The sequence below is a fragment of the Neolamprologus multifasciatus genome, chromosome 22 (assembly GCF_963576455.1).
Source record: "Neolamprologus multifasciatus chromosome 22, fNeoMul1.2, whole genome shotgun sequence".
NCBI lineage: Eukaryota > Metazoa > Chordata > Actinopteri > Cichliformes > Cichlidae > Neolamprologus > Neolamprologus multifasciatus.
Genome location: NC_140459.1, coordinates 13877103 through 14019168, shown reverse-complemented (window position 1 = coordinate 14019168; position 142066 = coordinate 13877103). Strand labels below are relative to the sequence as shown.

Genomic DNA, 142066 nt, shown 5'->3' with positions numbered 1-142066 from the left:
TGACTCGGCCTGCGAGGAAAATCAAAGTGTGAGAACTTCCTTCTGGTGTATATAAAGTTTGACCTGAGTCTGGTTTTTGTTGATTTGATAAGGCCGATTCACTGCCACAGTTAGCATCCCCAAGATAACTGAATTAACAAATTGTAAGTCCACGTATTTTTTCACTTATGTTGCCACCTGAGTAGAAAATGTGGCTTAGTTGGAATCCCCCCAGTTTCATTTTATTTGCACCTTTTTATTGCTTTTTGTTACATGCAGTGTTCAAAGTTTTGAACTAGTTGTGGCAAAACAGTGCCTACTCAGAAATCATGCATCCATTCTGAAGCTTGTCCCAGTCACTGGGCGAGAGGCGGCGTATATCTCCGGACAGGCTTCCAATCTGTCTCCTCAGGTCTTCTTAGAAATGCTAAATTAATTATTCTAAGCTTTATTAATTTCTCCTGGCAGCATTAAAGGGAACCTGTTATGCATATAAATATATTCTTGGACTCTACTAGAGTAGTTTTATGTGTTCTTGATCACATACATAAGGTTAAACAGCAGATCTGTGTGCCCTGGATGACCATATTAAGGATATCCTCCCTCTATGATCCCACACAGAGCTACAAGTACAAAAATGCTGAAACTGAGCATTTAATGCAGTCTAAAGCCTGAGCTGCTGGCTCACAGGTATTGCTTGTACATACTTGACCTCACCACTTGAAACTTTCATTGTAACAAAGTATATTTGATATAAAAAATCAGGATAATTGATCCCCTTTAGCTTGATAAGTGACTGTATGTTTTGTTTTTAAATGTATTGTTCTCGGCTATTTCTGTCTAAACTGAATTCAGTCAAAAAAATTAATGATTTAGATAACTTCCTAGTAAATAATGTCTCATATCCTCCTGTTGCGTAATTTTGTTTCGCTGGAGTCACTAACAGTAAAGAACATGAACATGTAAAGTAAAGTGTTTGTCTTCGGGCGGTGCCCCTACATGTCCTGACAGATGAATGTACTGCAGAGCAAAGATCCAAACAGTGGAGGATCACAAGATGAGGGATGAAATCCAAAGATAACACTGACAGATAACAAGGACGATTAAAGGAGCAAGAGAGCATCAGAGGGGTGAGTCATAGCTGCAGTGGACAGGAAGCTGTGTCATGTTACTCATCTCCTGATACAGACCTGCAGTATGTCGATCTCCTGCTGATGCTGCTTCTCCATCTCCTTCAGCTGAGCATACAGGCGTTTGGTCACCTCTCTGAGCCTCGCACTCTCCTCCTGATTATCCCCAACCTGAGAGTGCACACACACACAGAAAGTGCTCAATTAGATTTAATCTCACAAGCCTCTTGAACCAAAGGGCTCAACGTGGGCTAACAAACTGACAAAAGAGGCCGCTGATAGGCCATTTGCTTTGTGTTTACAAGGCTGCATGGTCTAGCCTGAGGTAACAACATCATTCAGACAAGGAGCTGTTAAACTCTGCTCAGATAATCTTTTAACTCAAGGCTCCTATTTGGGAAGACAGAATGGTTTCCTCTACCGGAGACACAACACATCTAATGCACTGTGATACAAGCTGAAACCACTTAAAGGGAAGTGTAAATTGATCCTACCTTACCTATATACGATCCATAGAAGATACTGGGTTTGACTAGCACGCACACACACAAACACACACAAGCTTTCTTGCAGCTCCAACACTGCTTGCTTGGTAGATGGTGTTGAATTACAGCAGTTGTTATGATCCGCCAAGTCGAGAATAATGCATGGGAAAGACAATATCTTGTGTGTGTGTGTGGTAAGCTTTGTTATGAGCCGATGAAAGCCTGGGTAGCATTTTCTCTGCAAAAGCAGGCAGTTGTCTGGTTTGAATCAATGAGGAACTGCTGCAGGGACAGGCATTTTTTTCCATCACGACTGTCATTTGAATAAAACTTTGAATGCATTCAAATGAACTGCAGCTGAAAGTGGCTTCTTCCATTTCCCCATTTCATTCATCTCAAACTGATGAATAATCAAATGATAAAGGCCATACAGGTCTCGTAAGCCTCTTAGGTTAAGAGAAGGTGACCCACACACACAGTTCACTCAAAGACCAAGCAGCAACCTATGAAGCTCTAAAAGCTGCAGGTCCTGGAGTGACTGCACTCAAAGGTCACTTTCTATAGTCCCATGTTAAAAACATTACATTAAATTAAATTGCACTAAATACACCTATCAACTAATTACCCATGTTCAAATGCAGTTACAAGTTTATGCTCAATAATAACATCTTCTTTATCTGATATGCATTTGGTATCAAACTGAAGGATACAGGCAGATATTTCTGTCTTTGCAACTTTAAAAAATTGCATTCAAATAAATAATGATAGTCGTCTCCAAGCTCTCCCAAGCAACAGAGCATCTATGAATGATTAAGCCCCACATCTAAACCCTGCAAAATAACATCTAAACTAGGCAAGTAATTTTCCAGTTGTAACTCTTGCTTAAAAATTCTATCATTTATATGGAAGCTATTGTTAACCACTAACTCTGCTCAGTCATTTGCATTTTACTTAGATGCTGCTACCTATTTTAAGGGCAAAGCTCATCTAAAAAAGCTTTTTATTTTATTTTATAAATGTCATGTAGATCTTGTAAAATTGGTAGTTATTTACTGTAGATCTTTACTGTTTGGTCAGAGGAGGAAATTAGCCTTATATGCAGCACATATATACATAACTTGTAATATACTTAACCTTTTGATCACTATTCTTCCAAATTGCCGGACCAAAGATAATCTGTTGAACTGTTTCAGAGGCAGAGGGTGTGTACCTTGTTGTTGTTGCCATTCTGCCTGGCTGCCATCTGCTGTCTCAGAGTCTTCAGACAATACCTCACCTAAATACAAAAACACATCAGGCATTAAAAAGATGTGTACTATGCAGAACCACAGGTATACCCTTGACACAGCTGAACGTTGTGCTTAAAGAAACACACTCTGCTTTCCACCAATAGCTTTTCAGCTTTGACTTGTCCACACACTGACCTCCTGAATCTGGGACACCTCGTCCGTAAGCATCTTGACGCTTTCTTCTGGTGGGTTTTTTCCGAGGTAAAACTGGATGACACAGTGACCGCAGCATGTTAGATAATACACGTGACTGTAGTTCAGTTAAAACTGAAGTGTTGAGTTGCTCAAACTTTATCAATAAACATGAGCAAGCAAAACAAGCTCACATACTTTGATGACTTCAACTTCTATGTGAGGTCTGACTTCAACTTCGTCTTCCTGCTCTTCAGGTTCTTGCGGCGGCACAGATTCTATGGTGCTCTCCTACATTCAGTATAAAAAAACAAAAACAAAAACAAACCCTCATATGTATATATCAAACTTCCCATTCTGCATTCCTCTCTTTCTCTCAGTTAACAAATAGTTTTAAAGCAGCTTTGAAGTTGTACCTTACTGTTGTGCTGTTGTGAGGTGTTGCCTGTCTGGTCTCGACGTTGTAAGCTGAGTCTAAGCTGCCTGCAACGGTCCTGAAATGAAAGATGAGATAAGAAGATGTGCTAAATGAAGCATCGGGGAAATGAAGCAGGGCTCAAAATGAAAGTCTCAACTGAAAGACAGGGTGGAACTGAAAGCCAGAGAGAGAGAGAGCATTTTTTGGGTAGGCGGGAGTGGGCATAAAACTTCCCCTTTATTGAGGTTTCTCCTTGGATGCCACACAGCTAAACTGTGAAGCCTAGCAACCGCCAATGAGGAAACATTTCCACTCTGCCCTCGTGGCCAAGTCTGGTGATTATGACCAAACACTGGAGAAAATGAAACCAAGGCTGACCAGTCAGGGACAAAAATATCACAACTCAAAACATCCGTGACTGCTTAGACACTCCAGAGTCAACGTGTCGCCTTGGCAACGGAAACAGAAAATATGAGATTATTTGTCATGCAGGTTTTTATAAACTAAAGTTTATATAATACACACACACACACACACACACACACACACACACACACACACACTGGAAATTCCAGAAAGATTCAGATGGTTTGACTAACATAACTCATGGCCAACGTAATTCACTGTAGCTGTCCATCTCTTCTGTTGTATTCTAGTCTAGTCTGTCCCACTCATTTTTATAGTATCTGTTCTGTTTTGTTTGTTTTGATCAATGCATCATGCCTTATGTTTGATCCGAGAGATGTGACCTCTTCTCTCGAATCTACTGCAGTGCATTGCATTCTATTTTGCAGATATTGTTATATGTGTATACTTTTCTATTCTATTCTATTATTTTGATATCGCCTACTTATATTTCAGTTCTAGTTAATTCTGCTCTGTGAATGAGGCAGTAGGAATCCCAGTAAATGTGCCCTTGTGTGGATCATCTCCTTAAACTGTCCTTGCCAGTTATTGCTGCAATAGTGTTGCATCTTGTTGTCCTAATAAGGCAGACACTCCCACCAGTGAGAGTACTCTTTCACTGGAAGTACGTGTCATTGTGTGCTGATCATGACTCTTTAATCTACGCTCACATGCTAATCAGCGTGACTTGCTGTAGTAATTTGTTTTTGAGGGGTACTTTTCATTTTTTTCTCCCACAAACCTAGACACAAATACATTTAACTCACCCGACAAAGTCAGCTAAACCCACCTGTGACTTTAGTCAAACCACATAACAAACAAATGCTTAATATTGTAAAAGCACGCACTTGTCCCTGGGAACACCCATTTAGTAGGATGAAGGTGTATTTGTGTTGCTTTAGTCCAAGTATGCAAAGAAAACAAACGGGTTAGTCCTTTTGACAAACAAAATCCCCTGAAAGTGAAGGATAACACCCTAATTGCTGGTGAGCTACGTAACAGTTCATTTTTATCTTATCTCCAAATCCACTATGTCTGGAGTGTATAGCTCATGTATAGTTTGTCCCCACCCTACAGTATATGAGCATATGGAGTGCTTAATATGCTAAGTCATTGTTTAGGCCGAGCTCCTGTGAAAACACTGTGTGCTTTGTGGTTCTGCCGTGCACGCTGTCATCAGTGACCTTAATTAAATTCCGTGTGGGCGTCGACCACAGAGGGCAACAAGTAGCAGCAAAAATGGCGCACAGCTTAAGAGCCTGAGGCAAAAATAAAGCTCTTGCACTGTAACTGTCTTCTTCGTTTAGTTTAAAAACTTGAACTTGTAATCCTGTAGTAAATACCCAAAACTATTACTATTATGACAAAAGGCTAGAATATGCTGAGTTAGTTCAAACACTCCTGATAGCATGAGTTTGAGGTATGCTGATTTGTTTACTTGTATTGCGTACACCAGACGTTTACAGCTGCTGTTCACTGGTTTACTGATCCCCACATAAATATGTTTCTCCAGTTCCAGCCTCCTGTTTTCCATCACAAAGGTATTTTAGCTATTTCACAAGCATTTGAGATGCTTGTGTTTCGTGAAATGCAAAGAGAGCAAAGAACCAGATGTTTCTCCTTCTCTGGTTCTGCAAAAGAATGCCATAAAACTCCACCTGAATCATATTTTACATTTACACGCCATTTGTTCTAGAATATTCTCATTATTAATACCACCCTGTTTCATCAGTGGCACCCAGCATGCTTTTGAAATAATTTAGTAATGGTAATGTTTCTCACACATTGTTCCTACTTACTCACCTTTAATTGCTTGCAGTGCAAATGACACCTGAGAGGCACTGACACGTACTCTACATACCACAGTCTGTCGTCAGCTTCAAGAAAGCATTACTTGTGAGCACATGGACACACATACTCGAGATATAAGGGACACAGTGTAATCCCAAACAAGCTCGGGCTTTAAACTTGAAAAGCACTTTTAATCAAGAAAACCACCAGATGGAAAGTAGAACGCATCCTAGAATAAGATGTTTTGCTCTTTTTTCTTACAGATTTTGTTTCACATACGATAACTGGCAAATTCATTAGTCAGCCATGCCTTCTTTCCTGTGAAATCCCGTTTAACCGTGTCAGGCTTCCAGTAATTCTGTGGCAAGGCAGTTGGGGGTACGCCCACTGACTGCTGGTGGTTTGTTGATTAGTGGCTGCTCATCACGATGGTCGCTGGGATAAAATGAAACTGTGTGAATGAGTGGAAACAGATTTCGGATTCTGGAGTGTTTCGGTGCATGCATGAACATGCCACGTTAAACAACGCATCAAATGCGGGGAACACATTTGGCTACTGACGTAAGCATCCAGTTCTCTGTTTGCAATTCAAACAAATGGCTTAGCTTGAATGGCAGCTCTCAGAGCGCGATTGTGCCACCTGAAAACCATCAGCACAGAGGAGGTGAGAGGTAAGCCAAGTCTGAAACTTTGATCTGAGGGAGGGACACCTCAAGGGCTTTGCTCTCAACAGAGACGCATCATGGGACAGGCACACCCTGGGCGGAGCTGTTAGTGCACCTCACCACATGCTATTCTTCTGCTGACAGTAATAGTTGTAATGAATCACAAGTCAGAGCTCACACAATGACTTGACTGCACATATTGGAAGGGCCAGGTGCATGAAAACAGTCCCAACAATTGACTGCAAGACTTATTAACCACCTTTCCTACAAAAAGTGTTATTATGTGTTATTGCAGAGCAGCTGGCCGCTACCTGTCATCACGCTCCAAGGTGAAATAGAACTGAGAATAGCTGAATGCTTTTTTTTTTTTTTGCATAGAAGTAAGTGCTGACTGTTAAGTCCTGATGTAAAAGCCATTAAATGCATGTATGGACAAAACCGACTGACTTAAGGGCATAAGTTTCCTTAAAATCAGATTGACATATGTTCCCCAGGCCTGTGGTTTAAGTCATCTACGCTGTGTTATGTTTTAAAAGTATCACCTATAGAAATATCTGCCTTAGACAGAATGCTAGGAAACCAGATGTCACTCTCTTTATGGCGCACAAAGAGCCAGAAAGAAAAGAAAGAAAACTCAGCTGCAAAGTTTCTTTTCAGGAATCACCCCAATACTTAAAAAGTCCCAAAGCCTTGTTGCAAGTTCCATCCATCCATCCATTCACTTCCACTTATCCTTTTTTTCAGGGTTGCGGGAGCCTATCCCAGCTGTCATAGGGCGAGAGGCAGGGTACACCCTGGACAGGTCGCCAGTCTGTCGCAGGGCCAACACACAGGGACAGACAACCATTTGCACTCACATTCATACCTAGTGGCGATTTGGATTATCCAATTAACCTATCCCCACAAGCTGCATGTCTTTGGACGGTGGGAGGAAGCCGGAGTACCCGGAGGGAACCCACGCAAACACGGGGAGAACATGCAAACTCCACACAGAAAAACCCCGGCCTGATGTTGGAATTGAACTCAGGACCTTCTTGCTGTGCGGCAACAGTGCTAACCACCGTGCCACCGTGCTGCCCCCCTTGTTGCAAGTTGTTGCTTGTAAAAACTTCTGTCTGCACCTGCCAGTGCTGCACTTTGCTAACATCACAGCTTAGCTGAGTGGAGACACCATCATTGTTATAAAGCCTGCCACTAGCATGGTCTTTTCTGCAGAATGATACAGTTGCCAGGGTAGTTTGTGAATTTAAATTTACATTTAAATGTCCCATTAAATTCTGTTTTATTTAAGAGATTAGAGGGATTTGTACAGCTATCTCCTAAACTGGGTGACTTGCATAGACTTGCATTTACAGATTGTTCGATATACTTCCACATCATCAGAGCTCCACAGCTCCACTATCTACATGTATCTGCTCTATGGGCATGAGCTAACTCACAAGTTTTTAATGAACATAATAAAAAAAATCCTTTCATCTGCTCTGTGCGTTTACAGTGCAGATAATAATCTGCTTCCACTCTTGAGACAAAGAGGCAGACACTTGTGAGAACAGCTTCTCCAGGCTTGTCTGTGCAGCTCAGGGCTTCTGTAAAAGCCTGACCTCATATAACTTAAAAGCCTAAAGAACACAGAGCGTGCAAAGTCAAGTAGCATTTTTTGCACAAAGAAATATTATCTTTACAAATATAACTGTTTCATAAGGTGGGAAAGCTCATGAAAATAGTTTAGCTGATCATATCAGAGCCACTGAGGGACGTGCTTTTCTGTGGGAGTTGATTGATTTTCCTTTAAAGGCATGGAACAAAGCACCATTAAATAACTGTTTTGTGCAACATGAAGTAGAACTAGCAGTCTGCAAGTAATCAGCCAAAAGCTCATGCTTCAGACTGTGCTAAATGTTTTGTTTCAGGCAGTTTTGGGGTTTTTTTTGCTCTTGGCACTGTGTGATGTCACAGCTCTGGCTATGAGAACAGCACTCCTAACCACGTGGCATTTGAACTTTTCGATTTGGTGTGTGAGAATAAAATGTGGTCTGGAAGTGAGCACAACAGCATTAACAATTACTAACAATTTAGTTACTAGTTAAAACTAATTATTACGAATCTCTGTGCTGTGACACTAATAAAGACGTGAAACATTAAATGCAAAAATGCAAACAAAGTGCTGAGATAAACGTTCTGATAAAAAGACAAACTGTAGGTTAACTGTGTAACTGAGCAGCAGCAGAGAGCCCAAAGGGAGAGTCTGTTTTCTGTCTCTAATGTCCTGCATTCAGCATAAAAAAACAATGGGAGTGGAATACTGAGAGGTGCCAAATCTACTGTATGCATTTCTAGTTCTTTCTACCTCCTTTAGTGGAGGGTGTAACTTCAGTGATTCATATAAAAGGATGAAAACAGCTCATATTGTGGAGATATGGAGTTTACTACTATGTAAGAAAAGAAGTAATTTGACTGGAGGAAAGAAAAAAATAATTTTATTTAATGGAGATCATTTTTTCAACAATGATCTAAATAGTTAATTATTCCTAAACCTGTAAAACTGTTAACTGAGCAGATTAAGATTGGCTTATCTCAGACCAGAACACAAAAGCATGAGGGGGACTTGGACAGTGTAAGTGGAGAGGAGCAGAATTAGGTAGTCATTATCTCTGAAGAGATGATCAAAGACTCAACAACACTGCAGATCACATCATCATTACTGGAACAGACTCACTGGAGACGTGAAAACAGCTGTTTATAAATCTGTCCAGCCTGACTCATGAGTACTGATTAGTAGGTGGCATCACAGCTTCCCCTACGAGTCCAGGCTACCAGAGCATCCCTCTATCGCCGGTGACCTTACACAATCAATAGAGGAGCGTCCCACCAAGGGGGCAACTAACTCCTCCATGACTGCTGTTCACTGATCTGGAGATGATGTCATAGTGAAAGGATAGAGCAACACCGAATAAAGGATCAGCCACTCAGAGATCATTGAAGCAAGCTAAAAACATTGGAAAGGGAAAACCAGGCCCAGCAGTAACTCACAGCAAGACCCCCGAGTTCACAGCCATGTGTGAAACCTACCCATCTCCACTACCAGTCAAAACAGACGTGTTTTATTACTAAGCAACAGACTAAACACCTTATGAATGAAGACGTAATTATCAGCTTAAAAAAAGTTTTTGTGATCCGCAAATCCTGCTCCACCAGATCGCGCACGCCATACACATTATAGGTATTAATATAGAATTCTCTCAAGAATAATCCCCAAAGAATATTGCACTAATACAATGAAAGCTGAGTCATTTTTTTTCATGACACAAGAAAACAACTGACAAATAGGAGGTGTCACTTTTACTTGTTACTTTTATGTAACAAGTTAAATACCGCTGCTAGCACGCAGGAGGTGAGAAGAAATTTAACAGAATCAGGTAAATCCAGATTGAATAATAAAAGTCTGGTGGTTGCTTTTCGGAGAAATTGTGCTGATCAAACAGACGGCAATGTTCATTTAAAGAATTTCCTTGCAGAGATCATGTATCGACTGGTCTACTGGGAAGACAAAGCTAAATGAATCATCTGCCAACCACCGCTCTATACTTCACCATGCAAAAACAAAATATTACAACCACAAGAACCATCACAGACTTTACCCTCATAATAAACACCATGATAATAATCACCATGCCACTTTATCTCAGAAAGAATCTCACTTACATCTACCTGGGCTGAGAAAGTTGTCTGGGACTTTTCCCGGGGATGATCAGGCAGCTGCGATCCAGACTGTCTCTATCTGTGTGACTAAGTACATGGGAAGCCACGGCTGTCTTGCCTTACATGGCTGGGCGAGGCTGCATCAGATGCCCAACCCTTTTTCCCCCCTCCAGATTATTCTCCCGTCAGAGCTACAGCGAGAGCGCCAGTTCAAGGAGGCACGCAATTCAGAGCTTCCCTGCAGGACTGTGATGTTAAATACAGCATGGAAAAAACTGGAGGGACTATTTCCACTGATTAGATTATACAGAACTGTGGACTAAAAACTTTGTTGGCGTTGAATTTAAACGAATATTACAATGGTCAGCTCGAGTCTAAACATAAGAACCTACTGAGCTTTTGTTTTAACATCTTTTGTTGATAAATGTGACAAAGGGAAGCAGTTGTGATTACAATTTTACATACACTCATCATGGGTATGAATGTCACGCTAATTTTGGGCATTTAATGATTTCTTTGATCTGTTAGTATCTTACTGTACGCATGAGAAATGACCTCATTTATCTGCCACATAGTGACAGTGGTAGTTTGCAGCACACTGAGGAATGCGTTAAGAGTTACATAACAGACATTAATGAAGTATCTTTATATAAGGAGTTACTAGCACGGTGAGTGTGTGCAGAGCAAACAAAACCATGCAAACAAAAGTCAAATGCTGCACCGACCAAATATGTTCATGTTAGTGCATGTTTATCCAACTATCTTTGACTTAGTACGCACATCTCCTAAATGATCTTAATCCTGATATTCTGTTACATAACATGTGTTTCGTGGCCATTTGAAGCTTATAATGAAGCGACAGTTCAACTTACAGTCAACTAATCATTTGTTTTGTCAAATGAGGGGACAGCAGACCGTCTAAGAAGGACTCTTAAACATGCTTATTTTATGGTTTCTTTGTTATTTTTTGTTAGTAAACTAATGATCTAAATCTTCTGGTTTCCTGTTGGACAGTACAAAATCATTAATTGACATATTTAGTCTTTGGAAAGTTGTGCAGGACCATTTTCACAATTTTAAACAATATGGGGTTTCTACTTTTATAGAGTATCAACAAAGCATTTTTTCTCATGTTTAACATAGGGAAAAGTCATATATACACGTGCTCTGATTTAGTGATATATGTTCAAACATATGTAAAATCCCCATATTCTTTCACTAACTTCTAAGTGCTGCTTTAACCTCGGTTCACTGTCTTCCTGCTGTCATTGTCATTCAGTTGTTTTTGTTGACGTATGAGTAGTGCCAACATAACCTTTAGACGTGTTTGTAATACAAACAAAAGACTTGCATGCGATCTCACCCATGTCGCTCTCCAAGTACATCGTGGAGCTAAGAAAACCACATTGGAATCCAGCTAAGGTATTTTAATAACAACCTTACCTAGAACACGCTTGTTGTTCACATCATGTTCACACACATGACACAAGAGACCCTAAAATTACCCTTAAATTACCGTTACCATTACTTAATACAAAATAAACCTCTAAATGTATTTAAATGGGTTATTTGAGGTCATGTTTAAGGTGAAAAAAAAACATGTTTTCTCTGCCTGATATATACAATATACCCAAAGGCTCTTATCCTGGGGTGTCAAACTCCAAGCCTTGAGGGCCGGTGTCCTCCAGGTTTTCAATCTCACCCTGGGTCAGCATGCCTTAATCAAATTATTAGTTCATTACCAGGCCTCTGGAGAACTTCAAGACATGTTGAGGAGATCATTTAGCCTTTTAAAGCAGCTGTGTTGGATCAAGGACACATCTAAAACCTGCAGGACACCGGCCCTCGAGGCCTGGAGTTCGACACCTGTGGGTCTCAGGCTCTCTGAATAAGAAAACTGGGAAGATTTTTGAGACAAAAAACTAACATTGCACTTTTACTTCTAGCTATAAAACTACAATAAACCACCTTAAATTGTTTCTGATGGCACTAAACCTATTCTAAAAAGTCATAGCTGTAACTCTTTCACATTAGGTGGCCTTAAAATACATTTTTATGATGTAAAATAATCTAATATCGGCTATATTGGTGGATTTTCTTTTTGAAAAGTCGGGGGGAAAAGAACAGTCAACTCAAGGTGCTTTATGTTGTAAGGTAAAGATTTTGCATTCTGGGGAAAAACTCAGCAACCCCATATAAAGATGCACTTTGTGACTGCGGGAAGAAAAACTCTCTTTTTACAGGAAGAAATCTCCAACAGAGGCAGCAATCTGACACAGCCGGTTTGGGACTGAGGTAAGGAAGAGAAGATAAAAGAAGGAAGAGAAGAAAAAGAATAGAGAACATAAGGAGGCAGGACAAAACGCAGACAGGAACAATGTCCTTTGGACAGATGAGACCAAAATTAAGATGTCTGGCCCTAATGCAAAGCACTACATCTGGAGAAAACTAAACACAGCATATCAGCACAAACACATCGTATTACTTGTCAGGCATTATTGTGAAGAGGCGATTCAGAATATGAAATAATTTGGTTGCTTTTATTTACTTTTTCAGCAATATATTTCACCAGTTACTTAACTGAATGTGAAAATACTGCTGTCTTCTCAGCTGCATGCATCTGCTGAGACTATAGTCAAGAACAATCTCAGAACAGTCCACACAAACAAGATCCCCTCCAAACCACAAACAGTTCTCATCTACATATGAATTTGTTGCACCAGATCTATCAGTAGAGGGAGAAATGCTTGAACAGCATGAGTGCATTTGTTGGGAAAGATATCTGCTTCCTGCCAAGAGTCTTTATAAACAAATTATCTGTTCATTCGCGCTGCCACCATGCAGTACATGTGGCATCACAACATGACTCGACACGTATAAAACCATTGGATTAAAGCAGTAAATTCATTTAACCGCGATCTTGACAGCATCACGCAATGTTTAATGTTTTACTTGGCAGATTCACAATAAATAGTTGTCATTTTAGTATCTACAAGGACGCATATCAAGAAAACAATGCGCAAGACAGTTGGAAGAAAAAAAACTGTTTGATTGCCAGTGATCATATTTCTACTTAACTACCAAACCAACAAGTACCGGCACATTCTTAATAAGCGCTGTAACGCTCAGAGTTCCCTGTAAATTTGACTTTCTTGAATGTCCGGTCACCTGCTTTGTCATCCTTCTACAATGGCTCGAAAGATTACAGTTCCTGTATCTGTAATAAAAAACAAAACCAAAACACGGCTAGAGGCTATAATTGTTCACTGGTGTTTAATGAGTTGATAGCGTTTACATTTCCCTTGTGTGAACACATCAGTTCATTCTTAAAAAGTTTATTGTATATGGTCAAGGTTAAGGTTCATGTGTAGCACTTCCCTTCTCTACTTGATCACTCTAAGCATTCCCAAAAGCACTTCTTTATACATGTAAGTGCTTTCTATGTAAACATCATACACACACACACACGCAACTCAGTTTGAGAAAGACTGGAGACTGGAGCAGCCAAGGATCGAACCAGCTTCTGATTGGACAAGAATCCGTTCCACTTCCTGAGCCCATGAGAGCAATATTGGTGTATCTACAATGGTAGTGCTTATTTTTCTGTGCAGGTGAAGTTATTAATAAAGAAGCATTGTAATACAGTGGCTGGACTTGCTTGAGGTGTTTTTATCCTTTGAAATCACAGAACATTTGGAATTACTTTGAATGCTTTTATTGCTTAGATTTTGATTTCTTATACAACAGGATTATTGCCATATGTGACATCAGAAGTATACTGCCTTTAGAAGTTGTTGATGCAGGTGCAGCATCACAGTTTTGGTTTGGATTGCCAAATATGCGCTATTAAATTCTGCTTTAAAATATATGTGTTGCAGTTAGCATTATTTATAGTTTATTTATAGTAGTCAAATTTCTTTCTGTAGCTTCTATAGGATACAGCAGCAAGTTTTTAGTCCAAAGGTGGGTAATTAATTTCCTTAAGAAGCTTATAAAGAGATGAAATGAATATTGATTAATTTCACCAGTTAAATCGTTTCTCATGCAGCTCCTTGGGGAAATTAATTGCTCACCCCTGATCTACACTATTGTCGTTTGATGGCCTTGTGAGGTATGAATAACTAATCTCTAAGGTCCTGAAAGTTTAAAATATTAAAAAATTAGTGAGCGCTTCAGAGTCCCTTGTTTGAAGTGACTTCAGCATTGGTGGTCAGCCCACATCTTTTGCCATTATTCCACTTTTTAAGTAAACAACAAGAAAAGTTAACGCTGCATCATATATTGAGTACCTCAGCACAGGTGAGTTATTTATTTATTAAAATTAAGAGTCGTTAGTTAAATAGTCTTAGGTTATAATTAACAGTGTTGGCGGTCTAAGGTGAGTAGAAGCGTTTACTCAGATTTTTATTAAGTATTACTAAAAATGTTCATGATCATGTCCCCACACTGTTAGAGAAATATCACTAGATATCAGTCCAAGGATCCTAAATCTCATCTTAAGTGATGTTGTTAGATTTGCCATCTTTATAAAAACAGTCTGCGTTGTGTTCAGCAAAGGAAACATGATGCAAATATGGTGAACGAGGATGAGGAAGGATAGATTTTTGCTTTAACGTCACATTATTTTACATAGTTCATGTGAGGTTATTATTATTATTCTTATTTGCGGGCAAGTTTCGCTTTCATATGAAAAACTGCTCTTAAAAATTGGGAAGTCTAATGGGAACTATGTCATTGTGAACCAAAATGTGCCCAGTATGAAATCCGGGTGAGTGCAACGCTAAACGTAGTAGTTAGTGCTTTTAAGCTAGTGTCACACAGCATCACTCACTTTAGTTTCGTCGTCCTCTTCTCCCTTTTCCACCGCCCGCGTCACGCCGCCGCTCATCTTCTCGTCGGGAAGTGTCGACAACACATAAAAATAAGTGAAAAATCAGAGCTGTCCAAAGTTACTGGACAAGGTTTCTTTGAGTACTGTGGTTTTTACAGACTCTGCTCTTTGCGAGTAACTGTTAAATACGACACACACAGGCGGAGAGGTGGAGAGACCTGGACCCCGCTGCGCTTCTGCCTCCCTCTGCCGTCTGTCTGACTGTCCAGGTGCTAAAGTAAAGCAGATCTGCCTACCTTATGCAAGTGGAATGCACTGAACCACGGTGTAGCCCATATTTACAATTGCTGACATATTTTCCAACCATTTTTATTTTGGGCTTAAAGCTGTCTGTATACTTACTCATATTTCAGTGTTTTTCCTATTAGACATGGGATATTCTTCTTCTTCCCATAATAATAATAGTGGTGCTGGATATGATGACGAGTATCTTAACGCTACTCGACCTATATGCTATTTAACACATTTCTCTTTCAAGGCACATTAGCAATCATTAAGGTTTCTTGTCTTATAATGGATTATTTATGAATGAATACAAGGTTATTACTCATGCTGAATGAATGAATATAAATGAATGGCTATGTCTTATTTGCCACAATGTAAAAATCATTATTTGCCCTTATAAACATGAAGAAATAAATATGAGTAAAATGCATCTGAATTTTTTCCGTTTTAATATTGTGTAAACAATTTTCGCGATTTTCATTTAGTTCGTTTAGTTAGTCTCTTTTATATAGAAACAATGGGATTACATGTATAAATAAAGGTTAAATAAAATAAAAAAACTGAAATATATGTAAATATATAAAATAAAAGTTTTATTTACTCATATAATTAAGCAATAAAGAGCACGTGCTTGGTACAAACTGAATGTATACCAATTAATTACATGTAATTTGACCGGATTCCTTTGAATTGAACGTTTTACGTTCTTGTGTAACCGCATTATATGGAAAATTCACGCAATTAAATAAATAAGGTCAGCAGTAAAGTGCATGGTGATGGCTTCTTTGCTTTCGAGCACATTTTATTTAAATATTGTCTAACCTCTGAGAAGTTGATGCCACCTCCATCGGACAGGTATTTGGTGGCACTTCTCCTGGACCATGGCATTTTGTGTCCAGCCCCCTGTCTGATCTTCTTCCAGAAGGAGCCCATACGCCGTCTCTCTTCATCTGTCTTGTCAAAAATGTTTCTCTTGCACTTCCCTGTAATATGTCCCAGTAACACAACAGTGCTGAAAGTGCAGAATCTGCTTCTTCTACACCGCAGCTAATTCCGTGCTAGACCTGCAAAGAGGATATAGTCCTGTTTAATAACCGTCCTGCCCTGCAAGGAGCCACCTCTCTTGAGGCCTACACTGTAAACAGGTTGAGTAACAGCAAATATATCCTGCTGTAATTGGATTTACAGGAAAACTGCTGTAACTGCATTTTATGTTAATTTGCTGTAATTATGTTTATTCAATCTCTTTTACATTTAGTGAGAAAGGCTTTGAAACTTTTATTTTGACACCAGGACTGAAACATCAGCCCAGATAGGTTTTCTACTTAGCATCTACAATATGAGAGCCCTGGATCAAATAGAACATGTAACAATTCACTAACACTCTAACTTAGGTGATCATAAATTCATATAAAACATCCTGCCATATGACCTCTTACCTAAAGCTATCAGAGGCTCTATTTTCCTGTTGTCACTTGCGCCCAGGAAGGTGTGGGATTAAGGGAAATGACTTTACTTTATAGACAAACTAAACTAGAGATTAAACCATATAATCCCACATTATTATTTTCCTACAATGTCCTTCCGCTCCAGTTGCTGTTTCGCTGTCATTCGCTGTATGTCATTGCTGTTTGAATGACATACAATGAAGGCCGTTGTAAATATAGAACGGCGGCTTTGTGAGAAGAGCTCCTGGAAGTAAACAGACTTCTGATGAAAATTCCAAAGGCAGCTTCTTTGGAAAGGTTCAACCCACGACAAACACGCACTGGCTTTCATGAATAAATGGTTTTGTTATTCTTTGCTACCTTTGTACACTGTGCACTATAAAGTGTGTAGATTATTTTAAAGCCTCTTTTTCTCCCACACTGAAAGGCTTGACTATAATGGAAGTTGTGGTCATGTCACACGTGAGTGATCTCACTGTAAAATAACTCTGGTTAGGACTTTAGACAGGGGTGAGTAATATATGCTCAGCTCTAGCGTTGAGCTCACATGTATATTTGGACTGCTTCGTGTTTTACATGTTCTCACTGGTACTATAAATTCCTTTGATGTTATGTACTTAGATGAGGAGAAGCGCTCCATATAATTACAACCAGCGCTCGTAAACGATGCCTCTTACTTTCTCGCAGCTCGCTGATCTATTTTCATGCCACTCCTATTTTAAATGCAGAAAATTATATGATGTGCAGTTGCGTAATTTATTTACACTTAAGCGTTCAGACAAAGGCTCTATCATTAAGTGCATCCAGTCAGCTTCACTGGTTCTAATTTGTGGATAGTACATTAACAAAACAAAAAAAAAAAAGGAAAAACTAAGCCTGCCTTTCTTCACTAAGGGGAAAGACACAGACGTTTAAAGAAGTGGAGTCACTGGAACAGCTTGATGTCTTTGGTAATTACAGTAAACCACCTTAGGATTACAGGCTGAGAGTCTCTAGGAAGAAAACTTAGCCAGAGCTAAAAGAAAGACTCAGCTGAGCTATTCAGAGAAGAGAGAGAATATCATTTAATATCTTCAGGGGAAGACACTGATACTTGACATTTGATAGTGGATTATGATCTCATCTTCATAGCACTTATTCTTCAGAGTCATTTATGATTTTAAATAAGTTTGATTTGGAAAATAATCACCCCCTCAAGTTTAAACAAGAATGCGAATGTTCTCTCAAACTCCCTGACTTCTACACTCACCGGCCACCTCATTAGGTACACCTGTTCAACTTTTGTTTAACACAAATATCTAATTAGCCAACCACATGGCAGCAACTCAGTGCATTTAGACACGTAGATATGGCTAAGACGACCCGCTGAAGTTCAAAGCTAGCATCAGAATGAGGAAGAAAGGTGATTTAAATGACTTGGCATGATTGTTGGTGCCAGCTGGGCTCGCTGGCTCACCTCGGTATTTTAGAACCTGCTGATCTACTGGGATTTTCACACACAACCATTTCTGGAGTTTTCACTGAATGTTCAGAAAAAGAGAAAACACTGAGTGAGCTGGAGTTAGTTCTCTGGGTGAAAATGTCTTTGATGCCAGAGGTCATGGGAGAATGGCCAGGCTGCTTCAACCTGATATGAAGGCAAGAGTAACACAAATACCACTTGTTACAACTAAGGTATGCAGAAGAGCATTTCTGAAGAGCGGATGGTCTACAGCAGCAGAAGACCACACCGGGTGCCCCTCCTGTTAGCGAAGAACAGGAAACTGAGACTACACTTAACACAGGCCCACCAAAGCATTTGCTGGTCTTGATTTCGGCTGCAAGACGATGGTAGTCATTGTGTAATTCCGTAGGTATATATTTTTTTGCACACTTTGGGCCCCTCAGCGCCACCTGCACATCATTTAAAAGAATGTTGTTAATATTTATAATTGTCACAAAAATGATTCACTGAGTTATGAAGATGAACTTGTTGGATATAGGTGTCCAACACGTTCTTACTCCTATCCAAAGCGTATGTGTTACGCTTCCAGGCACCCAACACGTCCCTATATTAGGAGATCGGGAAAATGAGGAAACAGGAGAACCGTTTGGAATGAATCTACATATGTTTTACTTAAATCAGAAAACACCCGAGTATTACCGCGGGAGCTCATTCTGCTGGATTTCATCCGTAACCCATGTGCAGCATAAGAACGCGGAAGGTCACCTTTCGTGTTCCTCAGGAACTCCTCCGGATTGACAAATCGTCAGTATATTACGCCTCGGGAGTGAGAACAGGCTGAGGTGTCCTGTACAAGCCAGTTCATCCACTTTTATTCTGTAATTGTTAGTGAGGGAATGTTTTGATCCCCCATTGATAGTAAACATCAGGCCTGCTTCACTGGGGAGGAAGAGGAAGTGATCTAAAACCTGCTTTGCAGAGAGAACAGCGGGCCAGCGGCAAGCCTTGATCTTGTATTCTTGTTTCCGTTGTAAGTGCAAAGTTCCAGAATAACATTACTTCACCTGTGAGTCTCTGCCTGTGCCTTTGAACCTGAAATATTTACATTTATATTCGTGTTTCCTTTACCGCTGTGCTGGACAAAGTTTTGAACTTTTCCCGAGGTTTCACTGATACCTGATACAATGAAAACAAGCAAACAAGCCAAGTCTCTTACAAACAATTCATCCTAATTTATAAGCATCATTACCATGTTTGATACTGTATATACATTTACATAACTGGTTAATTTTGTGTCTCTCTTGTAATGAGGAACATTTTATTGGTAGGGAAGTTAACTCCTCCCATATGCAGCACACACGGGTATGAAGAACTGTCCACACTGCTTCTTCGTTTGGTTTAAACAATGAAACATTAATAGCATTTAGTGCAGTCTGGTACCAACCAGCCAGCTTTCATAAATATGGTTTAGTAGTGTGAGTAGTGTGCTGGTGTCTCCTTAACTCTCGACTTCCTTTCAGGAGGAAATGACAGATAAATCACAATAAAGCCTTGCTTTAGTATGCCTCACACAGCACAGCAGAAACTATAGCATATAAAAAATGTAAATGTGTATTATGAGGTTTCTAATGCTAAAGGACTGAAGATGTACTAATATATTCATATGGAGTACTGTGCAAAAGTCTCAAATCATCTCTGTTTCTCATCTTATATCTCATTGGATTTTTCAAGGTCATTCCCAAACAGCTGTTAGGTAAAACCTTGGTATATCTCTGCATTGTGTGCAGTGTGTCCTTAAAAGCATGAAGAAATTGGAAAGCAGGGGACAAAAGACAGCGCCGCACGCCTAAAAAATATCTACAGCAGATGAACAGTATCAGTCATATCTTGAAATAGGAAAAGCAAAGACCTGACACAGAATCTAAGAGATACATCTGGGCCTTCAGTTGATCCATCTGTTTGTTGAAGCATAAACAGAAATGGTCTCAGTGGAAGTGTGGCTGCTGAAGAAAATTCTGAGCTATGTCAAATTACAAGCATAATTGCCAATAACTGGTCTAAGCAGCCAACATCCAAAGAAGAGCTTTGAATGTCCTTCAAGAAGTCTGGAGAAATATTCCCACAGACTATTTAAAGCAATTACAGGGTTTGTACAATTCCAAAGAGCTTGAAAATCAATCATTGGTATGGCCCACCAATATTCTTCAACACAGCTGGAACTCTATTAGGCAGCTTTCTTGTATTTGCCTTATGTGCTGTATCTCCATTTATGATGTTTCACTCGTTTTTTGTTGTTTTTGTAAATCCTAGAATATTATCAGGCCTCAGCAGCCTGATCACTCAAAATATCTTCTGGTAGTTTTTATATTTATATTTCCCTGTTCCTTGGTGATGGTATCACAAAGAATTGTCACGGTCCTGGGTCAGTGACCCAGTGTTTTGAGTTTCTTGTGCCTCTGAGGTTTTTGTATTATGTTCTTAGTTCTCTTTGTTGTCCCAGCTTATTCGTTAGTGTAGTGTCTTAGTTTGGTTTTCTTGTATTCTGTTTAGTTCTCTGAGTATTTAGTAGCTGCCCTCTGTGTCTCTTTGTTGTTGGTATTGTCTGTGTTTCTTAGTTGCTGTCTCCCCTAGTCTAATTTGCGTCTTCCTGTTTTACTTTGAAGGTCTGTGTCTCATGTGAGTGTATCCTACTTTGCTCCCTTGTCTCGTCAGTTCTGATTTCTCCCAGCTGTGCTCTCCTTCTGTGTCTCATTCCCCTTGTTACTTCCCAGTGTATTTAAACCCTGTGTTTCTCTGAGTCAGTGTCGCGTCGTCCCTCTTGCTGTGTGGATCTCCCTGTGAGTTTTAGGTCTTTGTTTCCCAGTTTAGCTTAGTTTACTTTGTATGCTCGTTTTTCTGTGACCAGCAAATAAAGCTGTGATTTTGAGTTCATCCCCTGAGTCTGAGTCCTGCACTTTAAGTCCTCATCTCCTGCCTGCCACACAGCGTTTCATGACAAGAATAGTTTATGCTACACAGAGTATTTCTGGATGATGTCCACCTGATACTATTTTCGAAAAAACAAGATAAAGTCTGTATTTCCTCTTCATCAGAGCTTATGCAGAACCAAAGGACTAAGGGGAATGATAGCAGGAAGTCTATGAGCACCTAATTATTGTTTTACCACTTAAAAAGGCTATGCCATATCTTTTAACTCTCAAACACATTGTCCCAAATTACAATTTGAATACAAATCTTTCTAGCATGTTTCTCCGACTTATTTTCTGCATCTTTCTAATGTCTGTAATAAATGTTTAAAATGCCTCCGGTATCTTTTCTTTTAACATTTTACCTGCAGAGTTTACAGGCTTTTGAAATCATTGCAGTAAAAATATGGAAACATAGGTAGACTGTATAAGATTTCCATTATGAAATAAAAGCAGCAAGGTTCATATTCTTTATTTTATTGTACACAAAATGTTGGGAACCTTACAAAGTTTTGTGCCATATGTCAGCTTAATAAACTCATCTTAACTTTAACACCATTGTTACTGAATTACCCCAGTATAAACAAATGTGTCACAAACATGTTTAACGTGTTATAAACAACACCAATAAAATATTTTTAGGAGACTAAAAGCAACATTTAGAACAACCTGGTGCAAAAAAAGAGTAGGAAATCTGCTTCTCTTCCAACAGGGGACGAATAGAGGAAGACGCAAGCAAAGGCAAGCATATAAAATACTATTTAAATCACTACAGCAGCAGCTTATAAACAGAACACATGCGGCAATTAAAATAAAAATATGGGTCTCGTTTTTAAGGCATCTGAGTGAAGACATGCACATGAAACCGCATGAGAAATACGATGGGTGGAGTAGAAAAGCATCACGGGGAAAAGTTTAATCTTTGAAGCTACAAAGTGCTGTATGTGTACTTGATTGTCTTCAGGTATGCTCGGTTATCCAGTGTAAAAATGAAGGCTCCGATTAAGTTGCCTGTAATAGTCACATTCAAAGTAAAACAAAAAAACTAAACATTACATCACTTTGGATACACAAAGAAACACTAAGAGCTTCAAACACTGACAAGAAGTAACTTAACATGCAGAAGCAAACAAAGCCTTTTTGTTTCTTGGTTTGTGATATGAAACTACACATCTACCGTACGATGGGAACATAAACAGTACCACAATGTCAGATACTAGCGCTGTAATAAACAGTAATTATTGTAGAAACACAGTAAAGAAGTTTCTTGAGAACACAAGCTGAAGCACAGTAAGTAGAAATCTGCAGCAGCTGTAAATTCTTCTCAATGTAAAAGAGAAACGAAAGCTCGAGAATGATAAATGTGACAGCACTGGCGTGATCGTAATCACATCGGAAGGCTCAAAAATGCAGTGTAATGATCACGGCCGCCCGCCTCTGGACTGGACCGCCGAACTGAAAATAAAACCAACTGAGAGGCGCAAATGACTTCACAAAACTGAGGACTTGAATACATTTCTGTGCACATACGAGGCTCGTTATGTGCCAAAATTATGGTCACGTCACGCCGTTTCAATTCAAACATCTTGCTGTTTGACCGCTGTTGTTTGATGCTGTTCTGACTTGTCGTGCTCCCTTTTGTTTTGTTATGTCGTCCTTTTGCGTTGCTGTCATCTTGCCGTCGTTTGACAGCCGACAAATGACCCACTGATGGCAAAACTCCAGTTACACAAGCTGTGTTCTGGATTTGGTTTCAGACGCAGCTTCAGTGGTTTGTTGACATTTTGAGAATGTGCTGGCTACATTTCAGATAATCTTTCTGCACAGTGTTGGAAAGCTCAGCAACACAGCAGGTTTAAAGCTTAAAGTTGAAAAGACACAAGGGAAACATAACTTTGGCACAAGTGGAACCTCGTACAAGAAAATGTGTTTATGCTCAAGATTAAAAAAGTTTTGTGGTCTTGTCATGCTAGTAGTCACTGTCATTTAGCAGTTGGAGGTGTGTGGGTCGCTCTTGTTCAGGACTCTCATTCAGAGGAGATTTTGCTGTCATAGAAACCGTCCTCGTCCTCAGAGCTTAAAGCAGAGGAGGTCAGAGTCGAGCGATGTGCCTGCTGCGACTTCCGCCTGAGAGAAAGAAAGCAACAGAAAATCCATTCAGACTGACTAACTGTTCAGCTGGTTACTAAACAGTGCCACCTAGTGCGAAGAGCATTTATGCACACGAGTCATGTAGAAATCCACATTATTTTAGCGACAAAGGAGAAGGCCTACTTTAATTCACTCTCCAGCGTTGTCACTTTGGCCTGCAGTGCTTCCTGCAGCTCCCGCTGCTCCTCCAAGTCCCTGAGAACTTTACGGCGGACTCCCTCCAAGCGCTCCACCTCTAACTCGCTCTCGTCGACTTGACGCTTCAAGGCTTTCACGCGCAGCGTCAACTGGGGATGGAGAGGGAGAGGACGGGGGTTAAAGGGGGACAGAGGAGGTGATGCAAGGGAGGAGTAGGGCTGGGGGTTAAAGGCATCAGCATCACTGGATGTGTGGGTTCGTAAGGGAGTGACAACAGCTATGAAGGCTGAGGTAACATATAGGTGGGATGACAGACGGGAGGTCAGGGAGCATTTTAGCACCCGAGTGAGGTTGGGTTTGGGTCGGGAGGTGTGCAGATGAGATTAGTGATGATGTAAGGAAGCAATTAAATACTGTTTAAACTGAAGCAGCGGTTAAGCAGAAGGAATAGTTCAAACTTTATCTCTGGATAATTCTTACATAGTTATTAAGTTGGTAAAATAGTACAAAGTCAGAGTTTGAAAACTTAAAAATTACATTTCACACAAGAAAACTTAAAAAGTTTAATATTTTTAACTTATTTGTAAGGTTTGGTGAGAGCTTACATATACAGGATGGAATTATTAGGCTACCATCTTTTTAAGGAAGCTTAGTAAAGAGACTATAAGTTGGAAAATAACTAGCTAGAAAGTCATAAAATCCCCACTAACAGATCTTAAATGGTCTCTGATTAACATACTGTTCAATTTCCTGTTTATTTATTAAAATCAAAACTTGAAGTGTGGAAAAAAGTCACAGGTGGTTTGGTATCAGCTCCTTCTGCTAAACTAACCACCGTTAAACTCATTTTAGGTGGTTAAATCTCATCTTCTCATGCAAACTTTAGCAAGAAACACAAAATGGGAATCTGTTTCTTTAAATGGTTATATCCTGTTTGAGTTTTTAAAGCAAACACTAGCCAATGAGCATGCAAATCCTCATATTTACCTGATCTCTCTGCTCAATGTGCTGGCTCCTCTCCTGGTCTAATGTGGCGTTTAGCTCCTTCAGCTTTCTCTCCGTCCGCCTCTGAGAAGCCTGGATAGTTGCCTTCTCTCTGCATGTGGAAATTCAGAATGAACCACGTCATTCTTTGACATTTTGAAATTTTTATTCTGTATGCATTGGCAGTTAAAAACATTTATTCTTCTTCCCAAGTGTTGTAGTGATTGCATAGTGAATGTAATTAATAGTGCTCAAAAATGACCTGTTTAGTCATACCTTTCTTCACTGTGTAGTTTCTCCTCTAACTCTTGAATTTTGGTTTCTAGAAGTGTGATTCCAGCCGAGGGTCGTGGCTGTCCCTCCATGTCTGCCACACGGGACTTTAGTTCCTTCATCTGCAAGCAGAGTGACAGTGTGACAACTAGCAAGCCACACATTTTGTAAGAAGCCATTTTAAAGATCTGTGTACGTGCGTACCTGTCTCTCCAGTGCACTCTTGTCCATTTCCAGGTCATGTCTGGCTGAACGCTCCTGCATGAGCTCTGAACGCAGCTGGTCAACCTGAGAAAAAAAACCCCATAATCATATGTAGATAAAGTGAGCAGGTTAAGTTATGAAATGTATATTACAGTGAAATGTCTCCTGCTTATTTGCATGTGTATTCAAATGTATGTCGCACCTGATCTCGGCTTCTGCTAATGCGATCGTTCAAAAGCTCCACATTACTCTTCTCCTCATCCAGCTCGATCTCCAGGGTTTTAATTTTATCCTGTGAACACACACACACACACACACACACACACACACACACACACACACGTAAGTAAATGTGTAGTGACGCATATTCACATTTCTCTCTTGACACCTCGACATCCCGTGCATGACTCCCAAACCACTTGTAACACTTGATCTCCATTTTTTGACACACCCCTTAATCCCCTCCATAACTCCGGGGTTATAACCTTTGACCTTGAAGCCTTACCTCCAGGCCTCTGACTTCCCGGGCACGGTCAGTGTGCGTGCTCTTTTCTGCTTCGAACTCGCTCTCCAAGTGTTTGAGGCGGTTGTTGAGCAGGTCTCTCTCCAGCTGAGCGCTGTCTCTCTCCTCACTGCACGTCAGCAGCTCCTTCTTCAGACGAGAAACCTGAATAAAAGTATTATTTATAAAATTTTCTATTTTCATGGATTTTTTCTTTCCCCTCTCTCTCTGTTTTTTTTGCCTTCATAACTCCCTCCAGGCTTACCTCAAAGTTTAATGGGCTGCTCTTTTTAGAATCCGCACTTCTTCACTGTGAGAAACTTAACCTTCTGCGAATGTGATGTTTCCATAAATTTCTATTTAAAGTTTCAACAGCTTCAGTATCTCACCACATTTTTTCCTCCAAATTCTTTGATCTATTTTATGCCCCATATAAGTAATTGCGACTCTTCAGCAAAAAAATATTAGACACTAAAACTGGACTATGCAGTTCTTGGAGAAACCGCAGTGGGATTGTTGCTACTGCTGGACTCACTTGCTGCTATAAAGTTGGAGATAAATAGGCTGGCTAAGAAAACTGAAGACAAATAGCAGTCAATATTTGATGAAAAAATCCACTAAGGCAGAATTTTAAGGCAGCTTTAAAGTGGGAGTGGTAGCTGAAAGACTTGAAACTGTGATGGTTTTAATTTGAACTGCAGTATAACCTCACATAGAAGCAGATAACTGACTCAAAAATGTGTCTGTGTTACTAGTACTGAATGTCCACACTCAGAAACAGACAGACAGACAGTCAGGCAGGGATGCTGAGAGGCAAATCGTTTTAAATAGATTAAAATGTGTATACAAGACTTGTTTGATGAAAACACGTGAAAAATATCAACCAATTGGAAGGAGGGAAGATTCACATCCACCAATGAGACGATGGAATCTAGCTCACTCGCTGTTACTTGCTTACACATGTGTAATAAATACACATGTATAATAAATACAGGGTTATACAGGTTATTGCCAAAACTGATAGTGACACAGATGCCGATGCTTTTAACCAATTAAGGCAGCTCATGTAGGAGAGAGCAGTGTGTTGTGATTTATCAGATGAATCATTGGTTTAAATCACTATGATTTTTACTTTCCACAATAATTAGTTAACGCAACAAAAGAGACCTTTCAGCTTTTAATTATCGTTTGAAACTGAAATCTTTGGAGACTTGAAATGTAAATGTGTCTGTCTGTAAAGAACTTTAGGTCAACTTCTGTTGTTTAAATGTGCTGTAGGTTTCAAATCAAATAGTAACAGTCAACAGGAAAAGGTTCAGACATTTTTTATAGTGAATGTCTGAGGTGTATTTTTTCATTTCCAAACAATAATTTCCTAGATAATTTGCTATATACTGAAGTTAGAGGATAGAAACAAAGTATCTATCTGATAGCAATAGCAGCGATCTGCCCACCTCTACTGTGTCAGCTAAGCAGCAGTTGAAGCTACCACCCTGTACATTTCTAGAGCCATCTTTCCTCACCTCTTCTTGCTGGGCCTTCAGGTTGGTCTGAGCCCTCTGCAGCTCGGCCAGCCTGTCCTTACTGCTGCGCTGCGTCTCCAGCAGGTCCTTCCTCGAGCGTTCCCTGTATTCATCAAACTGTATCTGCAGGTTGGTTACCGAGTGACGAGAATCTCCCATCATCAGCTCCACCTGAGAGTGAGACAGAATAAAGAAAGACTTGAGAAAATGACATCTCCATCTGTGTAGACATTCATCCATCCATAACTCTTTCACACCTCTTTGTTAAGCTTTTCAACCGCCCGATCCAGCTGCCTCTTCTGCTCCTCCAGTTCGCTTTTGCCCCTCCTCAGCGCCTCCCTCTCCATGTCTCGGTCCTCCAACCGTCGGACCAGCTCGTCCCTCTCCTTGCTCAGGCGGGCGGCTCCTCTCTTGGCCTCCTCCAGCTGAGACTTCAGGGAGCGGTTCTCATCCTCCAGGGCTTCCACGGCATCCTCGTCCTCCGGGCTCCGAGGCATGCTGGAGTGAAGCTTTGTCTGGGGAGCATATCAAGCTATGAACACAGCAGATAGACTAAATTGTCTTTTTATTACTCAAATAAACTGTATTACAAGTCGAGACTTGCACTGGGCCAAAAAAAGGAATAAATCCTTGTGTTTATTTTATAATTTGGGCTTGTAATAAGTTATTAAATTTGGTTGGCATACAAAACAAGGAGAATGACAAATAATAAAAAGCTTTCATATTTAAAGCTGAGTTAAAATTGAAGTTCTGCACTTGAAGCATTAACGTGATGACTGCACAAAAAGTCCAGTTTGTGTGCATATTTGATAAATTGCTGTGCACTGATTCTGTTTACAGATTTGTGAAAGACTGCTCCACACACAGATTACAGCTCTTTAAACAGCTGGAATACACAGCTGTTCCAGTCAACATACAGCACAATCCACAATGCTCATCTTAAACAAATTTATCCCATAGGGATTTCTAAGCCTTATGTGCTTAAAGGGGATTTTTTTTAGTGTAATTCTTTTCACATCCCTTGGTTGAATACAGTGTCTGTGTGGGAGGACACTTCTTTTGTTCCTGTGCAGTATATGTGTTTACATAATTTTGCGTGTGTGTACAGCTGTGGACTGTAGCTGCTTTTTGAGCAGTACCATGCGGGCCAGCCTTTCCCTCAGGCGACTGTTTGTCTCTTGGAGCTCCAGGTTGTTGTTGCCGTGGTCCACCACGGTACTTCCTGCATCAGCTGACGACTGTAGACAGGAGTGCATCAAAGCAGAGAGAAGACAGAAACTGAAGCTTTATTTTCCATGTCGAACATGCTCATTATGCCTACACTTTTTATGTTATTTTTTAAAATCTAAAGAGAAACTTCCATATCTGCTTATTTTTAAACATCAAATGGTGCAGGATTCCTTAATTTTATGCTGTAAGGCTCTTGCTTTGTTTCTACAATCCAGATGATGCTTCACCTCCTTTGCCTTCTCGAGTGCCTTTTCCAGCTCAGTCTTGTCTTTCTGAAATTGCTCTTTCAGCTTGCTGATCTCGGACTGAAGCGCGGCCTCTTTCTCTCCGCTCGCCTTCTTCAGAGCTTGAAGTGCCTCAATTTTCTCGTCCAGCTGACCTCTTTGTTTGTCCAGATCGGTGCGAGCCCTCTTCAGGTCGTTATGGCAACACCGAAGCTCCTAGGGACGGGCAATCAGAGATGGATAATGTGTGTGAGTGAGTGAGTGAGAGGAATGTGCCAGGGTGCATAATAATGTATTAATAAGAGGCATATAAGTGTGAGCATGTCTGTCTGCAGGAAAATTTAAAGAAAAAGAGCAAAAGCCCACATCCACACTGCTGCTGTGACACATTAAAGGAAAAAAAAGAGGGAGTAAAACATACTGTAAAACAAAGGAGATGAGCTCCTGCATTTCACCCACACACTGAGCATAATCTTAGCTGAATTACCTCTGCTAAAGAACGGTTATCATCAGACGCAGACGTTTGTTTCTTCTTGGCAAGCAATGAATCCTGAAGATCCTTTAGCTCACCCTCCAAGTCTTCCTTTTCCAAATGGGATTTTTTCAAGCTATGAAAAGAAAGAGAGTCACTTTATAAACAGCAAGGCCATTAAAATAAATAAATAAATGAAATACACATATGCACACAGCTCGGGTAAAACACAAAAACAGCAACCGCAAGCAACAAACAAAGCACAAGGGAGTAAAAGTTACTATGAAATCACCACAACCAAAAAACTCTCAGATTCTAAGATTGCACACGAAACTGCAATTTATCATTTGCTTATTTATTTATTTAAAGGAAGAAGAATTTCATCAGCAAACAGAAAAATTATGAGGATAGCGAGGATGAGCAGGGGAAAGTTGTTTAGTAAAGTTGGGTTCACTGATCTAATGATCGAATCAGACATTATCAGATACAGAATCCACTCTGATGGGAGCCTTACAGGTGAATTTCAGGGAGTGGATCTCAAGTTTTCATTGAAACCAGGCTAAATCTACACTACTCAAACCAAACATAGCAAGACTAATTTTCTCTCTCACGTTTGGCTGCTGGGGTTCGCCTCGTTCCTGCCAAATGAAAAGCCAAGTGAAACATGGCAGGCATTAAAAATAACTCTGGAGAAATATAATATTATTAGACTGAGGCATAGAGAGCTCTTTTCACAGGATGTTGTAAAGTTTTCAGTGAGCAGTGCAGATGATTTGAACCAGTTCCCCATTTGAAATATGAAATGTGACAGTGACAGTGTTTCTGATGCATGACCAAAGCTGAAACATGTTCCACCAGCATGCATATTCATGCTTTTTAATAGGTTTACAAATATGTCTTTGTTGCTGTTCACTGAGGTGATCGATCATATATGCATTTATGTTAAAGAAGATGCAGGACTTTTGATACTAACTCCTCTTTGGTCGTTTGCAGCTCCTGCGTGGTGGCCTCCAGCTCCGTCTTCCACTGCTCTCCCTGATCTCTCCAGCTCTCCAGCTCTTGCTCTAGTGTCAACACGGAGGCGTTCACCCTCTCCCTCTCCTCTTCGATCTGCTCCTGAGACTGAGGCGCACGGAAACGCACACAGAGTTTCATTTTAGAGATGTGAAAGTGAGCGTTTAAAATGCTTTTGGTCCTCACATTCATTTCCTCCTCATTATCGTGACACGTTAAAGCACAGTGATTCAAAAGGAGCTAACGCACTCAAATCTATCACATTTTCTTTTAATTAATTTATTTTTCTGACAAATGTTCAGCCTGCAGGATTAGAAAAAAAACAAAAAGAAAACAACAGATCTTTCAGCTCGCACCTTCATCAACAAGCAACCCACGTCTGAAGAATACTACATAAGAAATATCAACGTAATATATCAGGTAAACATGACAGGGTGCTGTACGGTCGGTACTGTGCAGTCGGTGTAAACAGCGATTCAACCGCTTTAATCCTCCGCTCGCCAAATCAGTCACCTCATCAAAAGCAACTGCCAGCTTTGTCTGCTTACTTCCTGCTCTCCGGCTGTCTGCTACACTTTTTTATTCTGACACTGCTGCTACTTTCCCCTAAATCTGCATAATGATCTATTTCTGTATATACATATATTCTTCAGATTTCCTCTTCACCACACCCCGCAGCACCCCAGAAACAGTCGGCTGGTGCAAACAGAAACTTTACCAAAAATTCAGCTAGAAAAGTTTTACTCTGCAATCACAAGCAGTAAAAATTCTCTTTCTCTAACTCTGCACACCAAGCTCAGTCTGACCTTGTGATACCCTGACTCCTGGTTTGAACACTGACTGCATTAAGCCGAATGGCAAGATAAAGCCTGGGTGAATGAGGGGCAGATAAAACATCAAAGCACAAGTTAACATCACCTTAATAATTCATGCAGGACACAAACTACCTGACAGGCATAACCTGATTGTTCTCCCAAGATAATTGTACCAAGAAATTGCGTATGACTGATGTCACAAGAAAAAAAAATCCACTCAGTGATCGGAAACAGAGAAACTTTCACTGTGATTGCTGCATTGCATGTTTTCCTGTAACCAGAGAGTTTATTTCCTTCCTTGTCAACAAGGCCCAAATGCTAACCCTCGTCGTATGGATCCGAAACTAGCGGGAGAATTATGTAAAACAGTAAATCTCTTAGTTGTTATTAGCAAACTGCCTATTTTTAGTCATACATTAACTAAAGAAAAGTGACAGTGATTTTATTAATCGTCCTCTAAAAGCTCTCAATGACAGCCTGCCAAGCTTGAACCTTCAGATAATCAAAGACAACAAATGTTAGATCCACTGTAGGCAGCTCCAGTAGTGGGGCACGTCCCCCCCACCCCCCACCCCACCCCATAAAGGCACTTGCTCCATTTTCATAACAGATATTGCCTGGACCTGGCACAGAGGGCTCAAGGGAGGAAGAGGCAAATTATCTTATAATCTGTAGTCTTTTGGTGTGACACTGAAGCAGCATCACAAGGAAGATCAAAGATATAGAAATAGAAATAAAAAAGGACACTGTTTCATATTTTTCACTATGAAAGTACAGACAGAAATGTGCCGATTTTACTCATTGATAAAGCGAGTGCACATGTTTTTTTTGTTTCCATCACAGTCAGAGTTTATTGCCTGAAGCATCTATCTTGGTGAAGAAGGTTGACTTTGTGATAAAAGAGGAATACTTAAACAGTTAATAGTTACCCTATTGTTCTTAAATTGGCACTTACTAGTGTGTCTTTAACTCTTTGTTTCTAGTGATGTTTCTAGTTTTTAACTGACCAAAATAAAATCTCTCTTCCAAAGCTTGTCAGGTCAGACTACACTCAAAAAATTCAGCCAAAAATCATACAGCTGGTGATGGAAAAGTCTTAATTTAGATGTACTTCTAAGGACGCTGATAATCATGCAGAGATCACAGACCTCACATCAAACAGCTCCAGTATTTCCTGACAAATTTATGATTTTTTTTTTAAAGACAGCCCCTGATGACTCTCAGCGTCAGAGTTTTAATTGCTTTAATCTCTAGTTTCAGTGTTAATCGTTTTCGCAACTAAGACAAGTCTGACATCTGTAGAGTAATCTTCTAAAGGAATTTCATTTTAAGATTTGTTGGAAAAGAAAATGGTGTAATGTGTATTTTTTTGTGTGGAGTGGTAGTGCACTTCAGAAGATCAGTTTGGAAAAATCAGAGCTCCAGCTTCTATATTTTGTGACGTCGTATCTGCATATAAACAACAGAAGCATCCACCTGTGTGAACTGCTCCATGGTTTTTCTCAGGTCCTCCATATCCTGGCTGTACTGCTCCCTCAGACTCTCCATCTCTTTGTCGTGGCACTCCACCTCCTCCTTTAGTGCCCCCTTCAGGGCCGTCAACTCCCGCTCTCGCTGGCGTAGCGTATCTTCTAGACGCTGGCGCAGAACGGTGGCCTCAGCCAGCTGGGCCTGCAGAGCAGCCACATCCTGCAGAGAGGAAAAAAAAAGGCACATTCAGATGGGTGCAATGGTGAGTTTGTTTGTGCATGCGTAACTGTGCAGCGTCCTGACCGTCTGCATAGAGTCTGAATGAGATGAGTTTTCGGAAACCCTCCTCAGTTCTTCCTGAAGCTCAGCTAGCTGATCTTCCAGCATGTGCAGACGTGATTCTGCGATTTCTCTGGCGATACGCTCCTCGGCCAGTCTGAAACACACACACGCAGTCAGTGCTGCAACAGTGAAAATATGCTCCAAAACAGCACAGATGCAAAACGTTGGAGCTTTGTTTTAAAACAACACACACTTACTCTTCCTGGGCTTGCTGCAGTTCTTTTTTGAGGCGTTTGATTTGCTCCTGAAGTTCCTCAAGATTCCCTGTTTTGAGGCTTCCATCAGATCCTTCCTTCTGCAGAAAATGAAACACACACACACAAGGAGAAGAAGAGACTAAAGGTAAGACGAGGAGAAAACAGCAAAGGGACAAACACAAAGAGGAAGGCTGGAGCTAGTGCCACTTTCGGCCTTGCAATGCATTATGCACTCTGTATTATCTTAACCTTTGAAAGAAAACCCCTGGCTTGGATCCTTTGCCCTAGTTTCTGACAGTCAGAAAATCTTTGGGAGAACAAGCCCTGCCAGTGCGCTCAGATATCGTCAACACAGACGCTCTCCCCACAGAAGCAGCTCGTTCTGACAGGCTGCAGGGGGAAAAAGAGCCGGAGAAGCAGCAAAAAGCTCGCTCTTCGCCCACACCGCTCTGCCGTTCGGAAAGGCCTCCTTCTCAGTGAAAAAGGGGGAACAAGCGCAGCCTGCCTGCCCATGAAACTCCTCTTATCCTCCTACACACTCATTACAAGGACGCACACACGGAGAAGAAAGAGACAAAGCGAGGATCACGGACGGTTCTGCTCCTCGGGGGACTCTTTCACATTTCTGTTACTTATCATTGATTATGAAGATATATTTTGTTTTCACTTTCTTCTCGTCCCCCGCAGGACAGACTGTAGATAATCCCGTTCTGGGACATTGCTCTCTATCCTCACAAAAAGATAATTAAAAGAGGATAAAATAATAAGGGAATAAGTGTAAGCTCTTCTGAGCACTCTGTATGAATTGCATCAGCTGTATAATGATGTGTATTAACAATTTTTTTTTTAAAAAAAAGAGCCTTTCTTGCTGGGTCTACAGTTCAAAAGTTTAGCAGTGTTGGAGGTATGTATAATGTTAACCCTGCATTTTGTTCAGAACACTAAATAGAATAAAACATATCTACCAATTTCTTGTTTTTGTTCCTAAAGATGTGGTAGATAAATCTTAATATTTACGTAAAGCTAACCTGAGTAAAAGCAAAATGGAGATTTTGAATAATGCCCAGTTTAAAAAAAGCAATTACCCCACTTGTTAAATCATGAATTAATAAATTTTTGGGGAAAACTGAGTTCAGTTTCACATGTCACACCCAGGTCTGATTACTGATTACTTAAATATAACCTGCCTGACAAAATCAAGTAGTTTACAAGATCCGAAAAAGCAACAAATCCACGATGTAAAGAAACAGCTGAGAAACAAAGTCAGCGACATCTATCAGTTTGGAAAGGCTCACAAAGCCATTTTTAAAGCTTTGTGACTCCAGTGAACCACGGTGAGAGCCGTGGAGAAAATGGAGAAAAGAGAGAGAAAGCACAGCGTTGAACCTTCACAGGAGCGGCTGGCCTATTAAAATTATTACAAAAGTGTATTGATGACTTATACAGGAGGCCACACAAGAACCCACAACAACATCTAAAGAACTGCTGGATATTAATGCTCGAAAACCTCCAGTGTGGCCGAATTAAAACAAGAGTAGTGGGCCAAAATTATTACAGTTACAATTACATCACACAGGGCCAGGTAGGCTTGGATAACTCTTCTCCTTTGATAAGTGAAATCAACATTTCTATAAACATATTTTGTTTTTACTTGGTTTATCTTTGTATAATATTATGAGTCTAATGATCTGAAACACGTAAGTGTGACAAATTTGGAAAAAAATACTTTTTTTTTTTTAAAGAAATTATTGAAAGCCAGATGTTGTCCTAATGCTCATGTCCCTGAAAACATTCAAATGAACATCAGTATTCACAGCTGGCATTCAGCCTCTGACAGGTTGTAGTCCTGTGATTGTAGAAAGGTCGAAAGAGCTAACGGTTCATATTTGGTTAAATAATAGTAAAAGACAGAAAGACTTTCTCACACTTGATACATTTCTTGCCTAAATGACCAGATCATTCTTCTGAACTCTAAAACACAGGAAGTATCAACGTAGAAGAAAAAGATTTTTCTCTTTTCAGATTTTAAACCTTTAAGAATTACAGCTGATACTTACACAGCTTTTTCTTATGTAACGACCTGTATTTATTTTAATGTTGTGGGTTGAAATAATTAATTCGTAATTTCAACATCAGCAAAGGAAAGAAAGTGTTTAAGAACAAGTTTGGGAGGTTCGGGCTATTCGAGCTGTTGACATTTGCAGGAAAAATAAATTTGTGATTCAAAAAAGGACAGATGACAAAATGGATAAACACATCCTGCATTGAATACAGTGCACTCACTGTATGTTTTTATTTTTGCTGCCTAAATTCTTCATGGTGCTGATTCAACAAGGTGCCGGAAACATTCCTCAGAGACTTTGGTCCATATTGATGTGATAACATCACACAGTTGCTGCAGATTTGCTTGCTTCACTTCCATGATACGAGTCTCCCGTTCCATCACAAATGTGCTGTATTCGATTGAGATCTGATGACTGTGGAGGCCATTTGAGTACAGTGCACTCACTGTGATATTCAAGAAAACAGTTTGAGATGTGACGTGCTGGAAGCAACCATCAAAAGATGGCACAGTGTGGTCATAAAGGCATGGACGTGGTCACCAACAATACTCATTACACTGTGGTGTTTAAATTATGCTTAGCAGGCACTAAGGGCCTCAAAGTGTGCCAAGAAAATTTTCCACACCATCACACACTCAGCACGAGCTGGCTTATGCCAAACTCTGACCTTACCAGCAGAAATCAGACCAGGCAACATTCTTTTGTCTATTGTTGTCCAGTTTTGGTGAATTGTTGCCTCAGTTTTCTGCTCCTGTCTAACAGGAGTGGCACCTGGTGTGGTATTCTGCGGCAGTAGCACATCTTCATGGTTGGTGTATTCAAAGATGATCTTCTGTGCATACCTTAGTTGCAACAAATGGTTATTTGAGTTACTGTTGCACTGCTATCTGCTTGAAACAGGCTGTCCATTCTCCTATGACCTGTGGCATCAACAAGATATTTTCACACAGAGAACTGCAGCTCACTGGATATTTTCTTTCTTTCTCTGTAAACCCGAGACATGTGTGGGAAAATCCCAGCAGCTCAGCAGTTTCTGAAATACGCCAAACAGCAACCTCGCCAAGCTCAAAGTCACTTAAACCACCTTTCTTACCCATTCTTATCCTCAGCTTGAATTTCAGCAGGTCGTCTTGAACATGTCTGCATGCCTAAATGCACAGAGTTGCTGACATGTGACTGGCTGAACAGGTGTTAATAATGAAGTAGCTGCTGAGGGTATCTTCCTGTTACGTCCGTGATGGCAAAGCATCAGGGCACATGAATGTTTACACTACAAAAAACATGTGGACAAAGCTAGCGGCTTGAGTGATCAGACTAAAAAGCTCATCCTGATTGCGGGTTACCATTGCAATCTGTAGCAGGGGCTTTGTTAACTTAGTTACCTCGAAGACAAGTAGTTTCACCTTTTTAATTGAACGTGGTCTGTCAGTATGAAGTAAAATTCTCTAGAAATGTAAATAAAATCTAATCTTCACTCATCGGTTTAGCAGGTCACACCATGTGAATGTGACCTTTGCGTGTCAACAAACAGACAACAGTTTTCACACTGTACGCAAACAAGCAATTATACATTATGTTAGACTCGAGTAAGCCAACACAGACGAAAGGGTGTCAGTGTATAATCTCAACAAGTTTCCCTTTAACAAGCATTAACTGGTAACACCACAGTGAAACACTCAAAACACAGCGCAAGCACTTTGAGAAAGCCACAGACACGAGTGTGCTGACAGTGAAGTGTCACAAAGTCAATACAGCTCAAAATACAAACTTCTCTCGGAAATGTGAAGGGCTAATTATTAGTCAGTTTTAATCTGGACACTGGTTGCATCAAAAATATCTCCCTCTGGAAACACAATCATGTATCCCTGCTCTGATCTTATGTTGAGGTTTGATACGGACAAAAGCAGCACTTTGCTTTAAAGGCAGAGCTGGAGAATAAATAGCCTTGAAAAAAAAAAAAGGAAGACTCTTTCATCCTACGGCTTGATGCCGTTTGTGGATTTTTCAGTAGCTGCTGAAGAGCCCGAGATGACTTCTGCTAAAAAGAATAAGCCACTCAAGCCACAGCAATATACTAAAGTGGACAGTGTGGTTAACGTCACAATAAAAGGATTTTTTTTTTACAACGAGACCCCTCAGAGGAGGCTCTGTCCCATCCAGCGAGCCAACCCAGAGCTGGTGCAGGGTTCCACTCCAACTCAATTATTGATGCCTCTCAATGACTGCGCTCTCACCACACTGAACTTTCCTCTGCAGGTGCATCGTTGCCAAGAGACAAGATGGGCAAAATAATTCACAGGCAGCCATGGTCACAAGCACAATGAGAAGTACATAACAAGGGATCATACATAATCAAGGGCATGTAATATGAGAAGGTAAGGCCACAAAGGAATCATTTCTGTATGCAGATTTATTCAAAAAGATGCTAATTTAAAGGAGGAAGCGTGTGTGTTCTCATAAGTGTGGAGCAATCTGTTTCAATAAGGCGTAACAAGAAGCGCAAACATGGCACCAAGACAGGGAGAGGAATAGTCAGCCTGCTCCTTTTCAAGTTTTTTGGCCTGCCAAAAGAGGATCGAGGAGACAAGATGAATGAAACAGAAACTTCAGGCTGCCAACCATCTGCTAGCTTCACTGCGAGATGAAGGGAGAAACAGCTCCCGTCCCAGAGATGACAATTTGTCTAACCAACATGCTGCATCTACACTAAAAGCTAAATAAATTACCTTTAATTATATATGTGAATAATGTATTTTTATACTTTCAGCATTAAGATAATTGACTTTTTCTGAGATGTAGGTTAGACATCCCCAAAACAAAACCACAAAATACTGTTGGCACCTCGATGTAAACATAAAAACATTATCCAAGCATTCAAGTGTTGCTGACGTGGTTGGATTTCTTGAGTTTCACTTCATTGTGTTCATGTGGGAATATGAAAACATTATGGATGGTAGAAAGATGTGTCGTATTTTACTGAGTGTAAACAATGCGTTCATGGGTGTCTCCAGCATGTAACTGCTTTTCTGACTCATGTTATCATGATTACTGTTAAAAATTACTAGAATAAAAGGAAAGGCCTACTTCTTCTTCTTCTGGCTGCTCCCTTTAGGAGTCACTCCTTTAGGAGTGGATCATCTTATGCTATCCCTACCATCCTATTCTGTCACACCAACCCTCTACATGTTCATCTTCACTGCATCCATGAATCTTCTCTTTGATGTCCCCTTTTCCTCCTGCCTGGCAGCTCCATCTTCAGCATCATTTCCCCAAAATATTCACCATCCCTCTTCAACACATGTCCAAACCATCTGTCTCGCTGATACACTCATTTCTAATCTTGTATATATGGATTACTCACAGTAAAATTCTTAGCATCTTTATCTGCTGCTCTTGAAGCTATCCTTCCATCACAAATTACCCCTGACACTCATCTCCACACACTCCACTCTGCCTGCACTCTCCTCATCACCTCCCTTCTGCGCTGTACGTTGCTTTGCATGGTTGATCCAAGGTGTTGAAACTCATCCACCTTCACTGCCTCTGCTTTTTGCATCTTCTCCTTTCCATCTATCTCCATCTGATTCACACCCATCTATCCTGACTTGACTTTCATTCCTCTTCTCTCCAGCGCATACCTCCATCTCCTTTATACTTTCTCTACACATATCAGTGTTGACTGTGAAGATCACAGTGCAGAGAGACTCCCGCCTGACCTCCCCCTCACCTCTGCAAACCTAACTGATGGACTTTGCAAAATCTCTTTTTCTTTTTACAATTTTAAAATCCCACAAAGGCCATGAAGCTAAATCACTTTAGCTAGCTTGAACACATGAGAGCGGTCAAAACAAATCGCCTATGACAATGAGCCTCATTTAGTAACGCCACCCACAGCTGATCGTGGAATATCCAGGAGGGAAGAGATTTCACAAACTGAGTTGTTGCAATGGTCCCACCATGGAAGCACAGCATGAGTAGAGGTATCTTTTTTTCCTCTTGTACTTTCCCATTGTAGTGTACATTTCAGTGTTTTTCTGTAACGCTACCGATCTCCGACTTGTATCCCCATGTAATGTCTGTGTTGTGTGTGTAAGGTCGGGGAAGGGGGGGGGGGGGTCCCATTTCACTGCAGGGCAACCTGCATGTGGCGAATAAAGCTTTGATTGCAGTGGTGATATCCTATAATAGCAGCACACTATTATTCACTGAGTGTTTAGAATGACCCGTTCTTTCACAAATGTTTGTAGAGGCAAACTGCATGGATAGACGCATGATTTTATACACCTGTGGCCATGTCCATAGTCCATATAGTTTATACTCTCTGTGGTTAGATAACCCAGGCTGTGTCATACCTTTAAGCTGCCGGTTGTTTCAGCAATGGGGCTGACTTTTGGTTTAAGGAATCCTTCACTGTCACCGATGCTACAAAGGAAACATCAGACACAGAGAATGAAAAAAGTTTATCTTTTGCTAATTTAGAGAGCTACACCTTATTTTTTAATACAATATGACACAGTTAAATGAGCAATCTGTTAAAACAAGCCACATAAACAATAGAAGTAGAGCATTTTTTAAATTTATCATGGAGTTTTAATTACCTGTTTTTCAGGATGTTGAAGCTAGTTTGCTTGATTGGAGTATCTCCCCCACGCATGATCTCTGCACTTTGACTTCTAGGAAGTGTCTCCTTCAAAGAGAGAATCAGTTAAGATAAGAAAATAAACCCAAAACAAACAGCTCAATTCTTGCTAAGAGCTCAGGCTCTGCATCATTATTACTTACAGGCTTTTTTGCTATAGTTGGAGGCGTGCTCTTGGCATTGAACTTCTCTGGTATCTTGAAATTTGACTTGGGAGCCTCGAAAGCTGTCACCTTGGCAACAGATCGAGGGCTCTTTCCGAGGCTGCTACTTGCTGGAGTAGCCTGGCTCTTGAGCTCAATGTTGGAGGAGGTAAACTGGGGTGAAGCGTAGGGATTCGGTGTTGGAGAGGGGAGGGAAACTTCCGGCTCAACAACTTTTCGAGCGTCAAGACTCGTGGACCTTTTCCGCTCTTCAAATCCGAGCCGCTGCCTCGCTCCAGAGCGCCCTCTGGTCTGTTGGGCGCTACCCGGTGTTCCACTGTTGAACTTACTGATGAGCTTGTTGATGGGAGCCAGGGAGTTGGTGTCGATTTCAGGGACAGGTTCCTCGTTAGTTGATGCTGGAGGTTCGGGGAATGACTGTGACAAAGAATTTGGATTTGGTTTCTTATCACTGTACCTCCCCAAAGAGCCGGTGAAACCAGAGCCAGTTTGGTTTACCCCTCTGGGTCCCACGGGGTTAAATTTGACAGGTTTAAGTCCTGCTTCGTTATATGTTCCTTTACTTGTCCAGTCTGTGTTTTTCTCTGTTTCACTAGGTGTCGCTTTGAGTAGGGGTTCAGCTTTCGGCTTCTCTACCTGTTTTTCTCTGCCCATCCCATTCTCCTCCTCGCCCTGTGTCCCTGCTTGACCATCCCCTGGAGGTCTTTTGAGAGGGCTCCCAAAAATTTCCCCATCCTCATCCTCTGCTGGGGAAACAGGGGACTGTGATGAGTTGTCAGCAGGTGTGTAGGGATTTAAGAATTCTTTCGGAACTTTATTAATTTTTGGAAGGCTGTTGTACGGTGACGGTGCCCCCGAGCTGGAGGTGGGGGTTTTTAACTGAACTCCGTATGAGTCGCCTTTCTCTCCATCCTTCAGGACCACGTAAGGCTGCCCAGAGATTCCCTGAATCCTCACTGCCACACCATATTTGTTGGAAGGAGTCGCCGCACTGTTGTTTCCCCTGGATTTATCAGGATAAACGCCGCCTGTGTCATGGAGGTCTTTGATGAAGCGGATCTGAACGCCATGATCCACCGGCATCTTCCTGTCAGCAGACAGGCTACTCATGCTCACTTCCTGGTTTTTGGTGCAAGCAGCCTGAGCAAACAAGGGGTAAAAAAAGCAGGAATGCAAATCAGGTGATTCAGTGGAACAAGTAACCAGGACATTTATTGCACGAACACGGAAGACTTCCCAGGTGGAGTCATTATGACTGGGCGAAAATATCACATTGCGCGTATATCTTGATGAAACTATCATCTTCTCTTGCTGCTCTACAAGTTGAATTCCTTCTCAGCAAGAACTGTATTGTATTCGTGCCATGCCAAATATGCCACTGGGGCACTCAGCACCTCTTTGTTCAGGCCTACTTTTTTCCAGAGGGTGTGTCTATTGTAAGAAGGAAAAATACTGCAGGAGGCGTTCTGTATGAGACACCTGGAGGTTTATAGCCTCTTATTTATACAGTCACACTCAGTACAAATGTTAACAAAACAAACACAAGATACAAAAAGAGGGTCATTCAGTTGATTCCAATTCAGATTATGAGTGCAATGCAACATCTTAATGACTTATTTTAATTTAAAACTTAGAAAAAAAGGTGGAACAAGGACCTACTCAACCCCAGACTCTGTCAGTTAGCACTACAATTTATTTAAAACACAAGTTTTAATATCAAGTTAAAGATCTAATCCACCAGTTTTAACCATTAAGTCTCCATGAACTTCTGTCTGTGATCAGAGTTATTGTAACGGTTCTGCACATCTGAAAAAACTTTCTAGAAGGAGAAATGAATCCTGGTTCGGAGGTTAAAAATGCTGCCACCCTCTTTGTATTTGAGAGGAATATCAGTGAGGGTCAAACAAAAGGATGATATTTGATTCAATATGAGAAAGTGCATGCTTTAACAGAAGCTGTCTTTCAGCTTTATATGAGTCTATTCATCCTTCTTCCACTTCTCTAATTCAGAGTTGTGGTTGGGCTGGAGCCTATGGCAACTGTCACAGCACAAAAGGGGGGTACACCACCACCTGCTGCAGGGCTACAACCTTTAATTTAGAGAAGTGCAACACTAAATGACTGCAGAAACTTATTTTCAATGTCAAACCAAAAATAATGTGTATATTACAAACTTGACAAAGAGATCCATCGCAGCGCTCAGGATGGTTGGAATTGCAGCTCGACTTTGGGTTTAAAGACTAAATTTAAGTGACTCAGTCAGCCATAATATTAAGAGCACAGCCTAACCGAGTCCACCTTTTACAGTCTGTTGAGCTCAAATGACCTCGGCGATGAACGCCATGAGAAGGTGAATACTCCTCCCTTTGTCCAGGCTCCGCGGAGCATAAAACACAAGGGGCTATGCGAGGAATGGGCTCCCCCTCTCCTGCCACCAAACTTCAGAGCAGAGCCACTCAGGCATAGACTGTTTACTTTAATATGCAAGGTTGTGCATACACACATCCACCTGCTGTGCATTCCCCATCTGGTTGTAGTCGAGTGAATAAGCACCGCTCCTCTCACTCTCATTGCAAGCGAAAAAGATGAAATTGCATGTGATCATATTAAAACCCTTCTCTGCCTTCTCCTGCATGTATTTAGGTGCTCCTAACGTTAATTTTAGCTCACCATCATCTCATTTGTCCTCTCGTTTTGATTAAAATTTAACCGTCCTTGGCTGCTGGCTACAGTGTAACACGCAGGACCTTGACTGCCAGTGAGGTTAGATTAGTAGATCAAAGGGACTCTGTCTTCCCTTAAAAACATTCTCAGGATTCCGGACGTTCCCTTTCAACATTGCGCGTGGTTTACATTTGTATAATAAGAACAGATTAAAAGAAATTGAGGACAGCATCAACAATAAAGCCTACACATGCGGAAAAACTGCTAGACAAAGTGGGGAATACGGGGCGAGATAAATCAAACATCAAGCAACCAGTTTTTCAGACCATGTTGTGTGTCAAAACAATGGCCTATGCCTGAGCAAAATCTGTGCTCTTTTTTATTCAAAGGGAAGATGCCTATTGTATTATTGCCCAGGCGCTCAGCCCTTACACTGAAATCTCTCAGGTGTATTTATGTTCTCTTGGCTATTTCGGCTTCACACAAAGGCTCAGTTGTTGCACAGCTGTTGTTAACCAGCCAGTAGCCGAGAACTGTTTGGCGACAACTGGTTCACCTCCTCTCATACTCTCTCTGTTTCTCTCATGCACAAGGATTGGCTGTGTCAACAGACACAGGAATGCCACCAAACTGGCCAATCAGCAATCTCTGGTCCCTTTCTCCTCACTCGGCCGGCTATTCTAATTTTCCTCCGGTGCTCTTTCTGCACCCCAATCAGCTTCATTTTTATCCCACAGTTTCTTTTGTTCACAAGTATGTTAAGGAGACGAGTTTTGTTACAACAGCTTGGTGACGTGGCTGAATTCTGTTATCTCTGCACATTAAAATTCCAGCTTCTTTCTTTATTCTTGCAATTCATCAGACAAAAGACGTCTTGTATCGGATTCAGCCACCATCTGCAGTCCAAACACATATCCAAGTACACCAAATAATATTATAGAGCAGGGGTGTCAAACATAAGGCTCGGAATCCAGGATTGGCCCAGCAGAGACTCCAATCCAGCCCAGTGGAGGGCTTTGGAGAATGTGAAGAAAGGGATAGATTTTGAACTTTTAACTGTAGTTTCATTAATTTTACAGCTTTTTCTATGATAAAGGCCTCCCTTTTGGCCATTATTACAAAACCAAATAGTTGCACAATAGATAAACAATTAAATGACACTTCCTGTTTTCCAATATCTACTATAGAAACTTTCTATTATAGACAAAAGAAATTATTTATTATAAATACAGAAGAGTCTGCGCAATGAGCTACCAGAACCTTTTCTGCTGTTTTACACATTTATCATGGAGGAAACAGAGAGATACTGTTGAAATAGAATTTGTTGTTTAGTTAAAAGGATAGTTTCTCCAGTCTGGGCTATGATGTAAGCTGACATCCCCGAGATATTCAAATCCTAAAAACACTCCAGCCCCACCACACCAACAAAAAACACATTATGATTTTATTCTGATAGTTTTGCAATATCTTCTCAGTATTTCTCGATTCACACATGGATGGCTTTGTGTGGCTTCTAACTTACTTGTAATAAATAATTTACATTATACAACGAGCCTATGTAAAAATCGCACAAATTAAAACGATTACACTAAGAGAAAAATAATAATTTGGTGCCAAAAAACATCAAACTATCTACAGCAGAAGAGCTAGTTTTTGGGGCTGTGTGTTGGGAGAAGAAAGGGGCAGTTCTGTGGTCTAAAATAGCAACAACATGGTAATAATATTCCCTCATTAAAGGCGCATGTTTACGCAAACACCTCAAAATGAGCTTGGAGCATAAATTTGAGGTCAGGACTATTTCTGGGGCAATTTATTTTAAGACAAAAATCAAGTAAACACTGGATTTTAGAACAGCTTGTAAACTTTAGTGAGCTGTCATGAGGCTTATCCCACTTTTCCGCCACGTCCGTCTACTCCAAGCGCTACAAAAGCTGCTTTGCATTTCCACGGTACACTTAATTCACAAACCTTGACTCATACGACAAATAATCATTGAGAAGTTTAACCATTAAATAGAACCCAAGCACCTGTGTACTCGTGGATTAATTGCGTCACACCCACCTTTCCGGTCAGTCAGTATCGGTGCGCGTCGAAACCACAGTCTTGTGTTTTTTCCCCTCCCTCTCTTTCCCTTTTCCACGAGCCACTGGGACCACGAGCGGAGCAACAAGATAAACAACCGAGGCACCTGCCTCCCAGCGAGACGTCGTCGCAGCCTATTTGTAGCTTTTACCTGCCATAATAATCTCTCATATCCTCTTTACGCAGCGCCGAAGGATCCGATTATAGCCCGCGCATCAGCGCTGTGAGCGCACACCGAGCATAAAACCCCCCTAAAAGAAACCCAACAGACAAAAACGCTTGACAGCATACAATAAAAGGCTTTGTTTTGTTTTTTTGTTTTGTTTAGCTCATTATCAAGAACAGGAAAAGCCGAACACAAGAGAGGGCGGCTGCCAAATCCAATCACAAAGCCACAGGTGTCCATCTGCGCAAACCCAAATGTTGTAAAATGCCTCATCAGCAAAACAGATCTCACTCACATTTGGTTTAATTTTTAAAAAGAAAAAACAACGACAAACACATAGATGGTTATTTTACTGCACCTGTAAAACTGATCCTTATGCTGAATGATCCTCCTCACTTACGGATCTTGCATTTGACAGTCCTTCAAGAAGCAGCAGCAGCAGCGCTGAACAATGCTGGTGGGATGAGAAGGTGCTACTCAGTGAACCGATAACATAGGGGGTAACTCTCCCCTGCTACCAGTACAACCTGTTGCCAGAACATCCGATAGTGAGCGTCCCGCCTCAGTGCCGCCTTCATTAGTTGGGAGGAAGACCGAGGGGGAGGAGCCTGCTGCCTGGGCTCAGTCACATCAGGGGTTAATACACTACATCGAGTGTGACCCATTTCATCCATGCATAGGTCTTACGGTAAATAATCTCTTAATCATGCTGAAAATGGCGTTTGAGTTGGTGGTATTTCTATATGTTAATATAGCATATCCAATACAGCTCACTATCAAACTTTTTACACAGTGCAACTCCATTCTTTGATCTGTTTTGTTAAAGATCCTTAAACTCTACTTGTAAAATGTATCCAGGGGGTTATCTGGAGAGAATGACACGGTCTGAATGCAGGATGTTAAATAGGTTCAAAATAAATGTGTATCTGCCAATATGGAACAGTAAAATGCTGAATAGTTGTGATAATTAATTAACATTGTTCATTTTAGACGACCATGTAAAAGCTACACAAATGGTCAAAGTGGGAAAATATAAAACTGAGATGTGATTAAGAAATGTAGCTTCTATATATTTTATTGTTCCCGGTTAGAAAAACTGGTTTTAGAACAAGGGTAACTGTATGAAGCAAATGCTTCAGTTAATAATTTTGGTTCTATTTTACTTTTAAAAGCTCCTTCATAATGTGCATTAATATTATAATAAATGTTATTGCATCTGAACTCCAGCAGGTACAGGTCTGTAAAAAGTATGCTGCTTTCATGAAGTGGTAAGTAGCAGCCAGGTGCCGCTAATCAAATGTGCTTAACTGATCAACAGCAAGTGTAATACATAAACACTGTTCGGATGTGTTAGCATAATGTTGAGTAGACATCAACAATGGTCTTAGAGAAGCCAATGTTTCTGCCCATCAGGGTTATAAAGCCATCGCCATACAATTTTAAGTCCATTGTTCTGCACTAAGATTATTCACAAGGGCAAAACATTCAGGACAGCTGCCAGTCTTCCCACGAGCGGATGTGCCAGCAAATTTAACCCATGGTCAGACCAAGAAATCCAGGACAATAAAAACCCCAGGGCCTCGATTAGAATGTTAAATGACATGATAGTACAATTAGAAAAAGACTGAACAACTATGAATTGTTTGGAAGGGTTGCCAGAAGAAAGGCACAAAGCAACACAACTTAGGTTTGCAAAGATGGATCTGAACAGACTGCAAGACTTGTGGAACAATGTCCTTTGGACAGATGAGATCAAAGTAGATGTTTGGCCATAATTCACAGCATATCAGCACAACTACCTCCTACCAACTGTCAAGCATAGTGCTGGAGGGGTGATGTTTTGGGCTTGCTTTGCAGCCAGAGTACCCTTCTGTATACCAAAATATTCTACAGCCAAATGTGTTCAACCTAAACTGGGCACACCAGCCAATCTACAACAGAATGGCTGAAAAAGAAAAGAATGACGTTATTTAATTTATGCTGCCAAATGTAGTACAGTTTTTCAGGGGACTGCACAGTCCTATGAAAACTGTATAAAGCTAATTATTTTAAATATTAAGATAATTTGCTTTAAACATTTCCCTTTTTATGAATGTAGTAATTGGTTCTAACTTGGACTAATTAAGGGAGAAAAATATTTTAAGGAATCTGATTTCATTATTGCTATTTTTCAGAATACTTGCAAATTAGTAAATTAGACATTAAAAGTGTTTTTTGAGTCACAATAGTATTACGAATCAGTTATTCATCCATTAATAAAGGATTAACATAATAATGTAATAATCCCACCTGAGGAAACCATTAATAAAGCCACACAAATATTAAAGAAGCACTGTTAACTTGGCATTTACAGCAAACAACATTGTTGCGTTTTCTAATCATTTTAATAGAATGATTAGCAGATAAAAGTTAAAAATGGGAATAAAAACAGACATGGACAAGTACAAAAAATCTGTCTTTACTTCAAGAGTTCAGTACCTTTCTGTTCCCCACCGGGTGTAGGACTCTCTGGTTCCTCCAGGTTCCACCAGGAGGCACCAGAGCAGAACAAGAGCACAGCACGAATACCAGTACAAAATAAAAGGGAACAGCTGAGAGCAAGAAAAGAAAGGCAACTTGGACATTGATTAAAGAAAATTAAGGAAAGCGAGAAGAAAGAGAAACATCTTATACTGCTCCAGAAAAGTGAAAAATGAGTATTTTTTTTCTTCGTTCTTTTGTTATTTGGTCTACTTTAAGGTCTCCTGCAGCTCAGAAACCAGAATATAAACATCAACAAATCAGACACTTACTGCATTGGCTCACATGCACCCCCCTCGCCCATCTTGATTTTTTTGTCTTTTTTTTTTTTTCTTTTGAAAAAGGACTATGCACATCTGATATGACATGATGTCACTACTTGCTATGCCAACACCACCCAAAAGCACTGATTTCACAATTTATGATGTACTGCAGAGATAAAAAGAAAACAGCCGACTCAAACGCACTGTATAAAAACAAAAGGTCATATCACTGAGACGCACGACTTCAACTCATTATTTTGATCATTGGCAGAGTCTGCGACATGTTCACAGCTGATGGAAGATCCAGACAAATGTTTTGTCCTAATATTTACAACTATTTTGACAGCATGATCCTCTGTGAAGTGCGGATGAAATCTCAGTCCGAGTCTCCTTTGGATTATTCAGCACTGGGTATAAAATGATACAAGAAGTAAGAGCCAAAGAGTGTGTGTGTGTGTGTGTGTGTGTGTGTGTGTGGATGTGCAGGAACTGTTAAAAAAAATTCGTACCCCAGCTGACACTTAAGATTTCACAATACACATGATGCTGAGGTTTTTACACTACAATATAGTGATGTTTTTCTCCTTTTTCATTCACTTTCTTGCAGTAAAACAAAAGAAGAAGAAAAAGGCTAACATGTGATAGGGCAGTACTAGACTCAAGCGTTTTAGTAAGATGCGAGTCAAATAACATATCCTCTATTCATTTAGCCTCACCGTACACAGTTGTGGGAATATTTTAACTTCGCCTTCCCCACCTAAAGTGTGTCTGTTTAAGTCATCACCAATATGACACATGAGTGTATCGAGTAAATCACAGTCAGAGTGGGAGCTTCCGTGCCAGTCAGTCACAAACTGTGTGAGGTAGTGTGTTGGTGTCAGTGCTTTGCTGGTTGGCAGGCTAGAGATCTGAAGGACTGTGTAGTTTTAACATTCATCATGTTTTGACTCCTGTAAGAAGGAAGGGCGTGGGGGGTGGGGCAGAGGAGAAAAAAATAATTTGCCGAGAGTCACTCAAAGTGCTATATATAAGCATGAAAGTCGATGAGCGCGTTTCTCTGTGTAGTGAACAAGTAAAGGGCTAGTCAAGAGAAAGCTGGGCAAGTAGCTGACAAGACACACACAGGTCATTCGGTTAGATCAGTCTCTCTATTTGTCTGTAGGCGCCCCAAATCAGTGCTGCTCTCTCTTTTCTACTCCTCAGCTCTCATTGGCCGCCACCAGCTGGCCTAATCCTTGGCGCACAAACACTGCCTGGATGTCCTTGGTCTTGATGCAGAAGTCACAAGCCCAAACAGCAGCGCTCTCTCGAGTCAGCAGCCCATATGCTGGTTCCGTCAGGCCTGTGCAGTCGCGGTGGAACCAGCGCTGGCACGACGCCTCGCAAAGGATGGCGTCTTGGTCGTCGTGCACTTCTGCCATGCAATGACCGCAAGGGAAAATCATCCCAGAGCTGCCGAGTTTTCCAGGGCCAGAGCCGGGCCCGGTTGAGGGGGCAGCAGGGCCAGAAGGCAGGGGAGACTGGGTGTTTGGAGTTGACGTAGAATTAGAGGGGGGATTTGGGTTGCTGCCGGGAGTGTTACCGCCATTGTTGTTGGTCATGTTGTTCTGACCTGAATTGGTGGCTGTATTTGACATGGGACCCCCAGTACCAGTAGTGCTGTTCTGTTGGTTGTAAGGGGTGGAGCCTGGTGCAGAGTTAGGTGGGGTTGACTGTTGCTGCTGCTGGGTAGAGTTGTTAGAGTTAGGGGTGTTTGTATTGCTAGGGGGCTGTAGCTGACTTGGTGTTGGATGCTGGGGCTGACCTGATCCATTCAAGGGACCAGTGGGGGAAGAGTTGGGGTTAGGCTGTGGTGGTGCTGACGGAGGCTGAACAGGCGTACTGGCATTGGGCTGTTGGACATCAGAGTGGCCAGGGAAGCCACCCCCAGGCTGAGGTGGGCCAGAATTTGGAGGCGGCCCAGGTGTTGTATTATTAGGAGGAGGGCCATTTGGATTCATGTTAAGCTGCTGCTGTTGTTGCTGTTGTTGTTGCTGCTGCTGAGGCCCAGGTGGTGCACCACCTCCACCGAAGCTCTTTCCATCCTCGTTGCCTGGCCCCGGTGGGCTGGGGCCAGGGTAAGGGCCATCCTGTGAAGGCGGGAACTGTCCTTGAGGGGGCATTCCTGGTAAGCCTCCCACCATATTGCCACCCGGGCCACCACTCATGCCTCCCATCATGTTCATCCCTGGACCCATGCCTCCTCCCATGGGAGGCAAGGGCCCCCTTGGGCCTCCACCACCAGGTAACGGAGGGCTGTTAAATGGGTGCCCACCCTGTCCGTGCTGCTGTGGAGGCATCCCAAATCGCGGGTGTGGTGGCCCCCCTCCTCCAGGTCCTCCCATACCTCCTGGGGACAACATGGGATTGAATCCTGGCCCTGGGTGCATGGGTGGACTAAAGCTGGGTGGCATATTGAACTGAGAGGGGCCACCAGGAGGGAAGCCACCCGCTCCTCCTCCACCCCCACCGCCTCCACCCCCACCACCTCCAAAGCCAGGCATTCCTCCAAAACCTAGCTGGTTGTGGGGTCCAGCATTAGATGGAGGGCCGAATGGGGGCCTCCGTACAGGCTGGCCACCGCCCGGTCCTCCTGGTCCTCCCATGAAGTTCATACCTCCAGTCATTCTGCTTCCACCTCCATACCCACCTCCTCCGCCAGCACCTGGGCTGGGAAGAAATGGAGCACCACCTGGTCCAGCTGCCGCACCAGGTCTGGATGGGGATGCAAAGTCATCGTCAAACGGGTTGGAGGCGACCAGATGGTCCACCATGGGGGTAGGAGGGGGTGCAAACTCAGTGAGGTGGGAGAAACCCGCAGCCTAAAACAGAGAACAAAATACACAATGCATTCTTTCTTTTTTTGCTGCTTATATGAGACCAATTATTTAAATTCTCAGTCTAATAAATGTTTAGGTCAACCTGTTTACTGAGAACATTCTCTTTATTGTAGCAATGTAAATATAGTTTTGTGAAAAAGTATTTGTTCCCTTCCAGATTTATTTTTTGCATATTTTTCACATTTAAGTGTTTTAAATCATACAAGTTTTAATATTATACAAAGATAACTCATGCAAATAACTTAAAAAAACAAAAAAAACAAAAGAGCATTTTGGTTTTTTTTGTTTTTTTAAGTTATCACCATTAAGTGTTTGCGATAACTGGTATTGAGTTTTTCACATCACATGTGAAGGAATTTTGGCCCACTCTTATTTCCAGAATTGTTTTAATTCAGTAACACACAAGGCAAGGTTTTTGAGCATAAACAACCTGTTTAAGGTCATGCTAAAATAACTCAGATTCAAGTACAGACTTTGACTAGGCCACTGCAAAACCTGTTTTTGACCATGCACAACAGCAAGAGGTGGACTTGCTGCTGTGTTTTGGGTCATTTTCCGGCTGCGTAACCAAAGTGAGCTTGAGTTTCAGGGCATTCGTATTTTGTGGTTCCCTAAATTATGCCAGCTTCTCCAGGTCCTCAAGCAGCAAAGCAACCCCAGACCGTCACACTACTACCACCATGTTTTCCTGCTGGTACAATGTTTTTTTTTTTTTTATGAAATGCTGTGTTAGTTTTACATCAGATGTAACAGGACTCAAACCTTCCAAAACAGTTTGTTTCATCAGACCACAGAATACCTTCACAAAAGTCTTTGGTGATGTTTTTCGGTAAATGTGAGAAGAGCCTTTGTGGTCTGCAGTGGTTTTCTCCTTTCCCATGGGTACTGTTTTGCCCAGTGTCTTTCTTATTGTTGAATCATGAACTCTGATCTTAACTAAGACAAGTGAGACCTGTAGTTCTTTAGATGGTGTTCTGGGTTCTTTTGTGACTGAGGTCCTGGATGAGTCATCGATGTGTTCTTGAAGTAATTTTGGTAGGCTGCTCACTTCTGGGAAGGGTCCCCTCGTTCAAACTTTTCTCCATTAGTGGATAATGGCTGTCACCGTGTTTCACTGGAACAGGCTGATAGATGTCACAGACTTTGTTTCTCAGCTATTTCTTTAGATCATGGACTTGGATTTTAGAATCAGGCACTCTATTTGAGTGATTTCTTGATTCAACAGGTTTGGCAGTAATCAGGCCTGGGTGTTGCTAGAGAAACTGAACTCTACTTTCCAAAATATGCGGTTAATGACATTTAAATAATGATTTAGAATTAGTTTTTGTTTCTTTGTTTGTTTTTAATACAATTCCAGCAGACTTTGGCTAGCTTTGTTCTCCTAAGAAAAGAAATCATCTCTTAAAAACAGCATTTTAAATTTAGTTGGGTTATATCTGTCAAATATTAAAATTTGTTTAATTATCTTAAAAATTTTGCATATGGCAAATATGCAAAAAAAAAAGAAAAAAAAGATGAAATCAGGAACACAGGAAACAAATTTTCACAGCACTGTAGATCGCCAATAACTGTTTAGGTTGGGGAAACCTGTCACTTGAATGAGTGACAAAACGTTTCTCCCACTCAAAACGTTACGTCCAGATGAACAGAATCAACTTTTAACAGTTTTTACCTGAGCTGTGGATTTCCTCGCCTTTTTCTTCTCCGGGCTCTTCATCTGTGAAGCTGAAAAAGAAAAACATGAAAGGGAGGGGTGGAAAGATGGAAACACCATAAGTTACAACAAACACAGCATCCATGTCTCATGCTTTTGGTTCACCACCATACTGTAGCAGCATCACATTTGGATTGGCCAATACCCCTTAGTGACAGATTGGAGCAGCTTTAGACCTAGGGCCTCTTTGTCAAGTCCAACAGTTGAGATGGATTCAATGATGGGACATAGACTGGCATGAGGACAAGATGCTAAACATCCAGGCGTTATCATCACCAAGGTTATGAAGCCTTGAATCGCAAATGACCCAGGCAGACCAAATGACCCAGGCAAGAGGGAGAGAGGCCGCAAACAGAGGCAGAAGAGGTAAGGTCAATGAGGGAGACAGGAAAAGACGAAGACATGAGAACGAGGAAACGGAATTGAAGGTACATTGATAGCAAGATAGACATGAACCCCGTTCACAGATCCACTCTGTGAGAAACAGCCACCACCGGAGACAGTCGTGAAGTTTACATATGGGGGAGGCGAGAAGGGATTTGCTAACAGCACCAGTGCAGCCCATTGCAGCGCAGTAATGGATGATTCCGATCTGATTTGGAGATGGGTGAAATTAATTCCTACCTCTGCTTCGTTTTCCTTGTCCCGCCTGTAGTCTCCCCGAGTCGGCAGCCATTGGCTAATATGACTGTCGGTGAAGTGGCAAATCACCGTTCATATGCAAGAAAAAAAAGTTAAAAATGACGACGTCTTGAAAGCTATAGGGCGACTAGGTGGATTCTGCCTTCAGGTCATGTCAGTAACGCTACCATTAATATCATCACAACATAAACTGGCACTTAGTGGTAACTAGATAAGCTGGCCCAGGTCTGCAAACTCCTTTCCAGCTGCAAATCTTTGGCCACGGTGTCTGTCACGCCGGGTTTTTGGTCACCAAATCACCGTCACTTAAGACTGAGCACGTTCACGTTTTTTTGCAAGCCAGTTTCTACTAGCTGAGTGAAACTGGTTGCTTGATACCTGGCTCTGCCTGCCAGTACAAGCAGCAAGTTACAGAGCAACCCCCTCCCTCTCTCTCAATGATCACTTACAGATGTGTAGCTATGACCAGCTAGCTAACGCAAGCTAGTTACTACCTTGGCTAACTAGCTAGCCACGTTACTCAGTGTGGCTAGCTAGTAGCGACAAAAAATCCGAGAGCGTGGTTCAGCTTTCTACATCCAAGTGTGAACATATGCACTCAATTTCACTCATCAAAGCATTTATGACTTAAAGAAATCGGTTATGTTTTTGAAAAAAAAAAGCTGTTGTTTACTTTGCTAACATTAGCTTACAAGCTAACGTTAGCATGCTACTAATAGCCATCTTGCAGACTGTCTTGGAAGCAAACTGTACCCTTTCTCCGTTGCTCGCTCTGCTGTCCTTTAAATTGAAAATCTCTGGTGTGTCATTGCCAGCAAACCAGTCGTCACACGGTGTATGCTTGTCGGTTTCACCATTCAACTATAATTCATTCAAAAACGCAAATTTTGCCATAATTATCATGGCCTTCTATCGCAACCGGACAAAGAGGGATAAAGCGAGAGTATCGCGCACCGTGGAAGGTTCTATCTCAAAACCAATATGGGGGTGTCGAAAGGTATCCGTAAAAACTATAAAGCGTACGTATAAGAATTTCTCTTAAAAGACCACTTGTATTGCATAATATATGAGAGTTTAAGATGTTGTATCAGAAGAATTATCACTATTATCCTCGATATCCTTGTTATTCGAATCTATAGAATATGTACACACCTTTGATTGACGTAGGTGAAGCGGCCCAGAACGGACCATTTTTCAACGATACCCTGTACAGTTAAAGTAGTGATGCACATATTAAGTAGAAGTTGTTAATTAAGCACGTTATTAAGTGTCATATTGATGATCATTCACCAATATTGTATAAAAAATACGGATACTTTGAACACAAAAACCATTATACAGTTCTGTACATGACCTACTGAGTGGGGAACCACATATAAGCCAACACAAATCCAGGTTATTTGCCACAGAAGTTATACGAATAATATTTTACGATTTACCTGAGGTCACATCTGCACAATAACTGTAACTTTAACTAGGTTAAAAAAAACAAGGGCCAGCTCAAATATTTAAAATAAAAAATATATATCTGTCAGAGGGATCGTTTTGTGGAGTACTTGGGATGAAGAATTAACCCTGTGGTGTTTACTTTGTGTAAATAATAAAGAAAAACAGTTCAAAAATCACATGATTGAATTCAGTTATTGTTTGTCAATGTTTATGTATATAATTCTTATTTTAAAATGTTATTAAATGTTAATAATGACCTAAATATAATATTCAACTGCATCTGTCAGTTTTATGAAAGGAATAATTTAGGAATAATTAAAGTGTCACTCTCCCTGTTCGGCTACCTGGACAAATGACTCTCTAAATTCCTAAAATGGATATTCTTCCACGCTGTCTACAATTAAAGGCTTATCACCGCCTACCATGTCCTGGCTCCCCCTTCTAGACCTCAGATACCCCCTCCTTTCCACACTCCAGGCACATCCAGGAGGGTCAGTGAAACAGTGGACAGTTTTTAGACTCAGAAAAGCCACCCTGGGAATGGACCACAAATCAGAATCAAGAAAACCCTGACATTCTTTCGGATCATCCCTCTCCAGAGACATCTCTTCATTCAAAGGGAATAACTTTTCCTCAAAGTAGAAAAGGGAATAATTTTAAGAGATCACAGATGGGATAAAATTGAGGTATTTGTTACTGCCTGCCAAACAGGCATGAGAAACTTTTTTTTATTCGAAATTGAAGATTTAAGAAGAGATCTATTCGCTTACACGCTTTTATGACATGCTTTAAACTGAGGTGAGGAGATCCAGTCGACACAGGCTGTATCCTAGAATAAAGCAGCGGAAGTCTTTTGTTAGAAAGGCTGTGATTTCTAAAGGTGCGTCTCTCGGGCCCTGGTGTATGGAGATACAAAGTGCCGGAACAGGCAGAGAGGTTTGGAGGTTTCCATCCGAGTTACAATGGCAAAGTGGTTCAAAGAGTTCCCCATGAACCTGAAGAATGGTACCGACAGGATCCGCTCAGTCTCCGAATCAGGCACGCAGCCGAGAGCCAATAAAGCAGGTCTGGTGGCGAGCATCGGTACCAAAGCGCCGGCCTCCAAAACGGGCCATCGCAAAAACTCCTCCGCGGATAGCACAGGCGGAGGTGGAGGAGTAGGTGGAGGAGTCGGGTCTCTCCTGTCCGGAAGAAACCGAAAGAACTCGGCTATAGAGTTGAGTAGAAACGGCGTGAGCTCTCCGAAAGATGGGAAAGTGTGGGACAACCTCCTGTCTGGGAAAAGTCGCAAGAACTCCAAAGCAGAGCCGGTGTTTGATGAGCAGCCCAGATCCATTAAGAGCTCTCCGTCTGCCAACGCATACATCAGTCGGCTGATCAGAGTGGACAAGCAGGACAAGAGTCCCAGCTTCAACAGCGGTACCATCACCAGTGCAGTGGCACCTGAGGCGGAGAAAGCAGCCCAGTGCAAAACAGAAACCGTAAGTTCCCCTTTCAGATTTAGAAGGTTTAACGCTCCCTGTAAGCTGCCCTATCAGATAAATACTGCTTCTGGGATATGGATCTTTAAAAAAAAAACCCCATCTGATTTAAATCGTGTTGTTGTGTAGTCTGAAAATAATTGGAAAAGAGTGAAGACTAGCTAATTAAAAGAGCCCCCACATTATAATTTCAGGGTGCTGCAGCTGTTGGTTCATTTAGATGGAAAATTAAATAGGCCACTAAAAGCTATTAAATACTTAATAATTGTATCCAGAGTATAGTATTTCATTATTTCATTAATTCATTTAGTTGCTTTTCAGATTAAGATTGCACACAGACCTCTAATGGGCCTCAAGAACATTTATTTTTATTATATTAAACAATAAATTATAAGAATTAGTTCCAATTTAACTGATACATTACACCAGTGATCCACAATAATGACATAACATCTGCTTGCGGTGTTTGTTTGTTTCTGTACTTTATTCAGCCTAATTATACTAGTATAATAAAAACATATTATATTCTGAGTTATACAAACTTTTCAAGCAGTTGTGGAATAACTTTAACTGACACGGATGTAGCAGCAGTGGATCAAAACCATCTGTTTGCACCTCGTAAGCAAACTCTACACTGAAAGTCATCAAATCTGTTGGCAACAAAGTCGGCAGGATCCAGTCCAAGCTCTGAAAATTGATATTATTGTTTTGTTTTCTCCCATCCCCCTTTGTCTCTGCTTCCCATTGTGTCCTCTCCTCCTCCTCCTCTCTTTCCGCCTCTCTCTCTTTCTCTTCCTCTCCACCCCTCGCCCATACGCCCATCTTCCCCACCTTGAAAACAAAGCTGTGGTCAGACGTGAGGCCTTCACCTCCCTCTCGTGCATGTGATATGGCTCAGTGATGTCCTTTTATTCAGCTCCTCCCTCTACCTCATCCCTCTCTTTTACTACATTCATCCCCTCCCTCCAGTAATGGCTATCATGTTATAAAAAGTAGAGGTTACTTGACACTCAGGCGCTAACCCAAGTGCCCTCCAGCTCAGTTTAAAAAAACCCCACAGAATCACAGAAAAGTGAGGGGAAAAGATGATAAGAAAAAAAAAAAAGACATTTGCAGTTGCTGCTGGGTTTGATCAGTCAAGTTCTTGTAGTTCTAGTCTTGCACATCTAAACTTTTGTTCTCCCATTTAATGAAAAAAATGATGCCTTTTTTCACAGGGAGGAAGAGTATAAAACTTGATCAAGGCTTCATATGTCTGTATACTTGTGCTGTCATCTACACTACTTTGTCCTGCTGAATCCTTCTGCTCTAAACCCCTTAACAGCTGTCGGTTTGCTCATTTACACTCGGCAAGCTGAGTTTTTTCGCCTTTATTCAAACTCCAAAGGCAGCTGGAAGTGATTTTAGGGAGGCAGTTTTTACAGCCTGCCATTGTCTCTCATGGCTTGTAAAATAAACAAGAAATTCTGTGTCACTGATAAGGTGACAGGACACTCGCGTGTGATTGATGCAGCAGAATAATTGAGGTTAAGTAAATGTGCAGAGACAATAGACTTCAGTAAATGTGTAAAACAAGGCATTAAATACTCTTCTAACTGATGCCTGTCTCGTTGTTTACTGCAGTTAATTTAATACCTCGTTCCCAGTGTCTTCAGGGAAGCTGAGACTATATTTAGCACAAGAAAAAACATCTGGAAAATGCTCAGTTTTTTCTGCTTATCTTCAAATTTTAGGATCTGGTGTAACTTTTTTCTTTGTATTAAATATTTTATGCTGAAATCTGTTCTTATTAAAAAAGGAGTACTATAAAAAGCAACATCTGCCTTTTCTTTGTCTATATAAGATTACTTCTTGGGCTTTCCTACAGTTTTTCCTTGACCCTTCTCAAACTTTATTCTGAAAGCCTTCTTTTGTGTCTATCTAATTACACATGAAAAAAAGAATGATTTCACTGTGTTTTTAACCAGGTCATTATCCTTGAGGACTATGCGGATCCTTTTGATGCCCAGAAAACCAGAGAGCAAAGGGAGGCAGAGAGGGTTGGTGAGAACGATGGCTACATGGAGCCGTACGATGCCCAGCAAATGATAACCGGTAAGACTTTGATCAGGATGCTCTGGTCTTTACTACCACAGGGTCCTCCTGTGACTGACAGCATTCCCATTTTGAGTCTCTCCAGGCAGCGCAGTGAGAACATGAACTCACTCCCGTAGCGCTCTCTCTGTACCCCATCTGGACAATGGGTGTAGTTTCCTGTTCCTGCTTCCTCTTTCCTGCCTCTGTTTCCTGGTACTATTCATTAAAAAGGAAGTTTGCCCTCAGTGCGCTCCCCCTGCATTTATGACACAGTTTTGTTTAAACCCCCATATGGAGCTGTCGGACCATTAATCAAAACTTCCCAGCGTCAAGGAGGACTGGTGACCAGTCGTCCAATCACATGCTCCCCTGACCTTTCCTTCCATCAGTCCATTGTTTAAACTGAAAGAGTTACTCACAATAGCCCGCTGTGAATGAGAAAATGTTTTATTGCTGTAGTAGCTTCTAGTCTGGTGAGTGGCTGTGCGACTTCCACACCTCATCAGAGAAGTCTACTGAGGATGTGATGATGTGAATGAGTCAGTTTAAGAGTCTCAAATCATACTGAGGAAGTAAGCAGTGCACAATACTGTGACTCAGTATACAGCATCTTAATTAATCTTTAGTTGGCAGCTGATCTCAGTGACTAGAACAAAATATATTACATAGATAGAATAAATAATATTATATTAATGACCATTTTACAATTATTTTACATCTAGTCGTGATGTTGCTTTAAACTCTTTTTTTTCACCCCAATTTGAGCATGATTAGCAAAAATGGTCTGGCAAAGATAAACACCCTTCTCTCATGGCCCCTGATTTATGTAGCCAGCTAAATTAATAGTGGTAAACACTTGTCTCAGTCATTAAATGCATTGCCCTCTTTAACGTGAAATGTAACGGCTTCTGTTTTTTCCCCCTGAAGGTCGCTGTTTTATTTTATGAAAGTGTAATAACTTTCAACCTTGCTCTAAAACGCAGCAGGACTCTTTGCAATAATGACCTTTTTCTGCTCTTTTGAAAATGGCTTAAGCTGCCTTTACGTGTTTGTTGTTGTGAATTGGCACATATGAATAAAACTGAATTGAAATTACTTCAGATTTTCACTTGTTAACACTGACATAACAAAATAAGATTCAAAGATTTAATTATTCTTTATTGCATGTAACAAATCTCAGTGTGGTAGTTCTCTGCTTAAAACACACACAATAAATAGATATACACAATACATTAAAAGGCAGCATTGTAAACTTGACGTAAAGTGCAGCTGTCCAGTACATGTCTCTGTGTTTTAAGGCATTAGATGTGTTAAAGTTTTGTGAGTAAAGCCTTATTATAGTTTTCTGTTCTCTATGATTACAACCGAACACTGAGAAGCATCTTAAACTCTAGAAACTAACGCCACAAACATCAACCAGCTAATTACAGTTTTTCCTGACAATAAAACCAGATTACTATTAAACTATATTTACATATTATCTCAATAAGGAATAATAAATAATGAAACATGATAAGTGTTGCAGAAATCTGCTTATCTTATGTATCTGGGGAATAAAAATATCTGCCAGTAAATCAGAATTTTAAAACAACAAACCACCAAATAAATTGCTTGGGTTCTAATAATGATGCTCTTCTATACAGCAGTAGTGCAAAAAATTGCACTTTTATTCCTAATTTATCCAGTTAGCACATGTAAGCACCCAACAGCTGCTGAGAAATGCACTGCTGGAATTAGACTAGCAAATAAAATGGCTGTTAAAATGATGTTTATAAGGGTTCATTATCGAATAGTGACAGTTATGGTTACCTTAATGAAGATTCAGAACTACATTGACATGTGTTACATTATTATTAGAAGCACTCATTAAAAAGAGGAACTTGGAAAAAAAACCTAAATAATTCATTCAAATCACTGGGACATATCATCAAGTCATGTTATGGACCAAAATCTATTCAAATGCAACTTATTAGCATTGATTTATGGATTAAGGATATTTACAGATTAGTAGTTTTAATGTTCAGTTCTAATGACAAATGATTAAGAATGAATATCTATGCCCTTCTTGATGAGTTTTTGTGGACTTCATGGTCACTAGCTATGGCAGCAGTGACTGCTTTTATTGTAGTTTTTGGTCCAGAGATTTGATGCTAACTGCTCCCAGTGTTTTTTCAGTCTCCAGCCCACAGCTGTTGCCATTCACTGATGCCATCTTCCTTATTCAGCTACTGGAGGTGATGCATCACTGCAGCCTTCCTCTCCAGGTTCAGGTGCTTATGTCTGATCATATTTTAATCTTTTGCTTTCTAGAGATCAGACGTCGAGGATCTAAAGACCTGCTAAAGGTGTGTGCGGCGATGGAGGGGAGTGAGGCAACAGCAGATGAAGCTCATCCTGCCCCTGTACAGATCTATGACATCCCCTACGAGGGAGGTGGCGACAACGAGAAGACGGCAATCACGCGGCCAGAGTTGGACACTCGTCCCTCCACTGAGTACGAGCTACCCTGGGAGTGGAAGAAGGAGCATATTGTTAAAACCCTATCAGGTACAGTCAAATTTATTCATGTCTTCTCATACTACAGCCATGCAATGAAAGCCAACAGCAAGAACCCCCCCCCCCCCCCCCCCCCCAATAACATACATTTCTGCATCTGTGCACTCCTGAGTCGACTTTGCTCCACTTTTCAACCAGTTTCTTTATAGAAACAGTGTTTCTACAACCCAGCTAGATAAATGTGAACCAGCCAGCACTAGCCTCACATTTATATTTTATTACTGCATAGACCAACTGCATACTGAAAAGCATCATGCAGCAGCATCAAAGTCTGTGTTATTATTTTATATTGACAGGAGGCTTCTGCACCCAGTTCAAACTGCAGTCAGCTGTTTCTTTACATAAATTCTTATCTTCTCGTGGTGCTCGTCTTCCCCTAGCACAATTTGACAGCTCTGATCGCACCGCCAAAGATGAGACGCCTCACCCTACACTCACTAGACAGCCCCAACATCCACCAGCCCAGCATCAGCATCAGCATCGGAGGCAGAAAAGCTGGACCCAAAAGATTCTGAGATCCTCTCTGCCAGCCCTGCTGCCATCTTCTACCTCCAGCAGCAGCTCTGAAACCGAGGCCTGCTCCGTGGACCCCTCCCTGCCACTGGAAAAACAGAGGTGAGGAGGTTCTTATGTACTTGTTGCACCAGGATAGTAAATGTTTCATTTTATTAATGTGAATCTTGACAAATGAAGTGAGGCAGAATCAGAGTTGTTCCTCACCGTGGGGAATGTTCCTCATAGACACATAAAACAGTTTCTCCAGGAATTTCATGGTCACAGTGTGCATCTGTTTCTTATTCTGGCTATAAATCTCACTCCAGAGCACTAATAAATTTTTCTGTTATGTAAGAGTAATGCTCATTTCCAAGGAGTTGCATAAAATGAGGACCTACACATAATCAGTTGCAGATGAAATGACATCTCCCTCACTCCCACCCTCTGTCTCAGCTGGTACCATGGCTGCGTGACTCGGCAGGAGGCGGAGTTTCAGCTGCACTCCTGCAAAGAGGCCAGCTTCCTGGTCCGGAACAGCGAGTCGGACAACAGCAAGTACTCCATCGCCCTCAAGTGAGTGCAGTCTGAAAGTGCATTGACACTGTGTGGAGAGCTGAAATGTTGCTTACTTAATTCACATGAATCATTGATGTATCACAAGATTAAAATAAGTAAGATCCTAAGCTAAAGAGCTTGAAGTATATACTTTAATTAAGCTTGTTAAGACTGTTCTACGTTTTTGCTTAAAATTATATCTTTATATGAGAGCAGTATGGCTTCATGTTGAATATAGAGCTACCAGGGAGGAGGAAAAGAGAAGCACATCAGAGGATTCATGGATGTAGTGAAGGAGGACATAGAGAAGGTTGACAAAGGAGCATAGGGATAGGGTGCAATGGAGGCAGATGATCAGCAGATGAAGCTGATTTATAATAAATGTATCCAAGTTACACTTCATATACAGGATACACATATTTTTATTCATATTTTATATTTCAGTAACTAATTTGAAGCTAAGCTGAACAGGGAAGAGAGACAGACTACTGCTGGTTTTGTCCATCTGTTATCAGTTTTGGATGTTCAGCAGCGCAGTCAAATCTTGTTTTTCTTTTCCTCTCCTGTGTGTGTGTGTGTTTGTGTGAGTCAGGACCAGTCAGGGATGCGTTCATATAATTGTTGCCCAAACGAAAGAAAATGGCTACACCCTGGATCAGAGCAGCTGCGTGTTCCCCAGCATCCCAGAGGTGGTGCACCACTACTCCACTCAGCGTCTGCCTTTCAACGGAGCAGAGCACATGACCCTGCTGCACCCAGTGCCTCGCATCCACTGACTCAATCATAACTTAGCTTGACTATGCAAAACAAACACACCCTGGATGTTAGTAAGGGAGAAGAAATGGTTCCAAAAAGCAATCAAAACATCAGCTCTGATTTCAGGGAACTATCATCCATACAGCAAACTCAGCCTGCCTTATGTGGTCTTTTTTTATTATCTTTATTTCATCACCAAATTGACTGCGACTGTCTCCATATCTAAAATGTACAATTGGCTGCTTCCTTTATTTCACTTTGATGTGCAGCTCATGCAAAACATCCATGCTGGTGTTTTGCATGCAGGCAAGCTCAGCAGGGATGATGGGGCACTTTTACTGATAAAAAGTCACTTGAAGTTTGTAAACACACAAGATGTTTTAATCACTCACTATGTTTATGACAAAAGCTACAATGTGACACTGTCTATGAAGCAGAAAGTACTTTTGCGATGGAGACCTAACATTTCAGTTGGCTCTCTTTCGCCCTCTAGTGGAGCTGCTGGGACATTGTACCAAATTCCCAACAAAAAGAATTCTCCACACACAAAAACCCATGCACATAAGCATTTAATTCCACTTACAAACATAAGAACAAAGCCCATCTATTTTATGTGTATCATCTTAATGCATTTCTAATTTATGATTGTATGCTTGTTGGTTATCTGTAACCACGGTGCCTCGAAGATTTCCACTGTTTTACTGTGAATGAGGGTGTTGTTTCTGCTGTATTATCTGCACTGTGAAGAGTTGGTGATTCACCCTGGTGCAATGTGCTTGAAGACATGAAAGCTTTACAATAGTTAGAGCTGAGGCTGAATTTTAATGTCTGGGCCCAGCTTAATGAGACTTTTGTGGGAGCACGTGTAAAGGAGTTCTGCATATTACTGTGATTTGTGGTAAGAAAACTTTAGATAAAATTTTTTAATATGACCCACGACTGATGGCGTAATTGCCCAATAAATGAACAGAATTTCAATGTATTTTATTAGAAGTTACAATGTAATTATACATATCTACAAATTCTTAAAGTTAGGTACACTAGAATATGTGGGAAACAAGTCAGGTTTTAACAGGAAATAAACAATAATACTGTAACCTAACCCTTACGTGATTTTAAGGTGTTATACACAATGAAGACCCTCCCATTTTCTGTACACTTCTTTTGAAAATTACTGTTGAACAGTGATTGTGAAAAAAACAAACAAAAAATAGGTTAGACTTGGCTTCAAGGGCGGATATACAGGGGGTGGGGCAACTGCCCCCAAGCTGTAGAGCCTTGCCCTCCTTTTATGTCTTTAAAATACTTGTAAAAACTAATTGTCTAAAATTACCCACCTAAAATCGTCTTTGTTTTCTTAGAAGAGATAATGATACAATAAATTGTTTTAAAGTGTTTTTGTTTATATTTTGTTGACTCCATTAACATATATGGGATTTTCACTACTTCAGAAGAGGTATGTGCCACCCTGCCTCAACCTCTCGCCCCTCCTTTGCCCCCCTATGTAAACTTTTGTAGATCCGCCACTGCTTGGATCCACAATTAGGTCACATATATCTGCAAGTTGTGTCATTCATGTTTTCTTGTAAGATTGTAAGCAAGAAGAGTCTTTATCACATTTTTATTGGTAAAATAAAAGGACATTTAAATAATGGAACATCCACAATACACGTCAACATAAGGAATATTCAAAAAAGATGCAAACAAAGAAAAGAAAAAGAAAGATAAAGATGTAAAACGCCGAGGTTATTCCACTCCATATTATGACCTCCCAAAAAAGATGGGGGGAAATATTGTTTTGTTTTTCTGTAAAATTACCATGAAATTACACTTACAATCACTTGCACAGTATTTTAATTTACTTATAGTATTTTTATATATCTTTGTTTCCTATAAAAACCTGACTTGTTACTCCCTCATTTTAGCGTGCCTACCTTATAAGTATTTGTAGTTAAATATAGTTACATAGTAATTTTAAATAAAATAAGTGAAATTCCATTTAATTACAGGGCTCCTACCGTAAAAGTGCATGAAAGAAATGCCAGTCTGTTTAACGTTCCCTTGTTTCTAATGCTGCTATCCCTCAGGTGTAATGCCCTCTGGTGCTAAACGGCAGAAGTGCAAACTGGTGACTGTATTATATTCACTGAAGTCTTAATGTGTGTTTCTTCTTGCGTTCTAAATCTAAAATATTTGGCATCGTGTCTTTACTCTTAAATGCTGGAATTCATTTTTGGACCACTTTGATCTACAGCACAGTCTCCTGCTAAGCTGTCAGCTGACAAGAAAATAAAGTCCTTCCAAAGGTTACATTTGGCTTTATTATACATTTTTGGAGGTCTGCCATTAACATGTCTCTTCAAAGATTTTATGAGAGTACATTTCAAACAGTAGTAATCTGAGGAGACACACCTGCTATACATTTCATTCTTTTTTTTTTATTAGTCTCTTTTGATATATGAAAACCTATTGTGTGAACACTGTAGAGCAGATTAGAATAAAAGGTTCTGAATCTCAATGCTGGATATCCCCTGTGAGCCTGTCTCTGATCCCAATAAATCAGCAACATAAACAGCAGAATGTGAGGGTATTTGTGTCAGTGATGCGTGCGCTGAAAGACAGAGAGAGATCAAAGTGTCCCAACATCCTAGAGGAGCCGAGTGGCTGAATGAGGGCATTTTTGAGCACAATGAATCTTTAAATGTGAGAGATTGATTGTGGTTTCAGCAGTTTGATCATTTACCTGGAGGTTTAGTACTCTGTGCTGCTAATGAGGAGACAGAATAATATTCCAGGTTAAGGGCAAAAGTCCAGTGGGGAGTTCAGGTGAGTATCATGTTAAGAACAAATGGCTGATGCGCCTACAATGAGCACCTGGCATGTGCCGTGTGTAGATCTAAGATAAATGCAGTGCTAAAAACAGACAAAGAGGTAGAGTAGTATCATTACAGCCATGTCAAGGACACTTAATGTGAAGGGGGAAAAAACAGGAGCAATTGACACCATCACTCTCTCATTCCCTACTTTTCTTACGTATCATTCGCCCCTCTCCTTTACCTTCTTCACCCTGTCTGTGTTATTTGAGGTTGTCTCCTTGACTCTCACGGAGGACACCGTCACCGTTCGCCTGTGTGTGATGCCAAGAGTTTGTACTTAAGCTCATTAAGGAGAGCCACAAGTTGGGTTTCATTAGTCCTAATATGGAGATGACTTTCAGCCTTCTCACGCGTGCTGTCACGTCATGGATATGTGTTTGCCGTTACCTGTTTAAGCAGTTCATCGGTGTCGGGTGACTTACGTAGCACTTTTTTTTTTAACCTGCTTGGCTACAATTTTTTTTTTAATATTCGCAAAAAACACACAGAGATTACTTAATTAAGTAAAATACCAATATTTCAAATTCTGAAATAAATGCAAGAATATAGAAATAGAGGCTTTATCAACAAAACATACTGAAAGAAACAAAAGTAAAAGATGTCAATCTGCAGAAAAATGATCCCTGTGAGCAATATTATTTTTTTTAATCTTTCTTATAAGATTTAGTACAGTGTTTTCAAACTTTGTACCTCAACTTAGTCACAACATAAATCTGTGGAGTTGCGAGATGTATGATAACATTTTCCTTTCAAGCTTTTCTCCATCTTGATCTTCTTAGCTTTAACTCTAAAGTGCTCTTTGTGTGTGCATGGTCAAGTTGGTGGTTTGTATTACACTTTTAAAGATTATTTCAGAATTTTTATGAGTGAGAATTATAATTTAAATGGTCATGCAAAAGCATAAAAAATTCCTGAAGTTCAATTAAAAGAAACAAAAAGCACCTCAGAAGTTGAGGTAATGCCCTTTTCACTAACAAAGCCTGCTCTTTATCAATGTAATCCACTTGCTTGCTGACTTCTTTCTGGCACTGTGCTGCACCCATAAGGTCTCCCTGCGGTCTTCTATCAAGATGGATTTCATGAAGCGCAGGAAAGCAGGCCTTCTCAAATTCTACCCAAGAGGGAGGGAGATACACCTGGAAAAGAATGAATCGTCAAATGATATAGACCTGGAGCCACCTATGCTACTGTATACTCGAATGACTAATTTTAGTTTGCTCTCACATCAGTGCCGTCAGGGCTGTCATGCAATCGTTGAGCCCCTCTCAGGCTTGCATGACAGCCTGACATGATCGCTTCAGGATTCACTGCCTGATGGACAGGGTGGCTTGACATCTGGGTGTCGCTTGACCTGCTCTGTTGGTAACCGAAGTGTTCCTGCAAGTCCTTATCAGATGCTTCAGGCTCTGTGCCAGTGACAAGGCCTGGCTTTGTAATGCTCGTCTCCTCGCCTCACACAGGATGCACCTGCCATGCAGAGACTGTTGTCTTTAAGTTTAAATCAGCTCACCTCACGAGGTCAGGCGTGCTCTAAGACACTGTTTGCAGGATGTCTCCGCACTGTTGTTCATCTCCATGTGGTTGAAAAGGTCATTTGACTGAGAATTAAGTAACTGCTCCGAAGCATAACTCATGCAGCATGTCTGTCTCACCCTGATTCAAAGCTGATAAACCTCAGCTACAAGCCTACAATTCACCGGACAAACCCAGGACTGCTCTCAATATACGTATAAGACAGAATTGCAGAGTTAGGAAAAGTACTTTTTATGTGATGCATGTTGTTCTCCTAAGATTTTTACACTTTAGTTGTACACTGCTCAAAAAATTAAAGAAAAACTTTAAAAAGACAAATCACAGTAGGAAAAAAATGCTGGATATCTATAGTGACATGGACTCAATAATGGGTTAGGAGTGAAAGGATGCCCTATCGTTTGGTGGAAATGATAATTATCAACGTACAAAGGCCTGAATTCAAAGACACCAGGAAAATCAAATTGAAAATGATGCAGGCTAGTACATTTTGCTGAAATTTTATTGCTTTTATGAATGGCTGACAATGATGCATGCTACCAATGACAGAACAGATGGTTTCCTGGGGAAGTTCCTGGACAGTCTGAGGTGCAACCTGGTAGAATTGGATGGACCGAGACACAACGTCCCAGAGCTGTTCTAGTGGATTTAGGTTAGGTGAATGTGGCAGGCAGTTAATGGTATCAATTCCTTTATCCTTTAAGAACTGCCTGCATGCTCTCCCACATAAGGCATTGTTGTACACCAGGAGGAACCCAGGACCCACTGCACCAGTGTGGTATCTGACGGTGTGTCCAAGGGTTTTATCCTGATACCTAATGGCAGGTCTGTGTGTCTTTCCATGAATATGCCTCCCCAGACCATCACTGACCCACCACCAAACTGGTCATGCTGAACAATCTTACAGGCAGACCCTTTCCTGTCTGTCACATGTGCTCATAGCGAACCTGCTCTCACCAGTGAAACGTACAGGGTGCCGGTGGTTGAAGCACCAATTGTGGTATTCAATGGCAAATTCTGATCAGCTCCACTAGAGGACATCGGGCCTGAGGCAAAGTCTGTTTCTGAGTGTTTGATCAGAGACATTCACACCAGTGGCCTGTTGGAAGTCATTTTGTAGCTCATCCTGTTCTTCTTTGCAGAAAGGACCAGATACCGGTCTTGGTGATGGGTTAAGGACCTTCTACAACCCTGTCCAGCTCTCCTAGTGTAACTGGAATCTCCTTCCTCCTCTTGAGACTTTGATGGGAGATGCAGCAAACCTTCTGGAAATAGCACTTATTGATGTTCCATGTTGGGGGACTTGGATTTTCATTTCATGACTCTGACCTTAGACAAATGCAAAAAAGTGAAAACAGTCGGAAAAGACGAGCATGGGACAAAATGTCAGTGACCTGTTTTGAAGGTTGTGTCATTGTTGCCACTCCAGCACACTTGGTGTTAATTTTATTAACACCAAAGCAGCTAAAACGTTAGCACTTTTACCCAAGTAAAATATATGGCGTGTGCTCTCCACGCGTGTTGCAGATTGACTTGACTTGGTATCTCAGACTTGTACAGAAAGGCAAACCAATTGACTTCACTAGATTCAGGTGACAAACAAATCAAACTAAATTCCATTTCAGGATTTTGTGCTGCCTGTTTTTCACATGTGAATTGTGGCTTTCCTGCATCTTGTTGCTCTCACCCTCAACATCTTTATCTTTCTACCCTTCCTAGCTAAAGGAGTTTTAGAGTTTTTTATTTGAAGTGACTATAAACATTTACAGGCAGTTTCCCTGACACTGAATAACCCAAATGCTCAAAGCAAAAAAAGGAAGAATTCAGTGAAGATCTTCACTAAAAACAGTTTCTAGTCTAAGATAGCTAGACAGCTGGGAAGCCAAGCCTTGAAATGTGCAGCATAGAGGGAAAATATTACTAGAATTACACATTTTATTCTGCAGAATTAGGTCCACTGTTATGATCTGTATATTTTTTCCTTTTTTCCCCCTTGACTGCTAGATCCATGTGTGTGTGTTGTACTTTTCTCCTATTTACTTTCCTCACTGCAAGTTGTTGAAACTAATCATTGGTCTGGAATGAAACAAGAGAAGCCGTAAACAAGACCGTTAACAGCCATAAAAGGTCGTTTGCTTTGCCTCGGGCCAAAACCGGGTTAACATTTACACGCGTTGTTTTGAAATGATTACCTGTCTGCGGGCTGCGCACCTCGAGCTCAAATATTCAAACCGACCAACCAGAGGACACCTCTGGAAAACACAGAGGGAGGAGGAATGAAAGCGGATCGCTTAAGCCACGCCCGCTGACGCACTGCTGACCTGGAATCAGTTTCTTAATATTGCTGAAGGTAAGAAGAGCAGGTAGTTAAGCTCATCAGTGTCCAAGCACAATTACACCTCCAAGTGAAATCCCTCAGTGGTTTGAAAGGAGAGGATCTAATGTAATTCATCTGCTTTGTGTTCCCTCTCCAGCCATATTTTAAAAGTGACGAGCACCTGCAAAAGCCAATGAGGTGGAAGAGGACGTGTTGATTTACTGATCTATGTGTTGCGTGCGTGAGAGAGGGACAGTTAGTGTGCTCACAGTCACAGCAGCTTGAGCATTCCTCTGTGATTATACCACCACTTTCCAACGTACATACTTGACTGATGTATTTCATAAATTGGATCCATTCTCTGGCTTTGCTGTCCCTCTTTTCATTTACACACACACAGGCATATGCACAATAGCACTCATTATTTTGCCTCACACTCGCTCTTTTTCTTTCTCTCCTCCCTCTGTCTTCCTCTTTTGAAGAAGTTTTCTTTGCACTTCCAAGTCAAACATCTGGGTCAGGTTATATCTAGTGGAACAAGACTTGCAGGATATTGTTGGCAGGATGTGTGAGCCAGAGCAGTTTACTCTGTGGGAATCCCCAATATACAGATACACACAGACATGCATAAACACACACACACAGAGAGACAAGCAGTACTCACAAAATGTCAGTGCTTACACTCAACCACAGCCTCACAGTTTGCTGATATTCAACTCGACTTCCAGCTGCCACACGTGTGTGACAAATTATAGATTTGTACTTCTGCATTGTAAGAGTCTGCTTATATTTTCAAGTACGTGTCACTGCAAACACCACGCTTAATATTTGGTTAAATGCCATGTTTAATATTTTGAAAAGATTACAAAAGCAAAAGAGAGGGGACAAATCATAAATATTTTCAAGACCGAGTACAATCTGGTATAATCTGTAACTTATTCTGTGACTAAATATATGTTCTCAAGTCATTCACGTGCAAGACATTCTCAAACATCCCCAAACTTCCTGTCTTTCCCGTGCCTTATTAAACCTAAGTGAGTGCTGAATCTGAGTTAGAAGAAGCTGAAATTAACCCTGTCATGTATATAAAACTAGCCCCTGCTCTGAGAACAGTGCAACTAGCTCCGGATAAGCTGTGGTATGAGAAACAGTTGCAGAAGGAAAAACACTACTCCTCCCGAATGCTCCGTGTTCTGTGAAACCATAAACTAAAGCGCTGGACCTCTTCCCTCGTGTGTAGCTGTAGTGTTTACATATTGCATAAGACAAAAAAAAAGAGAAGCCATTGCACTTCTGTCCTCTATCTCCTCTGCTGATTTACAGTTCTTTTACGCCCTCTCCATCTCACTTTTCTCGCCCCCCCCCCCCCCACCTCCACCCCCCTCCTTCTTTTGCAGTGTTTCAATCTTTCTTCTGCGCTGACTCGCCGTCTTTGGGTTTGTCGTCTGTTTTGTACTCCAGGAAGAAGTCGTTGCAGGCGACTGTGAGGGCGCCCATCAGAATGATGAACTCGGTGAAGTCCACCTCCCCGTCGTTGTTGGCGTCCAAGTCGTTCATCACCTTCTCAACTGCTTCATTATCTTTGGAGCTCTGTCAGTGTGGAACAGAGAGAGAGACAGGCTTAAGAATGTGTTAGGTGTCACGCACGTGCGTCTGTGGGCATACATAACTGCACAGGCTTGTTTGTTCTTGTGTGTCTGAGGAGATGAGCCAATATCTTTACTTGCATCATGCATACTTGTAAACTGTATTAGCGTGTTAGTGTGCAAACCACATAATTACCCCTAAATAACTCCCCAGCTCCTCTAGTAGCAGCTCCTTCAGTTCGCCCCGGCTCAGAGTGTACTTGTCGCCTTCCTTCCCCGAATACTTGTGGAAGGTCTTTATGAGCATCTGCATGGCACTCTCCAGGTTGGAACTGGGCTCCTTGGACATGCTGGAAGGGGGATTCAAGTAAAGAGGTCAGACTCTGCCACACAATGCCCGCTCCAGCCCCAGCTGCATGTGCGGTCACATAGCAGTCAAGGGTGAAGCCACCTCCATAAGAGTGATAGTTGATGGATGGAAGGAAGGAAAGCAAAGCAGAGAGGTTTTTCCCTATTTCTAAACATTGGGTTTAATAATGCTCTGCATGCATTGCAGAGTCTACTAAGGTCACTGTATGTGTGTGTGTGCAACCTTAGTAGGTTTTACATTTCAGAGGTTTGGGTGAAAAGATGCAGGACAGCTTTGGGAAAGCTTCTTTTTGAACAATCTTACACACATTGTGTCCGGCATCGTGGAGCTTCTTGTGCTGGACTCGTGGAGAGACTGTGCACACACAGACACAGATAAGTCACTGTCAATGAAGCATGAGTGTGAAGGGTTTTCCAAAAACACAACCCCCCCCAAAAACAAAAACAACAACAACAAAAAAAGCACACACTTCATTGTTCTTTGATCCTTGGGTTATCGGTGTTGTAAGCTGAATTCGTAATGCATGTACCAATTAACTCCACGTCATCAGCAATGAGTGGTTTTGATGTAAACCACATCTCTCTATTTGCTGATCCTGTAACAAGTCTTATCATTCAAATGGAAACCACAAGTGAAACATAACACTTGCCTGGTAATGACATTTAGAAACTAAGGGGGCAAGTAACCCGAGTTGCCAGCATATACTCTAACTGGTGCATACAGATGAGGGACTTCAATTCCACTCTTGCCAAGATGCATTCAGCTTTTGGCCCAAAGTTTAAAATTCAGGGACCTATTAACTAGAAAACAGTGTGCAGAGCTGTGCTGATGCTAATCCTTACCACACGTAACACCAAAGGGCACAATCAGTCTGCCATGCTCCCCTGTGCATGATTTATTAATTATCATCTCTGACATAAGGAGACAGGGATGTTAATGTCAGTCACCGGTTATTGCCTCTCGTCATGCTGCAGAGCATTGTACCAGAGAGGTCAGAGCTGCAGGCAGCACAGACAAAAGACGAGGCCAGTGGACACCAAAGCTGGCTCACTGGAAAATCTATAGGGGTCACTGTCTCACTGACTGGCACAATACAAAAGGAAGCCATGGAGATGGAAATGCTATCAGTGACACAGTAGTGAGTATAGTAATAATGCATATGTATGTAGCTATCTTAACGATGAAGCAATATCCAGGTTGAGTGATGCATGGCGTTAAATATCTCGAGTTAAAAAAAAAAAGATAATCAGCTTAATGGAACAAGACATGCTGAGACTAAAAGATTTGGTATGTCCAGTATGTTCAGTATATTATCTTTCCTACCAGTGCTCTGCTGCTCTGCCACAAATCCCTACTGGCTTCGCTTGTTTCCATATTTCACTGATGTGCAAATTTCCTGTCATGCTCCTCTCAAAGCTTGCACATCAGTGGAAAGCCAGCAGTGCTTTGTCCAGACAAAAAAAAATCACCAACTGACTCACGCAGTTTGTTTTCCAAGTCCGCTGCTGAGTGCCCACTATCCGTTCTGCACTAACGGCATTTGAGTATTTACTTCGGCTGTGCAGCTGCTAAAACACTTTACAAAGAAACTTTCATCGGATACAGAGGAGAAAGTCCAAAATCCAAGCTATCCGTCTTACCTGAGTACTGATGGAGGGCCTCCTTTGTCTTTGAAGAGGTGCAGGGGACAGAGCCAAGGCGGAGATGGATGGGGAGAGAGTTTGCCAGTGGCTTAAATATCACCTGTACCTCTCCCTCCTCCTCCTTAACCCCCCCCCACCCCCAACTCCTTCACTCACTTACGTATACTACTTCAGTTTCCTTTACATCTATCTCTCTCTGCACAGGTGTTCAACTCCCCTCCTCTCTTCATCACATATGCATACAGTCATGAAAAGGAATTTATGTAAAAACAGCCTCAGATGAATAGCGTGTGATATATTACACTGTAATATATTTAAGACTAAATCAAAATGCAGAGGCAGTGTGTAAAAAAATAGTTTATATAACTGCCTTTAGCAGCAATAACTTGAAGCACTCGTTTTCTTTATAACTTTATCAGAAGAAGAATTTTTCTTCTTGTCAGCGTTGCTTCAGTTCATTGAGGTTTGCCAGCATTCATTTACACACGGCTCTTTTAAGGTCCTGCCACAACATTTCAATCAGTTTGAAGTTGGGACTTTGATCTGTCCATTGCAGAATCTTCATTCTTTTCTTTTTCAGCCATTCTGTTGTAGATTTGCTGCTGTGCTTGTTGAATGACCCAGTTTGGGTTAAGCTTTTGCCGTCAGACAGATGGCCTCACATTTCACTCTAGAGTTCATGGTGAAATTAATGACTGCAAGTTGCCCAAGTCCTGCACCTGCCAAACAAGCCTAAATCATCACCCCTCCACCACCGTGCAGGAGAGTTGATATGAGGTGTGCTTCATGGCTAAACATCTCCATTTTGGTCTCGTCTGTCCAAGGCTGTTTCGGAAGCCTTGGGATTTGTTCAGATGCAATTTTGCAAATCTAAGCTCTGCTGCAATGTTCATTTTAAAACAGTTTTTTCTTGGAAACTCTTCCAAAACACCACGCTTTTTTTAAAAGTCTTTTCTCATTTCTAACATTTAACATGCTAACTGAAACCTGTAGCGTCTCCAGTGCAGCTCTTGGGTGTTTTGCAGAGTCTCTAAGCATTGCATGGTCTGTCCTTTGGGTGAATTTGCTGGGCTGCCCATTCCTGGAACGATTGACAACTGTCTTTCCACCTATCTTTCTCACAGTAGAATGATGGACAAAAACCTGTTTGGGAATGGCAAAGTACCGCCTTCTGAGATCGAAGGGCAACAACAAATGCTTCTTTAAGATCATTGCTCATGTCTTTCCTTCATGGCACTCTGCCAACACTTTCCTTCTTAATTTCTTTGGAAGCAGCAAGGGTGTGTATTTCGTTTTTCTCACTGATTCTGCATTTTGGCTTAATTTCTTTTAAATAAATGATGAAACTGTGTAATCTGTCATGTGCTGCTTTTCATCTGAGGTTGTATTAGAATACTTTTACTGACCACTACCATTAAATGATAGAAAATGGATAGATATTTAGCTCATGTCACCCTTTAACAATTCAACAGAATTTTAGCTTCTTGTACTTTATGGATCTTCATCCAAATTGTGCTCAATCTCATGGCCACACTTGTGCGAAACACCCATTCAGTGATGTTTTTACTTTCTTTACTTCACAGATTACGTTAACCTGTAAGTTGCGGTGCATCATCAGTCAGATGAGCTTCTACGTCACTGACTTTCAGGTATTTTACGTCCTGATTTGTAAAAACCTTAAAACTGACACCAGGATTTTTAATTGAACAATCTACAAAAACTTGTTATTGTCACAGTTTATTCAATATTAGCCATTACACTTTACATAAAATTATCCAAAACGATACAGCGTTACATATGAAGTTAAAAAATCTGCATAATAAAGTTTACTGAACAGGTCAGTGGACCTGAATAAGTCCAACTGCTGTACTTGGCAGGACTGCATTAATGCACAGTGATAAAAGCCTGCACAGTTCCCTGGGAACGGCCCCGTAATCACAAACATTATGACTCACACGTTCGTACACTCGTACGTGTATCACTTTGAAGATTCTTAACGCATGCTGTTATCTTCATCTTCTGTATCTCAGAATGAATGAGATCCATTGTGTAGCAACGAAAACACGACGGCAAACAATCCCCACTGCAAATCTGCTGTGCTCAGTTCCAGCATGTTTTTAATCTACGAGTTAAAGCTGGGTGGGGTTTGCACTATGGGACAGAATAATAACACTGCCATTGCAGGCAGTTTAAGCTCTCTGAAAGAGGCTGCAGCTCTCATAGGTCATCATCGCAGAGATTCAAATATTAGCTTTGTTAGATTATGTGAAACCCAGGTATGCTCACTTCAAAAACGCGGCATATGCTGTTAGTGCAAGTTAAACAGGAAGCTGACTGCAGCAATTTAAGAGATGATGGTTCTATTAGTCATAGGAAGTACCAGAATGTATTTGCAGTATAAAAATTATACGTATTTTATTAAAAGAAATCATAACGTAGTGTAAAAAGCTCCGATTGTTCAGTAAGTGTGTTAATAATAACTGCGGCGGGAAACGTAGCATACTGTGAGTATAAAGTCTGAGCAGAGTGTGTAAATGAGGTTATTTACAATGGGAGTGTCGCAGTGAGCCAGGGCGGTCACATGACTCAAAGCTTATTTGTCTTGCCCGTGTTGCTGTTGAGCGGTTTGCGGTGCCAGGTGCTCTAACAGTGCATAAGGTACACATTTGGTCCGCTGCCCAAAATGTGTGTGCCTGAAGCACTTTGCAGTTGGTCTCACAGACCTGCAACACAGCAGGCCTGCAACACAAACCTTTTTGTTTTCGTGGGTGCATTATTGATGATGAAACAATTTGCAAATCATTAAATTGTAATTAACAAATTGCATATAATGTGACAAAGAAGTACACTTTCAAGTTTATCTCCATAGTGGTCCAGATAAGAGTTATGTATAGGCTTAATAGTTAATTATAAAGAGGCCATGTAGAACTTAAATAATGGCCACAATAATGGTAATAAAATGGTAATAAGTTTCCAAAAGCATGCAACATCTCATTATTAGCCTTTTGCAGAAGCTCACACATTGATGGCTCAGTATTCTTTTCTTCTTCTTCTTTTTTTTTGCTTAAAAAAAAAAGCACAACCTCTGACAATGATACCTTTGACACTACCACCTCGTCTGATAGGCAGGTTCACTGGAGCCCGGGATTACTTTCATGTAATTGTTTGTGTCCCAGGGTGTGTTACCCATCAAATGCCTAATCCAGTAGTTTCCCAATGCCTAATGCCCAAGGATCCAGTTGCAGGTCAAATGGGGTCTTTAAACAGAATGAGAGTTTGACTGACAAACAAACACACAGGGATGAACAAACGGTGCCTAAACCAGCAAAAAAAACCAACAACAAACCAAAACAAACAAACAAACAAACAAAAAAAAACACCCACGACGACGAACAATTATAAGGAAAGCCTCCAAAACAGAGGTCAAGTTTCTGCTTGTCACTCCTCCTCTGTCCTGTGCTGCCAGTAATCACTCCTGATAATGAACCGCCCAACACCTAAGGGTTAAATAGGCAGGACCCGCTGTCTCAAATACACATAATACAGGCACTAATTTTAAAAAGTGACACCTGTTAAGGCTACTTGACTTCTTGGCTTTTAGTTATCATGTTCTTCTCTTCAACTTAGGTTACAAGAGCGTCTTTTCTGACCTGCCCCTCTAGTGACCAGCCCACTCATATGAGGCTAATCTGGGCTCCCCTTTGGCCACTTAATGGCCCTTTGGTGTGGATTCCAACCCTAAACCTTAATTATTTAGCCAAAGGTCACACCTGATCTTCCAGTTCCTAATTTATGGCAGACTAAAAGTGACAAGAATACGCTGCAGACACCAGATGAAGGTAACTTTTGCAGCACAGTGAGCCCGTGAAGCAGACTTGAAAGAGAAAGAAGAAGAAGAAGAAGGTTTAAAGGAGGCCAATACCACAGTTAAGACAAGCTGAAGTAATGCAAAGCATCAGCAAAACACTTCTGTTTATTGTCATGCTCAATCAGAAATATAGTACGAGAATGTTAGTAAAAATGCACTGTCAGATTTTCATGCACCCAATGCAGGGACACTTTGACACATTCAGAAATACACTTTAAAGAGTTGGAAAAGAAGAAAAATAGTACCCTAGGGTCTGTATGGAAAAACAATTATAGTTAAAGAGGAAAACAGCTATCCTCTTTTAGCACTAAATAACAGATATGATCAATGTATTTTGTTCTAAAAAGATGCAAACAACTTATTAAACAAAAAAGTTGTTGTTAAATGTTATTTCTTATCTTTAGGGATGCTGGCAGATGTTTCATGTTGTTATTTTTAGCCAAATCAAAGCTATCTAACGTATAGGAATTTTTGGCTATTAATCTCAAAAGCATATTTCCTAAAATGTCAAACTATTCCTTTAAGATGTAATTTACTTCTGACCCAAAGGACTGCATGGCACAACTGTGCAGGAAGCACAGGTTTGGGTTTAAGCTAAAGGTCTCGTTGGCAGTGGTGCGTTGGTCACGTGTGCAGCAAGGTTTTCACAGGGACACGGCATGCATGGGATAGCGTACGTCTGCATGCTATCATAGTATATTATCATAATGAGGTAAATGTGCTATATAGTGGGATGCACATGCTGTACATAAGAACATAGTGGTAACTAGTAGTACAAAGCAATAAACTGACAGTTATAATCTTATAAAAAGGAATATTTAGTTATTTTTTTAGAGCTGGTCTTGTAGTGTTTTAACTTTTCCCAATATTGCTTTATTTCAAAGTTCTGTGTTTGAAACATAAAAAAAAATCATTAGTGGCTTTTCGATTCATTTTAACATCGTTAAGGCTGTGCTTTGTGTAGTGTTTTGAATGTGTGTAGTGTGATTTCTTTTCTTTTTTTGTTGTGAAGGATGAATTGTCCCCTATGAGGTCGCCTCCTCTGTCTTCTTTTCCACATCTTCCTTCACAGCAGCGGGGAGCTTGTCTGCAGTTTCCCCCACCTTTACCGTTTCCTCCACGTTTTCCTCCGCTTTTACAGCCGCTTCTCCTGCTTTTGCAGCTGTGGCAGACACAGCTGCTTCCTTTGCTGCCTCCGGCTGCGTCTGACCCTCTGCCTTTGCTTCTACCTTTACTTCTGCCTTTGCGTCTGCGTTTGCTTCTACCTTCACTTCAGCACTTGCTGCTGGCTTTGCCTCTTCGTTCGCGTTGGGCTTCGCTTCCTCGTTCGCGTTGGGCTTCTGATCGTCCTTGTTGGGGACGCTTTGTGCCACTTGTGCAGATGCAGAATTCTGTGCAGGTTCCTCTTTGGCGAGCGAACGTTGCTCACTCAGCGAGCAGGCCACATAGCCGACTAGCTTCATGAACTCCTCAAAGCCAACCTTGCCATCTTGGTCGCTATCCAGCCCCTTACCCATGTTGTCTATCGCTTCTTTGCTGTCTGTGTCCTGAATAGTAGGCACATACAATCATGATGATTAGTAACTCTACCTCACCTCTTACTGGTCATATCACCATACTTGATTAGTAAATGGCCCTCTATCAGTAGCTCCGTTTACATTATAATGTTGATCCGTGTCATTTCATCATACCGGATCACTTTTCCCATGTACTGGCTGTATATTACAGCAACATTTGTTCACAGTTAACATTTCAAAAATCTGGACAGGTTAAGGCTGGCCAGGGCTAACACAACACCATTGTCTGCTTTTGTTTAAGATGATTACATAATCCAAATATAAGCAACAATTCTGAGATTTCAACAAAGATTTCCTAACCGTGAGGATGTTTCCCAGCTGGGATGAGACAAGGTTTTGGAATTCTTTCTTCCCTAGACTCTCCCTTCCTTTGGACGACTTCAGGAAGACCTTCACCATGGTCTGAATGGCACTCTCCATGACTTCTCTCTCTCTAAAAAAAGGGAGAGATAAAAACAATGATCATAGATAGATAGATACATAGATAGTAATAATCACTGTTGCATGCTGTTTGAGGGAAGTTGCATGGAGACAGTGTGGTTCAAGTGTGTTGCAGTAATAGGCACATGCAGTGGAAAATGAAACAGAGGATCTCCTCATTTCCATGCGCGTCCTTTTGTTTCAGGTGTTGAGCCTTGAGTTCCAATAATGGAGGGATGGTGACGTGAGATAAGTGGAGAGGGTGAGAGGGAGTCTGATTGAGAGACAAGCTGTAACACACAATGGAAGTTCTGATCTTTGATAGGTCATCTGATCTACTGAAGCTACTGAGGGGACTGGGCTTCAGATTACCTAAGGGATTACCTAGTCCCTGTTTGCGCTCCTCTCGCGCTCCCCCTCTCCTTCATTCTGTCTTGCTTTTGCTACCTTGCCAGCTGTACTTGCCTCTCTCTTACCTGCTACTGTCTCTTTCTTGTTTTCACTCTGTTACCCCCTTTCACGCTACCAAATGGGACAATTAGGCCTGCTGTGGATTATCACTCTTTCATTACACATCAGCAGCCAATTCCTATACATTAAAACCTTTGCAGATGTTTGGAGTCTGATAGAGAGACTATCAGGACCTTAGATCTTTACAAACTCGTCCATATAGTCTACAGGCATTTCCCCAAGTTTAACATGCCAATAGGTGACACATGTTCGCAGAAATTCCATTCATTGCTGCCTGTTGAAATCACTTAGACAGGAATTTACAGGCCAGTTCCGAGTTAGTCTGCCCCAACGCAGAGAGAAGATATGTTTAAGACAAACATCTTGCATGTCAACTTCAGAATTCAAATGTAGCAGCGCAAAGTACAAAACAGAAACAAACTGTTCATTGTTTCAACAAGGAAGCTGTAATGCAGAAAATTAACATCATTAATTACTAAAGTCTGTGCACTTAAAACACCCACCTGAAGTTTATGGTCCTAGTGTTAGTCTCAACATATGTTAAATAGCAGCAGGCTTTGACACTATAGAGTGTTTTAAATCTAACATTTGCAGCTGACCTACTGCTCTGTATCTGTCTGACCTTGTTGTGCCACAACAGAGCGCACAATATAACCACACGTTTGCATGCAGGCGAGTGAGCACATCTCTGATCGTCAAAACAGCTGTCACTGAACAATAGTGACCTAATAAAGTTACAAACAAGCGTGTGTGTGCGTAAATATTTTCAAGGAAAATTAGTTTCACCAGTTTTAAACTGCCCAGCTATGGATGAAGAAATCGACTGTTAATTTCTTGTTATGCTAAAACAAACAAACTCGGGCCTTTTAGGAACTTTAGGGGACTTCTTCCTCCGCTGGTGACACACCCTCCACAGCCTGAATGCACAAGAGCCGTAACTGCTTAACTGCGTCCTACTCAAAATACATTTCTTCTATTTACAGCCTGACATTTCTTTCATTTCTCACATTCATTGTTTACCTACGACCTGCCGTAAGTCAGTATTGCTTGAATAGCTTCTAAAAGCGCGCACGATTTTAAACAAATATCCCACGTCAGAGCTTCACCTTGTTGGACTCGGGAGAGAAGGCACATTAATCCCCGCTATTTGCCTTAAAGGCCCCAAAACTACTGCGCAAATAATTAAATATACAGGCCTACAACCAGAGGTTTCCCATTTCCCTCCAGAGCCCAGAGAGGATTGAGTATTGCGTTTCCAAACGGGCGAATGTGATACGGTAGGTGCGCAGAGTAATGACAATACTACCGCTAGTGTGGCATTAAATATTGAGAGAGGAACAAGTTAGGTTGTGGCTGTAAAATACAGCGCGCAGTCATTGTCTTTCTTCCAAGTTTGCAAATACAGAAAACTCAGACAATATTGAATCCACATCGTCCACAAGCATGACGCTTTTTTCCAGGACTCATCCCAAATACCACAACTAGACTAGTTTTAAATGTTTAAGCCAAAACAAATAAAATTGTCACAAGTGACAGACACAACTATACAAAACTCCACTCAGCAAGACAAACTGCCGCCTTCACGGGCCTCTCGATTAAAAGCATATTGTGCGCAAAGGTGTCAAAACCACCACCAAAAATCGCTCAAAAATGCACTTTTACGCGCGACCCGGATGCCCGGTGGATGTGTCACGTTAAAGCCCAATACTGTCACCCAGAGTTACTTTAATTTTTTATAGGCATTTGGCAAAATGGTCGGCATCTGCCTTAATCATATCAAATATATTTTCCAAGAAAAGGAGCTCATGCTTCAACCCCACACAGTCTGTAAAAGCTAAAATGTAAACGCACATGAAAGCAAAACAGCCACTAAGTATAATGATTTACTTTTTTTTTATGGAAGTGCAACGTGAGCTCAAAACTTCGGTAGAGTCGAGTCATTGAAACCGTCCCGCAGTCAGACAGCGGCCAAATTTCATGGGATGGCTCTTGCGAGAGTTTATCGAAACGTGGCAAAAAAAACCCGATGAGCAAATAAGCTGCATACACGGAGGAGATTACTAAAATAAGCCAAAAAAAACCCCTTTTAACTCACCGTTTACAGCCTGCGGGACAAGAGAAGTGTACAAATGTGCGCAAATTTGAGTTTCTGCCCTCTTCTCCACCTTTCTACGCTGCTTTGCGCCCAGAGAACTTGCCAAACTAGTAGGACTGCAGAATCTCTTCCGTGATTTAGGGTTTTTTTTTTCCTGTCCTTAAAACTTTTCCCCCTTCACAAGTCAGAGGGCGTGTACCTGGAAGAGAGAGAGAGAGCGGAGAATTGGGAATGTGCAAGAGCGCGACCCCAACTTTCGTGAAAAGGGAGTGAAAGTGTATCAAAACACTTATACTCGGTTTTTATTGGAATTATCTTTGGCTCTCGAGCCAGCTGTTTCACGTCATGTGTGATTTGTTCAGTTTCACGCCAACTAGGCAGGCTTGTGGCTTGGAGCGGTTTCATCTGCTGGGACGAGGAGACAGGGCGGGTGGGATTACTTCATCTGTACACAGCTCAGGCGTTTCCCAAAGTATTTCACTCACTAAAAGTAAAGAAAAAGCATAGCGATACGCCAGAGTCTTGCAAAATGTTGCGGGAGGATGTGTCTTAAGTGAAACAGACACACATCTGTACGTCTCTGAATAACACACAATTGGCACAATTTTACGCACCCACTTTCTTTGACGGAAATAAAAATGTAATAAATAAATACTTTTTAACGCCTTTAAACTAACAGAATAGGTTAAAACTTATATTAGGTTGAAAAATAATGGCCTGTCTATTTTTCATGCTGACACTTTGGAAATGTGAGGGTGAGGAGTGACTCTACTGAACATACTGCAGGAAATGTGGGTGGCAAATATGGTTGAAGAGGTAAATCAGTCTTTCCAGATCCCCGAAAGAGCTTTTGAGACTTTGAAATTTTGAATTTATGCCACAGATTATCTCTTACTAAATATCCCCTGCTCTGTGCTGATAAGTTCTAAAGAAGCCTTCACATTAATGCTATCTGGTAACGCTCTGGACTTCAAACCAAAGGGAGTTGGTCATACAGACAATTCATTTGAGTGTTCCAACTTCATTTTGTCTATCACTTTGGAGTTGATGACTCATTGTATCATTCCTCCCACACTGGCACCTCAATCCGTGTAACTTGGATACAAAGGTCACATTTATTAATCAGTTAAAGATCATTGTTCTCCCAATCAGTTAGCATAACCTCCTTGTGTCTCTCTGGCAAAATTAAAACAGGCCTATAGGCTATAAAACAGCTGGGGAGCACACCAGCACACATAACTCTGTCTAGACATTGGAATTAATACAAAGTGACCGTAACACTAAGAACTGCCAGCTGAAGAGGCACATTGCAATTAAACTGCACGAGCAAAATATAATAGAATGATTTTGCAGACTACTGAGGCCACACTGATGGACAGCAAAGGCTAAGCTATGCTTTTACATCATCCCTGCTTAATGCTTGGACAAGCAGCTTTGTACAGGTATTATAAAGCACTATGCAACAAGATATTGTCTGGATGGTGTAGTTGTAATAGTGGTAATGCATATTGGATTACAGCCCCCTAAATCAGGGTTGTAATACAATGTGGGTGGCTGGACATCATATAATATAGTGAATGAATGACAGGAGGCAGTGCTGGTTGTTGTTGGTGGTTTAAGACAATCAAGCCTTTAATTCATAGTTTTCTGTATTCAACAAATGGTTAACTGAAGAGTGGCACCAGCAGGGTGACAAAAGAATTCAAACGGTCTTGAACTCAAAAGCATAAACTGAGACGATTGGCGTTGCACAATCAGCTCACTTTCAGTCTCGATTGACAGAAAGCGACAAGCTCTACTGACTGAAGCCTCCCTGCTTGCTCGCCAGTTTTCCAATCAGCTGCCAGAACTCGGAGAAAGTCAGCTCCCCGTCGTTGTTTTCATCCAGTGAGCCCATGAGCTGGTCGATGACAGCGGGATCACTGGCATTCTGCAGAGGGTGATCACAAAGAACAGTTCAGGATCAATACAATATAATGATCTCAGATGCAGTATCATCTACTTTGAAACACTGTCCTGCCACCTAATGGTTGAATGAAGTAACAAAAACACCCGAAAAGCATTTGAAGGCACACTCACAACGTTTCTTGATCATGGGGAAAACAGCTATGAAAAGAGCTCAAACCCTGTAAGTTACTATGGCCATTGGGCTATAAAACACATTAAATTACTACATTATATATGCAGCAGAAGTGTTTTGCTCGATAGTGTACATTCTATAATTAATTTCATTCCACTTTCACACAGATACAATCCCAAATTACAAGATTACACTCCTTACAAGAATCAGCTGACCACGGTTTGATCAATTAATAATTTTGTTATAATCAAATAAATGTATTGACAATTTTTCAATTCCACTGTAAATACAAAATCAGACATTACCTTATGATGCAGATGGTGATTTTGTATAAAATGTTATTATCAGAATCAGAATCAGAGAAACGCATTAAGTGAAGTAAAAAAAAAAAGAATTATGTCACATGATGTACAGTCACACGTTGCATGTAGAATTAAAATGCACAGTATTAGAATTTGATAGCAAAATTATAGTAATATATGTTACACACACAAGTGTTGAATTTTTACATGCAAAGTGTGTATCACGTTGTATAGAGTACATGGGATACAACATGATGAGGATTTTTCTGATTGGCTGCCAAGGGCGTAATCTTAATATTTGTCCACAGTGCTCAGCATCTTTAAAAGTGTCTGGTGCCAAAAACTGATTTGCTATTTAAATACCAGTGGAGATAGATACAGCCCTACCAGTGGAGCAACAAAGAGTGACACGGCTCCAAACGCTGGGGTGGTTGTGGTGGTTCAGGAGGTGGTGCGGGTTGTCTACCAATCGGAGCGTTGGTGGTTCAATCTCTGGTTCCTCCAGCTTGTAATATGTTGACCCCAATGCGTGCAGTGTGAATGTGTGTGCGCGTGTGAATGTCATACAAGGTGCTTAAGTATAGAAAAGTGCATGTAAAATGTGCATTTGCCAAACAGATCAATGCCACAGTTACAGTTTCTTTAATATCTGTGTGTAGGGTGCTCAGGGACACAAATAACACGGAAAAGAGGAAGAACAACTTAAGAGTCGCACCTTGACATAGTTGGGCAGCTGAGAAGCCACCAGGTGTTGGAACTCATCCTTACTCAGGGTGCTGGAGGATCCGTCTTTCCCAGCATATGTCTTGAACTGGGTGACAAGGGTTGAGATAGCAGCTTCCATTATGACCTGCGAAACAAACAAGTAGAGTGAATGTATTTCTCACACAAGAGCTTAAATAAAGAGATGCAGTAGGAAAGAAAAACAGCATCCGTCTTACTTTCTGTGTCTGCAGTGCGGTGTGTCGCAGTAAGTACCGAGAACCTTGTCCCTTGACTGTGACCATCACCTCTCCAAATATATACGCTTCATCTTCACGACTGATGCAAACATCAGCGGAAAACATTAAACCGTTCCCACTTCTCCCCCAGCCAGCAGGCTGCCCTTATCTGCCTGATTCCACTTCTCTGGAGACAGATGTCAAAACAAAGCACACACACACACACAGAACAGAAAACAGCCATTCTGCCCTACAAAGGGCAAAACTGTACTAACGATAACACAAAACCCATTTCAGTTTGCAGAGCAAGGCATTTAGTGGTAGCATCAGGCCATTCTTATCAAGTGACCGAATCATGCATGCCTAAGCAGTAATTAGTTTATACAAAACATGACTCAAATAATATGGTACAAACACACAGTGTCATGTGTGAGCCTTTCCAACTGCACTAAGCTGATTAAACTTCTGAAAAAAGATTAAAACAGCATTTAAACTTTAGATATTTTACTTGTCTTTCACTTCCTCAGGATTGTCTCAATGTTTTATAGCTGAAAATCCATCTGCGCTTTAATGACCCTTCCAGTCATCCTTTTCATTTAAATGAGATCACATCTCCACGATGGACATGTAAAGAGGGCCCAACTCGGAAGGAAGCACAAATGTACTGAAACATTTCTAAAATGACTGGTATGTAGAATTTAAAGAATGGTAAGCTTTCACTGCAGTTTCATAATCTCTGAGAGACATTCTTGTTCATCAGCGTGTCAGGTCTGCGACTGTCGTATCAGCGTGAGCAAAGTGTGTTCGTGCCTGTGAACGTGTAGCTGTTGAGTATTTGGTCTGGGTGTAACTGTTTCAGTTTGCAATCACAGCTGTGATGATAGATGCCTGTCGTGCCAACACTTTCACTTCACACTCAGAATGAGTCGGATATCGTGCACACACGGCATCTAAAGACTTCCAGTAAGCTGCGTATGTGGCGTTACGCTTTTCGGTACAATTTCAAAAATGCTCACAGGTCACACTGATACTGATACTTGTCACTGTGACCTGTGACCTGTGACAAATACTAGGGATATGGATATAGTCAGCAATAGTTGTACACTGTATAGACATAAGCACTGTGCCACCAACAGGAGCTGTACACCCATGGAAACCCATGCAGTGAAACTGCTGCCACACAGTTTTTGTGCTGATGCCAACGCCAGAGGATGTTGTAACTTTATGCAGAGTGCCACTTTGTGGATGAGTTACTGTTGTACCTAAACACTTCCAATAAGCAAAGTTCATGTCCGTAAATATGTCCCTTATTTACAGCACATACTTCATTTGGTATATCAGATGCCCTTCCTGACACCCAAGGGATTTGCTTCTCCTCTCAGGGTTGAACTGGGGACCTTTGACTTGTTAGGTGAAGAAGTGTAAACCACTAGGGCCACATGCTCCTAAACACCTCCACCTTGCAGTAATACCATTTACAGTTGCTTGTGGAATATGTACAGGAGTATCATATAAAAAGAAGAACGTGTGAATATTTTGAAACAATAGAAATGATTAAATAAAGACATTGTTTACGTATCAAGGGTGAAAGATTTATTGAACTTAATATTGATCTTCAAAATGAGGACATAACTGTTGATCGGGGGAATAACTAGAAATTATCCAGTGATCAATTACATGCATGTTTGAGTCAGGTCCTACATTATCGGTAAGCACAGAGCCTTACTGTTGTCCCACAAACAAAAAATTAGTCCTCAAATATTCATTAAACTCTGCTTCATTAAAAGATTCATCCATTGTGATTAGCGTTCTTCTGAATCCTTTGGTCTGGACACCTTCAAAAAGACAAAACATCCTTCTCCAAAACTTAACATCAGCTCAATATTTCATGTGTAAACTCTACGACATTCATTCAAACAGCAGTAAAATTACAAGTCGTGTAAACTTGCTTTTCTTACTAATCTTTGCAGAAGCTAATAAAATCGACTACCTCTCGTCTAATCAAAAGGATTTGTAATATAATAAAAGGCACATGAGCAGGAGCTGGCAAGCTAAATTAATGAAAATGTCACCATTTTCACTTTCAAAGCATACGGCCTGGGATAAGATCTGTGGTTCTTCTCATTAAAAATAAGAAAAAGAGATGCACTGTAGTGAGACAATAAATAAACATGAAATCACTGCTGAGAGAAAACAATCACAATCTGTTCAACTTCACATCCACAAATAGAGGGAAAAGTCAAATTTCACTACAATCAAAACACAAATAAAACAACTATTTATTCCACAATTTTAAAGTAATTCTGAAATAAATTTTGGACTTTGCTTTGTGCTGGTTCACCTACCTACACTAAAATAATATTAAAAATAAAATGAAATGAAATGTTTGTTTTTTTGTGTGTGTTTATTTATAAAACAACAAAGCTATGTCTAGGTCACTACCACGCATGCCACTTCAAATCTATGCGTGAGAAAAAAGGAAAAAATATGTATATATGTTTGTTTTGTTGCCAATTTCATTTTGGCAAATTAACAGATTAAGTAAATGAAACTACTTCAGCTCACTAACCTCTCTAAATTTACTCAGATTGTGGGATACTGAGTAAGAGTAGCAGTGTTAGCAGTCTCCATGGATACACTACCAAAAAAAAAAAAAACTGTCCTAAAAAACCCCCCCAAAAAAAAGCCTATTTAAAATAAATCTAATTGGAAACAGAAAATTAAAAAAAAAGACGGTTCTCATATGTTTGAGAAAAGTGCTAAAGTGGTTTAGCAATGTTCAACTTAACTATGGCTATTGCTTTTTTTTTCATGAGCAGCACAAACTGGTTCCTGGTTGTTCCACACGTCTGCCGTCGGCCAAGAGGATGGAAAAGTTCTTCAAATCTAGAAATCAGGCAGTCCTCTGTGTGTGTTTGGCCAAATAAAGCGCTGCTGACAGAAAACTGGTCCGACCTGATCTGATTGTTATCACTGAAAGGACCGGGATCTCATCCTCTGGGATTGGACAGTCACACCCGAGCAGGGATCAATGCTATCTGCAAAAACATTCTAGTATTTTTTTTAACCTGCTTGGAGTAGAGATTAATCAGGCTCCCATACAAGATAAAATGACATAAATAAATTTTTTTTTCTATTCACAACTTATATAACGGTATATAAGCTGTGCTGATGGTTATTTGCAAATACCATCTTCTGTGATCTGTGTGATCGATTTAAACTGACATTATAATGAACTGTAACATGCACTACACGTGTGTAAATCACTAAACAGCAGAGGAAATTCACACAACACATTACTGAAGGACTTTGCTTTAGGAGGCATGATTCGACAGAGGTAGGTAACAACGACTAAGTCCAAGATGACAAATACAAGTCTAGCTTATAATTACAGACTCAGAGAGACATGTTTATGAGAGGCACAACCACTCTGTGCCAGAAGCTACTACTATTACAGCTCCGAAGGCAAGAAATGTCCTATAAAACCACCACTGGTTTCCTCTCTGCGTCCGTTTTTTTAAGCCGTGGCAGCAAACTTCCACAGGGCTTCTCGCTCAAACTCCTCCATCTCCTCCTCCAGGGAGTCGTCGTCTTTCTTCCCGTCGCCCTCTAAAACATCCACCATGTCTTCCAAAATGTCTGCCACGTCCTCAGCAAAGTCGCTGAAACGAATCCTGTCGTGGATGAACACGCCGTCCTCAAAGTAGTCTGCGGTCAGCCTCCTGAACCTATCCTTGCTCTCTGATGATGACCTTTCAAGCTTGCTCAGGTAGCCCTCCAGAAGTTCCTCAAACTCGGACAGCTCCACTGGATAGAGCCCCTCCTTGCTGGCGCAGTCCTCCACGGAAGTGCAGCCCAGCTGGGGACGGACATTGCGTTGGAGCTTTTGCTCCTGGTCTCTCCAGAAATCGTTGTTGTGGTGCTGATGAGGATGGCGGGGCTGCTGATGGTGATGTTGGTGCTGGTGGTTTTTAGCGGACCGGCTGTGCCACGGTTTCTCCTTCCTCCTCTCCTCTCTGTCCATTCTCCTCTCACCCTTCTTGCTCTCCCACTCGTCCTGGTGTTTCCTCCAAGCCTCTTTATGAGAGTTTTGCTTTTGAGGCTTCCAGTCTTTCTCATTCTTCTCCTCTTTGTCTCTCCACCCTTCCTCTTTGCGGTCTTTCCACTGTTTTTCTCCTCTTTGCTCCCTCTCGTCTTTGTGCCTCCAGTCTTGCTCCTTCTTGTCTTTCCACTGTTTTTCTCCTCTTTGCTCCCTCTCATCTTTATGCCTCCAGTCTTCCTCCTTCTTGTCTTTCCACTCTTTTTTTCCTCGTCCCTCCCTCTCGTCTTTGTGCCTCCATTCGCCCTCCTTATCTTTCCACTCTTTTTCCACCTTTCTCTGCTTCTTCTCTTCTTTATCCCTCCATTCTCCCTCGTTGTTGTGCTTCCATCCTTTCTCTCCTCCCCTCTCCTCTTTCTTGTAGTGGTCCCGCTCATTGTGTTTGCCTTTCTTCCCTTTCCATTTGGACTCCTGGGGCTTTTTCTTCCCCCACATCTCAACTTCTTTGGAGAGTTTCCTTTGGATCTCCTCCAAGTGATCCCTGACCTGTTTTCTCTTGCCTCCATCTTTTTTCATTGCGTCCAGCCTTTTCTTGCTCTCCTCCAAAAGAACCTTCTGCCGCTGGAGTTCTTCCTTCAGCCTTCCTCCCTGCTTTGCGTCCCTCCCCCTCTCCGGTCCAGGTGTTTTCTGGTGACTATGACCATCTTTGTCTTCAGGCTGTGGGGCCGAACTAGATGCAGCTGGAAGTATTTCCTGATCAGCTGTGAAGGATTTAATATATCAAACTTAAAATGACCTTGGTCGTTACCAGTGTGTCTCTACGCATGCAGGATACGTTCAATAAGTATAAACTTAAAGGGCAATGTAGTCGTCACATTATACCTGCGAGCTGGCTGAGTTCAGTCACTCTGGCTCTGAGAGTCTCGAGCTCTTTCTTCAGCTCTGGCAGAGATGACAGCTCCTCCTTCAGCTTTGCATTTTCTTTTTCCAGATCTGCTTCACCCTTTTTATCGCCACTTGCTGCTAACGCCTTCAGTGCTGAGTCAAGTTCTTCTTTCTTAGACTGAGAAATATGGTCAAATAGTGACAGTTTATAACGTGGACAAAGCTGTAGGTAAATTAAGGTGCTGCGCAAGTTGTTTAACAATTAAAAACATTCACTGAAATATCATAAAACCAATTAAAACTAAATAATTAGCATCAGTGTGACTCCATACTGACCTGAAGTTGAGCCTCTAGCTGAATGATTTGTTGGTTTTCCTGTGTCAGTTTATCCAATAGTTCTTTCATATCCTGTGGATCACTGCTAAGCCCGTCCTGGATTTAAAATCATTGGCACATGAATAGAACACATATTTTTAAAAAATGTCTATTTCTTTATGTTTGTTTTTAAAATTTTAATATCACATGATCATGTGAAGTAGGAATCTGTGGAAACAGACCTGGCTTTGTTCTCCGTCACTCAGATCGGAGGCGTCAAAGTCACCTGTCAGACAGGAAGACAACGTTTTAGAACGAGTCCTTCCACAGGCACTTTCACTGACACACAACTGCCATGCTGCCTTTCAAGATGCTCAAGTGAACTTTATGAGCTCAGGCCACTCTCTGCACACCACACCAACTGCATATTTTGCCTTCAACACAGTGTGACTGCATTAGACACATTCCCATTTAATTTAAACCACAGAAAACATTCAGTGAGTCCTTCAAAAATATTATAAGGAGTGTTAAAATTCAGAATGCATGTTATTTGCCTTTTTCTGCTGCTGCAGCATCAACTGTCAGCCCAGATAAGTGCTTTGGCAAGCTATTGAGCATTAGCCAGTGAGCGCAGAAGCTTACACTGCTGCCTTATCTTTAGCTCTGACCTACCATTATCCAGGTCACTGTGGAAGCCTGTTGACATAGTAGAGCTTAGTCAACAAGATCTGAAAGCAGACATCTAACTATTGCTGACAACAGCAAATAAAGGTGCTTATGTAACTCGTAAATACTGTCATTGTCAAACAGAAACTGTGAAATGATGGAAATTTATGGCAATATTTACTCTAAACTCTTAATGCTGCCTAACACTGCCAAACTCTGATGCTATGTAGGAAGATCACAGTTTCTTTTCTGACATTTTAACATACAGTGCTGTGCTAAAGTCTTGAGCCAACCCCTCATTTCTTTATGTTTTGATGGGACACAAACATATACCAAAACACAGCATATGAGACAAAAACAGAGCTTGTACAATTCTAAAAAGTCTGAAAGTTGTTTTCTGAAGATTCATCTAAAGAAATGGAAAAAATTATCTGTTTTTTGCAACAGGCTGCTCATAAAAACCGTTGTTTTCTTTTCGGTTGTGTGCAGACAAAACACTGGTGCGTCCGTTTATGCTTGAATGATTCATAGGCCAGAGGACTCTGAAAATGGTCAGGAAAACCTGAGAACTATTGCTCAAAAACACTTTAAAGCAAAGTTTAAAGATACAGTGTGGCTCAAGATTTTTGCACAGTTCTATAAATATCCTAATTTATGGTATTAAAACATTCACTCTTACTGTTAATGTGCAGCATACAAATTGTAGCCACAATACTGCACTAAATCAAACAATAAAAGCAGAACCAAGCTAGCTACCTTAGTTATGAGAGGAACTGACCTGAGAGAAAGAGGGAACCTAGAAATAGCAAGACCAGAGCACCCACAATGCATTTGTTCAAGGAGAACCATGGCTTTTCCTCCTTCTTCTCAGCCAGCTTGAATTCTACTTCCTCTTCCTCATCCTCCTCGTCTGATGTTCTTGGTCTCTGTGCCTCAAAGGTGGGCACATTTCTCCGCCGCAGTCCATCATCAAAGCTGCCAGTGTCACCCGAGTCATACCTAATGGAAGGCTCTAAGAAAGGAAAAATGTAAGAAGAAAATAAGAAGAAATTCTAAGCATGAGAAAGAAATGGCAAGACAGCAAAGATCTGTCACGTTTTCTGATGTATTTTTGTGACAGATGATGATAATGTGCCTAAACCTAAACCACATGTATTCAACTGTGGGCTGGAGTCACTTCAACAAATCATCTCAGCATCTGTGGCATCTTTGTCAGAAGTGAATAATTATGTGATGGCGACTTCCTCACGCAGAATACCAGACTCTAAGTGAGCAAATGAGCTGCAAAACACAACAGCGTGTAAACAGCATGTGAAAAGTGTCTGACAAAAAAAGCGATTGCTGGTTCTCAGAATGGATGACATTTTCTCACTAAATTACAACAACAGTAATTTCATGCATGGGGGTTTCTTCATTTTCTCAGTGGGGTGTGGGCTCTCCTGTCATACTGATAAATCGCTTTCCAGCTGCTAGCGAGACATAGATAAGAAACATGTTAACAAATTCTCTCATTTTTCTGCTTTTTCCTATTATAAAGCACCACTTACTTTCCTCAAAAGCTGCAGAGGCAGCTTGGAAAACCTGCTAAGAGCCTCAGAGCCTGGGACCCAGATGCACATATTTAAAGGCAGGATGCTCACTGTATGTCACTTTACAAATAAGATCAGCTGTAATATTGTTACACAGGTACAACGTTGACTTAAAATGTCATCTTATCTTGGGATTGAGAATAAAAGAGGGTTACTGTGTCAAAATCAAGCTTTAATTTTATTTATACAGCGCCAAATCACAACTACAGTTGCCTTGAGACGCTACAATAATACACACAGAGAAAAACCCAACAGTCATATGACCCCCTATGAGCAAGCACTTTGGCGACAGTGGGAAGGAAAAACTCCCTTTTAACAGGAAGAAACCTCCGGCAGAACCAGGCTCAGGGAGGGGCGGGGCCATCTGCCGTGACCGGTTGGGTGAGAGAAGGAAGACAGGATAAAAGACATGCTGTGGAAGAGAGACAGAAAGCCACCATATTTTACAGATGGCTGTAAAACACGGTGGAGGCTTTGTGATGGGGCCTCATTTTGGCCAGTAGTGTTGGTAATCTTGTAAAATCTGATGAAATTCTGAACATAGTAAAGATTTTAATTCACCTGCAGTATTCATCTGGAAAATGTCTAATTTGAAACAACTTAATTTTAATCATGACAATGATCTCAAACACGCTACCAGTGAAGTAAACGCATACCTGGATAGAAAAACACAGTGAAACACTATCAGCCATGGATTGGCCTCCCCAGAGCCCAGACCTCACCATTATTGAAGTAGTGTGGGAGAACAGAACAAAAGGCAGCCTACACCCAAAGAAGAGCTTTGAATGTCCTTGCGGAGTACTATTCCTGAAGACCACTTAAAGAAGAACGCTTGCCAAAGAGAGGCTATGGTGAAGATGGTGGTCATATCATATACTGACCTTTAGCCTCGTTAGCATGTTGTATTTTCATTTAATGTTAGTGCATATTTTAAGAAATCATTGCACTTATTTCTTATTTTCCTAGTAGAATATAAAGAAATGAAGACTATACAGTAATGTATATTTCTGACTGCGCACAGAAAGAGGAGACAGACGTTCACAAGACTCCAACAACAAATTTTTGCCCTGACTTCAGCCTCCGATGTACATTTCCTACAGTGGATAAGAAGACCAGTTCCCCAGAAATGAGAAACTTGTGTTGTTTAATTACATTTTCTTAGTGCGCTAGTTTTCTTTTTTCTGTTACATCTCTAATTTTATTAATCTTTTGTCCTGCTTGTTGAAAAAAAGATATCTCAACTCTCATCTAAAAGGTTTTAAATTTAAGTTTTAGAAAATAAATTTTGCAGGACTCAAAGAATAGGACTCAAAGAATATATCATAGCAGGATCTTCCACACTCTTTGATTTAACTCTTAAAATGAGGTTGCATGCTTGAAGCTATTTGCATACCATGGCTTGCAAACAGCCAGGCACACACTGGATTTGGGAATACTGTGCGAGTGCCTTTACATTTACTGAAACGCTTATGTAGGATAATCAAATACCTTCTTCATTGTCTCTCTCATCTTGCCTCACTGGCTCTGATGGCTTTGCAGGCTCATTTTTAATAGCCGCCTCCTCATCTGCCTCAGCTGAACCAACAGTCTCTGGTGCAGGACTTTCATCAGTAGGATGTTCTGTCACCAGGCTCTCGAGGACTGGGCTTTGTGACTCTGTGCTGTCTGGAACAAAGCTGATATCAGCTTCAACATGAGACGTAGCTGTAAGGGTCTCGGTGGGGATGTTAACCTCGGGTTCAGCACTGAAGACTTGACTCTCCCCAGGAGGACTCGCAGGAATCAGTCCAACATCAACAGGCTTCTGGAGCTCATGCTCTGCAGAGATGGGCATCTCAGTAATCAGAGGTGCAGAGCAGGACTCCTCGGACTCGAATGGGGGGACTTCAACAGGTGGAATATCCAGTGGAGCCCCCATGTCAATGTTGGTGACAAATGGCATGGCACCTAGGTGCTCATTGTCACTGGGAGAACTGGTTACAATGTCATGGATAACTGGAGGCTGACTCTCCAAATCCGGATCTGGTGGGTCAAGAAGGCTGGGTGGGAGAGGGCTAGAAGGGACAGGACTAGAAGGGACAGGACCCTCACTGGACTCTGGAGAGGTCTCTTGACACACCTGATGACAAGGACAAAAGTGTAACTGACATTTTAATTAACCTGGTGGTTAAATTGTTAAATACTTCAGTGTTGACTCTTCCTGCACAAAATATTTTAAACACGTCTACTAACGAGATGTTTGTTTAGAAATGTCATGAATGAATGAAAAAACACCCTGACTACGAGGACTTCATTTGTTGCTCAAAGTGTTAACGAGTAACAGTTCACGTGCAAGAATCGAGAAAGTAATTCTCTGTGTACAATTTATTAAACTTCTTTTTGCATAACAATGATCACTAATATAACTTGCTGGCTGTTATTTTCTATTTTATTTTTTGATAAAGTGCAGCGACTTTTACATGTTATTGAGGTTATTTCCCTGCAAACAGTATCGTTTACAGTATTTCTCTTTCATTAAGTGATGCTGCCCAGGATTACTTTGACAATTTTATTAACCTTTTAAATGATATTAAATGAGCATGACAGCAAGACTGAAGCAGTTGTAACTTTTTTTAAGTCTGTTTTGAAGAAAAATAAGAGCCACATATGAGGATATTTGTTTAACCCTCATGTCTTCCTTTAAGGGGTAAACATTTAAGATAGAAAGGTGGTCATATGCCTGTGGTTTTAAAATATGAGTGATGAAGTCATGCTATGTTTTCTTTACCAGGAAGAGACGGTTAGATAATGCAGCTTAAGTTTTAATGTCATACTGTACAAAGTAAACAGTTAATTAATCACTTCTAGACGTCTTCGGGCCTTCTTAATACATTAAACTCCTACTAATGTGCTACTGGTGCAAGCTGATGAACGTTCATTTACATGTAAGTCTATCAAAGCTGTCAGCTGCATATTGGAGTAGATGCTGTGTGATTGTTGAGAGTTTTCAAAGCAACAGAAAAGTTGAGGAGTTAAGCTGTTGTTTATATAGAGTATGGGCCAAATTCTGTGTGTGGACTTATATTTGCCCATGGATATTTTGGTGCCCACTATAGACTGAAGCAGAAGAGAAAATTCACTGGTAGAAATATGAATAACACTGGATGTTTATTTTTATTTTTACTGTGTAAACAGGAATTATTATAACCATCTGTTCCTTCAATTTGTTGTGCTAATCAGATTTGTAGTGAAAGGATATTACAGGTAACGCCAGTAGTTACTACTGGATTTCGGGTGGCACTGTATGTGTACGAATTAGGTGCAGTCATACGAAAAAGACTACAGACAGATTACCTGTGCTTACAGCAGAAACAGGTGCTACAGTTGTAGACCTGCTATATCAGAAGACCTGATTTATGAGTTATTGAGACTGTGTACCAGTCCTTGGTAGTTTGAAGTCAAAAGAAACAATCAGAGGTAAATATTTGAAGGAAATACTTACAAAAATAGTCAGAATACATGGAGTAGGTATGAGTGTATAGTCCTGCTGGACTTATGCTCATGTTAGCGTGGAGGGCAATGGGAACGCAGACAAAATTGCAAAGTAAGAGTTGAAATTAGAGGCTAACATAATGAAAAGCTCTATTTGGAAATAGGGAGGCAAAGCGTAAGCTTTTTTTTAATATAATTCAGAGATCTTGCATAAGCTTTATGAGACGAAGCTCTATTTCTCTTAAATGGTGGATCGGAAGATAAGATACAGATAAAAAGATTTGAAAAATTCCTAAGGTTTAAGCTTGAAACCTGTTAGGTGAAATGTGACCATGTTATGAGAAGAAAGGCATGATATTTATTTATAGAGAGCTTGGGGTTTTAAATCATAGATCACTTCCAAAGACCTCCTCACACAAACAATTTGAATCCAGGAAGCGCTCCTACTTAAAATATTTTTGCAGATGTGTCCCCCCCCACCCCTCTTAAATCTATCCTGATGTGCAAAAATACCCTGAGGTTACACACTTTGGTAAAGCAGGTGGAGCTGCACCTTCTGAGCAGCTATGAAACTCAGAAAAGAGGATGATATTCTGGCTCTCAGCTGTGATCTGTCAAGCAGCAATACATTTGGCACAGTTTTAAGTCTAAATATGATGTGATTGAATTTTTGTCTTCTTAATGAACTGCTGCGTAGTTACTAACCTGGTGGCCTTCTTCAGATAGTACAGTTTCTATGGGGATACCAACGAGTTTGAACTCCACAGCAGCTCCTGAAATAACACCGACACAATGCAAAAACAAAGATGTAGAACCCAAGAAAAGGTCAAAGCTTTAGACACCAGGCAGATATGTTGACTTGTCAGTACCTGCCACCTCCTCTGAGAGACTGGGGACATCTCCCAGGCTCTCTGTGCCATCATCCACGGGCCCGACATTCTCAATGGCAGCTTCCTGTTGAGTGAGAAGACCTAATGAGAACCAGCTGGTAAAAATTTACACCTGTAGCCATAACCTTGACATTTAGAGTAGCATTCACACTCACCAATGATTACAACTGGCACTGCTTATCAATTAATTATGGAGTCAGATTTTCCTGTAATGATCTTGAAATACTTGATAACAAAAGCTACAAATCACAGTCAAACTACTGTCTGATGAGCTTTTACACATTCTCCAACCCAAACTGACAAAACAATATCCATGCAGCTGTCATGGGTTTTCTATCCTAACAAACAAGGCTGGGTAAAATATTATCACCTCTCAGCGTAACACAAGGTTTTCCTGAAACCACAGCAGCCTTACTACAGGCCAAGTCATGCATGCACACTGAGCTAATACACACACACAAAAAACTGTGAAGTTGAGTACTGTATGGGATACAAGTTGTTGATATAAAAGCTTAAGTAAAAGCCAGTTATATATAGTTCCGGAAGCAATTAAACAGTAATGACTTCAATAAAAAAAATACATTTTACATTCAGTACTTCTGTTTTGAGTGCCACCTCTTAGCTGCTGTTAAACCTCAGTGTGGTCCCTGTGAGTGGGAAGCCAGTTTCTGATATTTAATGATTAACAGAAATTTGTGATTGAAACCACCACAGCTTTTCTTTCATGACTCAAAAACCCTGGTGCTGGATATCACACCGACTGACTGCAGTTGCCTCTCTGCCACTGAGAATGACAACGGTTCACAGCGAAGTGCAAGCACATGTGTGTCAGTAAATCTGAGGTGCAACATACCAGAAAGACTCAGTTCAGTGAGACTACAATATTATCTTAGTTGGCAGTGTATACTGGGATATTTGCTTGCTATAAATACCTTGTGCTGGTCAGATAGCCAAGTGGCATAGAAAGCTATTCCAGAGGGGTACATTATTGGATAAAGTATGAGAACTGCTAGAATAGTATAAATAAAGCATAGATAAAAGGCCAAAGTGAAATAAATCCTATTTTCATCTGAACTGTGAACATTATCTGCCTGATGAGGCACAATTTGGCGCTCTGCAAATATTCAGCAGGATGTTTCCCACTTTAAGCAGCTCTGGGCTGCAGGTTAGGACAAGACAATTTACAAATGAACCAGTATTCATGGAGCAGGATAATAATCGTGGTGCTCCAAATGATACCCAGACTTTCCTTAGCTATGCTCATCTCGTCTTACCTCCGGGGAGAGGAGGGTCCAGCTGTTGGTGGAGGAGCCTGTGCTGCCTGTGCTGTTGCTGCTGTCAGACATCGCCCCCGTCAGGCTTAACTTGGCACAGCACACAGGTCAGATTGAGCTTTAAAAATCCTGCATATGACGACAAAAACAACGTGTCTCCAGCGATCACGCCTAATGCACACATGTGAGCCTCATTATCAACATGCAATAACCCGACTACAACGTGTTCAGGTGCATAAGGCGCAGTTGAGAACATTAAAAAAAATGCCCAAACTCGATGAGCCGTGTGTGATTTTATGCAGCATTCGCATGTAATTTTTTTTAAAACTACGGTAAAAGAGGGCAGAATCGCGCAGTTGTGGTACAGTTAAAACCTTGCAAACGCAAACGGGATAAAGAGCAGGTTGTCGCTGATTCAAGTTATGTAACGGAGGAATCCATAATACACCGCTGCGCAGTAAAACAAAGGCTTCAGTCAGTGCAGAAAACAAGAATCTCCTGACTGCATTCATCGCTACTGCTATTTCCAGCCAGCCATTCATTCAAATCCATTCATCCAGTCAATCTGTGCAGCAGTTAAATGCCCAAAAATGGTCAAGCGCCCCCCCCCCCCCTCCCCCCCAAACTGTACGGGTACTTCATTGATCCAAGCGTGCAAATAAAGGTCAATACTCACTTATCGGCAACGCTAGCGCGCGCTAAGGTTCTGATTTGCTCTAATAAGAGGTAAATGCTGGGCGGCTGTGGTTGTTGTAGCAACCAAATTCAAGGTTCACTCATGATGGTAAACAAAGGATGGTTGGCTGAATTTCCCACTCCCGCTCTTCCGCGTTCTCACTCAGGCCCAGCTGTTAAGCAGGCTGCCCCCGACACGAGCTCGGCTCCATCACCGCGAACGCGAACAAGACGTTTATTTACCCCGCGTGCTCACACTTGAGTCGCTCGGCGTTTTCCACTTCAAAGTCCTTTGCTTTTGTTTTGTTTTGTTTAGCACGAGCACAGCTCCTCTCCTCTGAACTTGGGAACTTCGGGAATTCCAAGTAGCGTCAGGTCGACCAACGTGTCTCACATCCAATGGGATTTCACCAAAGCCGCGGGAGCACCCGCCCCCGAATCATGGCTGAACCAATCGGATAAAAGTGTCGCGTCAGGAAAGCGACGTGCATCCCAGCTTGATTGACGCACGCAGGTGAAAGTGGCAGGTGATGGTCCCGGCTCTTTCTCCTTGGTTTATAATAATACAAGTTCATGTGTGATCCCACAAGATACACACACATATACAGGAGCCACCAGTCGCTCACTGACACGTCTGCTGAACTATATTTGTACGGGACTTGCCAGAGTGGACAACCCCTTTCCCACTATTGCTCCAATGTGGGCATTCATTTCATCATCTGACCCCTTCTCCTCTAAAATTAGTCATTTAAGTGTTTTCTCTGGGATAAGCACTTTCCTTCTTACACCTCTGTACTCCTAAATCAAACAACAACAATCACATAACTACATAACTGATTGTTGGGGAGAAATGGTATCTTTCTTATATATATCTTTCTCTTGTAGGGTGTTGAAAGGTAAAGATTAGGCCTGCTCATGTTTACTCTGGTGGTCTATCCCCAGAGGTAAATGTACACATACAGTGGTGTGAAAAGGTATTTGCCCTCCTTCCTTCTTTTTTTTGTCACACTTACATGTTTCAGATCATCAAAATAAATAAATAAATAAATAAAAAAAATCAGAGAAATATAACACTAGTAAATACAAAATGCTGTTTTTTAAGGCGAAAAGTTATCCAAACCTACCTGGCCCTGTGTGATAAAGGAATTGCATTAATAACCAGTTATTAGGTTTAGGGAGCAATTCTTTATTTCACATAGGGCTAGGTTCGGATAGCTTTTTTCCCCTTAATATTTGAAGTCATCATTTAAATGCTGCATTTTTTATTTGCTCAGGTTATCTTTGTCTAATATTACAATTTGTTTGATGATTTAAACATGTAAGTGTGACAAATAAGAGGGAAAATCAGGAAATAGGGAAACACTTTTGCATAAAGATGGATCTCTTAGATTTTATTTATATTGTGCATACTGTAATGCACATTAGCAACAAAAGTAATCCCAGGACTCTTACATTGCAATATAACAACCTTGCTTTACAATATTAAAGACAAAAAAAACATTCATTTGTGCAAGCAAATGAGGACAGTGCATTGGGAGAGAAACCTTCATTACTAACAGGAAGAAATCTTGCACAGAACAAAGCTCGGGGAGGGTGGCCATCTGACAGTGGGGTGAGAAAAGAAGAGCACAAAGCCACAGCAAACAATATAACAATAAATACTCTGCAGGCTTGGGGGATAAGAGAACATTCAGCTCAGGATGCAGAAAAACACAGAGAGGACAATGGACAAACTACGGGAAAGAGAGGGCACAAAGATAATAACGTGATGGTGGCATATATTAATAACTGGAGAGTGAAAGAGAGAAAAGCAGAGGATTGCTTAGTATAATGGGCAGCCAGGGTATATAGCAGCATAAATAAGGGGTGGCTCAGGGTCACATGATCTGTCCCTGATGTGAGCTTGATTAAAAAGGAAAGTTTTAAGCCCCTAAGTAGGAGGGACTTAAGCCCAAGAATCCTCACAGAAGTACTGCAGGCCAAGCTAAAGTGAGCTAGAAAAACTTGGTGAGACTTGGTGAGATTTCAGGGCAAATGTCAGTTTAGAATTTATTTAGAAGTAAAAAATTAAGAGATTTTAGATACACATGTAGGGTGTTGAAAATGCCCATAGGTGTGGAAATGATAACATTAGACTATAAATTATAGGCTGGTTAACTAAAACTAATGTTGCTACATACATGAATAATCTCTGAGGTCTTCCTCTTTCTGGCAGCTCCATATTCAGTAACTTTGCCCAATATATCCACTATCCCTCCTCTGAATATCTCCAAACCATCTCATCCTTGCCTCTCTAACCTTCATTCTCGATGCTATTCTTTCTTCACATATCAATCTTCTCCACCTACACGTTCTTCACCTCTATTGTGCAAAGTCTATTGTTTTGGACGGTTGATCCCAAAGTATGTAAAAGTCATCCATCTTTACTACTTGCAGACCTCCACCTCTCCAGGCTCTCTTCCACATGCTTCCAGCTATCACTACAGATCACAGTGTTATCTGTTTAATTATATATATATATATATATATATATATATATATATATATATATATATATATATATATAAATAAACTACTACTACTGCTGCTGCTGCTACTACTACTACTAATAATAATAAAAAAAAATACGGAAACTTGTATAATATAAACTCTTATAAAATAAAAACTAAGATACAATGAGAAAATGCATGGAAACGAACTGAAGTGAAACGGTTTGAAATGTTAAAAACGTAGAGCTAAAATAAGAAGAAAAATAGACCTCCTTCACGTCACATTTCTCTCAATGGAATAAAACAGTGTCAAAAACTATAATAGACTTAAAACTTTCTCACGATATCCCCGCTAAAAACGATTATAAGCTCAGTCTGGGACTGGTTATGTAATCACACCAAAGCATGTCAGGACAGAATTGTGGTCGAACTTTGGACTGAAATGGAATGTTAGTTTTTTTGTTTTTTTTTCCCCCAGATTTTTCCACCCTGATGACGAATTAGGAAATCAAAGAAGTTACGTTAATGTCCTGCGACAGATAGAAGTAACCAATAGCAGACGAGTTTTTCCGTCGTATTGACCAATAGGACGAGGCGAGGTCTATTTGAACGGCGAAAAGCGGGCTTGCACACATTCGAGAGGGAAACAAAGAGAGAGCAAACAATTCGTCGCTGTCGGAAGCGAACTAACTGGAATAGTTGGCTTTTTTAAAATCTCTGGGAAAGTTTGTTAATTAGAAAAAACAAAACAAAAGGTAAGTTCTTAAACTTAACTATTCGTATTGGGCATTGACAACAACACATATTTTGATTTTAAGACGATAAATACGCACACCTGTTTTAAAGTCTTGTCGACCTAGCTTGAATGGATATAGCATAGCTACACTCATGTAGCCTTCTTTTAGCTTCTTGCCTTTTTCTCTAATTGTGACTGTTAATGTTTAAAACACATTTCCCACAGGGTACCACCATGTCTCACAAACAGATCTACTACTCTGACAAATATGACGACGACAAATACGAGTACAGGTACGTAAGACATGCTTTTACGACATGCAGTTAAATTAAGTTTTATTAAGATGACTCTTAGCAGAAAATGGCATCAGCTCATTACACGACACATGAGTATTTTTTTAAATGCCCAACACAACTGCGTTGAGAATGTAATACTACCTTTTTTCCCTGCAGGCATGTAATGCTACCCAAAGAGCTTGCCAAGCGTGTTCCCAAAACCCATCTTATGTCGGAGACCGAGTGGAGAAACCTTGGTGTCCAACAGAGTCAAGGATGGGTGCATTACATGATTCACCAACCAGGTAATAACTGACAGCGTCATGATTTTAAATATTGGTTTGGTAGTTTGTGCTTGCGGGTGGGTGTATGGTGGTGTAGCTTGTTGATCATATTGAACTGAAACTTGAGACAAGCTGTAATAGTTCATGGTGATCATTTTGCAGCAAAGGCCAACTCAAAATTAGACTAAAACTGCAGCTGATCACTTTGACTACTGTTTTTCTCACTCTGTGACGTTACCTTTAACTAAAGGTCTGAGAATGACCAGGTGGCGTAGTAGTGTATTGACCAATCAGTAGGCTAAAACAAGGAATTTAATTTTACAGAATAATTTAACATTTAAATAAACTAATTTAAAACTTAGGTTTCTGCAGTTGAGGTGATGCAGACTAGATGTCATTGCTACTGGATTTTGTGGCCCAAAAAAAAAAAAAAAAATTCCGTCTGACACGCCCTATTTTAATTAAGAGTTACAAGAGATGTTTGCCCCCCCCCCCAAGACTCAAATTGCTACTTTCCACAAGATAATGAACCTTTCTTGGTGTTCCTCCTCCAGAGCCACACATCTTGCTGTTCCGACGCCCTCTGCCCAACCCAAAATCATAAAGGAGATTCTCTGGGTCCTTCAGGGACATCAGTCTACCATGTCGCATATCAACTCATCACCATGCTCTGATTGCCATGTCGGCTGATTATGCTGGACCTGGAGAAGGACTGCTGCATTTATGAACAGTGATTATGGAATGGATTGTGTTGAAGGAAAAAAACTATGACCCGCCTATTTTGGGGAAAAGACTTCTGCATGTGTTAAGAGCAACACGACGTTTGCCAGAAACCTTCAATTCAGCTTAAACTGTCCTTTTTGACTTAACCTGCCCATCTTGTGAACATGCTTGGATTTTTCCAGCTTTTTAGAACGATTGCTGTAAGATGTGGGGAGTGAAACTTGATCAACCATTTGAGTTATTCTAAGTGCTTTCTGGGTTGAGCTCTAGCAGAATAGTTGGATCCTAAATTGAGTGGGACTTTGAAGCCACAAATCAAGGTTTCAAAGTTTCATGTTGCTGCTTGGTTAAAATGACACTGTAGACTGGCATCTAATGACATTTTGCCATATGCAGATGAGGGAAAGCCTGCATTTGAGTTTGATAGATGGTAGTCTTGACCCAGTTTTCTCAAGCATGTATATTAGTTCTGGCTTAATGTCTGGGTCTATACCAATGAGCTGCTCAGTATTTATGAAATGTTTTGCCCTTTCTGAAATAAATGTAATCTTTTAAATCTTAGTGTGGACTTGTTTTGATAGTGGCAAAGTGGCTGGTTTACTGATCTCAAAAATGCAGCATGAACCTGAATGAGGTTGGTGGGGGGAAATCTTTACAACATAGAGTTTTGTGACATTTTCAGCTCGAGCAGAGTTGAATTCAATAAATCTATTTTGGTGTCAGTTTGTGAGGAAACAAATCTGTATGAAGCACTCGATGGCTTATCTTGAAATTCACAATTGCTACAGGAAGAAGCAACAAGATATTTGGAGCTCATAACTGGAAACCTACCAATTAACTGACTTTTGCACCATAGCATGCAAATCTTAATACTTGAACTCCATCAGATCCTGAAAAAACATCTCCATGAACAACTTATTGCATTGGTTGAAGCACTGAATGAGTGATGCATTTGATAAGGTTTTTACTACATAGGGAGTTTTGATGTTTCCCCAAAAGGCAAATAACCCATGCAAAATGATTGCAAAGAAACAGCAACTCTATCTTCTCCAAATATGTATATAATGTCAATGACTTCCAGCTGACATCCACCTACACATCAACTGCAGGCTGATTTATCAATCACACTTAATGTTGTGGAAGTTATCCCCCAGAGGCCCATTCTGAACCAGGTTAGCCTCTATAATCCTGATAAATTGACATGGTTCTGCTGTGTGGGCTAAAATAATCCGATAACACACTGATGCCTGTAGCATTAAAATTTTTTATTCAGGATGCCTATTACCTTGCCAAAATTTGGTCTCATCTATAGTTAGTAGCGGTCATTATGCAAGTGTTTTTTTTTTTTTTTCTTTTTTTATAAATGCCATCTTTTCAGTTTGTATAGTTTGTCTCCCCCCAAAGCCTTGGACCCAAGACTGACTTAATGTGCCTCTCAAATAAGTGCGAATTATAGGTGCTTTCAAATTGGCAAATGTATACTTTTTTTTTTTTAAAGCTTGCCTTATTGCCTTACCTGTCGTACTGTAGTGTGGCAAGCCCCGCTAGATTAAAGTGTGATCTCACAAAATAGACTTGTGTGCCAGACAGCTGACTTGTGGCATTATGGTGCACAGTTGGTGTTCTTCCAGTGGCAGTCATACAGCATCTGTTGTCTGACACTGTGACTAGACTCTCATTTTTCTTATTAGTTGCTTACAAACCACCACCAGTTCCTGCCGCTTAATGTGCAGCATGTGTCTCATCTACGAGTTGCTTTCTCTGGGAGTGTTTTCCTGAACGTGCATGTTGTTACGATGGCGTACTTGCATAAAGGGAGAGACGGGCACAATGTTTGCCACACATTTAGCAGTTATGCTCTGTGTAAAAGGTTAATGGATTATTGTTGTACTAGGGGTTTTAACCACAGGGATCAAAACCAGAAATGAGGCTGAATAATTCAGAGGACTTGTTTTGCAAGTTATTTATGAACCAACTTCAGCTGCTTGAGTTTAGAGACAAAAGCCTTGATAGGGTGAGTGGTGTAAGACTTGCTTCACTAGAGCGAGAATGTTGTAGCTTCAAGATCTGAAGAGAGGCTTAAACCTGCATTCTTCCCAATGGCCTTTTAAAAAAACAAAAAACAAAAAAAAAAAAGTGAGAATGTAATGAAATTAATGAGGTGATGTCCCTTTTGTTTTATTGATCTGTGACCTCAGTAAATGCTTTCCTGAAATGTTTGTGGCGTAAATCGGTAGTTTAAAGTCTTATTTAATACAACATGGTGTTCATTTTATATATTATAGAACCTGTTAGGGTCAAAAAGGAAAATTGTGCTGCGTTCAGAAGTTGGATGTCAGTAGTAGCAGTGAGGAAAATGTTACAAGATAGAGCCTACTTGGTACTCTTTGTATGGTTTAGTGAATCACAAATACATGATGGTGGAGGTACAGATTGCATGTTCTACAGTTTTACTATTTTTTTTTTTTTTTTTTTTATACACTCCGCCTCTCTTGGATAGGAAAGACGTGGTTGATGTGGCTTCTCTGACTTTACGAGTAGGAAGTGGACTTGAAGGGATGTTCCAGCTCAAATTTGGGAAGTCAGGATGTCTGACTTTGTCTTTCAAATGGAACACATTTGAAATTGAAAGAATGGTATACTTTGCTACGTGACTAAAAAGTCACTAGCCCATGACAGTGGAGTATCCTTCAGTTTCTCTGCCCCTCGTTTGTCATGTCTTTGTTTCAAACAAGCAGATGGCAACAGCAAAAATACTGAGTTTGATACTTGACAGCAGAATTTTAATAGGTCCATTTGTCAAATAGCCTAACTAGTACTTTTTCTCTCCATTAATCTGTTTATTATTTTTTGATCATTTGATCTCTTAAGTGTCAGATTCTGAGAAACTATAAACAGACTTTCAAAGAATAATGCTATCAAGAAACTGGAGAAATTTAAGCTTGCTTACTGCATTGCTGACTGCTGGAAAAAAAAGTAAATTTTTGTTTGCCTAATAACTTTAGCTCTACTGTGTACACAATTAGAATCACAGTGCATCTAAAATCAGATCCCTTCAGCTTTAACATTTCCAGGTTAGAAAAAACAGCTGTTGTGAAAACTTCAGGAGAGAAGTTGCGTGAAGTTGAAAGAGGTCGCGGAAAGGTGGATGAAATCAGAGCATGTTAAAAAATGAATTTTCCCTCTTAACTTAAGAGTTCGAGTTTCCTAAAATGCAACAATGTTCAGTTTTACAGATTTCTCACTGACGAAGACATCTGGCATCCTATATGAAAATATGGATGTATGAAAATATAAGTAAATCACAGACCGAGCCAATGACAGGTATTTACCACTAGTATTCTATTAAATTACACTTTTTCATATTTACCATAGAAATTGTTTGTCCATAACAACAATGTGTGTGTGTGTGTGTGTGTGAGAATTAACCGAACTTTTCGGGTTTTAATTACAAGACAATGTCCAGGTGATTATTGTGGGAAACACTTGACAGTTGTTTTTAATATAAGTACAGTGAAAAGTCTTGCGTCACACTTCATTTCTTTGTATTTTGCCAGGGAAAGTGAGACACGAGATTTATTGAAACATAAATGGAACTACAGTAAGTAATCTTCAGGAATACTTCTACAGGCTTCTTAGAGGACAATTAAAGCTCTTCCTTGGATACTGGCTGCCTTTTTTCTGCTCTCTGTCATGGTTATCCCACACTTCTTCAACAATGTTGAGCTCTTGGCTCTGGGAGGCCAGTCTTTGACTGATAGTGTTCCAGTGTGTGTTTTTCTATCCAGGTGTGCATTTACTGCACTGGCTGTATCTTCGGAAACCATTGTCATGCTGAAAAATTAAACTACAGATAGCATTGCACGTGCTGATACAAATTAGCACTTTTCTCTGTGCATAATGTTTTTGTCAATTTTAACCAGATCATGGACACTGCTGGCTGAAATGGAGCACTAAACCATGACCGAACCTCCATCATGTTCTAAAGATGGCTATAGACACTGTTGTACCTCTCTCTTGACCTCTGCACATATTGAGAATCATTTGAACCTAAATTTGGATTTTGAATTCATCACTTCCTGAGAGCTGCTTTTACTTATTCTAAGTTCATTTCTTGTGTATTTTGGCATAGTTCAGCCAAACATTTTCCCTAATTTCTTAAAGACATGGCTTTCAGATACTAGTCATCTCCTGTAGATTGTTTTGTAGGCCTGCCTCTTATCCTTTTTTCCTCCGCTTATCTGAAAGAAAGTTGCGTTTTCACCAAAGTCTGGCTCATTGGAAGTAAAACGAGGGGTGTTACTTATTGCACAATGCTGTAGGTTATTAGGAAACACTCTGATTCACTGGTGTGGTCCACTTAAGGTCAAATTGAGCTGCACGTGATAAAATATTGACACCCCTGGTTTTGGCAGTCAAAAATCGATCATTTCTGAGAACAAAGAAATGAAAATAACAGGTGTTTACCATCCGCACCAGATGCCTTAAGCTGAATGGTTTTAGTCACAAAGTGATGGACTCATTCACAGAGAAACAAATGAAAAAGAACCCCCTCATCAAATACAGCATCGTGTCCAAATGTTTCTGCAACCATCCACAAAATCGTAGTTGCACACTTTGGACTGTGGGGGGCAGTGCAACACAGGTATAAAGCAGAGGGGCTCATTTACATTAATTCAGCAGGTATCTTGCATATATTCTGCAATGAACACAGAAAATAAACACAAATGTCTGACTCAGTGTTATATTAGAATTAATCTGCATCTTATGTTTGCATGAATCACACTTTTAAAACCATCTCTGAACTGTAGGCTTGTAGTGTCTCTGTGGTTAAAAGCAAACGTGTTAGTGTGCAGGTCCCCGACGCATGCAGACTAACAGTGGGTGAAAGCAGCTCATGGCAACAATCGCGCACTGTGGGTAGAAACTACACAACTTTGGAAGTCAGAGGTAATGGAGGAAAGAAAATGTTTCTTGAATTACAGCGAAATGTCTCACAGTTTCTGTGAAATGTTTTACAGGTAATAACTAGGATATGATGGCCAGCAATCTGTGCCTCCTGCTGAGATTCAGAGACGTGTAGTGGGCAGAATAAGACGTTTGGCGCCTTAAGGTGGGAAAAAAACCTTGACTCTGGGCCAGATATCTATGAATCATGCTGAAAATTGGTTCCTGTGGAATCTTAAAGGTAAATGGTAACCTACACTGTACTCTCAAAATAAAATGGTGAACCAGCTTATGAGGCCGACGACCTTTTCACTGAAACTCGACCAGTCAGCACCTTATAATATTACTAAAATAACTGTGGTCATTTTTAGAGGAGGAGATTATTTCACACTGACTTCAAGTCCAGGAAGGAAACACGGAGCGAATGAAAGCTGAAATTAGAGCTTCAAACATCGATAATTTTCATTATTGAGTAAGCTTCAGATTCTCCTCACATATAATTCATGAATAATTTGCTTTAGGAAATGTCAAACAAACACTTGTGTTCAGATTTTTCTGTTTCTCTGACTACCCATTCTAAAACCCAAAGATGCTGTATATGGTCTAATTCAAAAACTGGCACTCAGTATTTTTTTTCCTTGAAATTAATTTAGAAATGATTACTAAAGCAGTTTTAGATTTCATGTAATCTAGCTTGGGTCGTGGGATGGCTGAAACCAATTTCACCTGACATTAGGTGAGAGGTGGTTGTTACTACATCACAGAGGTAGAGAAGGACAACTATTCACCATTAGTAAAGACTTTGATCCTATGGAAGTCAATGAGAAAACTGTTTTCTCTATTGACCTCTACTGATGAGTTTTTGATCTAGTCACTCGTTTTGGAACAGATTGAATAAAAAAATGAAGTCTATTATGTAAAACAGTGTTATCTGTGGTATGAAAGTGCATGCTTATTAGCTAACAACTAATCCCAGACAGAACCGCTTTTGTTCTGCCTGATTTTTTTGAAACCAGGATGGTAAAAATGGAAACGCTCATTTAAAGGCTTTAAGACGGGACTTCAGAAAGCTGACATCATGGCAGCTACATTTTATGTCAAGATTATTTGTTAATACCAAACTGTAGGAAGGACCTGTATTGACACACTTGGTTGCATTCCTGGGTGTTTGAGCTGCTAATCTATTCTTTACATCACTTCTGGTTCTCACGCTGTCAAACTTAAATCTGTTGTCATCGCTCTGACCTAGTCGCCACCTTATCCACCTTCTATGAGCTAATCAGCTTCTGTCTTGTGTGCTTAAAATCTCACTGCCTTTCAGTCATTATGCCTTTCAGACTTTCAATCATGCCACCCACCTCCTCTCCACCACAAATAGAAGTCCTTGTCTAAGTCTCCACCTGCTTCACCTCTGCCACCACCAGCGTGTAGACCAGAGATATCAAACTCTTTTTACATAGAGGGCTACATACAGCCCACTGAAAGTGAAAATCCACTTGTGTGAAGGCGTTTAACTACACACATTTCAACAGCACCCCTCAGTTTTTCTACATGATAAATGTGTAAAATTACAGAAAAAGTTGTGGAAGCTCACGGCCCAGACTCTCCCACATTTATCAAGCAAAGTTTTTGTTGATTAATGTAAACTTTCTCTTTTTTTAACCTAAATTTCCGAAGTCAACAGTAAAAAACAGGAATTTTTCTCTTTAACTATTTAATAGTTTATTACTTAATTACTTTATTATAGTATGAATGTCTGTGGGGACCTCTTCATGAACAAAAATAGCTAAAAAATACAGTTAAAGTCCCAACATTTATGGCCTGCAATCATATTTTACAAAGCCTTCCAGGGGGTTGAATTGGAGTCTTTGCTGGGCCAATTCTGGCCCACGGGCCTTATGCTTGACACCCCTGGTCTAGACTCTGGATCCTACGGAGCCCCGCAGGGGACATGGGAGAAAAAAAAAATTAAGACTGACTTTTGCGAGATCTCGCAAAACAAACTTGGGATCTCGCAAAACAAACTCGGGATCTCGCAAACGTTTTAGCCGCATTCTTCGGACGCTGGCTCGAAGCCGACCGGGAGGTCGAGGCACGATGTGCCGGGAAAGCGGTGTTCCTCCCGGCTGTAGTAGGTCTCGAGCTAACGGGAAGAATGCGGCTAAAACTTTTGCGAGCTGTTGTAGGGAGAAGTTAGAAACTCCAGACAGAGGCCCCCACCCAACCTGAATCTTGGTAAAAAGGCATGTATTTGTATAGCACTTTACTTAGTCCCTAAGGACTCCAAAGCGCTTTACACTACATTCAGCCATTCACACACTGGTGATGGCAGCTACATTGTAGCCACAGCTGCCCTGGGGCGCACTGACAGAGGCGAGGCTGCCGGACACTGGCACCACTGGGCCTTCTGACCACCACCAGTAGGCAACGGGTGAAGTGTCTTGCCGAAGGACACAACGACCGAGACTGTCCGAACCGGGGCTCGAACCGGCAACCTTCCGATTACAAGACGAACTGCCAACTCTTGAGCCTAGATCGCCCATGGATCTTCTCATGTATCTTCTCTTTGCCTCTTTACTACTCATGATAAAACACAAGGCTTCCTTCCAATTCTCAGAAAATCTTTTAAACTAACAACGGCTGAACTGACCATATCTGTACCATTAGTTACAAGAAAATTAAGCATGTCTGACACGTTTCCCATTTGTACAAAAATCGCCATTGCCCGATGATAAATTGCATTTTCCCTTTTGCATCTTTCCTTTTCAGTCTAAATGTAGAAAATGAACAAAACACAGGAAGCCTCGGGTGAATATCTTACTTTTAAAACTTCTATAACTCAGTGTAAAGATAATTATATTTTACTTTGGTCTAGTAACCCCAACAGTAATATAAACACAGGGCTGAAACAACCTATTTCTACAAAGCAAACTTATCTCAGTGTTGTGTATCAGTGCTGCGCTGATCCAGCATTTTAAACAGAGCAATCTTTAGTTAAATTCTAACCTCATACCCACTGCCAGGATTTTTCCATGGCTCAGATTTGGGCCTTTGGTGACAGCATAATAAGTATTGTTCCATTGTTCCATGTACAGTTGGCCGTTGGTCAGTTTCCTGTTTGACAGCACTTGATGAATTTTCTTGTTATTTCTGCTGTTTTGTTGACCAATATTATTCCTTAGTGGTAAGCCTCAACTATTATTTCAATGGTGGTGATTTTCTTTTGGCTCTGCTAAAAATTCCTCTCTGCAGAAAAACTGTCTGAAAACATTTTTGCTGACCTCCTGACATTTAATGCCTCATCCTCTTGAACGATGCACAGTTGGGCTCCATGACCCTGTGACATCACTGTTCGGCGTGTTTATAGGTGCAACAGCTCACCTGGGGCATGTTCAATCTGAAAACGGTGCACAATATTGTTTTTTTGCTTTTTCTGGGTCGAACAACATGTTTCCTTGAAACTGTGCACAATGTGATTTGAGATAAGTTTCTCTTGTGGTGCGTGCGTGCGTACAGGTTCTTACTATCTGGGTGGGGACCAAAATCTAAAATTTACTATACTGGACCAAAATCCAGGTCCCCTTTTCTCACTCAAAATGTGGTTTTCGTGTCAGGGTTACAATTGGGTTATGGTTAGGTTTAGGGTAAGGGTCAGGATTAGGTTATATTTGATTGTTAGGGTAAGTGGCTAGGGAAAGCATTATGTCAATGGGATGTCCCCACGAGGATAGCAAACCATACGTGTGTGTGTGTGTGTGTGTGTGTGTTTCAGAAGTGCTGGCCAGTCAGGATAATCTGCTGTACAAATGTTTTTCAGGGGTGAATGCAGTCCTTTCTGCATCCAACTATGTCCATCAGTGACTAACTAGTCTCTTCTGTGATTGATTAGTCATTAGCTAAAGTGGATGCTCATTAGCTAACAACTAGTCAATCACAAGTCCCAGTCAGACTTGCACTTCCTGGTCACATCTGATTTTTTGCAACCAAGATGGTAAAATGGAAACACCCATTTCAAGGATTCAAAATGTGCTCAGAGTTCAAACATACATTCAAACCTACTGTAGTGAAGGTGCTACTTATCAGTCTGGTGCTAAGTTACTCTTCACAGATAGAGCTTATGTTCACTCAGTCATTAATCTTGTGTTAATTCTGTAAAGACTTGGTTAATTAAACAAGTAAAGCAGTAAAAATGGTATTTCACTTTGGATTGTGATAGCAGTGATTGATTAGAACTGTTACACCATCGTACGATTAGGACACCAAATCGAAATGCAACATGACAGCAAATATTTCATAAAACAGATGTGTGGCATGGCAGGCAGGATTTAGACTGAGATGAGGGACATGAGGTGGTAATGCACTCAAAATTAACTTTAATGCTGTAGTTCCAATCCACAGATAACCAAAAATAATGATAGAAAAAACCTCGAACACCAAAAAACCCAGTGGATAAAAGACTCAGGGACAGAATCTGAGTTCTATATCTTTATTATTAAATCACTTCTTACCTCAATTAAAAAAAAAGACAATTTCTGAAAGACCTCAAAAGTGTCAGTAAGTTTAACCAGAAAATTCAACTGAAAAGAATTAAGAAGGTGTAATGGAGGACAGCGAGGTGTGTAGATGTGCTCAGTTAAAGACATGAAAAGAGAACCAGAGGAGGAAAATTTTGAAAACTGCAAAAAAGAAGAAGTTGAGACACAAAGAGACAAAGCCAAACTGGGCAAAAAGGTAAGTCTTCACAGGAGCAGGTGGAAGAGAGACGTGAATGGGAAAGAAATTCAAAAAGGGAGGAATCGGAGAAAGAAAGACATTAGGAGAGCAGAGAAAGAAGGTCAGACAGAGAGATGAAAAGTGCTCTGGCGAGAAGGGATATTTATGTCTGGGTGTCGTCAGCACAGTGGGACACCTCCTGAAAGAAGCCAAGTTTGATACAGAGCGCGAGAGATGAGAGAGCGCTAGTGTTTGAAAGATGGCTGATGGAACAAAGAGCCCAAAATTGCTCCATTAGACTGTCCAGAAAATCATATTCTAAAAATGAAGCATGGAATAATTTATAAGACTAATCTATCAAAGTATACAAAAAAGCCACTTGATTGGAAGTCATTCTAAGGTTAATATTCTGTGAAAAAACAAACCGTCTGTGATAAATTAATCTTTTAATAATACATTTCACAAAATGTATAATTCAGCTAATATGATTTACCGATTTTCCTCAGACTGATTCTGTCAAGGAAAGTGAAAATATAAAAATGATCTCCCAGCCCTAAGACACACAACATGAGACCTTGAGGCTAGAAGGGCAATTCTGTCGAAATGAGTGCTGTAGTGTATATTAAATTAAAGATCCTGGTGGGATTTGTCCAGAGCCAAAGGCACAAAGCTGAGCACATTTTAGAAGACAAAAAGAAATGAAAAAATAACTCGTTTTGGTATGAAAAGAGCATCTGAAAAACCCTACTGTGAGTTTTTCATATGCCGTTCTTTTTTTCTATTTAAATGAAAATTTAACAAAAAGGGAACGTCAGTCATGGCGACAGCTTAAGTGTTGCATTATGATATTTAACATTGTTCAGTAATTGTCAAATCTGGATACCTTATTCTGCACTGCTCAAGAAAAATGCAAACAAATATGACAACAGTATCTCGTATGGTGCACGGAATATATTCTGTCACTAATCTATTGAAGCTGAATCAAATTTCAGAGTTTTAGATAGATACATAGGTCCAGTTTTAACCCTGTGCAAACTAATTAACATGCTTTTTGTATGGATCCTATTACAGCAGTTGAAGTTAGCTCAAATATATCACAAAGCACACCCTGGATGGACTCCTGCCACTCATTCTCAGGCCAAATCAGAACAACCAATTACCAACATGCATGTGTTTCAATTGAGGAAAGAAACAAGAGCATAAAATCCAAACTTTGGCAGGCAGAACATTAGCAAATTTGTGCCACCTTTAATAAAGTCAAATTTAGATATCTTTTCTGTCATTTTTAAAATGCATTCTTAGTTTTAACCTATTTTTATATATTGTTTGGTGTGACAGACCAATTCGACACTTGTCTTCCTGTATCTCAAATATAACAGAAGCAAAGAGCAGTCATCTTATGGTGCCTCACAGATAAAATATCTCAGCATTAATCCAAAAATCTCAGGTTCGTTTTTCATAAAAGACATATTTCATATTTGCCAAACACTGCATGGGAGAAGTGTTCCTCTATCTGCAACAAGTGGCTCGTCCTCATGACAGAATGAAAACAGTAATGTTAACCAGCTGCAGTCCTCCTGGGCTGGCAGATGTGGATCAGTATAAAGAAAATGATTTAATGATTTAATTTGCTGTTGGGCTGATTGGGACAAAGGAGTTGGACTTCTGTTAAGTTCCTCCCCTTTTCATGTCATTGAAGCAGAATGAAAACTTGAATAAGATAAATATTTTCCTGTGACTGCTGTTATTCTTTAAAATATAGCACATTTTCCAAGGTAAACATATTTTCAAGGGATTTGGTTGGAAGATAACACTTTGTCTGTGGACTCTGTGTCTTTGGTCTCTTTGTGTAACCTCCGACTGATTCTACAATGTTGAAATGATGGCTCTGTTGGAGCCTTTGTTTGCAGTGCTCTTTGTTCTCCTTTTTGCTGAAGGCAACTCTTTGTGGCTCCTCATGACTGCTTTTGTGACCAATAATATACTTTTCTGATGGTAGTGCATATAAGTATAAATGTTATAATCACTGACAGCCTTTACCCAGAACCGCATGGCTGTTCAGTTTCATACTATCTTTACTGTTGAGGGTGCCAAACTTGGCCTAAATTCTGCAATTAGTTCGTATAGGGGTTTAAATGTGGCTTAATTGTTTTTATTGAATGCTTCTTCTTCTTCAAAAAAAAATCCAACTACTGGAAATTGCTGTAAAATGTTAAAGCCTCCACCAATCACCTCCACCAATCACTGCTGCTGTTAAAAGGTCCTCTAATGGAGTCTTCTGGTCAGCCATTGATCTGGCCTGAGAAATGAGTCCATCACCTAGTGATACTGATTTTAAGATGTTTGGTTCCGGGCACTTTTCTGGTTAGCTGTATTGATCTAACCTTGCAGACTGCTCATTAGACATGTTTGCGTAACAGCAATACTATGAATTGGCCTTTTGAAAAGAATAATGAGATTGGCAGGAAGAGTTCTTTCGTAAGCCGACCTGTCGGGATAGCAAGTGTCACACTAAGTTGTATAGCAGAAAAATCAGTAATGCCAGTCGATATGAGCGGCAGGGGTCAAGCTGCCTGTCCTTAAAGTGCTGTACAGTAAACACATAACCCAGCATTTCAAGGTATCATTCTTTCCTCACCATCATTCAGTGGCGGTATTATCCAAGAATATTTTCAGATTCAGTCTCTTGAGACTCTGTTGAAAGGAAAAAAGCTCAAAATGAAATCAGCCTTAAACAATGGCTCGTGTATTTTCAAGAGCTCTTTGTAAGAGGTGAGTTATAAATCAATTTTAGGATAGGCTGAGCGCTTTATCTTGATTTCTAACCTTGGCAGATCCTTTAGGGGTCTTTTAAACATTAGTATATTTCTTGCACTGGCAAGTGGCGGTCAAATCGTCTGACTGCGCTCTTTATGTAGAACAAGGCAGCTCAATCTGAGGTGAATCGGGGACTCACTCATATAAATGAGGCATATTAAGCTGCACCTGTTGATGTGTGGTTTGGAGCAAATGGAGTGCATGCGAGTATGCATGGCATATTGATCTAGCTGGAGGAGAGCTGGAGAGGACTTCCACATGGCCTTGAGGTGTGAGATGCTGTCTGGACCTAGAGACTGCACTATTGATCAGCATGTCGAGTCTTAAGTAGTCGCTCCATTCAGGCCCCTTGACAGTAACCACTTCCAAAATGACAGTAATCAATGGAAATGGTTAAATGACCCTCCACACAACTCAAATATTATGAATTGCCTTTGCAACAGTGGATTTATCTTTGTGAATGGTGGGGTACTGGCTGACTTATTGACCACTCGTGAGGCTACTTATCCTCCCTCAGGGTAGACACTGTGTCAAGCTGGGGCTTAGTGTTTATGAACTATACCCACGGTGAGTCAGCAGATGTTTACTTCTTTTCCCTTGCTGCTGCAAAATACCCTCTTTGCATGATAGATAGACAATATAGGAGCCATTTCCCCCTTTGCACTGCTCACTGCTTGTAATCCAAACACATTTGAGTGTGATGGTTGTCAAATGGTGGCGGGTAATCAGACAGGCAAAAATGAATAATGCATCACAATATGTCTGGTTATCACAGTGTTGATTATTGTCAGAATGAACCAAAGTACTGTTGTTGAAGGGAAAAGATGTTCAGCGCAGCTCTTTCACTTTGTCCGAAGGCAAATATACACATCTTCATCCTCCCCTATACAGTTCGAATTTAATGTGGCACTACACCCAAAAGTTATAAAACGCTAGAACTGCAGTTGTCAGTTCCTTCCCCATAAAGTGTAAGCTCAAGAGGCAAGAAGGTAGTTGAGTCGTCTATCACTTCTCTTTGCCCCAGTAGTGCAGACACATTGACAAACAGTATAACACAGACAATTGAGATTAATACAACCGCAGAGACATACAGAAAGCTCTGGACAACTACGTTCCAGTGATCAAGCACGGAGAGGAGATATACAAAGGATGTGCACAATGAAAAAGTTACAAAATTAAAAAGATAAATAAATAAAAAGAGCAAAAGTGGCAAATGGGTGCAAAGAAAATGCCCTAATTTGCTTCAAAAGGACATGGAATTTCGTAAGTGCTTTGCTGATTTGTGTGAATCATTACAGCGAGAAGCCAGTTTAGGGAGGAGGTCTTCCCACATCAGCGAGAGTGAAAAAGACGGAGTGAAAGCGTGAGAAACTGATTGTAAAAATGGCAGCAGCATTAAGCCACTAAATTGTGGCATGAAACAGAAAATGACATTTTATTGAGAATTTAGCAATTAGTTAAAAAACAAACAAAACAAAAACAGTCCACACTCGATTGCCTTATAAAAGTGAATTGCACTCCATGAGTAAGTGCTATAGCAATGTGAAAGCCACTGGAAAGAATGGACATGTATGATAAAGTAATATAAGTGTCCAAGGCATGCATGTAAAAACTGTAATCTTTTCTGAAAAGAGTCTGACATTTGCGCTCCGCTATTGCAATTTTTCAGAGCGTTACATGATGACAAGCCCTCTCCATTTTTATCTGAGCCTTAATGCTTTTAGCCCCACTTTCTGAATTAGCTGTCAGCCACTGTGGTCTCCTTCTCAATGCTTCTTTGGAGCTCAAATGACTGTATTACGCTCTACCTTTAAAGATAATTGCTTAATTGGGGTCTTTTCATATGCTGTCGGTAGCAGAGGACCTGAGAAAGGCTCTGATAACTCTGTAATTATGCGGCTACACCAGATATTCACATTTGTAGCAAAGCTGTGAAGAATGAGCTGACAGCCTCATGCTCTCTCCACATCCACTTTCCCTCTTTGGACTTTGAGATGCAGCGAGAAAAAAAATTGCAGGGCATTTATCAGTGCAAATGCACAAGTATTTTTGTGAGGACTCACGGGTGTATCTCAGTGTATGAATGAGACGTCTGAGGATGTCTGAATCTAGCTGGGCTGCAGGTAAGTATGGGGAAATTCTTTGGCTCCGCTTTTATTCCTTGTGCACTGCCACTGTCTCCTCTTTGAAAGGTGGGAGACCACAATCACACAGTACATCTTCTTCCTCCTAGTGCAGCTCTTGGATACAAAGTGTCAGATGAAGTCTATTTGTGTAAGATGCTTTGAGGAGGAGCATCACATGCATGGCGGCAGCTTTCACCTGAGCCTTTTTCCAAAGGCTTTGCTGTCAATATGACTTCACCTGTAGAGAGTAGAAGAGATGTACTGCGGTGGGGAGGGAGTAGGCTGAGAGGTAAATACAGTTATGGTCTGAGGTAAATAACAGCTGGGTGTCAGAGGGAAGAAGTGGGAGCCAGAGTGGGAAGGAGGGAGGGCAGGGCGGTGGGAGCAAAGAGGACTGGGACGCTGGAAGAGGAGGAGGGGTGAAGATTAGTTTTGGTCCAGTAACGACAGATCATAAAAACACAAAGGGGAGGAAGGAGGAGATGAAAAGGAGAGAAGAGGGGAGGATTAGTGCCACTTCAGGAATGACAGAACATGGGTGAGTGAGAGAAAGAGGAGTGGGATGGGAGATGGGAGGAATCCTGGGAGTTTGGTTAGGATTAGTTTTGCTTCAGAGGCTGGGGATTGGATGAGGGAGAGAGAGTTGGGTGATCTGGTTGGCGTCATGAAAACAAAACCTCTTATCAATCAATTGTTGACAAAGTGAGACCCAGAGCAATCTCTCTCATTTCCTACTCTCACAGCCCTCTGGGATGTGTCTATCTATTGAACGTCACCTGCAGCACAGTTTATAACTAATGATGCAGCAGTTAATAAAAGATTTGAACTGCAGTGTCTATACTTGAAAAAATTACCTAAAAATATTGCTAACTTTGTAATCACTTTTGGTACACTAAAAAAAAAAAAATCATACATATCCACTACTGAGTTAAGTGCTACTCACATGGTGATCCCTTAACTCCTTCTCTGCTGCTTCTGTAGGTTGACATTTTTGGCTTTTAGTCATTTTTCTTGGCAACCTTTTGGATTGATTGCTGTGAAATTTTAAGGCACTCCCAGAAGATGAATCACAGTGACTTTGGTGATTCCCGCTCACTGAGAAGAAAAGATGGACCTGGCCACCATGACCTCATTCACTGGTTTGTGCAGCCTCAAGCTGATTATTTCATCCATGGCTGTCTTAGCTCTTTTGAAACAAGATGCTAAACTGTGGATCTCACTGTAAAATCGAGGGCTTATAAAGAGAGTTTTCATTAACAAGGTATGCTAGCCCTCAAGCAAACCCTGCTTTATCGTCCCGTTGGTCACTAAAGGTGGCCATAATGTATAAAATAAACACCGTGGTGAATTTCATATGTTTTAAAAAGTACACAACACCTGTGCTGTTTAGGCCTGGAAATTGGTTTACCAACCCCCAAAACCAGAAAAATGTGTATTTGTCGACCGACTGGAAGTAGTTGCTTGAAGTTACTGGCAGCCACTCTGAAACTGACTGCTAAAATCACATTGATGCAAACTTAGAGATCAGTCACCTTCGCTAAACACCCATTCCCAGGAGAAACTGTATTCTGTGACTGGTTAGGGAGTGATTACTGGAGGCTGCTGGCAGCTGCTAGCATGAATTTTTTCACAAAGAGTACAAATTACTGCACTAAAAATGTATTCATGCTTGCTTTGGTCATTAGCAGGTTTCCACAGTCATTAGTAGTTAGCAAAGTAGACAACAATCCCAAACATGCTGCAAATGCAGTAGAAGCATACTGTACATGGATAGAAAAACAGACACTGGAACACTATCAATAATGCACTGGCATCCCCAGGGTACAAACCACAACATTGTTGAAGCAGTGTTGGATCATCTTGACAGAGAACATCCAAAGAATAGCTTTGAATGTCCTTCAAGAACTTTTCCTGCAGACTACTTAAAGAAATGACAAGAAAGCTTCCTAAGAGAGTTCAGGTTGTGTTGAAGAATAAATGTGGTCATACTAAATACTGACTCTTAAGCTTGTTAGAATTGTAAAACTTCTGTCTCATATACTGTATGTTTGCTTGTTTCAATAAATTGCTGTACTTATTTTCCATTTTCATCCCCAAAAATAAAGAAATGAGTGGCGACACAAGCCTTTTGCACGGTACTGTAGTCAATGTTAGGATCACCAAGTATTTCACAAAGAATGTGGGACAAGCTACATCTCTATAAACATTTGCTTTATTTTGCAGCTGTTACTAAAATAATGATAATTCTGCATATGCAGATCTATCTTTTATTCTTGAAGTCTTTACACCCATGCTGGCAGCCAGTATCATGCATTAATGTTGTCTGCTTATGGAAGCTACGGGTAAACAAAGTGCGGATTAGTGCGAATAATAGTGCATTCAGATTTCTATTTTTTTGGGGGGGATTCCTAAAAATCACAAGTAATTACTCAGAACAGTCCAAAAACAAGAAACTAGTTTACAGCACATGAGTCAGAAAAAGCCTCTACAGCTGTTCCTTTTGCAGTTGGCAGGAATCTCTCGTTGCTCCTATTTTGCCTTGGAAATGAAAGATTTGCTTGTGATATATTTTTTCCTTTTATTGAGGATGTCAAGAGAGTTTTTAACATAGAAATAGTGCTCAACTGGGTGTTGTTTCCTGTGATAGAGGGTAAGAAAATGATGCAAGAAACCATTTGTGGTGTCTGAAGTTTTCTTCAAAGTTGTGTGGATATGAGGGGGAAAAAAAGGAAAGGAAAAAAAGAAGGAGCACTAACTAGCTCCCTGGTTGCTACATGAGTGTGCATTGCTGCCAAAAAAAGAACAAATATATGTGCTTAAAGGGAATAAACACCACGACTGGATCATATCTTTGACTAATTGAGTTTCTTGGATGAAACTCATTATGTGAAAATATGGCAACAACAGATGTCCTCCTTTTTTGTATGCCAACATTTATGTGCAGAGACAACAAACCCTTTGCCAAGCCAGGTGAACGGTTCTAAAAAGCCGCATATATTCCTCGTGAAGTTCCCTGACGAGCAGGGGTGAAAAAGAAAAATGGAAACTGAGGGAGAAAATAGGAGAACATCCAGTAACTATGACTGGCCCATTAACAGGGTTGGTTGTCAGTGTCAGCGGGCTCAGCTGTGGACAGCGGGCAACAGTAGTTCTGGAGGAACATTGTTAAAAAGGAGCAGCACTGTCAGATCTGGACATTCTCCTAAAGTGTACATGAGGTCACAGGGTGCATGGTTAACACTAGCAGAAGAGAATAACAAGTCCACTGCTTTGTACAGATTGACTCTGAAGACTGTCCCAATGTGAATATCAAACCTCCACCGTGACAAATAGGCAAAGAGGGTGAGGGATGAAGGGCCGGGGGAGAGTTGTGAAAAGAGAGAAGCACCAGTGAATTGATGGAAAGAGGTTGCTGTGAGTGGAGGAGGAAGGCAGGGTGGGAGAACGGGAGCAGGAGGAGGCGAGGCAGATGGAGAGAGGTGACAGTGCAGAGAGAGAGGAAGAAAGAGAGGAAGAAAGAGACAGAAAGGGGGAAGGGTTGTGTTTAATTAGCGGCCCTGGAGAGTGTCTTGGTTGAGCCAAGAAGGAGCATGGGATGTTCTCTAATTGGCCTTGCTTTGTGGAGAGGGAGGGAAGGAGGAAAAAGCAAGAAGCATAGATGAGACAGGCACAAGAGGGAGGAGAAGAGAAGCGGGAGAAACGACTGGACTTTCGTCTGGTAGATATGTAACCTTATTTACTGTATTCACTACAACTTATGTAAGTTTACTTTACTCATGCTGAGTACTTTGGCGATGAAAGAACATTTGTCACAGCTGCCGGTGTCACACAGATACAAAGTAATAGAGAGATGGGTCTGTCACTCCTGACTTATCACATTTTCAGAGGATGCCCGAAAATCACATTCAAATGCAGTTAAAATTTTACATTTTTAATGCCGTCAGTGGGGTTAAATGTTGTTTAAAGTGTGGTCATAACCTCTCAGTGTCCAATATAGAGGTGGCCGGTGTGTTTAAATGTACACCCTAAAGTACACCTTGTGCTACATCTCTGTAACATCTGCAGCTGCTGACAGGTAAGTTGGAATGACCCATTCTGTATAACGTTTTAAACAGTTATCTTAATAGTAATGTGTTGAAATGATAATATAAAAACTGCAACATTTTTATTCATATTAAACAAACTGCTGGTTGGAGGCTTATCCCCCCCCCCCCCCCCCCCCCCCCGCTTTTATTCTCCATAGGCCAGGCTTCAGTAAAGTAACCAGTTACTTTCAGGATATCAGGCAAGCATGTAGTGATCTTCTTTTTTAGTTCCTATCTGCTGTTGCTTAATGAACAGTAACTGGTACAGTAGAACCGATAGTCTGATGCAAGCCCTAAGAGACAAGACAGTCTCAGAGCAGTTCTTGAAATACTTTTTGAGGTTAGTTTTAGGTTATATAACTGCTCAGTTATGATGTAGTGGTTCAAATATAGTGGTGCAGCATTCCACTCATTTGGCTTATAGGAGCTCCCTGGCTATGGAAAACCAAGCCACCAAGCTCACAGTGCATAGTTTTTGTGCTGATTTTAATGCCAGATGGTTTGGAGCTCTGCAGTGTGATGGTGACTGTTACGCATTTGCACTCAGCGACCTTGCTCTTTAATTTTACAAGGCTGAGTGGCTGTGGTTCCTAAACACTTTCACTGTGCAGTGATACCACTCACAGCTGATCGTGGAATACACATATAGGAGGGAAGACATTTTTGCATTTGGCTTTTTGCATCAGTAGCACCATGACCATGTAGTGTAATTACTACACACAAAAAAGCGTAATTTATGACAATGTACATAAAAACCAGAATTTTTATCACTACTTCAAGTTTTGTCATGTTACCTGTATGTTATAAAATAAACATAATAAACATACTTACAGAACTTTTGTGCTATCTTACATTCAGGAATATGTTATATTAAATAAAGACTGATATTTTATTTCTACTTATATTTCTCATCTGCAGAATTTATGCTTTTACCAGCATGGTCTGTTTAGCTGGATTAAAGATAAATATGGAAGGAATACTGCAGTTTTTGTTTTTCACCTGTCATACAGTTAGGTCCATATATATTTGGACAATGACAAAATCTTTGCAATGTTGACTCTGTACAACATACCAGTAGATTTTAGATGAGTTAAGATTTCACATAAAATTTTAAGGATTTAATGGTTGATCTAATTCATGGGTGTTACCAAATGCTGTGTTTATTTCTTTGAGATTGAGCTTCTCGGCCTTTTGGGTTGAGATCAGATGAGTAACTTAGCCACTGAAGCCATTTCTTTCCTTGAGAAGTTCTTTTTCAGTATGCTTTGGGTATTTATCCATTTGCACATGTGTGGCACACTGTCATACATGTCCATAATAAGAGAAAAGGCCTCACATGGCCATGAAACTGCTTGTCAGTCAATTGTCCAATTACCTTTGACCATCTGGGAACAGGGGCTATGTGTAAAAATGGCTATAATTCCTAAACAGTTAATGCAATACTTTTGTGAGGCGCCACTGAGACCTACTTGTTTGTTTAATTTGACTTCCGTTGTAGTTGTGTTATTGTCCATATGCTTATGGACTGACAATATATCTTAAAAGTTGTTCCTGTGTTTCATCCGTGCTAACTTTTCACCTTTTACCTCTTTCCATAGTTGCGAAGAAATGAGGACTTATACAAAAGACTGCATAGTAAGCAACAAGGGCCTCCCGGATTTTTAAATGACTAATTTTAAATACTTGCCTTGGGCTGAAAGTGAACTCTGAAAGTGATGGAAACACCATTTAGTTATCTGTTTTTAAGGGGAATTGCATTTGGCTTTTGGATGGAATGGATGGTCTATTTACCTGAACTGGCATTAACCAACAATTAACGACGAGCCAGAGGCCAACTAGACCAAATGCCCGAGATTTCAAAGTGTAATGGCTTGTGGATGTACGTGAAGGAGTGCAATGTGTGCCTTAATAAGATTAAAGTCGAGGCTGAACCAAAGTTTCAAATGAATAAATGGATAAATAAATGAAACGAGTGTCACATCTCACAGCAGTGTTTTTGTCAATTAGCCACAGCTGGAGGCTTTGTCATCGAGCAGCATTGTATTTCTTACCATTTCATTTTGGCAATTAGGATTGGCACTTGTTTGCTATTAGCTCGTGAACACAAACCGAGAGTGTGAGTTGCCCCTGATGTCACTCTCTAATGCAGTTAGGTATAATGTTTGCTTCTGCCGGCTACTTTCGGTGTTTTACTTTATTTTTTGTTGCTGTTGTTTGCACCACTGCAGGCTAAATGTCTTGAATAAAAGTGACCATGAGACTGTAATGGCCACATTTAGAGGAAATAAACCAGAATGACCCTTTGGTATATTCAAGGTACATATTTTACACAATATCTCATTCAATTTTAATAAGAAGGATATTTTTCAAGCACAAAGAGACACGCAAAAAAATGCTTTCCCTGCCTGCACCGAGATCCCACCTTAACCACAACCAACACCTCCGGGATGGATGACAGTGCAAACCAGGCATCATCGCCTTGTTGCTAAACATCAGTGGCCAACATCACAAATTTTGGTAGGTAGAACAATGTAACATGAACATCACAGGAAAACCGATTTCCTCACGTATTGACATTTCACAGTAATACGTGCATGTTCCTCTGATGTAAAGGGTCAAGGAGAAACTTGGTTGCCATGACACGCAACAAAGTGGAGAGGAGCAAAAGCTCAGAGGACATGAATAAGGGAGCAGGAGAGATGGATGAGAGGAGTGGGGAGAGGCAGGAGTCAGACAGAGATGGATGGAGTGAAGAGTCTGGCTGTACAGGGGCACTGCTATGAAGAGAGAGACAATACACAGATGCACAGAGGAGATCTGGGAGAGGCTTTGAAAAAAATGACAAGTCAAGAAGTTGGGGAAGGTGGGATAATGAGCAGAGATGTAGAGGAGAAAGTATGTGTTTGTGTGCAAATTGGAGGGGGACCAAAGCCAAGAGGGACATGGAGAAAAAGGGGAAGCTTATTGCAGAGAGCCTAGGAAGGAAGGAAAGAAATGTTCACACAGAAATGGAAAAACATTGACAATAATCGAAACAGAGAGCAGGGAGAAACATACTGAGAATCTTTAAGGAGAAGGGACAGACCAAAACCAAATCGGGCCAGCTCAGCATGTTCGACTTCATTCACTCCATTTAGGATAGTGGCATTATTCTAACCATAGCCCCAGTCAATACCTATGACAGCATATTGGTGATCAATCAAAGTCCCAAGACAGAATTGATTGTGCTCAGTCAAATGTGACATAAACAAGGCCTTGGGATCGATATGATGTTAGTATATTTAGTCCCAGACAAACATGCTGTATCTCAATTAACTGCTCATTTTGCTAGTGTATACTTTGATGAAGGAGTCATTTGTGCACACCTAAAGCAGGGAAGAGTGAAAGATGATGTGACAAATAAACCAGCGGGTTGCACAAGATGTAATAGCACTGTTTTATTGTTAAAATCTGAGATTTATCTATAATTTTATTCCATTTCATTTATTCAGACAAGAATAATGTGTCTTTTCATGTTCACAAGCCCCCCAAAAAGAGAGAAAATTGCCACAGAGCTATAATATAGAGTTGCAAAACATATACATTAACGTATTAAGTGAGTGTCTTCCCGAGGAGAAAATCAGCAGAAACGCAGAAGCCGTGGAGTTTTTCCTCTGCAAAGTTAATAACAGCATAACGCAGCAAAACAATCAGATAGAGAAGGGCAACAAGAGCTGCCTTAATTATACGTAGGGGCTAATTATGCTAGATTGAAGTCATGCTTGCTGCACAAATGTCACTATATAATGAGAGAAAAGGGAGCCAGGGTCAGGGGGAAGGCACATGGGGCCACGGACCACACATCTAGACACAGGGGTCACACCAGATCCAAATACAGATATAAAATCTTCATTAAAGCTCAGATAATTGTTAAAGCACGGATGTAAATGAAGCCTGAAAATCGATTCCCCTCAATGCTTGGCTCAGTCTAATGGAGAAACGAGTGGCTGCAGTACATGGTTAGAGCCACACTGCCTCACATTAAGGATAACCCCTGCTAACCCTGTGTACCCGCTACACCTGCAATTAAACGATAATGCCTTTGGGAGAGAAAACTAGAGAGAGACTGCCGCTCAAAGCACAGATGCTTCTATCACAGCTAAATGATACTCTCTCTGACCTCGCACGCAACTAGCAGAGGCGCTCTGGGAGCTTTCTGAGCCGTAATGCACCATTATGATATTGAACTGCCGATAGCTTCCACCTTCCTCCCGCCACCACCCCCGCTGACCTCCATGCAAGCCAAATATATCCCTCTTTCCTCCAGTACCATTCAATTCAGTGCTAAGGCATCGAACAGGAGAGCAGTGAGACACAGCAGAGAGGCTAAATTGACCAGGTTACTGAGACTAATTGGTCCAATCGTGAATAACTGGATCATTAAGGTGTGCAAGGAGATAACGAAGGATAGTGCAAAGAAAAATGTGAAGTCATTGCATGCAAATCCCAAGCAGAGTCAATTCACACATGGCATTATATGGACACATTTATGCATGCGCCTGTGTCAGCTCAATAAGCACACACTTGGAGCACATGCTTCCAATAATTGAGATCGTTAAGGGCACAGCTCAATGCGCATAATGAGTTGTTTTGTTAAAGGGTCATTTTAACCAAATTGCAAATACCCATTTTTCCAATTAACTACTAGAACTACCTGGACATGCATGTATTTGTTATATTCTTCCAGGTTCTTGTAATTTATATCTCTGAAGATTGATTCCACCCAATTTCTACCAAACCAACAGACCATATGCAGCCCAATCCTGTCTCCTAGAAAGTATACTTAACGCTACATTATGGCATGTAACATATAGCACAATAATGGAAACGTATGGTTTTTATGTATTGATAATGTGTCAGTACAAAGAGAGGCATGAAAAACAATACTGGTGAAATAAAGTTGAACGAAAACAGTTTTATCGGGGAAAATAAACAAGAGCTTGGTGCCAGACGAAAAGTTTGAGAAGCATTGTTATAAGGGAACAAGATGTGAAGCTAGATAATGACGAGGGATAAACTGTAATAAAAACAAGACTGTTTTCAAACTACAAATTAATTCAAACTTTTTTTCTGCACTCTTTGATGCAGTGTAAAAACACAAATCTGCCTTATAGTAATTCAGTTAATACCCCAAATGTAAAAAAAAAAAAAAGAAGAGGCATTTATAGTTTAGTTACACCCTTTTTCTTAACATCTGTTCCAGTCTACCGTCTGTAGTTGTTTATGGTAATTTGCAAGTAAATTAGAGCAGGTTTATTAGGTGCCACAGGACTCATTACCATATCTTCTAAACTTCCATCTTTGTTGTTTGGTAATGATCACGCGGTATCCTGTAACAGAATGGGTACCTGTTAATTAAAGTCATGCCTAAATAATTTGGATGTGTCTATTATGCTACCCTCTGTTACCTAATTTCACAGCGTGTTTCCTTCCTCCTATGTGTACGTTTAGGTATTTATATTAACGCATTATTGGCACATTTATTTACGCTGTAAAACGCGTATAACTATAGGTTGACGGCTATAATCAATAGCCTAGACCTTTGGGAGAGACATAATGCCTTATATCTAAGATTATTTTTCATTAACATAATTAGGAAACAGCAAACATCATTAAAGCAAAATCAGTAAAAATCTCATGGCAGTTATTTAAATGTTTCTCAACCACATCCAGCTTTAAAATACACCATCCTTTAATTATAGCTAAAAAATGCTCCATCCTTTTTTGGTTACGTCAAGAAACAAATTACAGAACGGATTAGGGGATATTAAAAAACTCAAAAGGCACTTTTTTTTCTTTTAACTTGAGGCAGTAATTCTCATTGAGTTTTAGAAAAGTCAACTCTTATACTAATGTAGTATGTGCAACGCTCAATATGCACACCCTGCAGGGAGCCCAGTACTTTACACAACCACTGTCCATTAGAATAAGGATATAAGAACGGGGATATAGCATTTTGTTGCCAGGGAACAATTTCTTCTTTAATAAAGAAAGGCATCGTTACTACCCACAATTGTTTCTCTGGATTGTCTGTACCACGACAATTCTTTGTCAAGAGTTTCCAGCCAGCTAAAAATAAAATTCAACAGATTGATCTGCACAGCTAAAACTCCATGGCTACAGGTATGAGAGAAAATGTTAGCTGGCCCTTTATTTTAACATAAATGTGGCTGTTGTGTTCTTACAAGTCTTACTTTCAGCCAGTTAAGAATTATTAAAACTGATATTTAGGCAGCGTAATAGCTGCAAGTGGAAGGAAGTTTTTCCTCGTGCTGAAGGCCTCCATCGCTTCATCGCGCCTTCACTCCACAAACCATCCCTCCATCACAGAGTGAGCGGGGGGAACGGACAGCATCGCCTGAAGCCAACGGAGCAGTAGAGCGAGCAAAGGAGAGGGAGAGAAAGGAAGAGAGAAAGTGCAGAACAGAAAAGAAAAGGTGCGGGGGCAGAGGGAGGCCGAGTCAGGTGTGGAAGAATGAAATATAGGAAGACGGAGCATGGGAGCATGCGAGAGACCCACATGCTACCTGGTGAAGTTGTCCTTTCTTCTGGTTATCCTCCATCACCCTGGCTGTGTTTTCGTCATCCCTGCGACTCTCTTCATGGCCCTTTGGCTCCATGACCCCTGTGTCGACTGCCATTTCTCAACCCGTCCCTGTCACTCTCGTCCTGGCTCACATGCAGCCCGCACTGGAGGGTCGAATGTCGTCAGCGGAGCTTGAACTGCACACCATTGTTGTAGGACAGAGCAGATCCTGTGACGGACAAAATGTGACAGTTGAGCTGCTGACCTTTGGTCCGGAGACGACAGACAGAAGGTGGCAGCTGGAGCAGCAGTGCCCATGCACACATGGGTAGGCCATACATATACAAACACGGCCAGAAAGCTGAAACACACACTTTTGCTTTGGATGAGTTTGGGGAAACGCATAAGGTATCACGATGTAGTACAAAATAGAAATGTGGATGAGAATATGATATATGAGAGTAATAACATTCCAAACTAATCTGATGTTGCAAACCTCTTCCCCAAAAACAATAACAACACTGTCAGCTTTACTTGTGTAGTGTTGAAATGAGGATACATAGAATTATATCATACCCATATAAGTGAGGTCTTCCTCAGTGGATAAACTAGGCCTGCGCAGAATATCCATCAATTCAGAAAGTTCACATTTTCTTATGGTACCTTGTTAAAGGGCATAACCTCGCTATAATAACAAAAAAATAAACATTTGTTGAATTTTTTTTTTATTATCGAGAAAAAAAAAGTAATTCTTCCCCCAACAAGCAGAAAAACTATTATTTGGCTTTATCTGCAGAACTTTAAAGGAACATTAACAAATAACCTGTAACAGAACAGTTATTGGGGCAACCCGTAACAAATCTAATCCGTTTTCACATTTCATATGTACATACCCATCATGTCAATAATTTGTCAATAATGCAAAGACTACAGCAGCTTTGGGATGTGTATAGGCAGTTATGGACAACTGCACTTTTTTCAAGTCCACTTGAAGTCCAGAGGATGTGGAAATGATTCATTGTATTGTAGTGTCTGTGTGAACAAACTGACACAAACTGCAGGTGCCATAAGGTGGAAGTGTGTGAAAGTGGCTGACCCAAATGCAGACTTCTTAGACAAATTTGACAGAAAAAGGGTGCACCTTAATAGAGCAGTGAAAGAAAGTCCAAAATCCAAAGTAAGCTCAGAACAACCGAAATTATAAGAAGAAATATGCAGGGATACATGCAGGGACCACATTAAGAACTACAGGGCAGAAACCCAGTATGACACAACAGAAGACGCAGCGACACTAAGGCTATAAATACACAAGGTAATGAAGGAAGTGGAAACAGGAGGGTAATGAGACACAACTGAAACTAATCAAGGTAATGACACACAAGAACTCAAAATGAATGCAAGACACAGGAGACAAATGACTAACAAAATACTAAAAGGAAGTGAGAAGTAATCACTGGAACAGGAAGATGCAGAGACGAGAACTTTATAAAATCAACAAGAAGCACTCAGAGAACGCAAATCCCCGCCAGGGCACCTCACCCTCTGGGCAGTATTTTCTTTTAAGGGATTCATGTTGTATTTTCTACATATTCATTTAGATTTTTTTGTTCAGAATTTCCGTAGTTGCATAAAAGCAAGTGTAAAATACAAATTTTGCCATTTTCCCCTTTAAACTCATTTAGATTTAAATAGGATACTTGACATAATTTTATTTAACATGCATGTAGTACATGTGTCTAGTACATTCATTTCATGTTTAGTAAAAGTAATATGAATGACTAGTAATTACTATCACGTGAAAACAAATTTATCCAGTTTTCTAAAAATAATATTTTCTTATTTACAAAGATGTATAAATGTATTCAAATTGTTGTGAATGTAAATGGTTATAACCTGTTACTCTAATGCACATAACACAGTCATGTTAAAAATAATCAGTCTGAAAATTGGTTGTCAGTTTAAATAAGTCTATATAGTATTATTTTCACTTTGACCTTGCATCAATCTATTGACATGAGGACAGGTCAGAGGTCAAATGATATTTGATATTTTAAATCCTTATGCAGTACTTTATATATTGTGACAAAACAATTGGGCGATCGTGGCTCAAAGAGTTGGCAGTTTGTCTTGTTGCCGGTTCGAGCCCCGGCACGAACAGTCTCAGTCGTTGTGTCCTTGGGCAAGACACTTCACCTGCCGCCTACTGGTGATGGCCAGAGGGGCCGATGGCGCGATATGGCAGCCTCGCTTCTGCCAGTCTGCCTCAGGGCAGCTGTGGCTACAACTGTAGCTGCCTCCACCAGTGTGTGAATGTGAGAGTGAATGAATAGTGGAATTGTACAGCGCTTTGAGGGCCCCGAAAAGCGCTATATAAATGCAATCCATTATTATTATTAATACAATACAAGTTATAAGGCTTTCTGTCAATTTTTGACCAAAGAATTATTAAGTTGATCGTAAAGACCTTGGTGAATCTATGCTAAGTTTTAATGGATTGTTAATAAGACATCAGTCTTTTTGAGCTATTGTGTTAACAGACAGAATGGTGACATTCATGCAAATGCTATGAAAACAAAGCATAACCTATGTTTATGAACATAACCTCCTCAGTGGAAATAATATCACCAAACACACGTGAACTAGACACAGTACAATGAAACAGAGGGAGACAGAGTTAAAATAACCTTTCATACAAACAGTAACTGGAACTAAAAACTAAAGAACAGTAAGCAAACTAAGATTCAAACTGAGATTCAAATAATAAACAAGAATGTAAAATCCTGGTCTAAGACTCAGGACACATAAAGTATAACACTAGTCTAAGACCTGATAATGATCCTTGAGTGGACTATTATTAACTGTGGTCAGATAAGAATCTGGATATCACATTTGTCCATCTCCAGCCCCACCATGACCCTGATTACCCCTTTTCACACATGTAGTCACTAATTAGCTATGTTGCAAGATTACTGATTTCTGATCGGTCATATCAATAAACGATAAACATCAGATGCCAGAAATGCCTAAACAAGTCAGAAATACAATATAGAGGGTGCCAGTTTAACTCATCTGCTCAACCATCTGACTGAGCAGTGTGGGTTCTTTTCCACTGCAGAGCCCTTTGCTCCATGACTTTCCCAATTTTCTGTCAGGAAAACCTTCACTGTCTAATTAAATAAAAGGCAAAAATGCCAAAAAATAATATAAAAAATGCAATTTGTAAAACTAGAAAGAGTGAAGATAATAAAAGTCAAACATATGAGAAATTCCAAACATAACGCCATTTGAAATGTATTTTGAATCACCCATGCGTAGTGTACAGTAATTATATGCCTGTTCCTACAAAATTATTTTCTGCCTTTGGCAAAAGTACACTCGCAGTGCTGGAAAAAAGACGGGACACCCGATGGATAAAAAGCTCAGATCTTAACTCCAGCACTTTCTGTTAAATATCCATTTGTTTTTGCAAATGTCAGTTGGTTTAAACAGGCTGTATAATCCCTGTAGAGTCATGACTCTGGCTCCTCACATAACAGACTGTGCCAACACTGGCTGAATTGAAAATGGAAATTACCAGGATTGGAGGTAAAGGGTTTTCTGTCACAGCCGCGTTATGTGAGTTAAGGTTGAAACGGTCCCTGAGGCATTTTTTCCCCCCTCTGGCAGTCATCTCTTTCCATCAGTTCGCTTTCCTCACTCACTCACTATCTTTCCCTTTATTTTGCCAACCGCATTTCACCTTCATTGCTTCCATCTTTTACAACGCCCCACCTCTGAGTTCAATTCCACGGTCTGGTTCATAATCTGCCTCTTTATCTCTCTTTTTTTCGTGACACACACCATCTACCTCGCTTTCTTTACCCTCGTGCCTAACTCCTTAAAGGCTCTGTTCTTTTTTTTTACGCTTTCTTCTCTTCCTTTTTCTGTCTCCTTGAAAGGGGACAAATTTCTAAGTTTCTCCCCCTCCCTCCACCCCTTCTGACTCTCATGCAGTGTTTGTTTAAGCAGTTTCACAGTCACTGCACCCTGACTGTGCTGAACGAACAAATCCTCACCTCCTTCTGTCTCCGATGGACACACTCTGAATTTTGGCCTATCTCTATTTCTATAGTCATCTCTCTATCCTTTTTAAAAAAAAATCTTCTACACTTCTTTACATTATCCCCCTACATCCTCCTTAAACGCTTCCTCCTATAGCTCCCTGCTAACGTTCAGATTCAGAGTTTCTCACAAACTTCACAGTTTCACGCTCTCGTTGGAGCTTTTTAGATCTAGGAAGAGATGGCAGCACAAAACTGGGCCAGAAAGAACGAAGCATAGGCGGGAGAAAATATATCTTTACACTTAGACTGTCTCACAGACATGTAATTGTTAAATAAAAGGAAGAGCTTCCCGGCAGCTCCTAATTATCAAAGGAGATAGATGCCCTAAATGGGCAATTTAATAACCTGGAGAGGGCAGGGACTGTCGTATCTAGCTAATGTTTGAAATGAGCAACATCAAGAAACTGATCTCATTCGTTTTAAGTTCTATATTCAATTTCTTTCCTGGGTTAATAATAGCAGCAAAAGGACATCTGAGTGCCTTAGTAGTCTTGTCTCTTTCATACCTTTAGTTTGCTATGAAATTATACATATTATACCTTAAATACCAGCTGAGAGGAATTCTTGAAGATTTAAAGCCGGGCACTTTAATCCACAGAAGCTGAACTGATAAGTACATTTAACTATGTGCTGTTGAGCTTCAACATGTACAATGCAATCTTAAAGATTTTCAAGAAATCTGAGCCATATTTTGCTAATGTAGTCATATTCTATAATTATCTCTCATTATTGCAGTTGATATTTGTGAAAAAGAAACAGTGCACGCAAATAATACATTACTGTTTGTAATTTTATCTCACTGATAAGTTTCATATCAGAGCTGTAATTAATCACCGCTAATATTTCCTACCGCAGCGGCTTATCATTTAAGGTTTTGAACTGCTGAGACAAAGAGTACGTTTCACTGCTGAACAGATGCAATGTATTCATCTCTCAGGTTAGCTCTAACTGCAGCTGTTAGAAAATAAATGCACAGGGTGTTTTTTTTTTTTAAAGCAAGCTGTTTTTTTTCTACTATTGTGTGGAAAAGCTGCAGGTAAACAGATGGCCGCTGCTTTTGATATGATGCTAAACAAAATAGTAGCAGTCCAAAGAGTTATCCTAGAAAAATGCTATTAAACTGCACATAAATGTGAGTCTTTAGAGACAGCGGTGATGTGTTCCTGCTGGAAAATGGTTTGAACCCCAACAGCTAAAACTGCAGCTGCAAAACGACACAGTCGATGTGGTACCTAAATGGCTGTGGTCAGACTACCAGACTGCATCCACTTCACATATAAAGACCAAAATACAGTACATAGACTCACCAGCCACTTTATCAAGTACACCTTGCCAGTATTGGGTCAGACCCCCTTTTGCTTTCAGAGCTGTCTTAATTCTTCATGGCACAGATTCAACACGGTCCTACAAACATTCCTCAGAGATTTTGGTCCGTGTGACATGATAGTGTCACAGAGTCGCTGCAGATTTCCAGGTGCACCACCATGATGAGAATCTCCTGTTCCACCATTAAATGCTGAAATGCATCGTGTTGTTACCTAGTGATTGCGTGATTAAATATGTGTGCTAATAATTATAGGAACAGGTGTGCCTAATAAAGTACCTTATACAAACAGTTTAGGCTGCTGAACTGGTCTAAGGATGTGGGGAATATTTTCTTGGCACGATTTCAGCCCCTTTGTTACGACAGCATACCCATCTTCTGACGGTATCGGGATAATTTGCCCTGTCATAAAGGATCTCAAACTGCCTTCCTGAGCATGAAAATGAGTTCACTGTACTCAAATGGCCTCCACAGTCACCAGATCTCAATTCACAAAGCACTTTTGGGATATGGTGAAATGTGACGCCACGGGGCGATCGTGGCTCAAGAGTTGGGAGTTCGCCTTGTAATTGGAAGGTTGCCGGTTCGAGCCCCGGCTTGGACAGTCTCGGTCGTTGTGTCTTTGGGCAAGACACTTCACCTGTTGCCTACTGGTGGTTGTCAGAGGGCCCGGTGGCGCCAGTGTCCGGCAGCCTCGCCTCTGTCAGTGCGCCCCAGGGTGGCTGTGGTTACATTGTAGCTTACCATCACCAGTGTGTGAATGGGTGGATGACTGGATATGTAAAGCGCTTTGGGGTCCTTAGGGACTAGTAAAGCGCTATATAAATACAGGCCATTTACCATTATGGATGTTCTGCAGCAACGGTGTTCTGGTATCATGTCAATATGGACCAAAATCTCTGATGAATGTTTCCAGCTCCTTGTTGAATCTATGCCACAAAGAATTACAGCAGTTTGGAAGTCAAAGGGGCTCCAACCTGGTGCTAGCAAGGTGTAACTAGTGAACTGGCCAGTGAGTGTATTTGTTACTGTGATGTCTATTGAGGTAAGCATGTTAAACAGTTCTTATATAGCTAATATACTGTAACAACAACTTCAGTCTAACACATGAGGAATAAAACACAGTGCTGCTAAGAGACTAATTTTTTCTTATACAGGCTTAAATTCTGAATTCTTGTCAATCATGTTAAATGGCAGGCTGTTACGTTATTATAATGTGAACACAAAGACAGCTGAAGCTCTTGGCAAAGGATGATAGAAGACCAGGATCAATGGAAGAGCCAACTGGCTAGGGATTATTTTGTTTGCCAACCACCGCTATTTTTCTTTGCATTTCACTTATGATGTCCCCTCCAGCGCAATTTGCAATCATGCAATGGTGAGGACTGAGGGTGTGGTTTTTGTGAAATTGTCTATATTCTGTAGTAGAAATTTTCTCCAAAGTGCCATAGGAGAAAAAAAAAAGCAAGGGTTTCGTTGTTTAGGAGCAACTGCAGAACAAAAAACAGCCCTTTCCAGATTCAAGTACGCAAACCTATGGTTTACTGTACATCTATAAAAAGCAAACCTTTGTAAAAAGCATCAGAAATAAATGCCAGGTGATTAATGTCCATACAGTACAAGGATTACTACATTCAAATATGCATACTGCTAAACCCATCATTCACAGCTTCATTAACAGTTAGGACTCTTTGTCTTTGTAGTTTTTAAAAATTAGTTGTGTTCTTTGGTCCCTTTGCCCTAAACACTAATCTGTAGCTCTTTGAGTGTGGGGAACTGTGCCATCGTTGACAGTAATGTATTCTCGCCCTCCCTATGGGCCTTCCTGGACTTAGCTCCCTTCCTTGTCTTTTCCTCTTGGGATTTCCTTGACGTTGTGGGAGCTGAAGCCTGTTGACTACCTCTTCCTCATTTTTTTAATAATATGTTTTTATCCCATGCTGGTTTCTTGTCCTGCCTTTATTAAAGGTTAATGTTTATTTTCTCGCTCTCTCTCTCAAAGACTAAACAAACAGAAATGGAGAAAGTATTAGAGAAAGCCCATGTGGCAGAGAGCCCACATGTTGCAATATATTCTTATAAAACTGAAAATGCAGATTGTGCACTCTGGACTCGAGTAATGGCTATATTACATTCCCGCTCCAAAAATTGGATTATGTGACAATAGCATGATTTGGATTATGAAAAAGTGGCACAAATTGGATAAGTATTCTGTTTCCTATTAAAAGGAAATATTACTTTTGAGCAAGAGAAAAAAACAACCCGTGCCGTTTCTTTCCACATTTACAGTGGATAATGATAGACTGCAGCATATTCACGCCACAGCTTAATACAGCTCTCGCACATCAGCTTTAAATTAAATCCAGCTGAAAAACACTGTGCATGTGGTTGGTATCTGCAATGATTGGACTGGAGAGACCTTTAAGTTGCCGGTAACGACAAATGTGCAACAACTGTGTCACATTTTCTAACAGCTTTCTGCGGTTCCACATGAAAATCCGCCCACTACTCTCACAAGCTTTTTACTGGCATCAGTTTGTCACCTAATGTAGTGGACAAATACACACCTCTGGTTATTTGGTGAGGTACAAGCCATGTATTGTCTGTACTAAATGTTACTATGGTTACAGACCGTAATAAGGCATTATTCATTGGCTAAGGGAGCTAACTGTGTTTACCTGTTCACATGCACAGAGCCCTTATTTCATTCTGTTCCGCTGTGCACCACAAATTGAAATTCACTCTCATTAGCAAAGAGCTTGTCACTCTCAAACACTGGCAACACGAATGTAGCTACAGATGCACAGCCTCAAAATAAAAACAAAAGACAAAAACTGTAGCGCGGTACTGTAAAGTAAATCTTTTTCATCTTTTTGTGAGCCAGTCTTGATGGCATGTCTGTGCCAACAATTTGTAATACGAGCATGCACAAAGACAGGCTGGTGGGTTTTTTAGCTGTGTTAGCTGTAACATGTGTAGAGATGCACAGATGGCCCATGCATATCCATGCTAACCAAAGAATGAGTGTTTGTACAGAAAGAAGAGAAATGGTGGTGTCTTTTTCTCTCCTTATTTTCTTCATATCGCCTTCTGTCCCCGTGTTTGTCCTCTAAACTGAATTATTTCCCTGACACACTGATAAGTAACTGCTATCGGAAATGCACACATGCAATTGTGGTCAGAAGTTTAAATACACTCATCATGGGCATGAATGTCATGGTAATTTTAGACTTTTACATAAATTTAGACATACTACTGTGGCCCTGAGATGCCTAATGGACTTCAACTTAAGAAAAAAACCAGCAATAAGAAAAACGCTGCAAAAGCACCCAAAAACACTACAGAAATAGGAAAAACGAATACAGAAATAGGAAAAAACAGATTTCAAAAAGCACAAGGGAAGTGTTTCTGGGGAGACAATAACCTGACGGACCAGATGCAGAAACCAAAATATGCTAAGAATTGCGCTGGGAGACACTTAAACAAAGTGGAGGATCTATCGGTTTTGTGAGGAAAGAAAAGATGAGAGGTAAGTGTGTTAGCCTAACTATTAGCCTAAAAATTTGTCATCAGTATTATATGAACCATGAGATTAAAACACACTTACCTAGCATATTTTGGTTCCTGCAACTGGTCTGTTGGGTTATTGTCTACCCAGAAACACTTCCCTTGTGCTTTTGGAAATCAATTTTTTCCTATTTCCATTTCCGTTTTTCTTATTTCAGTTTCTGTTTTTCCTATTTCAGTTTTGTGTGCTTTTGCAGCGTTTTTCTTATTGCTGATTTTTTCTTAAGTTGCAGTCCGTTTGGCCTCTCAGAGCGACCGTAACTTACTCATACAGGCTCACATATATGCATACACTGCACTAATATTTGGTTGTACCTTTGAAGGTTGCACCTCAACCACAATACTTTTGCTAACCATCAACAAGCTTCTGGCATAATTCTGGGTGGGTATTTGACAACTCTTCTTGGCAGAATTAGCAGAGTTCATTTAAAGCGGTTGGTTTGCTGGCATGGATTCAGCTTCTAAACATAGTTCACAGATTTTCAATAGGGTTGAGGTCAGAGCTCTGGGAGGCCATTCCAAAAGCTTAATATTAATCTGCTTTAACCATTCCAAAACCAGTTTGTGTATTTAGGATCATTGCTCTGTTGGAACACCCAGCTGTGTTCAAGTTTCAACCATCTAGCTGTTGATTAGAGGGGAAGTTAAAGAATTAGGAGGTATTCCTGCTTCTTCATTATTTCATCCACTTTGTGTAATATAGCAAAACAGCCCCAGAGCATAATGCTACCACCACCACTTGACAGTTGGTGCAGTATTCTTAGGTTTGAAAGCCTCACCTTTACTCCTATAAACATGCTTCTTGGCATTATGGCCAAATAGCTCAATCTCGTCTTGTCTGATCATGAAACATTTTTTCCAGAAGGCATTTGGCTTGTCAATGTGAGCAACTGCAAATTTCTGTGAAGCTTAAAGGTGTCGATTCTGGAGAAGACGTTTATTTCTTGGTTGGCACTATCCTGATGCAAAAGGTTTTCAGTTAATTGCAGATTTGAGCTTTGACGTTTTTTCTGTTGCACCTGTTCCCATGCTTATCAGTTTTCTCTTATCTGACTGTGACACTGCTGCATGTGAACAACTTGTACTTACATGCAATTGTTTAACAAATTTGCAGTTGTTTAGTAATAGCTCCAAGAGGCCTTATCAGCTTGTGTGAATCTACAATTCTTCTTAGAGCTTCACTGAGTTCCTTGGCCTTGAATGAATCCCTGCTATATATATATACACACACACCTATGGGGTGTGTACATCTTATTCTTACTTGGCACTTCTTGTGTAAATCTGTTTGGCAGAAGTGTAATCTGGCAGCATAGTTCCTCTATGACGAGTAACATTGAAGCTAATTCATTCAGCTGTCTCTACTTCCTGCTCCTTCCCTCACATTGCATTATTGTTGTCTCTCTTTTTCAGCCTACTCTCTGTCTCAATTTGTCTCTCTCATACATACTCCCCCTCCTAATTTCCCCGCTATAGTTTCTCTCTGCTCTTCCTCTGTTGTCCCTCCTGCACTTCCTCTCTTTGCCTGCACAGATGGTTTCAGTGACTCCTCTGAGTCTTAATTATTCCGTCAATTACTGTGGGAAAATGTGCAATTAAAGTGGACAGTTATTTTGCGCTTTGTGGCTCCATATTTATTAGGCTTACACCTGATTTCAGGGGCTCGGGAGTTTTTCGTTGCTTCGTGCCATCTTTTCTGTCACCTCTAGGTTTGAGCGACATCCAGTGGGAATTAGCCCATTTTATTTCCCCAATCTTTTTCTCTTTAGGGATTCCCACTAATGGATGAAACAGTATTATGAGCATGTGGCCAGTGAAGGAGACAACACACCACAAATCACACATGTTTCTGATGTTCCTGAACAGCCTAGTTGAGTGTTTTAAATAAGAACCCATGTCAGCATGTAAACATTTAAATATTGTTCTTTATAACAGGATCGATTGATTTTCCTGAAGCTTACTGTGTTCATTGTTGGCTTCGCGGTAACCCACAGAGAGTATTTCCCCAAGAATGAGTTTGTCAAATAACACACCGTGGTGCAACCAAACACTTATGTGCTGTGTTAATCCTTCAGAGTAGTGTTCTAACCCAACCTTCGGGTCCGTGACTCTCCCTCTGCTCTTCATTACGAGGCTTTAATCCTGACAGCGACACTTCACATACAGGGCAGCGAGGAGACGGTCGAACAACAGGAGACCTGCTTATTCACAAAAAGCCCAAAGCAAACAGTGGAGCTGCTACGGGTGGGTGATGCTGACAGCCAGTGCACTCTTTGAGGGCTGGAGAGAGGAAGAGACAGTTATACTGAGTGTCGCAATTGTGCGATACACAGGTATATGCAGACCGGTACACAAGTACGACAAGCAGCGGGGCAATATGGATTGGCATGCAGTGTAATGGCTCTCAGAAAGTGAGATAGACACAGATACAGAGTGAAAAGCGTGTGAAGAGGATGCTTGGCTGATGGGGGATGTGAAGAAGAGTGAGAGGCAAAAAGAGGAAAGGACTCCAAAAAGGAAGCTGAATAGGACGGCAAATAAAAAAGAGAGAAAAGTGGGAGGAAGGGGAAGAAAAAGAAGGCATACAAGTGAAAGATTAATGGGGAGAAGATGGAGATGGAGGATGGAGGTGGAATAGAGTGAAGGGCCCGTGGCGCCACTCTAAGTCATCCTAACCAATGAGGACCTGGATGCTGAGAGGGCTTGTTCACAGCAGGCAGCTGCAAGCACATCATTTTAAAAACCTCTCTCACATCCCTCTTCTCCCTGTCTTTGCCCGCTCTCCTGCTTCCTTTTGCTTAGATTGCATGTCACTTATTATTAATTGTTTATTTTATTGTTGGTTTGTTTGTGGCTCTTTATGAAGCAGCTGTCTTAGCTTGCAAATGAGATTTTAGATCACAGTGGAAGCCACTTTACACAAAAGGGTTAATTAAAATGAAAAAAATAAGTAAATTAAAAACTCTCTTTCGCCTCCTCTTCTGATTTTCACTCCATCTTTAAATTGGCAGCAAACGTGCAGGGTGTAACTGGGCCAAAGCCTCCTCCACTTGCTCATTATTGAAAAGATGTGAAGGAAGTTGAGAATAACCCAATGTGATTCATGAATTTATTTCTCTTTCTCTATCTATAGGGAATATATAGTTATAAGTCTTTAGAAGATAATATTAAGGAACATTAAGCCAAAATAAAAAGGGCCTATTCCGATAAGGAGGCCAGTTTGAATACCCACCAATCACATTCGCGAGTCTTTGATGCCAACATCAGCCTCATCACATTGACTGGCAGACTGACAGGGGCCACACTGTGTCAGTTAGCTTTGGTGTCAAACATTAGGTCTATACTATGCTCCATTGAAGTTCAATAATGAAGCGGAGAAAATGCATTGCTCACTGATAATGCTCAGTTAATGGGAAGCAAGGAGAACAACAGGGAACCTTATCAGCTGCGTGATGTAATGTTTACCCGCTTTTTAATTAATTATGAAAATTAGCCGAAACGGTAGGCACACGGCGAAGTGAAATCAGATCTTTACGCTTATCGCAGCCTTGCAGCACACGCCGTGCGCTATTTGAATGACATCTCGCGCAGATCGCACAGTCCTCAAGCACCGTCCCTCGCAAGCCCACACTCCTACAGTCACAAATACATCTTTACGCACAGAGACATCTTTGAAAGCATCCAGAAAAAAAAAGACAAAAACACAAACGCATCCACACAGTAGCTCATAAAGTTCAAAAGTTGACGTTAATATATGCAAACACGCACACAAAAACTCTCACCCAGTAACACCGAAAATCAAAACAAAATGCTATTGATTGGATTTGGAGCTTTTTCTTTTTAAAGGTCTGACAAAAATAAAAGTATTTTCTTTGATCCTTGACTTCTGACAGGCTACTCCTCATTAATTTCATCTGTCAAAATGTACTACAAGTGCGAGCTTGGCTTATCTGTATTTATAAGTATTGATCTCGGAAAAAAAAGGTGAAACAAATATGCAAAGAGTAAAGCACACAAGCAATTACTCCAGTGGCTGACATGACATTTTGGTGGTCTTCTGTCAGCAGTCAGTTTTCTCAGTGTGTGAAGTGTTTGAGGATATTTTTTGCAGGGTGGGGGCTGCTGAGCAGTGCAGTGGTATCATTGCTCTTATGTCACTGTTTCATTTTACAGTAGTCATTAACCATGCAGAACAATCACAGGGAATCTTCTCTCTGTTAGATCTTAATTACTGAACAGGCAAAGTCCCTGCAGGATGGAGATGGAGAACAGGCAGAATCCTATATACCACCTTGGACGCCAACCTGCTCTGTTTCCTGCCATCTCTAGCTGGATTAGGGAACAGGATATTTTCAGAAATAAGAGAGAGAGGGGGAAGCTGGGCTGCCAAGTTTCCTCCTCCTCCCACTGGAATTTTGTATGGAGAAACATAGACGAGACAAGAGTTCTTTTTTTCTTTCCCAGCAACTTTGGATCAAAGGAAGAAAGCCAAGAGACTAGAGGTGTCCGTGAAGAGAGGAGGGATTAGCTGGATTAGCTCAAATGGACCAGTGATAGGACTGTGGCCTACTGGAAAATGTTTTCAGCTGGAAATTTGCAAATATGGGTCCAAGAGTTGGAGCTCAAAACTGCAATTCCTCAAATGGCCACTTGTGAGGAAGACCCCCCCCCCCCCCCCCCCCACACACACACACACACACCGGAACCCCCCCCTGAAAAAAAAACAAAAACAAGAACAAAACAAAACAAACAAACTAGCCAATCCGCACAGATCCCAGATTAAAATGCACAACTTTACAGCTGAATGTAAACTTTAAAATTTTTTACCTTTCGTGACTAATGTTTAGATGGTGATTTTCTTAAATAAGTAAGTACAATAAAGTAAGCAAATTTCATTTACATAGATTTAAAACAAAACTGATTTACAATTAGAAAATGTAAAATAGTGAAGTTAAAATAAATAAAACAAAAGGGTTCCTAAAAAAAATCATGCTGCATACATTTACAGTATTTATATAAAATACCAGAACAACATCCTGCCCTTCAACCACAGCTCCAGAGATCAGCTTGACAATAAAAGGTATTCGATTAGATTTAAAGACAGTCACAGTCGCTGCGTTTCTGAGGTCACTCGAGAGATCATTCCAGAGTCTTGGCGCAACCACAGCAAAGGCACGACCTCTTTTAGAAATACGCTTCAGCCACAGGATGGGCAGTAGTGATCGGGTACCAGACCTTAATGATAAGGAATGAGGAAATGTATGGATGCAGCATGTCTACCACATAAGCAGGTGCAAGACAGCTTTAAGTACAAAGAGTGCCACTTCATACTTCATTCTGTAGTGCACAGGCAGCCAGCACTAAGCTGCCAACACTGGAGTAATGTGATCTCTCTTTTCTTGTTCCAGTCAGTAATCTGGCTGCAGCATTTTGGACTAATTGCTGATGAGCTAGAGATGATTGACTAACTCCTATATGCAGTGCATTACAGTGGTAGATGTTAAAAAACAAACAAAAAAAAACTGATGCGATGATTTTAAAATAGATGATAGTCTGGAGCACGAATTTGTTTGTCTAATTTCAAATTTGTGATTATTTCAAGGTTTTAAACCTGTTTTAATAAAGTAAATAAAAAAGAACCCCAATTATCCTTCAGCTTCTCAGCTAATAGTGGAGGGTCAAACAATATGATCCCTGTTTTAGGTTCAATTAGCTGTAAGAAACTTTATATCCTAAATGCAGTCAATGAACCCTCTTATGGAACA

At 40.7% G+C, this 142066-nt stretch overlaps 9 protein-coding genes and 1 long non-coding RNA gene across 24 annotated transcripts in view; 2 read left to right on the top strand and 8 right to left on the bottom strand.

Annotated features, from left to right (window-relative positions):
• Window positions 1-16223, bottom strand: part of tuft1b (tuftelin 1b) — an 18675-nt gene extending 2452 nt beyond the window's left edge. The window contains exons 1-8 of one of the 7 annotated variants that reach the window (XM_085148476.1): window positions 15932-16223; window positions 14825-14881; window positions 3432-3509; window positions 3214-3306; window positions 3019-3090; window positions 2805-2870; window positions 1170-1280; window positions 1-9 (exon numbers count right to left, since the gene is read on the bottom strand). The exon at window positions 1-9 is cut by the window's left edge and continues 215 nt beyond it. In XM_085148476.1, the coding sequence (XP_085004602.1) occupies window positions 1-9; window positions 1170-1280; window positions 2805-2870; window positions 3019-3090; window positions 3214-3306; window positions 3432-3509; window positions 14825-14881; window positions 15932-16042 (597 nt within the window). In that variant the 5' untranslated portion in view covers window positions 16043-16223. The other 6 variants (XM_085148478.1, XM_085148477.1, XM_085148479.1 and 3 more) reach the window with 6 other exon arrangements.
• Window positions 16224-21424: 5201 nt separating this feature from the next.
• cgnb (cingulin b) lies at window positions 21425-46459 on the bottom strand. The gene is given in 22 exon segments (XM_085148318.1): window positions 21425-22998; window positions 23001-23094; window positions 23242-23405; window positions 24244-24352; window positions 24517-24635; window positions 24718-24801; window positions 24920-25009; window positions 25223-25384; window positions 26743-26913; window positions 27000-27257; window positions 27882-27980; window positions 28200-28412; window positions 28684-28804; window positions 29280-29306; window positions 29642-29790; window positions 31974-32186; window positions 32271-32403; window positions 32507-32604; window positions 38922-38991; window positions 39168-39256; window positions 39352-40512; window positions 44643-46459. Coding segments are annotated over 21 exon segments (3639 nt in total). The 5' UTR covers window positions 40483-40512; window positions 44643-46459; the 3' UTR covers window positions 21425-22953.
• Window positions 46460-46646: 187 nt separating this feature from the next.
• Window positions 46647-53276, bottom strand: pygo2 (pygopus homolog 2 (Drosophila)). 3 transcript variants are annotated; one of them, XM_085148324.1, is made up of 4 exons: window positions 53056-53276; window positions 52285-52348; window positions 51619-51671; window positions 46647-49928 (listed from the first exon to the last, which is right to left on the bottom strand). In XM_085148324.1, exons 2-4 carry the CDS (start codon window positions 52334-52336, stop codon window positions 48267-48269), a joined length of 1767 nt encoding a protein of 588 aa, XP_085004450.1. In that variant the 5' UTR covers window positions 52337-52348; window positions 53056-53276; the 3' UTR covers window positions 46647-48266. The 3 variants fall into 3 exon arrangements, with proteins under 3 accessions (XP_085004450.1, XP_085004449.1, XP_085004451.1); XM_085148323.1 differs by having other exon boundaries at window positions 52285-53276; XM_085148325.1 differs by lacking the exon at window positions 52285-52348.
• An 809-nt stretch (window positions 53277-54085) lies between these two features.
• LOC146493125 (SH2 domain-containing adapter protein E-like) lies at window positions 54086-67604 on the top strand. The gene is made up of 6 exons (XM_085148326.1): window positions 54086-55232; window positions 57200-57326; window positions 59619-59855; window positions 60245-60479; window positions 60813-60932; window positions 61507-67604. The coding sequence occupies exons 1-6, from the start codon at window positions 54714-54716 to the stop codon at window positions 61688-61690; spliced, it is 1422 nt and encodes a 473-aa protein (XP_085004452.1). The 5' UTR covers window positions 54086-54713; the 3' UTR covers window positions 61691-67604.
• Window positions 67605-67860: 256 nt separating this feature from the next.
• On the bottom strand, window positions 67861-73596 carry s100s (S100 calcium binding protein S). Of its 3 annotated transcripts, XM_085148329.1 has the most exons (4): window positions 71990-73596; window positions 70657-70703; window positions 70176-70329; window positions 67861-69983 (listed from the first exon to the last, which is right to left on the bottom strand). In XM_085148329.1, exons 2-4 carry the CDS (start codon window positions 70668-70670, stop codon window positions 69795-69797), a joined length of 357 nt encoding a protein of 118 aa, XP_085004455.1. In that variant the 5' UTR covers window positions 70671-70703; window positions 71990-73596; the 3' UTR covers window positions 67861-69794. The 3 variants fall into 3 exon arrangements, with proteins under 3 accessions (XP_085004455.1, XP_085004454.1, XP_085004456.1); XM_085148328.1 differs by having other exon boundaries at window positions 70657-73596; XM_085148330.1 differs by lacking the exon at window positions 70657-70703.
• Window positions 73597-73713: 117 nt separating this feature from the next.
• Window positions 73714-80614, bottom strand: s100u (S100 calcium binding protein U). The gene is made up of 3 exons (XM_085148327.1): window positions 80424-80614; window positions 77738-77870; window positions 73714-77407 (listed from the first exon to the last, which is right to left on the bottom strand). Exons 2-3 carry the CDS (start codon window positions 77855-77857, stop codon window positions 76886-76888), a joined length of 642 nt encoding a protein of 213 aa, XP_085004453.1. The 5' UTR covers window positions 77858-77870; window positions 80424-80614; the 3' UTR covers window positions 73714-76885.
• A 1410-nt stretch (window positions 80615-82024) lies between these two features.
• s100a11 (S100 calcium binding protein A11) lies at window positions 82025-83887 on the bottom strand. 2 transcript variants are annotated; one of them, XM_085148332.1, is made up of 4 exons: window positions 83747-83887; window positions 83521-83655; window positions 82187-82353; window positions 82025-82154 (listed from the first exon to the last, which is right to left on the bottom strand). In XM_085148332.1, the coding sequence occupies exons 1-3, from the start codon at window positions 83870-83872 to the stop codon at window positions 82219-82221; spliced, it is 396 nt and encodes a 131-aa protein (XP_085004458.1). In that variant the 5' UTR covers window positions 83873-83887; the 3' UTR covers window positions 82025-82154; window positions 82187-82218. The 2 variants fall into 2 exon arrangements, with proteins under 2 accessions (XP_085004458.1, XP_085004457.1); XM_085148331.1 differs by having other exon boundaries at window positions 82025-82353.
• Window positions 83888-84995: 1108 nt separating this feature from the next.
• On the bottom strand, window positions 84996-98116 carry pbxip1a (pre-B-cell leukemia homeobox interacting protein 1a). Of its 4 annotated transcripts, none has more exons than XM_085148320.1 (11): window positions 97552-98116; window positions 96876-97004; window positions 95581-95665; window positions 95417-95484; window positions 92729-93359; window positions 90430-90663; window positions 89658-89681; window positions 89228-89271; window positions 89007-89102; window positions 88668-88848; window positions 84996-88546 (listed from the first exon to the last, which is right to left on the bottom strand). In XM_085148320.1, exons 2-11 carry the CDS (start codon window positions 96945-96947, stop codon window positions 87264-87266), a joined length of 2718 nt encoding a protein of 905 aa, XP_085004446.1. In that variant the 5' UTR covers window positions 96948-97004; window positions 97552-98116; the 3' UTR covers window positions 84996-87263. The 4 variants fall into 4 exon arrangements, with proteins under 4 accessions (XP_085004446.1, XP_085004447.1, XP_085004445.1 ...); XM_085148321.1 differs by having other exon boundaries at window positions 97809-98116; XM_085148319.1 differs by having other exon boundaries at window positions 97794-98114.
• A 2521-nt stretch (window positions 98117-100637) lies between these two features.
• cks1b (CDC28 protein kinase regulatory subunit 1B) lies at window positions 100638-102618 on the top strand. The gene is made up of 4 exons (XM_085149055.1): window positions 100638-100794; window positions 101001-101068; window positions 101228-101355; window positions 101889-102618. Exons 2-4 carry the CDS (start codon window positions 101010-101012, stop codon window positions 101936-101938), a joined length of 237 nt encoding a protein of 78 aa, XP_085005181.1. The 5' UTR covers window positions 100638-100794; window positions 101001-101009; the 3' UTR covers window positions 101939-102618.
• A 24284-nt stretch (window positions 102619-126902) lies between these two features.
• On the bottom strand, window positions 126903-127970 carry LOC146493119 (uncharacterized). Its single transcript, XR_014872012.1, has 2 exons — window positions 127312-127970; window positions 126903-127142 (listed from the first exon to the last, which is right to left on the bottom strand). It is a non-coding gene; the product is annotated as an uncharacterized LOC146493119 (long non-coding RNA).
• Window positions 127971-142066: the final 14096 nt, after the last annotated feature.

Excerpts from the sequence above, each read along its gene's own strand:
- cks1b (XM_085149055.1), top strand. The coding sequence starts at position 101,010 with ATGTCTCACAAACAGATCTACTACTCTGACAAATATGACGACGACAAA. Across the intron at positions 101,069-101,227 it reads GACGACAAATACGAGTACAG|GCATGTAATGCTACCCAAAG; the intron begins GTACGTAAGACA and ends TTTTCCCTGCAG. Across the intron at positions 101,356-101,888 it reads TTACATGATTCACCAACCAG|AGCCACACATCTTGCTGTTC; the intron begins GTAATAACTGAC and ends TTCCTCCTCCAG.
- pbxip1a (XM_085148320.1), bottom strand. The coding sequence starts at position 96,947 with ATGTCTGACAGCAGCAACAGCACAGGCAGCACAGGCTCCTCCACCAAC. Across the intron at positions 89,682-90,429 it reads AGGTTCCCTCTTTCTCTCAG|GCTTCCACAGTGACCTGGAT; the intron begins GTCAGTTCCTCT and ends CTATGTCAACAG. Across the intron at positions 89,272-89,657 it reads CCACAGTGACCTGGATAATG|GTGACTTTGACGCCTCCGAT; the intron begins GTAGGTCAGAGC and ends CCTGTCTGACAG.
- pygo2 (XM_085148323.1), bottom strand. The coding sequence starts at position 52,336 with ATGGCTGCCGACTCGGGGAGACTACAGGCGGGACAAGGAAAACGAAGC. Across the intron at positions 51,672-52,284 it reads ACAAGGAAAACGAAGCAGAG|CTTCACAGATGAAGAGCCCG; the intron begins GTAGGAATTAAT and ends TTTCTTTTTCAG. Across the intron at positions 49,929-51,618 it reads CGAGGAAATCCACAGCTCAG|GCTGCGGGTTTCTCCCACCT; the intron begins GTAAAAACTGTT and ends TCTCTGTTTTAG.
- s100s (XM_085148328.1), bottom strand. The coding sequence starts at position 70,823 with ATGAAGTGTGTGCTTTTTTTGTTGTTGTTGTTTTTGTTTTTGGGGGGG. Across the intron at positions 70,330-70,656 it reads TCCACGATGCCGGACACAAT|CATGTCCAAGGAGCCCAGTT; the intron begins GTGTGTAAGATT and ends TCCCCCTTCCAG. Across the intron at positions 69,984-70,175 it reads AGCTGGGGAGTTATTTAGGG|AGCTCCAAAGATAATGAAGC; the intron begins GTAATTATGTGG and ends CCACACTGACAG.
- s100a11 (XM_085148331.1), bottom strand. The coding sequence starts at position 83,872 with ATGTTTTCCGCTGATGTTTGCATCAGTCGTGAAGATGAAGCGTATATA. Across the intron at positions 83,656-83,746 it reads CCGCACTGCAGACACAGAAA|GTCATAATGGAAGCTGCTAT; the intron begins GTAAGACGGATG and ends TTTGTTTCGCAG. Across the intron at positions 82,354-83,520 it reads AGCTGCCCAACTATGTCAAG|AATGCCAGTGATCCCGCTGT; the intron begins GTGCGACTCTTA and ends CACCCTCTGCAG.
- LOC146493125 (XM_085148326.1), top strand. The coding sequence starts at position 54,714 with ATGGCAAAGTGGTTCAAAGAGTTCCCCATGAACCTGAAGAATGGTACC. Across the intron at positions 57,327-59,618 it reads TGCCCAGCAAATGATAACCG|AGATCAGACGTCGAGGATCT; the intron begins GTAAGACTTTGA and ends TTTGCTTTCTAG. Across the intron at positions 60,933-61,506 it reads AAGTACTCCATCGCCCTCAA|GACCAGTCAGGGATGCGTTC; the intron begins GTGAGTGCAGTC and ends TGTGTGAGTCAG.
- s100u (XM_085148327.1), bottom strand. The coding sequence starts at position 77,857 with ATGGAGAGTGCCATTCAGACCATGGTGAAGGTCTTCCTGAAGTCGTCC. Across the intron at positions 77,408-77,737 it reads AGCTGGGAAACATCCTCACG|GACACAGACAGCAAAGAAGC; the intron begins GTTAGGAAATCT and ends CCTACTATTCAG.